This window comes from Nicotiana tabacum, chromosome 4, assembly GCF_000715075.1.
Source record: "Nicotiana tabacum cultivar K326 chromosome 4, ASM71507v2, whole genome shotgun sequence".
Taxonomy (NCBI): Eukaryota; Viridiplantae; Streptophyta; class Magnoliopsida; order Solanales; family Solanaceae; genus Nicotiana; species Nicotiana tabacum.
In genome coordinates, this window is record NC_134083.1 from 64,439,182 (window position 1) to 64,583,360 (window position 144,179).

At 37.8% G+C, this 144,179-nt stretch overlaps 7 protein-coding genes, 1 long non-coding RNA gene and 1 pseudogene across 9 annotated transcripts; 4 read left to right on the top strand and 5 right to left on the bottom strand.

Moving 5' to 3' along the window:
- Nucleotides 1–31,476: 31,476 nt before the first annotated feature.
- LOC107806304 (uncharacterized) lies at nucleotides 31,477–50,826 on the bottom strand (annotated as a pseudogene).
- A 10,674-nt stretch (nucleotides 50,827–61,500) lies between these two features.
- Nucleotides 61,501–62,779, top strand: LOC107806307 (heavy metal-associated isoprenylated plant protein 39-like). The gene is made up of 3 exons (XM_016630443.2): nucleotides 61,501–61,717; nucleotides 62,015–62,090; nucleotides 62,217–62,779. The coding sequence occupies exons 1-3, from the start codon at nucleotides 61,712–61,714 to the stop codon at nucleotides 62,627–62,629; spliced, it is 495 nt and encodes a 164-aa protein (XP_016485929.2). The 5' UTR covers nucleotides 61,501–61,711; the 3' UTR covers nucleotides 62,630–62,779.
- Nucleotides 62,780–69,559: 6,780 nt separating this feature from the next.
- On the bottom strand, nucleotides 69,560–70,305 carry LOC107806308 (uncharacterized protein PAM68-like). Its single transcript, XM_016630444.2, has one exon. It carries the CDS (start codon nucleotides 70,215–70,217, stop codon nucleotides 69,633–69,635), a length of 585 nt encoding a protein of 194 aa, XP_016485930.2. The 5' UTR covers nucleotides 70,218–70,305; the 3' UTR covers nucleotides 69,560–69,632.
- Nucleotides 70,306–72,061: 1,756 nt separating this feature from the next.
- Nucleotides 72,062–75,833, bottom strand: LOC107806305 (DUF21 domain-containing protein At5g52790). The gene is made up of 13 exons (XM_016630441.2): nucleotides 75,489–75,833; nucleotides 75,327–75,403; nucleotides 75,017–75,100; nucleotides 74,801–74,914; nucleotides 74,582–74,668; nucleotides 74,304–74,443; nucleotides 74,120–74,207; nucleotides 73,906–73,979; nucleotides 73,476–73,663; nucleotides 73,337–73,392; nucleotides 73,188–73,234; nucleotides 72,805–73,081; nucleotides 72,062–72,533 (listed from the first exon to the last, which is right to left on the bottom strand). Exons 1-13 carry the CDS (start codon nucleotides 75,667–75,669, stop codon nucleotides 72,489–72,491), a joined length of 1,458 nt encoding a protein of 485 aa, XP_016485927.1. The 5' UTR covers nucleotides 75,670–75,833; the 3' UTR covers nucleotides 72,062–72,488.
- A 4,959-nt stretch (nucleotides 75,834–80,792) lies between these two features.
- On the bottom strand, nucleotides 80,793–89,028 carry LOC142180317 (uncharacterized). Its single transcript, XR_012708748.1, has 2 exons — nucleotides 88,579–89,028; nucleotides 80,793–81,038 (listed from the first exon to the last, which is right to left on the bottom strand). It is a non-coding gene; the product is annotated as an uncharacterized LOC142180317 (long non-coding RNA).
- A 6,741-nt stretch (nucleotides 89,029–95,769) lies between these two features.
- LOC107821968 (putative linoleate 9S-lipoxygenase 5) lies at nucleotides 95,770–99,349 on the bottom strand. The gene is made up of 9 exons (XM_016648462.2): nucleotides 99,043–99,349; nucleotides 98,582–98,862; nucleotides 98,252–98,492; nucleotides 97,901–98,158; nucleotides 97,727–97,812; nucleotides 97,526–97,633; nucleotides 97,138–97,442; nucleotides 96,793–97,056; nucleotides 95,770–96,707 (listed from the first exon to the last, which is right to left on the bottom strand). The coding sequence occupies exons 1-9, from the start codon at nucleotides 99,212–99,214 to the stop codon at nucleotides 95,954–95,956; spliced, it is 2,469 nt and encodes an 822-aa protein (XP_016503948.1). The 5' UTR covers nucleotides 99,215–99,349; the 3' UTR covers nucleotides 95,770–95,953.
- Nucleotides 99,350–104,187: 4,838 nt separating this feature from the next.
- Nucleotides 104,188–107,000, top strand: LOC107821977 (putative pentatricopeptide repeat-containing protein At3g49142). Its single transcript, XM_016648471.2, has one exon. The coding sequence runs from the start codon at nucleotides 104,472–104,474 to the stop codon at nucleotides 106,503–106,505; it is 2,034 nt and encodes a 677-aa protein (XP_016503957.1). The 5' UTR covers nucleotides 104,188–104,471; the 3' UTR covers nucleotides 106,506–107,000.
- Nucleotides 107,001–107,363: 363 nt separating this feature from the next.
- Nucleotides 107,364–115,847, top strand: LOC107821985 (protein CURVATURE THYLAKOID 1A, chloroplastic). 2 transcript variants are annotated; one of them, XM_075251953.1, is made up of 6 exons: nucleotides 107,364–107,854; nucleotides 113,507–113,593; nucleotides 114,264–114,388; nucleotides 114,504–114,611; nucleotides 114,797–114,868; nucleotides 115,472–115,847. In XM_075251953.1, exons 1-6 carry the CDS (start codon nucleotides 107,695–107,697, stop codon nucleotides 115,535–115,537), a joined length of 618 nt encoding a protein of 205 aa, XP_075108054.1. In that variant the 5' UTR covers nucleotides 107,364–107,694; the 3' UTR covers nucleotides 115,538–115,847. The 2 variants fall into 2 exon arrangements, with proteins under 2 accessions (XP_075108054.1, XP_016503968.1); XM_016648482.2 differs by lacking the exon at nucleotides 113,507–113,593 and having other exon boundaries at nucleotides 107,371–107,854.
- Nucleotides 115,848–117,495: 1,648 nt separating this feature from the next.
- LOC107821994 (hevamine-A-like) lies at nucleotides 117,496–118,862 on the top strand. Its single transcript, XM_016648490.2, has one exon. It carries the CDS (start codon nucleotides 117,873–117,875, stop codon nucleotides 118,758–118,760), a length of 888 nt encoding a protein of 295 aa, XP_016503976.1. The 5' UTR covers nucleotides 117,496–117,872; the 3' UTR covers nucleotides 118,761–118,862.
- Nucleotides 118,863–144,179: the final 25,317 nt, after the last annotated feature.

A 144,179-nucleotide genomic window follows, 5' to 3' on the forward strand; every position in this document is an offset into this window, starting at 1 on the left:
AAAACACAAAAAATGAGGAACGATCATGGCGGGGTGGTTACTATGGTTCCTTAGGTCGTATTTGATGGCCCGGACAATTTTTAGGCGATCGGGGTTCGGGGTTCCCTGGACCCCTTGGAAGGCGTGGGCTTTAGCACACGAAAATATGGAAATCGCGCGAAATTCTAGTTTTTTGGCTAAAAAATGCAAAAGACTAGGAACGATCATGGCGGGGCGGTGATTATGGTTCCTTAGGTCGTATTTGATACTCCGGAAAATTTTTAGGCGATCCGGCTCCGGGGGGCCCGACCCACTCGGAATGCTTGGGCGATAGCTCACAAAAATATGGGAATCGGGCGGAATTCTAGTTTTTTGGCCAAAAAATGCAAAAAATGAGGAACGATCATGGCGAGGCGGCGACTATGGTTCCTTAGGTCTTAATTGATGGCCCGAAAATTTTTTAGGCGATCCGAGTCCGGCGGCCCGGCCCACTCGGAAGGCGTGGGCAATAACACAAAATAATATGGTAATCGAGCGGAATTCTAGTTTTTTGGCCGAAAAACGCAATAAATGAGGAACGATCATGGCGGGGCGGTGACTATGGTTTCTTAGGTCGTATTTGATGGACCGGAAAATTTTAGGCGATCGGGGTCCACGGCTCCCGGGACCACTCGGAAGGCGTAAGCTATAGCACACGAAAATATGCAAATCGCGCGGAGTTCTAGTTTTTTGGCCGAAAAATGCAAAGCATTTGGATCGATCATGGTGGGGCGGTGACTATGGTACCTTAAGTCGTATTTGATAGTCCGGAAATATTTTAGGCGATCGGGGTCCGCGGCTCCCCGGACCACTTGGAAGGCGTGGGTATAGCACACGAAAATATGTGAATCGGGCGTAATTCTAGTTTTTTTGCCGAAAAATGCAAAAAATGAGAAACGATGATGGCGGGGCGGTTACTATGGTTCCTTAGGTCGTATTTGACGGCCCGGAAAAATTTTAGGCGATCGGGGTCCGGGGGTCCCGGAACCACATGGAAGGGTGGGCAATAGCACACAAAAAAATTATAATCGGGCGAAATTCTAGTTTTTGGGCCAAAAAACGCAACAAAGGAGGAATGATCATGGCTGGGCGGTGACTATGGTTCCTTAGGTCGTATTTGATAGTCCGGAAAAATTTTAGGCGATAGGGGTCAGGAGGTCCTGGGACCACTCGGAAGGCGTGGGCTATAACACACAAAAATATGGGAATCGCGCGGAATTCTAGTTGTTTGGCCGAAAAACGCAAAAAATGAGGAACGATCATGGCGGGGTGGTTACTATGGTTCCTTAGGTCGTATTTGATGGCCCGGAAAAGTTTTAGGCGATCGGGGTTTGGGGTTCCTGGGACCCCTTGGAAGGCGTGGGCTTTGGCACACGAAAATATGAAAATCGCGCGAAATTCTAGTTTTTTGGCTGAAAAACGCAAAAGACTAGGAACGATCATGGCAGGGCGGTGACTATGGTTCCTTAGGTCGTATTTGATAGTTCGGAAAATTTTTAGGCGATCCGGCTCCGAGGGCCCGACCCACTCGGAAGGCGTGGGCGATAGCACACAAAAATATGGGAATCGGGCGAAATTCTAGTTTTTTGGCCAAAAAATGAAAAAAATGAGGAACGATCATGGCGAAGCGGTGACTATGGTTCCTTAGGTCTTAATTGATGGCCCAAACATTTTTTAGGCGATCCGAGACAGGCGGCCCGGCCCACTCGGAAGGCGTGGGCAATAGCACACAAAAATATGGTAATCGAGCGGAATTCTAGTTTTTTAGGTCATGGCACGGCGGTGACTATGGTTCCTTAGGTCGTATTTGATAGTCCGGAAAAATTTTAGGCGATAGGGGTCCGGAGGTCCCGGGACCACTCGGAAGGTGTGGGCTATAACACAAAAATATGGGAATCGCGTGTAATTCTAGTTGTTTGGCCGAAAAACGCAAAAAATGAGGAACGATCATGGCAGGGTGGATACTATGGTTCCTTAGGTCGTATTTGATAGTCCGGAAACTTTTTAGGCGATCCGTCTCCGGGGGGCCCGACCCACTCGGAAGGCGTGGGCGATAGCACACAAAAATATGGGAATCGGGCGAAATTCTAGTTTTTTGGCCAAAAAATGAAAAAAATTAGGAACGATCATGGCGAGGCGGTGACAATGGTTCCTTAGGTCTTAATTGATGGCCCAAAAATTTTTAGGCGATCCGAGACAGGCGGCCTGGCTCACTCGGAAGGCGTGGGCAATAGCACACAAAAATATGGTAATCGAGCGGAATTCTAGTTTTTTGGCCGAAAAACGCAATAAATGAGGAACGATCAAGGCGGGGCGGTAACTATGGTTCCTTAGGTCATATTTGATGGCCCGGAAAAATATTAGGCGATAGGGGTCCGGAGGTCCCGGGACCACTCGGAAGGCGTGGGCTATAACACACAAAAATATGGGAATCGCGCGGAATTCTAGTTGATTTGCCGAAAAACGCAAAAAATGAGGAACGATCATTGCGGGGCAGATACTATGGTACCTTAGGTCGTATTTGATAGTCAGGAAAAATTTTAGGCGATAGGGGTCAGGAGGTCCCGGGACCACTCGGAAGGCTTGGGCTATAACACACAAAAATATGAGAATCGCGCGGAATTCTAGTTGTTTGGCTGAAAAACGTAATAAATGAGGAACGATCATGGCGGGGTGGTTACTATGGTTCCTTAGGTCGTATTTGATGGCCCGGACACTTTTTAGGCGATCGGGGTTCGGGGTTCCCGGGTCCCCTTGGAAGGCGTGGGCTAAAGCACACGAAAATATGGAAATCGCGCGAAATTCTAGTTTTTTGGCTGAAAAACGCAAAAGACTAGGAACGATCATGGCGGGGCGGTGACTATGGTTCCTTAGGTCGTATTTGATAGTCCGAATAAATTTTAGGCGATTCGGCTCCGGGGGGCCCGACCCACTCGGAAGGCGTGGGCGATAGCACACAAAAATATGGGAATAGGGCGGAATTCTAGTTTTTTGGCCAGAAAATACAAAAAATGAGGAACGATCATGGCGAGACTGTGACTATGGTTCCTTAGGTCTTAATTGATATCCCGGAAATTTTTTAGGCGATCCGAGACCGGCGGCCTGGCCCACTCGGAAGGCGTGGGCAATAACACACAAAAATATGGTAATCGAGCGGTATTCTAGTTTTTTGGCCGAAAAATGCAATAAATGAGGAACGATCATGGCGGGGCGGTGACTATGGTTCCTAAGGTCATATTTGATGGCCCGGAAAAATATTTGGCGATAGGGGTCCGGAGGTCCCGGGACCACTTGGAAGGCGTGGGCTATAACACACAAAAATATGCGAATCGCGCGGAATTCTAGTTGTTTTGCCGAAAAACGCAAAAAATGAGGAACGATCATTGCGGGGCGAATACTATGGTTCCTTAGGTCGTATTTGATAGTCCAGAAAAATTTTAGGCGATAGGGGTCAGGAGGTCCCGGGACCACTCGGAAGGCGTGGGCTATAACACACAAAAATATGGGAATCGCGCGGAATTCTAGTTGTTTGGCCGAAAAATGCAAAAAATGAGGAACGATCTTGGCGGGGTAGTTACTATGGTTCCTTAGGTCGTATTTGTAGGCCCGGACAATTTTTAGGCGATCGGGGTTCGGGGTTCCCGGGACTCCTTGGAAGGCATGGGCTAAAGCACACGAAAATATGGAAATCGTGCGAAATTCTAGTTTTTTGGCTGAAAAACGCAAAAGACTAGGAACGATCATGGCGGGGCGGTGACTATGGTTCCTTAGGTCGTATTTGATAGTCTGAAAAATTTTTAGGCGATCTGGCTTCGGGGGGCCCGACCCACTCGGAAGGCGTGGGCGATAGCACACAAAAATATGGGAATCGGGCGTAATTCTAGTTTTTTTGGCCAAAAAATGAGGAACGATCATGGCGAGGCGGTGACTATGGTTCCTTAGGTCTTAATAGATGGCCCGGAAAATTTTAGGCGATCGGGGTCCACGGCTCCCGGGACCACTCGGAAGGCGTAAGCTATAGCACACGAAAATATGCAAATCGCACGGAGTTCTAGTTTTTTGGCCGAAAAATGCAAAGCATTTTTAACGATCATGGTGGGGCGGTGACTATGGTATCTTAGGTCGTATTTGATAGTCCGGAAAAATTTTAGGCGATCGGGGTCCGCAGCTCCCCGGACCACTTGGAAGGTGTGGGTATAGCACACGAAAATATGGGAATCGGGCGTAATTTTAGTTTTTTGGCCGAAAAATGCAAAAAATGAGAAACGATGATGGCGGGGCGGTTACTATGGTTCCTTAGGTCGTATTTGACGGCCCGGAAATATTTTAGGCGATCGGGGTCCGGGGGTCCCGGAACCACATGGAAGGGTGGGCAATAGCACACAAAAATATTGTAATCGGGGCGGAATTCTAGTTTTTTGGGCCAAAAAACGCAACAAATGAGGAATGATCATGGCTGGGCGGTGACTATGGTTCCTTAGGTCGTATTTGATAGTCCGAAAAAATTTTAGGCGATAGGGGTCAGGAGGTCCCGGGACCACTCGTAAGGCGTGGGCTATAACACACAAAAATATGGGAATCGCGCAGAATTCTAGTTGTTTGGCCGAAAAACGCAAAAAATGAGGAACGATCATGGCGGGGTGGTTACTATGATTCCTTAGGTCGTATTTGATGGCCCGGAAAATTTTTAGGCGATCGGGGTTCGGGGTTCCCGGGACCCCTTGGAAGGCGTGGGCTAAAGCACACGAAAATATGGAAATCGCGCGAAATTCTAGTTTTTTGGCTGAAAAACGCAAAAGACTAGCAATTATCATGGCGGGGCGGTGACTATGGTTCCTTAGGTCATATTTGATAGGCCGGAAAAATTTTAGGCGATTCGGCTCCGGGGGGCCCGACCCACTCGGAAGGCGTGGGCGATAGCACACAAAAATATGGGAATAGGGCGGAATTCTAGTTTTTTGGCAAGAAAATGCAAAAAAAGAGGAACGATCAAGGCGAGGCAGTGACTATGGTTCCTTAGGTCTTAATTGATGGCCCGGAAATTTTTTAGGAGATCCGAGACCGGCGGCCTGGCCCACTCGGAAGGCGTGGGCAATAACACACAAAAATTTGGTAATCGAGCGGAATTCTAGTTTTTTGGGCGAAAAACGCAATAAATGAGGAACGATCATGGCGGGGCGGTGACTATGGTTCCTTAGGTCATATTTGATGGCCCAGAAAAATATTAAACGATAGGGGTCCGGAGGTCCCGGGACCACTCGGAAGGCGTGGGCTATAACACACAAAAATATGGGAATCGCGCGGAATTCTAGTTGAAATGAGGAACGATCATGGCGGGGCGGATACTATGGTTCCTTAGGTCGTATTTGATAGTCCGGAAAAATTTTAGGCGATAGGGGTCAGGAGGTCCCGGGACCACTCGGAAGGCGTGGGCTATAACACACAAAAATATGGGAATCACGCGGAATTCTAGTTGTTTGGCCGAAAAACGCAAAAAATGAGGAACGATCATGGCGGGGTGGTTACTATGGTTCCTTAGGTCGTATTTGATGGCCCGGACAATTTTTAGGCGATCGGGGTTCGGGGTTCCCGGGACCCCTTGGAAGGCGTGGGCTAAAGCACACGAAAATATGGAAATCGCGCGAAATTCTAGTTTTTTGGCTGAAAAACGCAAAAGACTAGGAACGATCATGGCGGGGCGGTGACTATGGTTCCTTAGGTCGTATTTGATAGTTCGGAAAATTTTTAGGCGATCCGGCTCCGAGGGCCCGACCCACTCGGAAGGCGTGGGCGATAGCACACAAAAATATGGGAATCGGGCGAAATTCTAGTTTTTTGGCCAAAAATGGAAAAAATGAGGAACGATCATGGCGAGATGGTGACTATGGTTCCTTAGGTCTAAATTGATGGCCTGAAAATTTTTTAGGCGATCCGAGTCCAGCGGCCCGGCGCACTCGGAAGGCGTGGGCAATAGCACACAAAAATATGGAATTCGAGCAGAATTCTTGTTTTTTGGCCGAAAAACGCAATAAATGAGAAACGATGATGGCGGGGCGGTGATTATGGTTCCTTAGGTTGTATTTGATGGCCCGGAAAATTTTAGGCGATCCGGGTCCACGGCTCCCGGGACCACTCGGAAGGCGTAAGCTATAGCACACGAAAATATGCAAATCGCGCGGAGTTCTAGTTTTTTGGCCGAAAAATGCAAAGCATTTGGAACGATCATGGTGGGGCGGTGACTATGGTACCTTAGGTCGTATTTGATAGTCCGGAAAAATTTTAGGCGATCGGGGTCCGCGGCTCCCCGGACCACTTGGAAGGCGTGGATATAGCACACGAAAATATGGGAATCGGGCGTAATTCTAGTTTTTTGGCCGAAAAATGCAAAAAATGAGAAACGATGATGGCGGGGCGGTTACTATGGTTCCTTAGGTCGTATTTGACGGCCTGGAAAAATTTTAGGCGATCGGGGTCCGGGGGTCCCGGAACCACTTGGAAGGGTGGGCAATAGCACACAAAAATATTGTAATCGGGCGGAATTCTAGTTTTTTGGCAAAAAAACGTAACAAATGAGGAATGATCATGGCTGGGCGGTGACTATGGTTCCTTAGGTCGTATTTGATAGTCTGGAAAAATTTTAGGCGATAGGGGTCTGGAGTTCCCGGGTTCACTTGGAAGGCGTGGGCTATAGGACACGAAAATATGGGAATCGCGCGGAATTCTAGTTTTTTGGCCGAAAAACGGAAAAAAACTAGGAACGATCATGGCTGGGCAGTGACTATGGTTCCTTAGGTCTTATTTGATAGTCCGGAAAAATTTTAGGCGATAGGGGTCCGGAGGTCCCGGGACCACTCGGAAGGCGTGGACTTTAACACACAAAAATATGGGATCGCGCGGAATTCTAGTTGTTTGGCCGAAAATGCAAAAAATGAGGAACGATCATGGCGGGGCGGATACTATGGTTCCTTAGGTCGTATTTGATAGTCCGGAAAAATTTTAGGCGATAGGGGTCCGGAGGTCCCGGGACCACTCGGAAGGTGTGGGCTATAACACACAAAAATATGGGAATCGTGCGAAATTTTAGTTGTTTGGCCGAAAAACGCAAAAAATAAGGAACGATCATGGCGTGGCGGATACTATGATTCCTTAGGTCGTATTTGATAGTCCGGAAAAATTTTAGGCGATAGGGGTCCGGAGTTCCCGGGTTCACTTGGAAGGCGTGGGCTATAGGACACGAAAAAATGGGAATCGCGCGGAATTCTAGTTTTTTGGCCGAAAAACGGAAAAAAACTAGGAACGATCATTGCTGGGCGCTGACTATGGTTCCTTAGGTCTTATTTGATAGTCCGGAAAAATATTAGGCGATAGGGGTCCGGAGGTCCGGGACCACTCGGAAGGCGTGGGCTATAACACACAAAAATATGGGAATCGCGCGGAATTCTAGTTGTTTGGCCGAAAAACGCAAAAAATGAGGAACGATCATGGCGGGGCGGATACTATGGTTCCTTAGGTCGTATTTGATTGTCCGGAAAAATTTTAGGCGATCGGGCTCCGCGGCTCCCCGGACCACTTGGAAGGCGTGGGTATAGCACACGAAAATATGGGAATCGGGCGTAATTCTAGTTTTTTGGCCGAAAATGCAAAAAATGAGAAACGATGATGGCGGGGCGGTTACTATGGTTCCTTAGGTCGTATTAGACGGCCCGGAAAAATTTTAGGCGATCGGGGTCCGGGGGTCCCGGAACCACATGGAAGGGTGGGCAATAGCACACAAAAATATTGTAATCGGGCGGAATTCTAGTTTTTGGCCAAAAAACGCAACAAATGAGGAATGATCATGGCTGGGCGGTGACTATGGTTCCTTAGGTCATATTTGATAGTCCGGAAAAATTTTAGGCGATAGGGGTCCGGAGGTCCCGGGACCACTCGGAAGGCGTGGGCTATAACACACAAAAATATGGGAATCGCGCAGAATTCTAGTTGTTTGGCCGAAAAACGCAAAAAATGAGGAACGATCATGGCGGGGTGGTTACTATGGTTCCTTAGGTCGTATTTGATGGCCCGCAAAATTTTTAGGCGATCGGGGTTCGGGGTTCCCGGGACCCCTTGGAAGGCGTGGGGCACACGAAAATATGGAAATCGCGCGAAATTCTAGTTTTTTGGGTGAAAAACGCAAAAGACTAGGAACGATCATGGCGGGGCGGTGCCTATGGTTCCTTAGGTCGTATTTGATAGTCCGAAATTTTTTTAGGCGATTCGGCTCAGCGGGGCCCGACCCACTCGGAAGGCGTGGGCGATAGCACACAAAAATATGGAAATATATATATATATATATATATATATATATATATATATATATATATATATATGTTTAGCCACATATATATAAGAACACGAAGCGCTGGAGTCACATGGTCGGGTTCTTTTGGGGATAGACTTGTGAAGAAGCAATAATATAATTAGCATATATAATTGATCATCATCAAATATATCTATTTGTAAATTAATTCATCGACTTATAACTTACTTAGATGCATCGATGTATATTAAAAACAAAACATTTCCACCTATATCGATGAATATTAAAAACAAAACGTCTCGACCTATTTCGATTAATCTATGTCATGCATTATTAGTGATGAATTAATGAAATATAGAAGAATTAATACTAAACATCTTTGACATATATATATATATATATATATATATATATATATATATATATATATATATATATATATATATATATATATATACATATGGATTACAAATTAAAGAAACGAAAGAAGTTATTAGCATTAAGTAAACGAGTTAATAGGTCAAATTAACGACTAAACATATTTAAAATAGAATAATATTGGTTTATCAATTGATAAATTTTTCGTACGTAGTAATGTATGCGATTGAACATCAATTACAATGTAGTGTGTGTGTGTGTGTGTGTGTGTGAGAAATTACTCATATACTTAATTATAACTTAAAAAATTTACTTAGATAAATGCTATTATAATTTATTAAAAGTAATTAGTTAATATAATTATTTATAAAGATTATGCTTATAGTTTATAATTATTTATAATAATTGTATATGTGAATAAAATAAATGCTTATAGTTTGTAATAATTGTTTTATAGTTTATAATATTTTAAGAAATAAAAACACAAAAAAAATAATAATTTAGTTTTTTTTTAAAAATAACTGACCAAAGTTGGTCGGTTAATAGTCAAACAGTCAACAGAATGTACCGATCAAAATTACCAACCAACTTTGATCGGTAATTCCTAATATTTGATCTGAAAATACAGGATTCCCCCTCATTTCTCTTACCTCTTTTCTCCAAAACTCAATACCTTTCCCTCACACAAATCTCATTGCCCACCACATGTAGCCACTGCCCCGTGTCGCCCTCCCCCGCCGTCGCCGTCGCCGTCACCGTTGTCGCTGCTAGCCACTGCCCAGCTGTCGCCCCTCCTTCTCCACCTCCTAAAAATTCTAGGTTTGAATTACAACTTATTTCTTTTGTGTATAAATTTAATGTTTTGTTAATTAGTTAATTAGTGTTTCAATTGATTGTTTAACTTTGCATTTTATTGAAATCTAGAGTTTATGTCTTGTTTTAATTTAATTGGTTACATATGGTGTAAATTGAATGTTTAAGTTTGTATTGTTTTGAATAGTTTAGTTAGAATTGAATTATTAACTTTGAATTGAATTTAGTTTTTAGGATTTGTTCTTGTGAATTGAACTTTTAGGGTATGGGTTGAACTTTTAGGATATGAATTGAACTTTTAGGATATGAATTTAATTTTTAGTTTATGTTTAAACTCTTAGGATATGAATTGAATTGAGTTTTTAGGATTTGTTCTTGTGAATTGAACTTTTAGGGTATGGGTTTAACTTTTAGGATATGAATTGAACTTTTTGGATATGAATTGAAATTTTAGGATATAAATTGAACTTTTAGTTTATGTTTAAACTCTTAGGATATGAATTGAACTTTTAGTTTATGTTTAAACTCTTAGGATATGAATTAAACTTATAGTTTATAATTAATTATATTTACTATAATTTATTTTTTGTGTAATTAGGAAAAAATAATTATCTTAATTAACTAAAAAAAATAATTAATTTATAATTGTAGAATAAATTAATTTGTTCTTATTTTATTTGTATAGATGGAACATCGTACTTGGATGTACAATAGGAATTATCCTAATCGGCGGGGATTGTGGGAGGATTTTGTAGAAGGGGTTGATGACTTTATTAGACATGCAATGTCACTTTCACCATATCAAATTGAAGGACTAATTAGGTACCCTTGTGTCACGTACGATTGTGTGAAGTTTAAAAAATCGGAGGAAGTTACGCTTCATCTTTATAGGAAGGGGTTTATAGAGAATTACTTTGTGTGGACTAATCATGGAGAGATCAATGATAACCGTGGAATATTTCACAGCATGGTTGTTGGTGAAAGTAGTAGGTCAGTGGAGAATACAAATCATGATTCTAGAATTCAGGATATGGTTGCGGATGCCTTTGGGATGCACTTCGGGGGTGAGCCCAATGAAAATGTTGAACAAACTCCTAATGATGATGTAAAACATTTTTATGAAAAGTTAGAGGAAACTAGTCGTCCACTACGTGAAGAAAGTCCGCACTCTGAGCTGTCTGTTGCAGTTAGATTACTAAGTATCAAATCTGATTGGAATATTTCTCAAGCAGCCATGGACTCTTTCATTGACCTTATAAGTGAACTAGTTGACCAAAATATCAACTTACTTGGTGATTTCTATAAGGCAAAGAGATTGGTTTCTAAGTTAGGACTTTCGTCAATAAAACGTGGAGGACTTCATTCGTAGTCAGCAAGCTGGTGAATCGGGCGAGCCAGCCCAACCTTCGGACGAGGATGCTAAAAGAATATGGTTGGAGGCTGTTGGCGGTCCAAAATGGGGGAAGGTATACAGGCTTCCTACTAAAAAATTCCATCGCTATAGGTGTGGAAAGCAAGGAATAAGGACTTCTTTGCAAGGCAAGGAACTTAATAGGGAGAGCCTCTCGGCTATGCGGGAGACAATGACAAAGCTCACATCCGAGCTAGAAGCGGCCAAGGAAAGAGAAAGTCTTAGAGATGCTCAATTCCTTGGCATGCAAGCTCAAATCAGAACTCTCTTATCTACTGGAGCTTTTCCGTTGCCCCGGTCTCGTGAGTCATCGCCAGAGGCTCGACCTCCATGTGATCGTTCCTCCCGTCCTCCTCGTGATCGTTCCTCTCATCCTCCCCGTGATCGTTCTTCCCGTCCTCCACAAGACCGTTCTCTATACCGTCTTGTAGATGAAAGTTCATCAGACGATGATGGTGATGTTATAGAAAACACCCCTGGACAATTACTTTGATATACTTTGAACTAGATTAATAGAACCAGTTTTGGATTAGATTGAACAATTTTGAACTTGTTGTAATTAGTATTTGCTTAGTTTTGGATTGTGATGTTCAATTGAACTTTAATTTGTTAGTTTTAAAGTGTTAATTGGATGTTTGGTTGTTATTGTTGTTGTTGTTGTTAGGTTTTTGGTTGGATTTATGGTGAATTGGTGGTAATTAGATTTGAATTGGGGGTATTGGTATGCTGTTTCTATTTGGTAGGTGGTGTAGCTACCAAAACAGGTATATTCTGCCAAAATTAAAATCAGAAAAATCGACCAACCTTGGTCGGGTACTAATAAAAAAAAATTAAATTGCACATTACCGACCAATATTGGTCGGTTAATGTACAATGAATTCTCAGAATTCAACATTACCGACCATCTTTGGTTGGCTTGCTGCCTGCCCAGTCGAGATTACCGACCAATTTTGGTCGGTATTGTTACATTTTAATTATTTAAAATAAAATATATTATACAGTACCGACCAAAGTTGGTCGGTTTTTTAAAATTTTAATAATTTATACAAAAAAATTATTTTCCAATATCGACTAAAGTTGGTCGGTAGGAAAAATTAATAAACTTAATACACCGACCAAGTTTGGTCGGTAAAATTAAATTAATAAAATAATATTCCGACCAGTTTTGGTCGGTATGCCAAATACAATGTGAGATGGTCGTGTAGAGCATCCCGACCAATGTTGGTTGGTAATTTTCGACCAACTTTGGTCGGTATGACCTTCCGACCTTCAAAATATCGTCTACACGAAAATGGTCACATTTTGGACGGTTATTGGCCATTACCGACCAACTTTGGCCGGTTTTTGTGGACGGTGTTTCCCGTATTTTTAGTAGTGCGGCAGCACAGTAGTACTAACTGTTGGCCTAAGTGAAGGCTAGTTTTGAAGATTGACAAAGGAAGCTCAAGCATAAGGTCCATCCCTTGTATGGATAGACACGAGCAGATTCGAGCATGTGAGATGCACATGCAGGAGATAAACAAAATCTGGTATAATAATAGATATCTCTTGATCGAAAAGATTGCATAAATGATAAGGAGAAGGACTCCTTACTCAACGAGAACATTATCCAAGATAAGGAAGGAGTTAGTAGTTGAGATTAACTAGAACTCTTCCACCAAGGAAGAGTAGCATTAGAACTCTAGTTATTTCCTTATCTACTAACTCTATATATTGAAGGATGTTCTCACTCTACAGGTAACACACAAAAGCAAAAGCTAAACATGAATTGAGAGCAAAATAGCAGGGCATTTTGCAAGCAGTTCGTGTGTGATTCAAGTGTGCGAACCTGAAGCTACATGAACCAGATAGAAGAACCAGCTCCAAGTGTCTGTCTTTTATACTAGTTCAATTGTAGTAGGTATTTTCATATTGTACCTTTCAGCTTTATCTAGAGGCAATTGTAATAGGTACTCAGAGTATTCAAGTTAGAGTTAACTTGAAGTTGTCGCAACAGTTAGAGGCTGGTTGCCACAACGGGATTAGAGTTAATCCTAGGTTTACAAAAATATTTTGTAAATGCAGTTTTTGGCTTAGTGATTTAGTGGAGAGTTTGAGAAAATTTTACTGGGAAGTAGGTCGTGGTTTTTCACCTTTTGAGCCAGGTGTTTTCCGCGTAAAATACTTGTATTCTTTAATTTATGCATTTATTATTCCGCAACAGTAGGATAAGGAACACATAGAAGAACCAGGTCCTTCTATAATCTGTGCATGCAAAAAATTGGACACCACACAAATCACCCCCCTCTTGTGTGGTATTGAAGTTAAAACATCAATTGGTATCAGAGCGGGTTACCCTTGAAGAGGCTAACACCTTAGGAGAAGATCAAGATAAGTGCACCACCTGAAAACTGGGAAGGGCAATCCACTGCTAGGCCATCACTCTTCAACGGCCAGTATTACTCTTGGTAGAAAAACAGGATGAGAGATCACATCATAGGAGAAAACTATGAGCTATGGGACATTGTCACAGATGGTCCACTGGCTACCATGAAGATAAATGCCGAAGGAGAAGAGGTGCCAAAAACAAGAGCTGACTGCACTGCTGACGACTTGAGGAAATGGGAGAAGAATGCTAAAGCCAAGAAATGGCTTGTTTGTGGACTCGGTCCAGATGAGTACAGCAGAATTCAAAGTTGTACTACTGCTAAGGAAATTTGGGATACTTTGCAAGTGGCTCATGAAGGAACACCTCAGGTGAAGAGGTCCAGAGGAACTTTACTATATTCTCAATATGAGAATTTCACCATTAGGGAAGGGGAAACCATCCAAGAGATGTATACAAGGTTTACCACACTAACAAATGAACTTAAGTCTCTTGGAAGGGTTATTCTTGAAGAAGACAAAGTTGAGAAGATTTTGACAAGGGTTCTGCCAATCTCATGGGAGAACAAAATCACTACTATTCAGGAATCAAAGAACATTGTTACTCTTAGGTTGGATGAGCTAATTAGAAATCTCACTGCTTATGAACTTAGAAGGCAAACCATGAAGATGGATGTACCCAAGAAGGAAATGAGCTTGGCACTCAGAATCACTGAAGGTTCTGATCTAGAGGAATATGAAATGGCTATGATCACAAAGGACTTCAAGAAGTACCTGATGAGAGGAAAGAGTTCTTCGAGAAGTGTAGGCTACAGCAAACCAAGGGTTACTGAAAAACAGACCAATGAGGGCTGCTACAAGTGTGGGAAAACTGATCACCACATCAAAAACTTCCCTCAATGAGAAATTAAATGGAAGAAGGAAAGAGCTGAACGAAGAAACAGAAAGAAGGAACAGGTTCATCCCAAAAAGAAAAAAAGATCAACAAAAGCTATGGTTGCTGCTTGGGGAGAAAGCTCAGATGAGGACTCAGATGATAAATATGGAGATGAACAAGCACTTATGGCAATTGGAGAATCCGATGAGGAATCCGAAGTAAGTATAATCCATCTAAAAGACAAGATTAAGTTTTTGTCTAAAGAAAGGCTATCTGAGTTACTTTTAGATTTCATTGATGAATCTGAGGATATAAACAATGAAAAGGAACAGTTGTCTAAGGAATGTGTGATTTTAAAAGCAAAGTGTAAAAACCCGGAACTTAGAGTTAGTGAGACTATAAGTAAAAATACTCCGCTAAAGAACCAGGTTCATGTATTTAAATCAAATGTCCTAGAACTTAGATCTGAAAACCTAAAACTGAAATTAGGAACAAGTAAAAAGACAGTTGATTGCACACAACTCACTCTAGAAGAAAATGTAGGTAAACTAAAAGATGAGTTGTATAAGAAGGATGAGAAGGTAAGAATTCTGACAGAGGATCTAGGCAAGGTCAAGCATGTCACGCCCCGACCTGGAAGCGAGACTGGCACCCGGTGCCTCAACTAACCTAATGTACCAAATTGCGACTAAGGGACTCTGAACATATAATGTCATAATTTGGCCAAGGGTCCACCTTGCAAGACAATTTGCGAAGCAAAATATAAAACTGAATGGAAACTAGCGCTGACTAAACATCAATATAAAGTTGGGCCGATAAGGCCGTCATAACTACTACAACTGACAAACCACCAAAATATACATACCAGGCCTACAAGCCCAACATAATGCACTAACTGACAGAATATGTCTACAAGCCTCTACTGATAGATATATTGTGATCGGAACAGGGCCCCGACCTACCCATAATATATATACATACACACAGAAGATGTACACGAAAAGCTAGACCCGATAACTCCGAAGGATGTGGAGCTTACCGATCAGGCTGAACTCTGGAAATACCTACTGAGGAGGTATACATGTCTGTCTATCTGAACCTGCATGCATGAAATGCAGTGTCCCCAGAAAAGGGATGTCAGTACAAAATAATGTACCGAGTATATAAGGCGATAACATAACTGAAAGTTGAAACTGAACTGATAATATAATAACTGAAAGTAATTGGGAGTCAAAGATAATCTGGAGATATACCCTGTTGATACTGACTCAACTCCTTTAATATAGTAAGTAAAATAATTGTTTGGCCTTATAAGGCTCGGTATATATAACTGCTCTGCCATAGTAGGCTCGATCATAGGTGCTCGGCCATACTAGGCTATATATCTCGACCATGCTGGGCTCGCTCATAGGCGCTCGGCCACAGTAGGCTCGGTATATAACTTTCCATCTGATCAGAGGTTGCCCAATAGGGGCCTGCCCATCGATTATAACTCGATGGTAATAAAAATACTGTAATATTGTATATATAGGCTTGCTGCTCTCTTGACTGGAAGAAGACAATACTAAATTGAATATAGAGTCTCGATAAGAAATAATATTGTAACTTATGAGACTAGAATAGTGTGAATAAATTCATGAATATGAACTTCTCTTTTTGTCTCATTACTAACACATGTAGCTACGAGATCATGCCAAAATGAAGGAAGGCTTAGCCTTAACATACCTTATCACACTCTTTTCAATCACCAAGTTGAACTCGCCTCTTCTCACCTTAATCTACAACAACGATAATAATACTATCATTAAGTTATGAAACGTATAACTATCGCACAACGAACGACATGCTTATTTTGTATTAAAACGGACAGCATTTCCCCTATAATTCTTACTTCCTCCAAATTCAAGATAACACCAACAACACCAAAAATAACAATAACAACATATATACATTATTTTCCAACCTTATGCACACCACACAATACTACAAAACAGCCCAACACACCCCAATCTCTTCATACACAAAACGACCACCGTAGTAGTGTCGACAACCCAAAAATGTTACGACGAACAACCAGCCCAACATACTGCATTTATGTGATGTTTATCCACACCCTTCCTCCTCCAAAACTCTACGAAACAGTAGTAAAACACGCAGCCCAACAGCACCACAAAACAGTCCACTACAAGTGAATAACTCGAACTCACGGCTTTCGATCACCGTCCCGTGAGTTCTTACAAATATAGAACGACTTAATATACATCTACAACAGAAAAAAATGGATGAAAGAGAGCAGTAAACTTACCTTATTTGTTGGATAACTCGACTCCTATCTTGGTTCTTCAAACTCTAGGCTCTACCTCCGATTAGAACTTGAAAGGGGAGAAAATCAATTGGGGTTTGGGGGAAATATTTGGGAGGAGTTTTGCAGAGAATGAGTCTGGTTATTTTGCCCTATTATCAGAATAATATATGAAGGGGATAGGACTTTAAAAAGGCCTCTTTGAACGACCCGAACAGGCCCATTTTTGGACGACCCGAACAGGCCCAGTTTTGGATTCTCGTTTAAGCAAGTAGGTGGCAGTCTGTGCAGTCTCGCAAAAATGCCCATATCTCTCTACTCATATATCGTATTGACAAACAGTTTAATGAGTTGGAAAGTAGACTCATAGATATTTAATTTGATGGGTGGAACACTCCATAATTCTAAGTATATTGGGAGAAAATCTCAGTTATATTTGACCCAAAGTTTCAGTAAAATTTATGAACGTAACTTGTGATGACTTTCATCGACTTTTGTTCCACCACTCGCTTGACTTCAAAACATAACATACGACTATCATACGAATAACATAACTCGTAACATAACCTCCTTATCATGTAAAACACCCTGGTCTCATCCCAAAAGTACATGCTATAACATTCCCAATTTGTCGACTTTCGACGAAACATTATTTTCTTCAATTCCTTTAGCTTCTAAACCTTCCAACCCTCTTTGTACTTGTTGTTCATGATATTCAATATTTGCAACCTCCGAGGTAACATGATTAAATTGCTTTATATATTTTCAAAGATGATCTCATTTTTTTTGGGGTCCTACATTAGTTTGCTCACGACGCAGTTTTACGTATAAAAACAATATAGGGTGTAACATCATTCCCCCCTTGGGAACATTCGTCCTCGAATGTTTACTTTTAGAGACTTTGGAAAAATTTTGCCAGAGTTTCCTCCGTACACTAGACTATAACCAACTTGCATGCAGCCAGAAAACATACTATGCATGCCACACATGGCCAATGTCTATAAATAACAACACTTTGCTTCAAAGAGTCGTAAATCATAAATACTGAAAGTTAGAAAATAAGAGCTTGCCTGATGACCTACTAGCCTGAATAGAGTTGTGCTATAGCATCCCATCTCGAGCCATATCTTCAGTTTGAAATAGATGGGGGTATTTATACTTCATTTCTTCCTCTGCTTCCCATGTCATCTCTTCCACATTATTGCTTCTCCATTAAACCTTCACGGAGGCTACCTCCTTATTTCGTAGCTTGCGAATTTGTCGGTCTAAGATGACAACTGGAATTTCCTTGTATGACAAGTCCTCCATAATTTGTACATCATCTGTGGATACCACTCTGGTAGGATCTCCAATGCACTTCCGTAGCATAGATACATGAAAAACCGGATGGACTAACTCCATTTCTGAGGGCAATTCTAACTCATACGCTACTTGGCCCACTCTCCGAATAATCCTGTAAGGCCCAATATACCGTGGGCTAAGCTTGCCTTTCTTGCCAAACCTCATCACGCCCTTCATAGGGGATACCTTTAAGAATACCCAGTCATTAATCTCAAACTCTAAGTCTCGTCGTCGCATGTCAGAATATGACTTCTGGCGACTCTGAGCTGTCAACAGTCGCTCCCGGATGAGCTTTACTTTCTCTACGGCCTGCTGAACTAGGTCTGGCCCATATAACCCAGATTCTCCAACATCAAACCACCCTATAGGAGATCTGCACTTACGCCCATACAAAGCCTCGTACGGAGCCATCTGAATACTGGAGTGGTAACTGTTATTATATGCAAACTCGACAAGAGGTAGATGTTCATCCCAACTTCTTTTAAAATCCAACACATATGCTCGTAACATATCCTCGAGCGTCTGAATTGTGCGCTCGGCTTGTCCATCAGTATGTGGATGAAAAGCTGTGCTGAGATTCACCTAAGTCCCTAGACCTCTCTGAAATGACCTCCAAAAATGTGTTGTAAATTGAGCCCCACGATTAGATATAATAGATACTAGTACTCCGTGTAGCCGCACTATCTCCTTAATATATAACTTTGCATAATCTTCTACTGTATATGTAGATCTGACAGGTAGAAAATGAGCTGATTTAGTGAGCCTATCGACTATCACCCATATAGAATCGAACTTACGATGAGAACGAGGTAAACCCGTAACAAAGTCCATGTTTATCGCCTCCCATTTCCATGTCGGGATCTCTATAGTCTGCATTAGCCCTCCGGGCTTCTGATGCTCTATTTTCACCTGCTGGCAACTAGGACACTGGGCGACAAACTCAGCAATGTTCTTCTTCATATCGTTCCACCAGTACACATCCTTAATGTCATGATACATCTTCGTCGACCCAGGATGAATGGAGTACCACGAATAATGTGCCTCTGACATAATCCTGTCTCGTAGCCCTGCTACATCTGGAACACACAAACGACCCCTATATCTGAGAATTCCATCTCCCTTGAGCTCTAACAATGGATTCTTCTGCTGCGGAACTCGTTCTCTTAACTCGACCAACTCTGGGTCATCGTACTGCCTTTCCTTGACTTCAGCTATGAGAGATAATTTTGCAGTGTTTTGGAGTACAACTCCACCATCGTCGAAATCTACTAACCGAACCCCCAAACAAGCCAATTGATGAATCTCTCTAGTTGATTGTCTTTTCTCGGCCTTTATATGTGCTAAGCTACCCATAGATTGGCGACTTAAGGCGTTTGCTACAACATTAGCTTTCCCTGGATGGTAGAGAATATTAACATCATAATCTTTCAATAACTCAAGCCATCGCCTCTGTCGTAAATTCAACTCTTTTTGCTTGAATATATATTGCAGACTTTTATGATCGGTAAATACATCAACATGAACACCATATAAATAATGCTACCATATCTTAAGTGCATGGACAACCGCAGCTAACTCGAGATCGTGGGTTGGATAATTCTTCTCGTGCTTCCTTAACTGCCTTGAAGCATAAGCAATTACCTTCCCATGTTGCATCAGGACACATCCTAACTCAACACCTGAGGCATCACAATACACGACATAACCCTCTCGACCCTCTGGAAGTGTTAGAACTGGTGCTGAGGTCAACCTGTTCTTAAGCTCTTGGAAACTCCGCTCGCAAGCCTCCGTCCACTGAAACTTAGTTGATTTCTGCGTCAACTTCGTCGATGGTGCAGAAAGGGAAGAAAAACCCTCTACGAATCTCCGGTAGTATCCTGCTAAGCCTAGAAAGCTACGAACCTCTGTCGGAGTGGTAGGTCTAGGCCAAGATTTCACGGCCTCAATCTTTTGAGTGTCTACCTTTATACCTTCATCGGATACAATATGCCCCAAGAATGCTACAGACTTCAACCAGAACTCACATTTAGAAAACTTAGCATACAACTTACGATCACGGAGGGTTTGGAGTACCGCTCGCAAGTGGTCCACATGTTCATCCTCTGAACTTGAATAGACCAGAATATCATCAATAAATACTATCACGAACAGATCTAAAAATGGACGGAATAGGCTATTCATCAAGTCCATAAATACTGCGAGAGCATTCGTCAACCCGAAGGACATGACAAGGAACTCGAAGTGGCCATATCGGGTCCTGAAGGCTGTCTTCGGAATATCTTTCTCCCGAACTCTGACCTGGTGGTATCCCGATCTCAAATCTATCTTTGAAAAGAATCTAGCCCCCTGCAACTGATCAAACAAATCATCAATCCTTGGAAGTGGATACTTATTCTTAATAGTTACCTTGTTCAGCTGCCTATAATCGATACACATCCTCAACGAGCCGTCTTTCTTCCGCACAAAGAGTACCGGTGCACCCCAAGGTGAGGTACTAGGCCTGATGAAACCTTTCTCCAGCAAATCTTTTAACTGCTCCTTCAACTCCTTCAATTCGGCAGGTGCCATTCTATAAGGAGGGATGGATATTGGTTGAGTTCCTGGAAGCAAATCGATGCTAAAATCAATCTCTCGCTCTAGAGGAATACCTGGAAGTTCATCTGGAAACACATCTGCATACTCATTGACTACGGGAATAGATTGAAGTGTAGATATCTCAGCATCTGCATCTCTAACTCGCACAATATGATAAATGCACCCTTTTGCAATCATTTTCCTCGCCTTCAGATAGGAAATAAACCTACCTCTGGGTGTCGCTGTATTACCTACCCATTCAAGGACTGCCTCACCTGGAAAATGAAATCTAGATGCCTTTGCTCGGCAATCAACTGTAGCATAACAAGCTGACAACCAGTCCATGCCCATGATAGCATCAAAATCCATCATCTTTAACTCAACTAGGTCGGCTTAGGTCTGGCGACTACAAACTGTCACCGTACAACCTCGGTAAACCCGTCTAGCAATAATCGATTCTCCGACCGGTGTAGATACCGCAAAAGGATCACTTAGTATTTCAGGCACTATACCAAAATTTCCTCGCGACAAATGGGGTAATATATGATAAAGTAGATCCTGGGTCTATCAAGGCATAAGCATCGTGAGAGCAAATGGTCAATATACCTGTCACAACGTCTGGTGAAGACTCCTGGTCATGTCAACCCGCTAAAGCATAAATACGGTTCTGATTAACACCTAAACTGGAACCTCTACCTCTGCCTCGACCTCTACCAGCCGAAGATTGAGATCGCGCCCAGAAGGATGCACAGACATAGATAATCCTGTCGCTGAACTTGCTGGTTGTGCCATACCCCCAGAATCTCTATTTGGGCAATCTCGCATCATATGCACCGGACGCCCACATGTATAACAAGCATCAGAACCTGCTCGGCATTGGCCCAAGTGTCCTCCACCACAGATGTCACACCGCGGCGAAAATGACCATGTCTGCCTTGAACCTCATTGTCGTTGCAAAACTGACGCCCGTGAGCTCTCACCTGGTCCTGACTGAGTATAGCGGTCATACCTGTAATACTGCAACTGAGGTGGCGGAGGCCTAGGTAGCTGTCCGAAGTACTGGGGCCTATAACTACCCTGAGACTGCTCCTTAAACCTAGGAAATCGCATCCTCTTACGCTGCCCTTGCTCAGTCCTCTCTGTACCCTGCTGTCGACGCCTACCCCTTTCTATATTTTGAGCGAATGCCTGAATCCGGGAGATATCCATATTATCATGCAATGTAGCGGTGGCACATGCCTCGGTCAACTCTGGGGCTAACCCTGCTATAAACCTGTGGATCCTGTCACGCATAGTAGCAACTATGGATGGTGCATATCTGGCTAATGAGTCAAAACAGAGACTATACTCTCGAACACTCATATTGCCCTGTTTAAGGGCTAGAAACTGATTGACCCGAGCCTGTCGGATCTCCTGCGGTAAGTACTGGTCAAGGAAAGCATCTGAAAAATTCTCCCAACTAGCTGGAGGTGCATCACGTGCCCTGGACCTCTCCCATCCCTCGTACCAAAGGATGGCTATATCTCGGAGTCGAAAAGTTGCTAGCTCAACTGCTTCTTTCTCTGTGGCATATATAACCCGAAAGATCCTGTGAAGCTTATATATGAAATGCTGCGGGTCCTCCCTCTGATCTGACCCCGTAAACTCTGGGGGACTCAAAGCAATAAACTCTCGGACCCTTGAACTCCCAGACTCCCTCAGAAGATCCTGCACTAGCTGATGCCCTAGCTTGTTGCTGGGTAGCTACCAATTGTGTCAACAAATGTACCTCACTCCTCAAGTTCTGATCTGGTGGAAGTGGAGGGGGAACTGGATGTACGGTATCCCTAGGAATCTCCTCAGGTGGTGGAGGAGCCGGTAATGGCAGAGTAGGGGTCTCGCCTTGGGCCTCAGACTGGGACCCATCTACTGGGGGTACCCTGCTGGTCCCCTCACCTGTTGTTGTATCTCCCCTCTGGCTAGCCGTAGTCTTCCTAGTCACCGTCATATGTGTATGAAAACACAAACACATAAGTTTAACTCAAATTTCCTATAACTTAGTTCTATAGCACGATTTAGATTTGAAGGAAGGGTAACCAACTAATAAATGCCATGTAGCTCCCTGCTTATATAATGTGGTGCACAACACATCTATAAACAAGATCCTACTAGACACGGCTTGTAGACTCCCTAGGATAGAACTGCTCTGATACCAAGTTTGTCACGCCCCGACTTGGAAGCGAGACTGGCACCCGGTGCCTCAACTAACCTAGTGTACCAAATTGCGACTAAGGGACTCTGAACATATAATGTCATAATTTGGCCAAGGGTCCACCTTGCAAGACAATTTGCGAAGCAAAATATAAAACTGAATGAAAACTAGCGCTGACAAAACATCAACATAAAATTGGGCCGATAAGGCCGTCATAACTACTACAACTGACAAACCACCAAAATATACATACCAGGCCTACAAGCCCAACATAATGCACTAACTGACAGGATATGTCTACAAGCCTCTACTGATAGATATATTGTGATCGGAACAGGGCCCCGACCTACCCATAATATATATACATACACACAGAAGATGTACACGAAAACCTAGACCCGATAACTCCGAAGGATGTGGAGCTTACCGATCAGGCTGAACTCTGGAAACACCTACTGAGGAGGTATACCTGTCTGTCTATCTGAACCTGCATGCATGAAATGCAGCGTCCCCAGAAAAGGGACGTCAGTACAAAATAATGTACCGAGTATATAAGGCGATAACATAACTAAAAGTTGAAACTGAACTGATAATATAATAACTGAAAGTAATTGGGAGTCAAAGATGATCTGGAGATATACTTACCTGTTGATACTGACTCAACTCCTTCAATATAGTAAGTAAAATAATTGTCCGGCCTTATAAGGCTCGGTATATATAACTGCTCTGCCGTAGTAGGCTCGCTCATAGGCACTCGGCCATACTAGGCTATGTATCTCGACCATGCTGGGCTCGCTCATAGGCGCTAGGCCACAGTAGGCTTGGTATATAACTTTCTATCTGATCAGAGGTTGCCTAATAGGGGCCTGCCCATCGATTATAACTCGATGGCAATGAAAATACTGTAATACTGTATATATAGGCTTGCTGCTCTCTTGACTGGAAGAAGACAATACTAAATTGAATATAGAGTCTCGATAAGGAATAATATTGTAACTTATGAGACTAGAATAGTGTGAATAAATTCATGAATATGAACTTCTCTTTTTGTCTCATTACTAACACATGTAGCTATGAGATCATGCCAAAATGAAAGAAAGCTTAGCCTTAACATACCTTATCACACTCTTTTCAATAACCAAGTTGAACTCGCCTCTTCTCACCTTAATCTACAACAACTATAATAATACTATCATTAAGTTATGAAACGTATAACTATCGCACAACGAACGACATGCTTATTTTGTATTAAAACGGACAGCATTTCCCCTATAATTCTTACTTCCTCCAAATTCAAGATAACACCACCAATACCAAAAACAACAATAACAACATATATACAATATTTTCCAACCTTATGCACACCACACAATACTACAAAACAGCCCAACACACCCCAATCTCTTCATACACAAAACGACCATCGTAGTAGTGTCGACAACCCGAAAATGTTACGACGATCAACCAGCCCAACATCCTGCATTTATGTGATGTTTCTCCACACCCTTCCTCCTCCAAAACTCCACAAAACAGTAGTAAAACACGCAGCCCAACAGCACCACAAAATAGTCCACAAAACAGTCTGCTACAAGTGAATAACTCGAACTCACTGCTTCCGATCACCGTCCCGTGAGTTCTTACAAATATAGAACGACTTAATATACATCTACAATATAAAAAAATGGATGAAAGAGAGCAGTAAACTTACCTTATTTGTTGGATAACTCGACTCCTATCTTGGTTCTTCAAACTCTAGGCTCTAGCTCCGATTAGAACTTGAAAGGGGGAGAAAATCAATTGGGGTTTGGGGGAAATATTTGGGAGGAGTTTTGCAGAGAATGAGTCTGGTTATTTTGCCCTATTATCAGACTAATATATGAAGGGGATAGGACTTTAAAAAGGCCTCTTTGAACGACCCGAACTGGCCCATTTTTGGACGACCTGAACATGCCCAGTTTTGGATTCTCGTTTAAGCAAGTAGGTGACAGTCTGCGCAGTTTTGCAAAAATGCCCATATCTTTCTACTCAGATATCGTATTGACAAACGGTTTAATGCGTTGGAAAGTAGACTCATAGATATTTAATTTGATGGGTGGAACACCCCATAACTCTAAGTATATTTGGATAAAATTGCAGTTATATTTGACCCAAAGTTTCAATAAAATTTATGAACGTAACTTGTGATGACTTTCATCGACTTTTGTTCCACCACTCGCTTGACTTCAAAACATAACATACGACTATCATACGAATAATATAACTCGTAACATAACCTCCTTATCATGTAAAACACCCTGGTCTCATCCCAAAAGTACATGCTATAACATTCCCAATTTGTCGGCTTTCGACGAAACATTATTTTCTTCAATTCCTTTAGCTTCTAAACCTTCCAACCCTCTTTGTACTTGTTGTTCATGATATTCAATATTTGTAACTTCCGAGGTAACATGATTAAATTGCTTTATATATTTTCAAAGATGATCTCATTTTTTTTGGGTCCTACATTAGTTTGCTCACGACGCAGTTTTACGTACAAAACAAATATAGGGTGTAACAAAGCATGAACTAGACAGAACTTGTAAATGGAGCAGGTCCTCCGATGCACTGTCATGGCTACATGAACATCATAGTAGCAATAAAAGAGGAATTGGCTTTGGGAATCTGCTACCTAAATGGGATCCCAAAAGCAAGTATATCACACTTCATGAGAACAAAATTTGCACACACCGTGGTAAGACTGGTCACTATAAAAGTGAATGCACTGCAAAAGAAAAGGCTAGTCAAAAGAATAAAAAGTTTGCTCAAGGGAAAAATAGGCTGCCGGGTTGGGCTAAAAAGAATTTGATTCATCCTTTTGCCTATATAAAGGGACCCAAACTAGTTTGGGTTCCTAAGACTAACCCCTGTTTTACTTTTGCAGGTCCAAGTGAAGGGGAGTATCCATATATGGTACATGGATAGTGGCTGCTCAAAGCACATGACAGGAATCAAGAACCAGTTCCTTTTACTTGAGGACCTCAAAGGAGGTAATGTCTCCTTTGGAAATGGAAAGAAAGGTGAGATTATTGGGGTTGGTAAGGTAGGTAAGACTGACTCTCACTCGATTGAGAATATCTATTTGATAGATGACCTAAAATACAGTCTAATTAGTGTATCACAACTGTGTGATAGAGGTAACTTGGTAGCATTCACTTCTACTAAATGTTTTGTGATTAATCTTACCACTGACAAGATTGTTTTGCAGGGAAAAAAAGTGAACAATATATATATTGTAGATCTGTCTACACTGTCAGAAAATGAATTCACTTGCTTAAGTGTGTTGGAAAATGATCCCTTCCTTTGGCACAAGAGACTTGGACATGCAAGTCTGAGTCAACTCAACCAATTAGTCTCCAAGGACTTGGTGATAGGACTGCCTAACATCAAGTTCAAGGAAGGCAAAGTTTGTGAGGCTTGTGCAAGAGGGAAGCAGGTAAGATCCTCCTTTAAATGCAAGAAAGTGGTAAGTACCACCAGAACGATGGAACTGGTCCATATGGATCTCTGTGGTCCAATGAGAACATTAAGCAGAGATGGTAAAAGATACGTGATGGTGCTTGTTGATGATTACTCTAGGTTTACTTGGACATTATTTTTAACATCTAAAGATGAAGCATTTGACATGTTCACTTCTTTTGTTAGAAAAACTCAGAAACAACTAGGTAATCAACTTGCATCAATAAGGTCTGATCATGGCACTGAGTTTGAAAATGCTAAATTTGCTAAATTTTGTGATGAGCATGGCATAGATCATAATTTTTCTGCTCCTAGGACTCCACAATAAAATGGAGTAGTTAAAAGAAAGAATAGGACACTTGAAGATATGGCTAGGACTATGCTTCTTTCTAGTAAACTACCCCATAACTTATGGGCAGAAGTTGTAAATACTGCATACTACATCATAAATAGATGAATGACTAGACCTCTTGTTGATAAGACTCCCTATGGGTTACTTAAATGGAGAAAACTAAATATATCCCATCTTAGGGCATTCGGATACAAGTGCTTTATGCACAACAATGGTAAAGACTCCCTAGGCAAGTTTGATCCCAGAAGTGATGAGGGAGTATTCTTGGGATATTCTTCACATATAAAAGCTTATAAAGTCTATAAAAAAAGAACTATGTATGTTGAAGAAAGTGCTCATGTGGTTTTTAATAAAACTAACATTCTTTCTGAGAGACAGGAACATGATGATGAAGCAATTGGACTGGTAAGAAACTTAAAAGAAACCACAGCCCAGACTGAAACTGCACTGGAAGAAGGAACAAGTGATGGAACAGGTTCTTCCACCCAGAGCAACATGACAGGGGGAACAAAACTAAGAGAAAATGATCCCCAAACCTCAATGGAACCTGTCCATGAACTTGTTCCACATCAACAAAACACTGAAGGAACATCAAGGGGAAACTAGTTGGTTATCAAAGTTCTCATCTCATTGAGAACATAATTACTGATCCAACCTCTGGAATCAAAACCAGATCTTCATTAAAGAATCTTTGTGCTTTTGATGCTTTCTTATCTCTTATTGAACCTAAAAATGTTGCTGAGGCTTTGCAGGATGCAGACTGGGTAAATGCAATGCAAGATGAACTCAACCAATTTGAAAGGAGTCATGTTTGGCATCTGGTACCAAGACCCTTGGACAAATCAATAATTGACACAAAATGGGTCTTCAGAAACAAACTTGATGAAGATGGAACAGTTACAAGGAACAAGGCAAGATTGGTGGTTCAAGGATATAGCCAAGATGAGGGCATAGACTATGATAAAACCTTTGCTCCAGTTTCAAGGTTGGAAGCAATAAGACTCCTTATAGCCTTTGCTGCTTACATGGAATTCACCATCTATCAGATGGATGTCAAGAGTGCCTTCCTCAATGGCTATCTAAAGGAAGAAGTGTTTGTCAAGAAACCTGCGGGGTTTGAAAGCAAGGAGAGTCCTGATCATGTGTACAAACTTGACAAAGCACTTTATGGGCTCAAGCAGGCTCCAAGAGCATGATATGAAAGATTATCAAAGTTTTTGCTTGAGCATGACTACAAGAGAGGTAAAATTGACAATACTTTGTTCTTGAAAGAAAAAGGTAAAGATCTCTTGGTAGTTCAGATATATGTTGATGATATAATCTTTGGAGCAACTACTGATAAGTTAAGTAAAGAATTTGCTAAACTAATGGGGAGTGAATTTGAAATGAGCATGATGGGTGAGCTTAATTTCTTTTTAGGCTTACAAATTAAACAAAATTCAAATGGAACTATGATCCATCAGCAGAAGTATGTAAAAGAGTTGCTTAAAAGGTTTAAAATGAAAGATTCCAAAGAAATTGACACTCCTATTGCAACAGCTACAAAGTTGGATATAGATGAACCTGGTTCATGTGTTGATCAGAAGTTGTATAGGGGAATGATTGGCTCATTGTTGTATCTCACTGCTAGTAGACCTGACATTGTTTTAAGTGTAGGCCTTTGTGCAAGATTTCAGGTAAATCCAAAGGAGTCTCACTTGACTGATGTCAAGAGAATTTTGAGATATCTAAAAGGCACCACTGATCTCTGTCTATGGTATCCAAAAGGTAGTAATTTCAATCTAGTGGGATATGCTGATGTTGATTATGTAGGTTTTCTAGTGGATAGAAAGAGCACCTTAGGTATGGCACACTTTCTTGGCTGCTGAAGCTGAGTATGTTGTTGTTGCCTCATGTTATGCTCAATTGTTATGGATCAAACAATAATTAATGGACTTTGGAATTGATGTTAGTTGTATCCCCATTTTTTGTGATAACACTTGTACAATTAGAATGACTAGGAACCCGGTTCGTCACAAGAGAACTAAGCACATAGATGTTAGGCATCACTTTTTGAGGGATAACTATGAAAAGGGGTAGATCACTGTGGAATTTTGTGCTACTGACAAGCAAATAGCTGACATCTTCAAAAAAGCCCTAAGTAGAGATCACCTTTGAAAGGAACATGTTAGAATTAGGGATGATTAAGATCACCTAAAAGGATCAGTTCAGAATTCACAACGAAAAAAAAATTGAAAAAAATAATTAAAAAACAAATTGTTGTTTTTGGTTAGAAAATCTGAAAATGTGTATATAATTAGATTAATTTTTGCTCAGATTTATACTTTCAATAGTATACTCTTGTTCCATGTATTAAAATGACTCATTAATCTCTAATGATATTTTCTCTATTTTGGAAAATTTAGACTTACACAAGAGAATTATCAGTGAATAACCTGGTTCATCAAGATAACACGGTATGTTTTCTACACTCTGCATAATTTGAAATAATAATATTTGGATCATGAGCAGAGTCTTACTTAATTCCAAACTCATTTTGGACTTATCCGTTACAAGTGAACCAGTTCTGTTCAAAAGAGTCCCAACCGAATTGAAGTGCCTAGATTTTAGGGATACACTCCAAAGTCTTTACAAAACTGAAATTCAGTTTGATTAGACTTCCACACCCACTATCATCCCTTCCACCACCCCAATCTCTAAAAAGAAAAAAGAGTAAAGATGCTTGCTCGCAAGGTTGTTGCAACGAGAGAACAAATCAAGAAAATAAATATTAAAAGCGGGTAAGGAAGAAGAACCCCAGAAATCTAATGAATCATTCAAATCTGCTACTGAGGGGGAAGAAACTATTTTTTATGAAATTGAACAGGTACAAATTTGGAGAATAGGTTTGTACTAGTAGGGTCTATAGCAGATGTTGAAACTACAGAGTCTGGAGGAATTGGTGGTAAAAATAAAAAGGAAAAAGAAAAAGAGAGCAAGGGTGTTCGAAGTGCTGTTAGGGAAATGGGTAAAAGAGTGGTTGATTCTTCACCCACTCTTGTGATTTTAACCAAAGACACATGTGCAATGGTTGTTTGGGGAGAAAAATATGCTGTAGTAGAGGAGAGTGTAAAGAAAACAGAGGGAAGTGGGTCTGGCGAAGCCGCTGAAGGGCTGGTTCAACTTGGAAAAAATATAGATAAACTTGTTTCATCTGAACAGGAAACCCTCGCAGACCTACTGAAGAGAGTGACTGAAAGTTATAATCCAAAGAAGAAAGGGAGGTTGGTATAAGCAAGGATCATTTTGGGGCAAATACGCTGCCTGCTTGTGACTATGAAATCCATGTCACTCCTAAAGAACGTGGTTCATCTAAGAAGGTACCAGTGAATAGCAAGGTGTGAGCCTTGGTGCAAGAAAGTGGGGCTAAGGATGCTGAGATTGAGAGGCTGAGGAAAAGGTTGGCTGAGGTGGAGACAGAGAGAGTTGCTCTCAGAACTGCGCTGGCAAGAGAAAAGGAGAAGAATGATAAATAGTTCTTCCTAGCCTTAAGCTCCTAGCCTAGTGTAGATCAACCAGTGACCCAGTTTGGAATTTTTTTTTTGCTCATGTTTCCAGTGTTTTTATTTCTTTTTATGCTTTGTGGTAGAATTTTATCAATCATCAATGAAATTTACTATTTTTTCTCTAACTTTTGTTTATATTTCTTTGATGGTTAAAATTCTTAGCTTGATCTATGATGATTAATCCATGATTGCATTTGAAGTAGCCCAGTGGCCATGAGTAAGTTTTAAAATCTGGTTATCTCACATTTTTTATGCAACTTTTCGATGGTTCCAAAAGGGGGAAAAAGGTTGTGCTTTACACTTTGAACAGTGATGTTTATAACCTAATGAACCTGGTCCTTTATGATAAGTGAAAATTGTTCTAACATTATGTTGATGTTGGGCTAAGTTGAAACAGGGCCTAAGCTTATGAAAAGTAAAGAGTTTGTCATCATCAAAAAGGGGGGATTTGTTGGCCTAAGTGAAGGCTAGTTGTGAAGATTGACAAAGGAAGCTCAAGCATGAATCAGGTCCATCCCTTGTGTGCATAGACATGGGCAGATTCGAGCATGTGAGATGCACATGCAGGAGATAAACGAAATCTGGCATAATAATAGATATCTCCTGATCGAAAAGATTGCATAAATGATAACGAGAGGGACTCCTTAATCAACGAGAACACTATCCAAGATAAGGAAGGAGTTAGGAGTTGAGATTAACTAGAACTCTTCCACCAAGGAAGAGTAGCATTAAAACTCTAGTTATTTCTTCATCTACTAACTCTATATATTGTAGGATGTTCTCACTCTACAGGTAACGCACAAAAGCAGAAGTTAAACGTGAATTGAGAGCAAAATAGCAGGGCATTTTGCAAGCAGTTCGTGTGTGATTCAAGTGTGCGAACCTGAAGTTACATGAACCAGATAGAAGAACCAGCTCCAAGTGTCTGTCTTTTATTCTAGTTCAATTGTAGTAGGTGTTTTCATATTGTACCTTTCAGCTTTATCTAGAGGCAATTGTAATAGGTACTCAGAGTATTCAAGTTAGAGTTAACTTGAAGTTGTCGCAGCAGTTAGAGGCTGGTTGCCACAATGGGATTAGAGTTAATCCTAGGTTTACAAAAGTATTTTATAAATGAAGTTTTTAGCTCAGTGATTTAGTGGAGAGTTTGAAAAAATCCTACTGGGAAGTAGGTCATGGTTTTTCACCTTTTGAGCCAGGTGTTTTCCACGTAAAATACTTGTGTTCTTTGATTTTTGCATTTATTATTCCGCAACAGTAGGATAAGGAATACATATAAGAATCAGGTCCTTCTATAATCTGTGCACGCGAAAAATTGGACACCACACAAATCACCCTCCTCTTATGTGTGGTATTGAAGTTAAAACATCACTAACCATATGTAACTAAGATATCATCTTTATCTCAAAATTAAAGGCTGGTTGGAAAGGAAATTAAAATTGTGCAGAATCAACCGACTATTGAACCATCTGTTGGTAGAGAGGATAAGATGGCATAAGCAAAATCGAATACGGAGCTACCAAAGCATAGAAAGAGAGAAGTCAAAACAAGGAGCTCCCACTACAGCTATGATTATGGAAGCAGATTCAACTTTTTGCAAATATAGCAATGGGTGAAAACTGCATCATTATATCTGTATAGGTAAGTCAACGGATCATATATTTGTATCTACCTCTCATTTAAGGTCCCTGTGCCCCTCTATCAGTTCATGTGTTGATTTTGATGTTGGAGTGCTTTCACTGCTACTGATACAGTAGTTATTGGTCACAGGTTGAAATGTTCCTCTCATGCATGTTGCCTATACACAAGAACAGACAATTACTTCAGCACAAAATTCAAGATGCCACAAATGTGAGCATACAACAAAGACTGAACCTTTCTTCATTTGGGATAAACTGCCAGCTTGCACAGTGTGGTCTGTCCATGACGGCATGGAAGCAATAATCGAATTGCTAGGTAACAAAGAAGAATCAGACCTTCATGCAAACCCAGGATCTGGTAACAAACGGGAAGGTTGAAAAGATGGAGACAATGGTGAGACAGACAGAGCTGCAAATATAGAACAAGAAAATGACTACTTGTTTCTTTGTTAAGCTGACGATAAAATATTTAAACAAAATGACAGATAAATGGTTCCTACCACTTTTTTACGCTTTCTGGAAGTAAGGATGAGCAGCTTTCCTTTTTTGGCGAGACGGGGTAGATGTAGATAGATGTTCATTTGTTCCATTCTTCTGGACCTTCAGAAAATATTTCTGTGCATGGCTACGTAATCCACCACATTTAAGGCTTGCTCTGAAACACATCTCAATGCTTCGTGTATAACAGGAACACCATAGAATTGTTCGTTAAAAATCTCAACTCTAGAATTCGGAGGGAAGCAACTCAATGGAATGATGTTAGCACAAGAAAATCATGGCCATTTCTTGTTTTGTTTGGGGGGGAGGACGGGGTGTCCAACCAGAACAAAATGAACAATAATATGTGTAAACTTGTACAAGTTTCCTTTCACGCCCATTACAAGATAGAAAGTGACTCTGTTAGAACTGTCATACGCAAAACCTATCAAGGACAAATTATATTTCGACTCTGTAAATTGTCTTCCGACTAAATCCCAAAATAAAAGTTTTAGTATAACAAAGAAATCTGTTGGTTCCAGCTGCGTGACTCGTGGAAAATGTACCCACTCCTCTAGCCGTTTATCATAACGATTGGAACTTAATTATGACGTGCATGTGCACACCACATATCACCAGCTTTATCCAGGAACATGAATAATTCAGGTGAATTGATGGTTGAATATATATATTACCTATATATCAACACTCTTCATTAGCCATAGTGCTATATCAAGTTAACATGACTCATGTGTATATCGGCAAAATTAGCAATTGGGGCTAATACGGTGGCGCAATCATTCCGCATTCGCATTATATAGCAATACAACTAAGTATTGCTAAATAAAATATCGGATCACAGAAATGTAGATGCAAAAAGATCATATACCTTATATTACCTGAATAACTGTTTTTGATCCCACAAATGCTCCAATCTTTTTCCAACCACGGTCAAAACTGCATGCATGTTACAAAATAGGATTGCTACGTTCCAACAATTGAAGGAAAAAACAAACAGGATATATAAGCTACTGCGTTTGCAGAATCATTAAGTATCTAACTATAACATGTAAAATGTCATTAGATGTCTTTGAAGACCTGTTGGATTCCTGTTAATTTTGAAAAGCAGAAAACATCGGAGCGTACTCATTTTGTTTTAATCAACATGAGAAGTAAATATGTCAATTTGGTGTTTATATTTCTGAGTGAAGTAGCATTCAATCAAATAATGCCTCGTCAAATTGAGAATATTTTGAACTCATTGAAATTCCCTTCGCTGACATTACAGACTCATCAAACCATGGTAGTAATAAAAGCGCATTCAAGTTCACATGACTCTCCTCTTCCCACATTACACACTGACTAGTGACTAGCTCGATGAAAAAAAAGGGAAAGCAGTGAATATAGGGATAGAAATGGAAACATACAGATTGATAAGTTATGCGAGTATCATTTTCATGATTTGTCAAACTTTATGGAAGAACCAGATAGGAACCTGATACAATTAGTTCCCTTGTGCTCATTGTAACATACTCTGTTGTCTGATTTAATTCTCGAGGAAATCCGATACGGGAACTGCAAAGGCAACATATAGGATGAGATCCTCAGATTGTCGCGCAAGTCAACTCTACAGTTGTTAAAACTGTTGCACTGTACTTGCAACAACACAACTGCAATTTGCTAGAAACCGAAAATACCCTTGTATCTTCTCTTATGATCTCACATATATAGACAACATGATACAAGGTTTTGACCTAACACTTGCACACCCAAAAACATATATTCTCTCAAGTGTGCAACCACCTCTATTTTCCTCGGGTACATTGAAGAACAAAGCCGCTATAAACCAAGTAACAAATCTCAACATTGAATATATCTTGAGTCCTTTAGTTTGTTGTGTCTTTGTCTTTTGTTATTTACTTGTATTCCTACACGGCTTTTTAGAAGTATTTAGTTGGACATCATTTAACTAGGGGTGTACAAACCGAACCGAAAAATCATATCAAACCGTAAGTCAAACCAAGCCGATTAAAAAATCCGATTAGGTTTGGTATTGAGTAAAAAAATTCGAACCAAACTGATATATAAATATATAATCTTTATATATACTTTTAAGACTTTTCATAAAACTTTATTTTAAAAATATCTAGAAATATTTGCGATGATGTAATATTTAGTTAGATATGAAGTGCTCTACTTTTATTAACTTTAAATAATTGGTTGTACGATCACTTTCTTATCAAGTGTTAGTGAGATGCGTCAATCTTTTTGTTCTTCCATATTCATATGTCTAAATCTATTAAATTCTTATATCTTTTTTTAATTTAAAGTGATATTTCAATAATTTAAAATTAAATAGAATATATCATTATATAGGTATCATATGATTTTTATGTTTAATTATTAAATTTAGTTAACCTTGAAAGTGTACATCAATGAATTATTATTGTCAGGCGACTAAACAAATAACTATCATATGCAACAAAGAAAATTCTCCCATAAGAATATGTTAATAGATCATATGTTTGTCATTTTTTTCAATTTTTATTAAACATATATTTAATTATCAAATATTTAACAAAGTAAGATTGAAATAATATTCATATAACAACAAAACCCGAAAATTCGAAAAATCCGACAAAATCAAACTAATCCAAACTAATATCGTTGGTTTGGTTTGGTTTGGTTTTGATAAAAAATGAACCAACCTGATCCATATACACCACCATTTAACCATTATTGCTTTGGTTGTTTGACTAGAGTTAATTAGGAGTGTAGCTTTGTAATAGTATTATTACAAAGAACTTACAATAGAGTTATTGTAAGAGGTGAGGGATTCATGGTTTAATTCCTAGAGTGCAATAGGTTGTAATTTGAAGTTTGCTCAGTTAGTGAAGTTGAAATACTACTAGGATAGATCGTGATTTTTAATCCCGTGAGCATGAAGTTTTTCACATAAATATTGTGTGTTCTTTACTTTCTATATATTTACCGTAAAATAGATAGAGAACCTGGTCCTCTATAAAAAATCTGGTCCTCTATATTGTTTGGTAAACTCCTATTTTCTATCATATATGAAAACTTCGAGGAACTTATAGTGCTTGGGGCCACTCTATCTCGTTCTCTCGAGACTTTGTAATGGTATAGGGTTTTCGCACTTTCTTGCTTTGGTCGTCCAAAGCAGCAACGGGGGAAGGAGCGAGGTTCGGAAGTCCCGTCCCCATTGGTGCATTGTTTCACAACTTGTTTGGATGAGTGTTACATGTTGTATTGTATCCTATTAGTACTTTTAATATAATATTTGTTTTGATTGTTACTTAAATTTTATTGTATCATATTGTTAAATTCGTAGTTACACAACGATGAAAATTGTCACTTTATGGAACGACCAATTTGATGTGGTCGCGTCGTTACCTCTTTTTTTCCTCTCATCTTGCCCTTTCTTATAATTAAATAATTTTTTTTAATCTTTTAACCTACCTTTTTATATGATAATTCTATTTCGTACCTTACTTTTTCTTTATAGTATTATAAGTTTATTCTTCTTATGTTAGTGCATGATATCATGAAACGACGGCAAACAATACAATTTATCCAAATATTGTATACATCAAAATGATACAATACAATACAATACATTACGAAACGATACATAACAACCATCCAAATAAGTTGTAAGTTCACTTTACGGGTTCTGCTTCGTTGTTAAGCTGGTCAGGTGTATGGCTAGCTAGCTAGCACAAATGTGTTCATTTCTTAAGTGGCGGATCCAAGATTTTAAAGTCATGAGTGCCTGCGAAAAAAAAAATTCAAAAGAAGAAAGAAAATGAGTTTAGTTGTGAGTGTCCACTTAATACTTATCTAAATTTTTTGATAATTGCTTATGTAAATCTACTAAATTTGGTCAAAGGAAGCACTCACACTATTCCATATAAACCCGCAACTGCATTTCTTCTTCCTCCTCCTCCTTCTTCTTTTTGCTTTTTTTTTTTCGTTTCTCTATTTTGTTTTCTTTTCGGGTAACTTGTTTCACCATTTCTTTTTCCCCGTTTTTTCTTCTCTATGACATATTTTAACTTCTTTTTAAAAATACTTAAAATTTTAAAAGCATTATACTCTAAATTTTACACTTTAAACACTCAAGGCCCTTTGTTACGAGGGCTCACGAAATAGAGCTTATGATATATTCATTCTACCTATCTGTTAAGTTAATTATTGAAATTTATCCAATTGACATAACCTTTTTGTGTTTTTTTAAACAAAGTGTTCTTCGAATTTGCATCTTTAATTTTGATTAAATCACCTCAAATCTGCTCTAAATGATCTCAAATTTGAAATAAAGCTTCCAAATACCAGCACAAACAATCCTCAATCACCAATTTGGTCAAAAAATATTAAATTAAAAGATCAACTTTGGCTTCTTCAACACTTTATAAGGTCTAATAATGAAGTTTTGAGTTTTTATTTTTTATTTTTTTTATTTTTACAGAAAATCACTAAATATGTGTTTGAATACAAATTACCAACATCCAAACGATTTTAACAATAATCGAAATTTGTCGTGCGAATAAAAGCCTTTGGGGTTTTGGGGGGAGGGGTTGCGTTTGGGTTCAAAACGCACCATCCGCTGTTTAAGTTATCCTCTTACCGGTTCTGCTTCGTTGTTAATACAGGTGTTTATGGTTTGGATCGGTTTTTTCTTAAAAGAAAAATTAAATTAATTAAATTAATTTTTAATTATTGGAATCAAACCAAATCAATTAAATCGTGTTTTTATCGATTTGGTTTATGTCAGTTTTTATTGGTTTTTCAGTTTTTTTTTAATCGTTTTTTTTCCTTAAAGACGAAACATACACTACCAAGCACATATTCGACGACTACATTTTCAACCTAACACTATCATACCAATTGCTCTTTGAAAAATCTATCATTTATCGGAATATATTGAGGATAATTGAATCAAATAGTGATGAATAATTTAAGGACTCAATTAAAAATAGATTATTTTTAACATGAAAAAAAAATCCCGTACTTAGCAAAAGAAAACTACAACTAGAATGTAAAAGCAAAGAACTATATTATTATAATAGCAAAAAACTAGACTAAAAGTGCAATCGACTAACATGTACCATAATTTTTTAGAAATTTTATCTGAAAATGTACATATATATATAGGTATAATAATAATTTTTAAATAGCTACCTCTATAGTGAGTTTGGTTCGGTTCGATTTTTTCGGCTATTTTTTCATTAAAGCCGGAACCAAATCAAATTTGTCTGATTTTTAAAATTCAAAATCAAAACAAAATCAAAAGAGTATCAATTATTTTAATGGTTTGATTATTTTTGATTTGGTTATTTTTTGAATATTTATAAACACCTTGCTTGTTAAGCTAGTCAGGTGTACGGCTATCACAAGTGTTTCGTTTCCTTCTCTCTCTCTTTTTTCTTTGTCTCTACATATTTTTGTTTTCTTTTGTGGAAAAGATGTTTCACCTTTGTTTTCCCTTTTTTCTTCTCACATCTTTTTACTTCTTTATAAAAATCCTTACAAATTTAAAAGCATTAGACTCACCTGAATTTTACACTTTGCCCCTTTGTTACGAGTGTTGACGAAATGGCTTATATATCCACGAAAAATTTTGTCCTCCTCGTGACGTTTTGCCTTATATAAATAAAGTTGAGTGATTTTTGAATTACAAAAATAATTTAATAACTTTCATGGTACTTAAATAAAGTTGAGTTATATTTTCATTAGGAAACGTATAATGTAGTGAATTTAATAAAAAAAACTATTTTCAATAAAATTAAGCCGTGGTCTTATGCAAAAACTCCCAATACCAAGTCCAAGATGGATATGGCAAAATCACGAGATGTCAATTCCCATGAAGACGTGAGTGGTTGAACTAGTTTAATTTGTTTGTATTCATTTCTCCTGGTGTGCTAAAAGGTTTTAGACCACTTGGCTAAAGAAAGCTAAAGCCAAGTCTGAACAGGACACTGCTTATCCGTAAAGGTGAGGCCAAAAGGACTCTTAAGTGTTGCAATTTACATTCTTCTACTTGATTTTGTTTTAGCGTTCATTTAGACTACATTCTATACATATCAGTATTCATAGATGGAGTTGGATAAACGTCGAGCTCCGATCTCTTAATGACTATGTAGGAGGGATTGGTTTTTGGTAAACGAAGATAGTGACAGGATTGATAAACTATAATATTTCATATATAGTCGAATCAGAGGCGGAATTAGGGATTTAAGTGTGTGAGTTCTAAATTTTAAAATAAGAAATTATTTTTAGGGGAAATCGAACCCCCATCTTTCCCAACAAACCCACAACCCTTACCGTTGAACCCCATCCCTTTTGTTACTAGGTTTGACAGTATATATTTATATAGATTTAGTAAATATTTCAATACAAATACAGGATTTCGGAAAAAATCACTGGGTTCGTCTGAACCCGCACCAACTACTGTAGCTCCGCCCCTGAGTCGAATTGTGGATCGACGTTTGTTCCATTCAACAGAAATCTTGTTTGAAGTAGTCATTTTCAAATATAAAAAAAATGGTTCTCATCATTCACAGTTTATAGTACTAGTTTTTCTACAAAGCGAACAAACTTGATCAGTTGATTGTACTTGAATATTTTATTACTGGTAGTACTACTTAAGGTTAAGGGAGAGTACGTGAATAGGCATAACACCTTAAGCATTTTACTTCCCTTTAATATGCAATTTTACTTCCCTTGATTCCAATCACCGAGTTTTTAACAGCACAGAAGTATACGCCAAAGCTTAGGTGCATCCTTAATGTATTTCACTTAATGTATCTGTTTACCAAAAAATTAGATAACGTTAGATTTGTGGATGGTTCTAAGAATATGCGATACAATTTTATATAAATCGCGTAGAGAAATGGAAATATGTGTATTGTTGACTTTAAGAACAAAAATAATAAGCAAAAAGAATGAATAAGTAAAACAAGCACAAAGGGATAACTATCAATATAAGAAGTGATCTTTTTCTCTCCCCCTTTCTAGCTTACAAGGATTCCCCTTTTATAGAAGAGTGTCATTACCAAAATACAATAAAGTAAAACATGTAGTGGAAAACCCATGATGACTTGTCTCTTCCTTGATTCCCGCCAAGATTCTCTCTCTTGGTATGGTTGCAACGGCTCTTGTCTGTGAGCTCGATACTAGCTCGCTGGGTCGGGCCCTTCGGTCTTGGATCGAGTTCGACCTTTGAGATGGGCATCGCGTATTTTCGACCTCGAAGCAGTGCCTAGCGGATCGATTCGGTCACGGGCTCGATAAGATTATCGAGCCGCCTCCTCGAGCGACCTTCGGGCTCGAGGTTCGTTAGTACCGACCTCAAAGCTCACTCCCAAAATCTCATTCCGACTTCTTAACACTCGAACTCGATCGAACGTAGGAAGGCCGAAATCTATTTCGACCGTATACAGATAGTCCCCTCGTTTCTCGAAAAAGGATGTGGCGAGAAACGATATGATTTCCCAGCAGCTCGATCAGATATACACTAATGTTTTTATCGATCCCGACCATGACGTATGTAATGCTCGATCATCTTATGCGTCTTTATAGTCCCCGACTTCATTGAGGATACCCAAATTTTCTCTTCCCCGGTGGGAATTGCCAGTTACCTTCGGTCCTTGGTGACCGGAGAAGATCAATCAGTGATGAATGCGGAGCGGCTTCCTGTCTTTTCAACGAGGCCCAACATGCTTTGAATCGGATAACTTCTGATGGCGTTTTCCCCGCTTCTGTGCAAATTTTTTGTAAATACAAATCTTTCTTCTTTTTTTTTGAAGAGAAATGGCCTTTCAAACTAAATAAACAGTTTGAATTTAAATCTCTGTTGCCTTCGGGCCTCGTGGGTAGTCCCCTTTGTTTTATCGGGTTCGAGCGTCCTTCAGCTTAAATAGTCAAGTGTTTGTTTTAATTCGAAGAAATGAGTAGTTTTGCTTGAACTAATGCAGCCCGTAGGCGTAATAGTCGAGCGAGTGATGGCTCGAACTCGAAATAAAGGTAGCCCGTAGGCTTAGCAGTCGAGTAGGCTTGGCAGTCGAGCGAATGATTCGAACTCGATGCAATGTAGCCCGCAGGAGTAATAGTCAAAGTAGCCTGTAGGCTTAATGGTCGAGCAAGTGATTGCTCGAACTCGAAATAAAGGTAGCCCGTAGGCTTGGTAGTCGAGCGAATGATTCGAACTCGATGCAATGTAGCCCGTAGGCATAATAGTCAAAGTAGCCCGTAGGCTTAATGGTCGAGCGAGTGATTGCTCGAACTCGAAATAAAGGTAGCTCGTAGGCTTGGCAGTCGAGCGAATAATTCGAACTCGATGCAATGTAGCCCGTAGGCATAATAGTCAAAGTAGCTCGTAGGCTTAATGGTCGAGCGAGTGATTGCTCGAACTCAAAATAAAGGTAGCCCGTAGGCTTGGCAGTCGAGCGAATGATTCGAACTCGATACAATGTAGCCCGTAGGCATAATAGTCAAAGTAGCCCGTAGGCTTAATGGTCGAGTGAGTGATTGCTCGAATTAAAAATAAAGGTAGCTTGTAGGCTTGGCAATCGAGTGAATGATTCGAACTCGATGCAATGTAGCCCGTAGGCGTAATAGTCAAAGTAGCACGTAGGCTTAATGGTCGAGTGAGTGATTGCTCGAACTCGAAATAAAGGTAGCCCGTAGGCTTAATGGTTGGGTGAGTGATTGCTCGAACTCGAAATAAAGGTAGCCTGTAGGCTTGGCAATCGAGTGAATGATTCGAACTCGATGCAATGTAGCCCGTAGGCTTAATGGTTGAGTGAGTGATTTCTCGAATTCGAAATAAAGGTAGCCCGTAGGCTTAATGGTCGAGCGAGTGATTGCTCGAACTCGAAATAAAGGTAGCCCGTAGGCTTGGCAATCGAGCAAATGATTCGAACTCGATGCAATGTAGCTCGTAGGCGTAATAGTCAAAGTAGCCCGTAGGCTTAATGGTTGAGCGAGTGATTGCTCGAACTCGAAATGAAGGTAGCCCGTAGGCTTGGCAATCGAGTGAATGATTCGGACTCGATCCTGTTTGCATAATAAATCTTGAACATAGAATATCGGTAAAGAAGAGAGCTTTCTTTGCAGGTCATTACACATGGGTTCATGTTTTGCGTCAGGGCTGGGGCCAACTATATAAGCATGGTTCGTTTTGACCGTTTGGCCCTTACAACGTTTCCCGTTGAGACACTGTTTGTCATGAAATAACGAAGTAACTTCCTTTGCACCGAACTTGATAATCATCACAGATGCGTTCAATGATAAAGCCCCCCTGTGTACGAGGTTGATTTTAAAGAGGCCTCGGATACTCAGCAGTAGTATCGTTTCTGCTATATGGCTGGTATCGATCTCTGGTCGACTTTTGCTTTTTCGTAATGGTCCTAGAAGTCAACTGGTCATCTTTGACTCTTATTTTGGATTGATATCGATTGTGCACATCGGTCCAAGTAATAGCTGGGTACTCGATCAGATTTTGCTTCAGCCGCCGCGAAGCCCTCGAGCTCCGCTCATTTAGACCTTGAGTGAAAGCTTGAACAACCCAATCGTCTGTGACTGGTGGCAGATCCATTCGTTCCATTTGAAAACGAGCTACGAACTCCCTTAGCATCTCGTTATCCTTTTGCATTACCTTGAACAGGTCCGACTTTTTGGTTTCGACCTTTATGGCTCCGGTATGAGCTTTTACGAAGCAATTTGAGTTTGGCTCTGTAACTGAGCTATCGCTATTTGCTGGGCTTGTAGCATCTCAAAGATCATCCGTAAGCTGACTCCGATCTCCTCCACTTTATGGGTGTTTCGAGCTACGGATCGAGTACCGCCCTGAATGCTTCTTTCCGAATCGGAACGCTGATTCGCCTTTAGAGCTATTTGTGAATTGACATCCAATGATACTTCAGCTCGAATTTCGGGTGCTTCGATTCGAGCCTCAGCGCCTTCATCGAGTGGCCTTCTGGCCCCGGTTGCCAAGTTGTTGGTTTCATCTTGAAGGCCGGCTTCGTGGTCGATAGGTGAAGCCATTGCTAATTTGAAGTTGCAAACTGGCGTGTACTTTAGGTTTATATCAAACGATCACTGTTACCCTTAGCCCCACGGTGGGCGCCAAACTATTTACCGAAAAAATCGGATAACGTTAGATTTGTGGATGGTTCTAAGGATATGCGATACAATTTTATATAAATCGTGTAGAGAAATGAAAATATGTGTATTGTTGACTGTAAGAACGAAAATAATAAGCAAAAAGAATGAATAAGTAAAACAAGCACAAAGGGATAACTATCAATATAAGAAGTGATCTTTTTCTCTCCCCCCTTCTAGCTTACAAGGATTCCCCTTTTATAGAAGAGGGTCATTACCAAAATATAATAAAGTAAAACATGTAGTGGAAGACCCATGATGACTTGTCTCTTCCTTGATTCCCGCCAAGATTCTCTCTCTTGGTGTGGTTGCAACGGCTCTTGTCTGTGAGCTCGATACTAGCTCGAACTCGTTACCGGGTCGGGCCCTTCGGTCTTAGATCGAGGTCGACCTTCGAGATGGGCGTCGCGCATTTCCGACCTCAAAGCAGTGCCTAGCGGATCGATTCAGTCACGGGCTCGATAAGATTATCGAGCCGCCTCCTCGAGCGACCTTCGGGCTCGAGGTTCGTTAGTACCGACCTCAAAGCTCACTCCCAAAATCTCATTCCGACTTCTTAACACTCGAACTCGATCGAACATAAGAAGGCCGAAATCTATTTTGACCGTATACAGTATCTAAAAATGAATAGATAGGTCCAAAGTTAACTTTCAGTTGGAAAACTAACAAGACCCATTTCAGGGAAACAGGAAACGTCTTCTTCCCCAAGCTGGAGAAAAATAATACTTTGCATCTCTTGAACAAAACAGTACAAGAAGAGAAGTGTATAGGTTGAAATATGATATGACACGTGATCGCCTAAATGGAGGACAAGTGGAACCTAAGACAGGGATGGTCGAAAATCGAACGCAGCCATTCCGCTTGTCACCGGAAAAGATAATGTGCATAAAGGTGCATTAAATGTTCTGCGCCCGGTAACATTTAATAGAAAATATTCTGTAGCATTAAGAGCGACGGTCCGTTACAGAGAATTTGGCATTTATGTTCACCGTTACATATTCATCAATGATCCTCATAATTGATATTTAAGGAGGACATGATTCTAGAACTTCCTTCCCTAGAAATAGCTATAAATAGAGAGCTCAGTTATCATTGTAAAGGACACAAATTTTCTGGCTAAACTTACATTCTATTCTATACAAAACTTTATATAATTTTACTTCTTGCTTTTTGATCTCACCATCGCTGTACCCGAAAATCGTGTTCATGGAATCATCATCTTTGCTATTTTATCTACATTCTAAGGCTAAGTATTGTGTATTTCTTCAATTATTGCATTATTTCAAGGTCAAATTAGTCCACTTGTCTAGAAACCACATATAAATTTAACCGTACCATTTTACGGGTAAACAGTTTGGCGCCCACAGTGAGGCCTAGATATCCGTGCAATTAAATTGATCCTTACCTTATTTTACTCATGTGTTTTGATTACTTTGTATTAGAAGAAAATCATGAAAAATGGCAGATAACATTGTTAACGACACACGCAACCCTAAAATTCGAGGGGATCAGCCTCATTTCGAGGATTCAATCAGGGACACCCGTAGTGAGGGGAATGATGCCACGTCGGTGCATGACAGGCGGTACCCTCGACAGGTTCGGGAGGCAACTCCCGATGATGCTGACGAGGAGCATGTAGCGGATATGGTGAGGGGCCTGCATGAGCAACATGCAATCATTCTAGGCCATCTCACGTGGCAGGATCAGGTTATGACGGAACTGAAGTAGGCTTTATCAGGTGCTTTGAATAATGCAAACATATGAGATCCAATTCCTCCCGTTGTTCCCGCATACCAAACAACGCAGAGAGTCGACAACAACACTCCCAAGGGTGAAGTTGGCTCTAACGGGGCTGGGGGGAGCAAATCCGGTCTCAACAACGAGAACGATTCATTCAAGGATGAACTTTTACGGTTCATGAGGGAAGTAAACACCCGCATGGATCAAATCCCAGGCACACCACCAGTATTGAAAGACCCGAACTGAAAGAAGTATATTCAATTACCGTACAAGCCGAGTGCGGCACTAGAACTAATCCCGAAGCGGTTCAAAATGCCTGAAATTCCAAAGTATGATGGAACTTCAGACCCACGGGAGCATACTATTACCTACACAACGGCGGTGAAAGGAAATAATTTAGCTCCTCACGAAATTAAATTTGTGTTGCTAAAGAAATTTGGAAAAACTCTCACGATGGGAGCTCTAACATGATATCCGTTATTACATTCCATAGATTCCTTCGAGATGATCGCAGATTCTTTTATTAAGGCTCATACCGGGGCCATAAAAGTGCAAGCCTGGAAGGCCGACATATTCAGGATCGCACAGGGAGAATCTGAATTATTACGAGAGTTTGTTACTCAATTCCAAAAAGAAAGAATGTTTCTCCCGTCCGTCTCGGATGAATGGGCAGTCGAAGTATTCACCAAGAAGTTCAGACACTTCCCGGAAGCTGAAGGAGAGCATGCTTGAGTTTCAAGCAACAACTTTGGCGGATGTACACAACCGGTACGAGTCAAAGATAAGGATCGAAGATGACTAGGTCGATTCTACATCATCGACCAAAGGATGGGAGAAAAGTAGAGAAAAAACAAAGGATGACTACGACGCAGATAGACGGACTTCGAAGGGCCTGTTTTTGCCTTACGAGCTGACCGAATCCCGTGGCAGAAACTTCCGGGAAGAGAATAAGTTCATCTCTGATAGAGGAACCGATCGTGGTTGAAACAATAGATCACTCCAGGATAAGGAGACGTCGGGGTCTCAGGATCCTTCTTACCCCAAGTTATCGGAATATAACTTCAACTTCAGTATAGTGGAGTTGGTGTCAGCCATGAGAAATATTAAAGATGCACGATTCCCGAGACCTATGAGATCTAATTCCATCCAGATAGATCCTAACTTATGGTGCGAGTACCTTGGGACGAACGATCACCGGACATGGGACTGCCGACACCTCCGAGTGGAGGTGGCAACATTATTGAAGAATGGTCACCTCAGAGAATTCTCGAGTGACCGAGCTAAGAATAATTATAGTCGTAACAGAGACAACGCAGAACTTCTGAAAGTAGGAGAAGAACCCCCACGCCAAATGATCAATATGATCTTCGGGGAGAATGAGATTAACGGGGTCACCTTTTTGGCAGCAAAGAATACAAAAGAATCGATAACTCATAGTAAAAGACTCCGGGAAGATGATATCACTTTCACGGAGGAGGACGAAGACGGATTGTTGTTACCACACAATGACGCACTGGTATTTTTTTAAATGTGTTAGATTTTAAGATTAAATGTGTTCTAGTGGATACAGGAAGTTCGGTTAATATCATACAATTGAGAGTATTGGAACAAGCTAAACTCACCAGAAGCATTATTCCTGCAACAAAGCTCCTCGCTAGATTCAACCTTGCGAGCGTGACGACCCAGGTAGAGATCTTGCTGCTCACGAATGCTGAAGGGGTAATGAAAACTACTCTCTTCGAAGTAGTAGATGGTGATATGGGATACAACATCATCCTGGGTAGGCCATGGTTACACGAGATAAAAATTATACCTTCAACATATAACCAATTGCTAAAGTTACCAAAGCACGAAAGAATCAAGCAAATAAGAGGTGATCAGCCGGCAGCAAGGGAGATGAATGTAATCTCAGTTTTCAGTAGCAAAGGGAAGAAGCGCACGGAATAGCAATTATAAGAACCAACGCCTTTTCCCGAGTTAGAAGGAGTTAGCCCAGGAGCAGAGTCGTCAGAAAAATATCAGGTGCCGAGATATTTCCAAGTTCCAGAATAGATGGACGCAACGAAGTCCACGGCGGAGGAACTGGAGCAAGTGGCATTGTTCGAAGAATTCCTAGAAAGAAAATTTCATTTGGGGACGGGACTGCACCCTGAGCTCAGGTCTGGTTTTATTGAATTCCTTAAACTTAAAGATGATTGTTTTTCATGGTCGCATGAGGATATGACATGTATCCCGATTGAAATAACCGTACACAAGCTGAGTTTGGATCCCAACATACCACCGGTACGACAGAAGAAATGCCCTATTGCCGAGGCCAGGAATAAATTAGTCAAAGAAGAGGTAACCTGCTTGCTTAAAATTGGTTCGGTCAGAGAGGTAAGATATCCAGACTGGCTAGCTAATGTAGTAGTAGTTCCTAAGAAGAACAATAAATTTTGCATGTGCGTAGACTATAAAGATCTTAACAAGGCGTGCCCGAAAGACTCGTTCCTACTGCCAAATATCGATCAAATGATTGATACCACGACCGGGCATGAGTTTATGAGTTTCCTTGATACTTATTCCGGGTATAACCAGATTAAGATAAACCCGGAAGATCAGGAAAAAACTTTATTTATAATGAATTTCGATACATATTGTTACAATGTAATGCCCTTCGGGTTAAAAAAAACGCAGGAGCCACTTATCAACGACTCATAAATAAGATGTTTGAAAAACAAAATAAGAAAGACCATGGAAGTTTATATAGATGATATGCTCGTTAAGTCTTTAAATGCAGGTGACCACCTTAAGCATTTACAAGAAACATTCGACATCCTGAGGAGGCATAACATGAAACTTAACCCCGCGAAGTACGCTTTCGGGGTTAGTTATGGTGAGTTCCTGGGGTTTCTGATCTCACAAAGGGGAATTGAGGTAAACCCCAACAAAATCAAGGTCATAGACGATATCCCGGATCAATTATCAAATGTAAAGGAAGTCCAAAGACTCATAGGAAGGTTAACATCTTTGAGCAGGTTCATTTCCCGGTCGTCGGAAAAATGTCATCGCTTCTTCACATTGCTTTAAAAAAAGAGTAATTTCGAATGGACACCGGAGTGCCAGCAGGCTTTGAGGGACCTGAAGAAATACTTATCAAGCCCTCTATTTATCTCGAAACCAAAAGAAGGTGAAACATTGCTAGTCTACCTCGCGGTTTCAGAATTTGCGGTAAGTGTGATTTTAGTCCGGGAGGATGAAGGTACGCAATTTTTCATTTATTACATTAGCAAAATTTTAACGGGAGAAGAAAATAGCTACCCACATTTGGAAAAGCTTGCCTTAGCTCTCGTAGTCGCCGCTCGGAAGGCAAGGCCCTACTTCTAATGCCACCCGATAGCTGTGGTGACAACTTTCCCTTTGCGGAATATCCTCCACAAACCCGAGATCTCAGGTAGATTGGCCAAATGGGCCGTCGAAATGAGTGAATTTGACATAGAATATAAACCAAGGACTACAATTAAGTCACAAGTCCTGGCTGATTTCGTGGCCGATTTTAGTCCGGGACTACTACCTTTTGCGACCAAGGAGGTAGTGGTGGTGTCGGAATCGACATCGGGGGTTTGGACCTTAAAATGGTCTAGGATCGGAATAGTCTTAATCACTCCTTCGGGGAAAACCTTAAGGCAGGCCATCAGAACAATCCCTTTAACTAATAATGAAGCAGAGTATGAAGTTGTGATTGTAGGGCTCGAATTGGCCCCGGGACTTGATTCTGAGGTTATCAAAATCAAATATGACTCACAGTAAGTGGTAAATCAGGTATACATGATCTTTGATACCAAAGAAGAACGTATGCAATAATACGTGGTAAAGGTCCAGGCTCTTTTGGCACAATTCCGGGAATGGGCAATTACTCAAATCCCGAGGGAGGATAACACAGAAGGAGATGCATTAGCAAACATAGGTTCATCGATGAAAATAAAGGGATCGGAGTCTGGAACGGTGGTAAAACTGATGAGCTCAATCATGGATACAGATGGTTACTATAAGGTGAATTCGGCTAGTATGGTCTGGGACTGGAGAAATGAAATAATCAACTACCTCGGTCACGGAAAGTTTCCCGACGATCCAAAAGCATCACGGGCGTTACGCGCCAAAGCTGCACATTATAGCTTCAGGAAAGGCCAATTGTATAGAAAATCTTTCCTAGGCCCGCTGGTTTGCTGTTTAGGAGTGTTAGAAGCTGACTATGTCATGAGAGAAATCCACGAAGGGATATGCGGCAATTACTCAAGTGTAGAGTCTTTGATGCTGAAATTGGTACAAGCAGGATATTATTGGCCTTGCATGGAACAAGACGCCAAAGATTTCGTACGAAAATATGATAAGTGCCAATGCTACGCATCATTAGTACATCAACAGGTAGAACCCTTACATTCAGTTCTGTCCCCATGGCCGTTCATGAAATGGGGGATGGACATTGTCGGACCGCTGCCACCGGTTCCTAGAAAGGTAAGGTTTCTTTTAATTTTGACTGATTATTTTTCTAAATGGGTGGAAGCAGGTTCTTATCAGAGGATCAGAGAACGCGAAGTGGTCGATTTCCTGTGAGAAAATATAATTTGTAGGTTCAAAATACCAAAAGAGATAGCATGCGACAATGGGCCACAGTTTATCGGTGAAAAAGTTACAAAGTTCCTCGAAGACATAAAAATAAAGAGGATCACATATTCTCCTTATCATCCGAGCACAAATGGTCAATCGGAGTCAATGAACAGAGTGATTATTCAAAACCTCAAGAAAAGGTTGGAAGCAGCAAAAGGCAAATGGCCCGAAGAATTGCCCGGAGTTCTATGGTCCCACCGAACAACGACCAAATCGAGCACAGAAGAAAATCCTTTTTCCCTTGTTTACGGTGCTGAAGCCCTAATCCCGATAAAAGTGCGCGAACCCACTTTGAGATATTCTCAGACAAATAGAGAATCGAACGATGAAGCAATGCTAATCAACTTGGAACTGCTCGAGGAACGCAGGGACTTGGCGCATATAAGAATGGTAGCTCAAAAGCAGAGAATGGAGCGATATTATAATCGAAGAGCCAACTTCCGTTGTTTCAAAGTAGGAGACTTGGTTCTGAGGAAAGTAACCCAAAATACCCGGGAGCTCAACGCGGGGAAGCTAGGTCCAACGTGGGAAGGTCCCCACCGGATTTCAGCTATTACTGGGAAAGGTTCATACGAGTTGGAGAACCAGAATGGAGACAAGTTGCCTAGCAACTGGAACGTGGCACACCTCAAAAGATATTATTGCTAATGAACATTATTCAAGCGGAAAGTATGTACTGCACTCTTTTTCCCTTCGTTCAGTTTTTGTCCCAATTGAGTTTTCCTGGCAAGGTTTTTAATGAGGCAACGACAGAAGGCATACTACGAAGACAATGACAATAAGACATTTGATAGCAAGGCAAACAAACAAGCTTCCACTCGGGGACGATTAAATAATCTTTGGTTCGATAGCAAATTCCCACTGGAAGTTAAGTTTGCTATCGAATGGAGGTTACCCGACCATTCACGAGTGCAAGACACTAGAGGACTATTAGGTATTATTTTGCTCGATAGCATGGATTTCTAAGGGGAAGTAATATATGTTGCCGAGTGAAGGATTACCTAGCAATTCATTAGTGGAATCTTCGAAGATACAAGACTTCCAGTGTTCCAATTCACACTCTTCGCATTCGAACACTAGGGGGAATGATATGAGGATACGACAACAATGAATGCCATGTCAACCGGGGACCGAAAATCCAGAAACTAAACGCATCAACGGGACCGGAGACTACGCAGCCAGCCCCGTAGAAATAAGTTGTACAAGATAGCCACAAGTAATGGCAATTTCTTTTCTGCATAGCAAGATGCTTATGTATTTTTTGAAATAGAAGGAATAAAATGAAATCCTTTTGCTTTTATCTTGTTTCTTGTCTGAACGATGAGCTAACTTTGTCATTTGAAAGTTAAACAAGTACTTTAAATCTTAGTGTCGTAATGAATAGGAGACGTCCTCTTCAAGAGTATCGTAAATATAAGCGGGCCCCCTATTATAAAAACCCTCATGTTAAAGGGTTGGTTCTGGAAGAATCAATGCCTGGAATCTAAAATGCCATCGAAAAAAAATACACCCGAAGCCGCATATGAAAAGGACGCAAAAAGCAAACTTGTGCAAATACTCACAGAAACCCTCACGTAAAAGGGAAACTTGAGCAAATATTCATAGAAACCTTTACGTAAAAGGGAAACTTGCACAAATATTAATAGAGACCCTCACGTAAAATGGATAATACTTGGAACCAAAATGCTTTGAATAAAAGGCATTCGAGACTACACATAGTAAAGTACGAATAGAACAACATGCGCAGAATGCTTGAGCAAGTGCAAAAGTTAAAGACTTGCATGTATATTCAAACGAAAGTAAGACTCAAACGATACTTAAGTAAAAAAATATATTTTTATTTACAAGAACATGCCAAAACGATAAAAGTACAAAATGGAAAAAGAAAGAAAAAGCTAAACTACAGCACCTTCGGAACCAGGAGGAAGAAAAGTATCCGCATCCCCGGAAAAAGTAGGTGGTTCCACCGATGGCTCAACGTTTTCCCCAGTTGGCATCATCGCCTTCCGATACCTCTTCAGTTTCCAAAAACTCTCAACCGGAATCAGAATAACCTGAGCATAAAATTGCGCCGGGAGTCCATTTTTTGCAGCCAACTCAAGCTCTTCGGCCTTAGAAATTTTTGCATCAACATCAATGATACCAGTTTTGGCCTCTTCCAAGGTTTTTCTCCTCATGTTGTACATGGCATAAGTTCTTTCAACACCGAGGGAAGCCGCTCGGCGCTTAAGTTCTTCTTTGAGTTAGGAAACCTCGACAGAAAGGCTTTCCCGGGTGGACCTAGCAGACGTGAGGCTGACGTCAAGGTCGCGAACAGTTAAACTAAAGAGCCTGTTATACTCAATAGTTTTCCTGTACTTCTCTTCTAGTTGGGCATGTTTTACCCCCACAACAGCAAGCTCTTCGATTTTGGAATTCAAGGCTGCTTCTAAGTTGGTTACTTTTTTGGCAGCAGCAGCCTCACACTCAGCTGCAGCAAGAATGACGTCTTGGACTTCAGCCAATTTAGCCTTGGCTTCATCAAATCTAACTCTCAGCGGCCCAACTTCTTAGCTGAGGATTACCACTTCTTGCTCGCTTTGCTGCAAACGAGCCTCCAAAACAACGACCTCAGTAGCTTTGGTTTCCAGTTCCGACAGGCAAAGAACAGTTTGTTCCCGTTCCGCTAAAAGCTGATCCTATTTAGAAGTAAGTTCTTCCTTCTCACGAATCAACCTTTAAAGTCCCTTAGAAGCAAGAAAGTTGGCTTACAAAACAAGAAGAAGTAAAACTTAGAATATATTCGTTCAAAAGTAGAAGAAATTATAGAGGAAGAATAGAATGTACCGTTGTGGCGTTATGCATAGCATTGTTCAACAAGCACTCTCCCGAGAGTGCCTGAATCTTTTCCCAGTCTTTTTATGAAGCCAAAGGCTTCAGATAGTTAGCAAGCTTCACCGGCCGGGATAGTAAGTTGCATCCGGTAGAGTCCGAAAGGGTAACGTTCCTCTTCCTTTGTGGATCTTCAGAAGGGGCAGCATAATTTTGTCCTAAATTCCCATGAACTAGGGACTATGGAAGAGAAACACCTTATTCATGGTCAGGTGTGGCCAATGGAGCTGATGTAGTAACTGCTGGTGGAAGATTGGATGAAGATGGAAGTGATAAAGTAGTTGCTGGTATCGGTGAAGGTGGAGATGAGGCTAATGGATTTGAAGAATGAGAAGCAGCTGTATCAAATGTAGTACCGGCTCTTGGGTGCTCGCCAACCAAAGACATCAAGGGCCCGGTACTCTTCCCCGCAACACCAGTTACAGCAATTGGGGCCCGAAAATGGGAGTTGGCATATTCTACTAAATCAGATTCTCCCCAAAGTGTCGAGACATCGTCTTCAGTTGGTGTAACAATCTCAACAGGTCAAGTATCCTGTTGAGATGATGAGGATCGTCGCCTTCTATATAAAGAAGCTCCCTCATCAATAACTTCTTCTTCATCATCAATCATCACGATGTCTATGACCGGCCCGGAAGGAGGACCAATCGTCATTGCCACCAGAGATGACTCAGGGGCATCAGTCTTTGCCCTCTTATTCTTTTCCTCGGCCGCAGAGGAACGCCTTCTGTTTGGTTGCTTACCCTCCGGTCGGGGACTCCGTAAAGAAGAGTTTGCGCCTGAAGCAGGCCCGGAGATATCTATTCGAGTAAGTGCTTCCTGAAGCAGCCTCGCTGCATCATCAGGATCAGCTAAAACGTCCTCATCGGGGACAGCAACAGAGCCCGCAGGTAGACCTAATTTCATGAACAAGTCAGAAGGGTTCAACCAAGTTTTTCATAATGTAAGCAAGGTAAATTAAAATTACCATGATTTTTGGCCTTCCACTCATATTTAAGGGTCAGTTCTTTCCATAAACGAGTTTCGGGTGTTGTGATGTCCAAAATCTTTTGAACCCACCGGTCCAAACCTGATACCATCGGTAGGGATCCATCGAGTTGCTGAAACATATGAAGGGTGAAGAGATGATACGACCATAAAAGAATATCTAGCAAAAGGGAATATTATATGAAGAACTTACGAGTACAGTTCCAAGCGACCGGAAAGGATGAAGCCGTTGTCGGAATGATGTCGTTGATAGCAACTTCAACGAACCGTTCCATTCACTCACGGTCGTTGTCATCATCCATGCTAGACAGTAAAGCATGGTGACCACACTTGCAAAGGTTTATCATTCCCCCGCGGAAGATTTTAGGGGAATAGAGATTCATCATATGAGATTAGGTTAGTTCCTCTCCTATTTCTTGGCACAAATGTCGAAGGCAGGCGACCGTCCTCCACACTGAAGGACTTACCTATGCCAAACACACCTGGTAGCAAAACTCCGTAATCACGGAATCAAGCTCTCCGCACATTGAGAACACACCCAAAGTAAATGGATACGTGAAAAAGTATGTAAAACCTTCCTTGGGAAGGGTCACCGCTCCGATAGATCAGGAGCAATAATATCCAACTCATGGTAGCGACAGTCCTCCTTCACAGCAGGAATACTGGAAAGACAAATGGAAGAAGGGTACCTACTAACAGCCATGTACGAGGGTTAGCAGTAGGGAATTTCTCTTCAAAATCCTTAAAAGTACTAAATCTTCTTGGGATGATGGAAACCACCGTTGGAGGAACAGAGTCCTCGGTTTTGTTCTTATTCTTTATAGAATCAGCACGCTTAGAGGAAAAAGCCATTGAAAAAGAAGATGGAAAAGGTTTTTGTGTTTGAAGAGAACTAGAGGAAGAGTGGAAAGCAAATCAAGAGTTCGAGAAATTATGAAACGAAAAGGAAAAGAATGTGGCGTATAAGTAAAATTTTGGCGGCTAAATTCATGGTCATGAGTACCTCGATAATCGGTAAAAGCTGTGCTGAATCGTGAGATGACGCGTGTTCGGGGCATTAAATACGGAGAGACGTGCGTCTAATTAACTGTCAGGGACTTTCAGAGGGAGTTATAGTAATTTCCGCTAAAAAGGTGTTTCTACCAACTTCCCGATAACATAAAATCATGTCACCGGAAAGCAGGAGGACTATCTGTATAGGGTGAAATATGATATGACATGTGGTTGCCTAAAGAGGAAACTCGTGGAACCCAAGACATGGATGGCCGAAGACCGAACACAACCATTCTGCTTGTCACCGGAAAGGATAAGGTTCATAAAGGTGTATTAAATGCTTTGCGCCCGGTAATATTTAATATTGAATATTCTACAGCATTAAGAGCGACGATCCGTTACAGAGAATTTGGCATTTATGTTCACCGTAACGTATTCATCAAAGATCCTCATAATTGACATTTAAGGAGGACATGATCTTAGGACTTCCTTCCCTAGAGATAGTTATAAATAGAGAGCTCAGCTATCATTGTAAAGGACACGAATTTTGTGGCTAAACTTACATTCTATTCTATACAAAGTTTTATATAATTTTACTTCTTGCCTTTTGATCTCACCATCGATGTGCCCGGAAACCGTGTTCACGGAATCATCATCTTTGCTATTTCATCTACATTCTAAAGCTAAGTATTGTGTATTCATTCAATTATTACATTATTTCAGGATCAAATTAGTTCACTTGTCTAGAAATCACATATAAATTCAATTGTATCTTTTACGGGTAAACAAAAAATTCTCTCCTTTGAAGATTATGATGCTTTGAGGGAGCAAATTTCAAAGGTTTGTGATTGCAATTTGAGTGGCCTATATTCAACGTACAACCATGATGTTACAGATTTTCTAAACTTTTAGTATTATTAATATATTATTGTTTGTTATTTATTGACTACGGGAGCGTTTTAAAAACAATCCTGTCTATGAAATCATTCCCCTTTTTTGGTTTGGTAATTTTATAACTGAGAGTTAACTTTGTACCTAACCTATTCTTATTTAGAAGCATTCAGGATATTTCTTGTTAAGTGAAATACATTAAGGATGCACGTAAAATTTGGAGTATGCTTCAGGGATGTTTGCTGTAAAAAAACTCTCACAAAAAAAAAAAAAAAAAAAAAACGTTTCCTTACAAGAAAAGTGCAAAAGTTAAGTTGCCTTGTGCATTAGTTTTTTTTTTTTTTTGTACTTACCATTTTTTGTATTAATCACCAGTAAACTTTACATATTCATAGCCAGCTTATAACTCAGCAGCTATCAAACTTACAAAATCTAAAGCCTACACTAACTGTCAATATCAGAACATAAAATATTGTACTATACTACTAATTCCAGTGGTGGCTCGTAAATTACATATGTAGGCTAACTCACGTGTAATACTATCAGCTTCTCTGCTTCTCTTTTCAAACAACCACACGTTCTTTTCTATCCAAATGGAGTGAGTTATCTCAGCATACACCATCCTAAAGACTTGTGCTCATTGTGTTTTACCCTTAGCGCATTGTACAACCAGTGCATATGTTATTCCCAATTATCCCTAGCAACATTCTGCCTTTGCAACAATTGCAGGATTCTATGCCACGACTCCTTGGCAAATCGACAGTTGACGAACAAGTGTTCCATGTTCTCATCATGGTATTGACATAAAGAGCACCTGGAATCTATGATAGTATAGTTATCAGTGGTAATACACTCCATTATCCATGCAACAAATCTCATAGGAAATCCCAGCTCTATCAGATCCTGCTAAAAAAAAACTCCACTCGACTGAATCATAGGCTTTTTGAAGATCAATCTTGATCATACATCTGTCAGAAATATATTTTCTTGTATATCCTTTACTAGCTCATGTGCTAGTATGATGTTATCAGCTATTCTCCTGCCTGGAATAAAACCAGCACGTGCCTCGCATATGACAGAGACAATGACTTGTTGTATCCTGGCTACTAGCACTTTAGATATGAGTTTATAAAGCATGGTGCAGCAGGAAATTGGTTTATAATCTTTGACTATATTAGGACTAGGTATCTTAGTCACCAATGTGAGAGTAGGCAGTTAATAGTTTTATTCAATTTTTCAATGATAAAGAAGTCTTTGACAGCTTGAGTAACTTCATCTTTAATGATCACCCATGCCTTCTTAAAGAAGTAGGCATTGTATCCATCAATTCATGGTACTTTATCACTATCAATATCACATAATCCAGTATAGATTTCTTGATCAGTAACCTCAGCACATAGAGCAACCGTTTGTTGTTGTGACAGACAGAACTGGTTCATTCCTCATAACTAGCATGTTTATAGCAGGAAGAGAATGGGCTGCTTATCCCATTAGTGACTTATAAAACTCAATGATCTCCTGCTTTATGGTGTCAGGGTGAGTAAGTTTATCACATGTGAGGGCCACAATTTCATTTAGCTGCTTCTTCTGACTTCTTTCTTTCATGACAACTGCAAAATACTTGGTGTTTGAATCACCAAGCCTAATCCATTTTGCTCTAGATTTCTGTTTCAATACACTTTCCTCTATGAGACTATTTTTCTAAATTCTGTAAGATGCTCCTTTCTTCTTCAAGCAGTGTATCATTACATGTTATATTGATCTTCTCCTGTATATTTTCTAATTCCACTCTAGCCTGTTCAATCTTTAAGCTAATAGTTCTGAATTGTTCACTATTCAAAGTTCTGAAATGTGGTCTTTGAGCCTTCAACATCATCCAAATATTCTTCATCTGGCAAGTAGCATATGATTGTCTCCAAATCCTTTTTATAATATAAATAAAACTATCATGCTCAACCCAGACATTAAAGAATCTAAATGGTACTTTGCCATGCTTTGGAGCTGAGTGTAATGTTAGTGTCATGGGAGAAGATCAGAAATAAATGGCAACCTATATTCAGTAGTCACATGATCCCACTCCATCATTTATTCAAAATTACCAAATACTTTGTCAAGCCTGCTACACTCTATCTGCACCATGTTGTTTGTTCGACCATGTGTAATACTCCCCTGTCCAAGGTAGTTCACTCAGTGATAGTAAAGTCACGCAATCAGCAAATTCCTGAATTTCTATATAGCTAATAGGATTACCCAAAAGTCTGTCATTAGGATACAATACATCATTAAAATCACCACATAGCAACCAAGGTTTGGTGATTCTTATTGTTAACTCCTTTACAGTTTCCCATAGTTGTTTCCTTTGTTCCAGAGTATTATATCCATAAATAGTTGTAATTTCACAGTCCATCACACGCAGCCTATCCTGTACTAGACAATGTATAAGTTGAGCTTATGTTCTCAACAATGTAACAATATACCATTGAGGATCCCATGTGAGCCACAATTTTCCATTTGGTGCATGTTGATAGTTTGTAAAAGGGTTCCACCCTGGGATTACATTCAGCATCACATTGCTTGTATTATATTTTTTGACTCTAGTTTCAACTATACTAGCTAACTTTATTTTCTGGCTACTAATATACTTCTTTAACTCTTTTTATTTGTATCTTTTATTTATACCTCTAATATTGCAGAAGAGACACTTCATTAGCAAGTCATATGACCCCTACCCTTATCAGGTGGTAGGGTGTTTACAACCAAACTTCTACCTTGCAATGGCTCAAAGGTATTTTTCACTGATATAGCTGATAGTGTTGGAAAATGTACCATATTCAGTTCAGGCATAGCTTCTGCAGTTTTACCCTTATCTACTGTTGCTTCCAAATTGTCCTTGTATTATTGTATAGGAGTTTGAAAATTGCCTTGCTTCTCTTGTGTATGAGCTCCAACAGTTATCTTCATATTTTCTCTGCCCTGTGGACCTTCTTTGCTCTGTTGAGGAAGAATGCCCTATGTCTGTTGCTGAGCTTGGTCCCCTGGTTGATTGGCATGATTGTCTCCTACATTCAATGGGCCTTTGGATCTCCACTCCATTGTTACCTTCTTAGGTTCTCTTCTCCTTACAAATTGCTTCACTTGCTGGTTGTTTGGTCGTTTCTCTATGCCATACATGTGCCCCACCACTAGACATTTCTGGCAATACTCAGATTTTCAGTCATATCTGACTAGTTGTTTAAATTGCCTGCCATTGGGATCCATAACTACTAACTGCAAAGGAAACTCATTAGTGATATTTACTTATTTTATCATCCGCGCAAAAGACACTCTAATTTTCTTTGCTGTACACTCATCTGCATAGATAGGAGTCCCAATTGCACTAGCCATTCTGCTTAAAGAATCATCACCCCAACAGTTCATAGGCAACTTAGGGAATTAGACCCACAAGGAAATTTCAGTAGGAAACTCCTCATTGAAATCAATGTCTGGTGTCCAAGGCTTTAAGATAATAGGTCTATTGTTGACCGTATATGACCCAGAGCAATAGACTTCATGCATGTCTACTTCAGTCTGAAATTTAATGATATAATAGCCCTCCTCATGTAGGTATAACTCAGGCTCAGCAAGATTTGTCCAATTCATACCAATATACCTCTTCATAGTGTTGTAACCAGGCACTTCCCCAATGATATAATCTATCACTGCACATCTCCATTTCTCCATCTCTAGATCAATTTCAGCTTTGTCTAATTGCACTACAATTTGGCCATCAATAATTTGTGGAGGTATGTAAGACAACGACATACCATTCTCAACTGCTATGTTCCACTGAAAGAGATTTGTCCAAGGTTTAGGATCCGCAGCTACTGACCCATCGAGCTTAGTAGTCTCCATAATCACTGTTCCATTAGCAACATGCACATGATTCACTGTTTAATTGCCAGTAATTAGTGCTCCCTTACTTGCATGTTGGATCTGGTTCTCTTCAGGGTTGTTGACTCCAGTTTCAATTGGAGGAGTGTTCAGATCTAGCCTTTTTTTTTTAACACTAGAGCTTGTCAATGAGGATCCCGCTTCACAAATCGTCATCACCATTGCAATTTCAATTTCCTGCACTAACTGTTTGTGAGAAGGTGTGCCTACTAATTGATCCTTATCATTTTCATCAGCTTGTATTAGAGCATCCACAAAGCTACCAAAGATAGTTATGGGGTTCTTCTTGGGCCTACCATGCCCTCGTCCCTGTCCCCGTCCTCTACCGTTCGCCATGGATGAGCACAGTCATCGCACGTTAACTATCATGTGCCGAGAGCATGAGCGAAGAGAGATGCAGAGCAAAACGAACACACATTAGATGTTTGTTTGTCCACTCGTCACATTTCATATTACATTATTTTAATCTTTCATTTTAAGCATATTCCTTGTAAATACAAAATGAATTTCAGATACCACATGTATAGACAAGTGTACATTAACTAGTAAAAGGAGACATCGTGTCAAGACAATACATCTTAATCACTTACCAGATAACACATGCATATTCTGAAAATAGTTATTTAGAGTAATTAATACTAAAACAGTACTCTTTCTATTTTAATTTAGATGATATATTTTTCTTATTGAGAGTCAATCTATATGAACTTTGAACAATATTTTAAAAAATATTTTTTTTATTGACATGAGAAAAATTGCAACTTATAGTACTTTTTGTATAGTTTTTGAATATCAAAATTTTAATTTTAAAATACTGAGTTGACTAATCCAATTTAGCTCAAATATTTAGTCCAATTGACTCTCGATAATCGAAATATGTCATCTAATTTGAAACAGAGGGAGCAATATATGTAATTTTTTTTACTCGAAAAAGTAAAAAGGAAATGAAAATAAGGGTAGAGCGGACTGAAAACTATTAGCCACCGTTTGGCCATAGATTTTGTCAAATTTTTCCCAAAATATGTTTGGCAAAACATGTTTGTTTATAGATTTTATCCATGTTTTGGCAGATTTTGAAAAACAAAATTTCCAACTCCTAAAACTAGCTCTAGATATGTTTTTGGCCCAAAATATCACTGTTTGATTTTTTAACAATTTCAAAGATTACCACAAATTTTTATATTTTATTAAAAAAATCCACCATCATTATGACTCAACTAACCACCAGCTAATTACTATTATTTTTTTTGACTGATGGATCTTGTAATATTACTGCAATTTGACGAATTATAGTGGCTAGTAATTGTGTTATTAGCAGTTGATATTAAAATATCAGGTTATAGTTTTAATATATTGTATTATGTAGTTCATTATAAAAATGATAATTTTATGCCAAACTTATCTATGTCCGGGACTATGGTTTGTGATAATGATATTGAATGGCATCGATGAAGGTTCTGCATATACAAGATTAGCAAGTTTGTTTATTTAGTATTGTTGGGTATTTTTGATAGTTTTTGGAACTTATGGGTATAAATCATACTTCATGCTTTTAAAAAAAAAGTGAATTATATTTTAAAAAATTATGTCCAAACAAATTTTCATCTTCAAATCAAACTTCACCCAAATTAAATTTTTTAAAACAAATTTGAGAACTTATGGCGAAATGCTAGCTAAGAAATTGTGTCGTGTAATAAATTGACAAATTACTTCCTCCATCGCAAAATGAATATCAACAATTCATGCCAAATAGTGGACTGTGACAAGAGGGGTTACTCTGATGGTAAGCAACTGCCACTTCCAACCAAGAGGTTATAAGTTCGAGTCACCCCAAGAGCAAGGTGGGGAGTTCTTGGAGGGGAAGGATGCCGAGAGTCTATTGGAAACAACCTCTCTACCTGTAAGGTCTGCGTACACACTACCCTTCCCATACCCCACTAGTGGGATTATATTGAGTTGTTGTTGTTGTTGTGTACATACTACCCCTACTAGTGGGATTATATTGAGTTGTTGTTGTTGTATGCCAAATAGTGGACTGGCAATTCTCTTAATTGTTTTTACGCATAAAAATTTTCAACCTTACAACATTTTAAAAATATTGGATCGATATGAATATAGAAGGAAAATAAAAAGCAGAATAAATGTGAACCACTTCTACTTTCTCCGTACAACTTTTGCTCCGGTTTAATGTAAAACTAAAATGTTACACCCACCCATGTTATAATTATTAAAATATTAACATTTCTCATTCGTCTCTGATCTACGTGCAAGGTCAAATAAAAACCTTCAATTAGGGGAGGAATGAAATGAGTTACTTATAATCCAAAGGACGAAACTGACTTCTGGGTTTCAGGGCCTTGAACAGTTCAGAAACAATTGAGTTTTGTACCGAAAATTAATGCGTTGACGAGAAAAAATGGTAGTCTTTCCTTTCCATATTATTTGGCTTTTTGTGAGTATTATATATTTAAGAATTTCTATTATTTAGAAAGTGAATTAATATTTTAGCCTAGACCATGAAAGAAAAGTGAATATTTTGAAACGAAAAACATATTATTCAGGTAGAATAACAATATATACATGAACATTAAATTAAAGAAGGAAGAACTTTATCCGAAGGAAAAACTTTATTTCGAGTGATTTGGAAAAACAGAAAAGACGTATTCCTTTACATTAGAATTTAAAAGTGAGGAGAAATTGAACGATGTGGTCTGTTTATTTTTTCTTGGGACGATGTGGTCTGTTTATTCAAGGGATTATTACAAAAATAGTCACTTAAATTCACACTTTGTTTTTTTAGTCGATATATAAATTATGTACTAATTATATATTATATGTCTATAAATTATTTTTAGTTTAAAACATATATATAAGTCTTTAATTATTATTTTTTCAAGTTATGTTGAAACAACGCGTCTCTGAAACAGTGGCGATGTGAGCACATTTTTTTTCAAACGTAAAAGTGAAAAATAAAAGGAGAAAATATATTTACTATGATATGATTAGAGTCGCAGCCAAATTTGATAAACTTAAAAAATATTGACCGTGGACTTGGATCCTTGACATTTTCTTGACTTGGTTGCTTCCTCCTTCCATCCCTCTAATCCCTAACTACTGTACTCACCACTCATCAGTATCAAAAATCACTCATATAAATACAATTACTAAAAAGCTCATTCCACACTTGTGCAGCCTCAACACGTTTTGTTTCTGATTTCTCTTTCTCTTTCTCTTCTTTTTCTTGGACTTCTCTTCCACCCCCTTTGAATATTCCCTTCGCTTAATTGCTCGTCTATTTATATAAAGAATAATCTAAGAAAGTAGTCTTGATCTGCAACTTTCTCCGACACCCCAAAAGCAGAATCGAAGTGATCTCAGCTAAAAAGAAAAATGAAGGTTAGCATTTCTCTCTCTGATTTCTGCATATACTTTCTGTTTCTTTTTTCATCAATTAGCTAAAGTTACCTTTTCAAGAATTCTTATTCTCAAGAAATATTAAAATTTAGTATCAAAACTCTGTTTGCGCAATTTATACAAAGTATATACTACCTGCTTACTATTGGCTTGTTGATTTCTACGACCGGGCGATTCTCAGTGGATACTGAAATTATCTGTAGAAATATGTTTTTGATAAGTTGATTGAGTTTTATTGGATCTTTAATCTCTAAACTTTTGATTCTTCTTCTTTTACAGAAAGTAGTACTGAAGTTGGAGTATTTCGATGAGAAAGTCAAGCAAAAGGCCATGAAAAAAGTCTCTGGTCTTGAAGGTAAAATTACACGCTACGTATTTAATACTATTTCCTACAGAAATCCTGAATTTTCTAGAAGGCCAGATCCTAAAATTGTAAAGTTTCTCAAATTTGTTTTGTTTGTTCTCTGAATTTTTATTGCAGGGGTTGAATCAATTGCAATAGACACAAAGGATAAGAAGTTAACAATAACAGGAAACGTAGATCCAGTTTCACTAGTTTCCAAATTGAGGAAGCTGTGTCACACTGATATACTATCAGTTGGACCAGCAAAAGAGCCAGAGAAGAAAAAGGATGAGGGGGGCAAAAAAGATGAGGGAGGCAAGAAAGAAGAAGGCAAAAAAGACGACGGAAAAAAAGGAGGAGATGACAAAAAGGGAGGAGACGACAAGAAGAAAGATGGGAAAGATGATTCTCATCCTGTAATGAAGGCTTTCCCAGCTCCTATGTATTATTACCATTATCAGCAACCTTATCAACATTATCAGCCTCCTGTTCCTGCTTATTATCACCAGCGAAGTGTCGAAGAGGATCCTAATTCCTGTGTTATCTGCTGAGTTTTTAATGTTAAGTCGTTATATCTAATATTGGATTCAATTGGATTCAATTCATATCTATTACAGTACTATATATTTCTGTGAGTTTTGAGAGATTATAGAGTAGTAATTAAGAAACAAATATCTTGTACAAACCTTTTCTTTTCTTTACCCCTCTCTAACATTTTTGTTGTGCTTCAATAATTTTGTTTGTTTATTTTAAGTAAACGGACGGGCATTTGGATTTATTAGAACATCTTTAGTAATAAATCAGTGGGTGTGGAGCTCGAAATTGATGCACCTATTGGAATATTTTGTTTGATATATCTGTAAATTTCAGCAAAAAGATTGTTATCAAAGTTAAGTTTTGGTATTCGAAATTCACTAGCCATACTAATTTAGGTTAGTCGGGGCCGGCGCGTTTAGTCCTTTTTAATTGTTAAAGAGACAATTTCATGCCAAAAAATCGAAATCTCTTATTAATAATACATCAAGCGTTATCATTCTATCTCACACTTTGGTGTTTCAAAGTTAAGTACATTTTAAGACACCGTAAAATTGAATCTTCTCTACTGTTTTGGTACAGTAAAACAGTACGGAAGAAACAATACAATTTGAATTGGCCACGGAATTCAGCTCCTATCTAGTCAATTAGTGTTTTCTAGAATTGTGTCCACAGGAGACTTTTCAGTGCTATTTGTTGATCTTAATGCCATATATGTTTTAAAAAGGAAAACATTGAAATTTAGTCGCCAACTCTGACAAATTATTGTTATGTGTAATTAGAATGGACTAGTTAATGTAACACCCAAAAAAATTAATCACCATAATTATTTTTGCGGTGTTCCAAAATTCAAATGGGGGAGTTTTTTTTACGGAAAAGGGTCATCAATGCCCCTAACCTATTGAAAATGGCTCAAAAATGCCCCCAGTTAACCTTTGGGACCAAAAATACCCTCAACATTTTTTTTTGGGATCAAATCTGCCCCTGAGATTTAACAGACTAGTCAGGATCAAATTTACCCTTTAAAAGATACCCGACCCGACCCGCTGACCCAGAATACACATAACCCATTTAACTAAAACCTAAAAACAAGATACTATTCATCAGCAAAACATAATCTCCTGATATCTTTGCATAAAAATTTGTTCTTTTGTGATAGAATGTCCAAAAATTTTGTTTCCTCTCAAAGCTCAACCAATTGAGTAGATGTAATTGCGGACAAGTTATGAGTCAATTTACGACCAAAACTCCTATTAATTTATGAAGTAATATTTTTGCCGAGAAAGTAATTATCTGCTATTGATTAAGAACTTATCTGCTATTGACATGGCCTGAAGCTTAGTTAGTGCCATTACCCAAGGAAACTGTTGAAATATAAAGAAACAACTGAATAATACTAAAATGCTGAAATATATATAAAAAAATTAAAAAATATTAAACTGCTGAAAATCACCATAGAAGAGTCATCGTCATGACATCAAGTTCACCACAAAAGCAAAGTCATTGCCGTAACTGATTCGACACAAATATATTTTTGTTAGAATCAGTAAAACCATTGGCGTAACTGATTCATCACAAAAACAACAAACGATAATCAGTTTACATGTCTATAAGTCTATTAATATTACATAACATCATCGCAACCAGCAAAATAATTTAACTTCTAATTGTCCTAAAGCATGGCCCTTTTAGCTTTCAGTTTTGTAATTCTTCTTTCCTTTTCTTCTACCAATTGGTTTGAGGGCTGCTTTTCCTTCCCAAGTGATCTTTTTTGGGGAATATGGCAGATTAGAGGGTAAATATACACCATTTTCATCTCCCATGAAATTGATCTTCCCGGTACCAGTAGGATTTTGCAGCAGTTGCCTTTGTTTAAGCCTAGTGTTAGCTTCAGAAATCACCTTGGGCATCAGAGTTGGATCATATTCACACCTAATCTCGTCAACATCATAAAATTGTGTGTTAGCTTCAGACTGAAAGGTCGAATCATATTCATGTTGACTTGAGTGACTAGAAGATTGATTAGAAGACATATTTAATCCAGGAACAGGAATGAATACAAATTCTGAATCTTGGGAATCTTGAGGTGCTTTCATATGAATAACTTCTAGTGATTGAGAAGTTTCTTCATAAGACAGATTGTGCTTTCCTTTGACCTACATAATTTGAAATTTAAGTTAGGTATTTGAAATGTGTTATTATTAATTTAGAATGGGAATATAAAATCATCTTACTATTGGACATCTTCTGATGTTATGTCTTGGTGCACTACAATAACCGCATGTCACGCGAAGCCCTTTTTTTGAAGCTGACCATATCCCCTCTCTTTTCCTAGCTTCGTCCTTTTCTCTTGTTCTTTTCACCCTTGGTCTACCAACCATTTTAGCTAAAGGCGGTGGCTCCATGGCATGATGTGGCTCTACTTTCTATAATTTTTCACCTCTAACAGGTTGCACCTTATGCTTATAAACCAGCATATAAGCCTCTTTAGAGTACCACCAATGTACCCCAGTCAGTAGATCAACCTTTTAATGAATCAGTGCTTTGATGGCATGAGGACATGGGATCTCATACAAATCCCATGTCCTACATGTACACTTCTTCAGCAATAAGTTGACTGTGTGCCTATCTACACCCTCTGTTACTTTATACCCATTATCTCCATTAAATATAACTTTGCACCCTTGTGCAATGTGCTTGTAGTCCTTAAACAACCTCATTGCAAGTGGACTGATATCTTCTTTCCAATTTCTAGCTTCATCTTCATGCTCCCTGATCATATTCATTACCTTTGCAAAACAATTACAAAATAGTCACATAATAACATTTAACTCAATTAATAAACCTGAAAATTAATGATAGATTTTCTATCACCTTGATCCTAATATCCTCTAGCATCTTTATGATAGATTTTGACCTGGCTTCCAGAATCCAAAAATTGAAGGATTCTGTGAAATTGTTATCCACCATATTATTCTTGCATTTTGTGTCAAAGTACGCTCTACACCAACTTTGAGGTGGATACCACAATAGGTCTTTGACAGCTTGTTCAGACGAAGAACCCAAATTCTTTAGTTGATCCTTAAAATCTTCATCATATGTGCTCCAAGCACACCACCACAACATCTTCCTCATCTCCCCACCCCTCTTGTTTTTTTTTGCCCAGTTAGCTTCAATGTGTCTTACACAAAATCTGTGATTTGCTTTAGGAACTATTACAGAAATAGCATCCAACAACCCCTGCAATAGTTAAAAAATGGAGTAGCGAAAAAGAAATTAAATTTATGAATAAGGACCTCATTTAAAGCAAATAAGGAAGACATAATAGTAAAAATATACCTTTTGCATATCTAAGATAAAGGTCACCCTTTCACCGTCCTTCAAGTCTAATAAAATCTTTAGCATCTCCACAAACCAACTCTATGTCCTATTGGTTTCTTTATCCACCACCGCCCAAGCAATTGGATAGAAATGATTCACAGAATCTTGTCCAACAGCCACCAATAGCTGCCCCTTGCTTTTTCCTTTTAAAAATGTGCCATCCAACCCTATAAAAGGTCTCAAACCATTTTTAAAGCCATATTTTATAGCTTGGAAGCACATATACATCCTAAGGAATCTTCTTTTACCTTCTGACAATGCTTCCTTGGATATATTTACCACCACATTAGAACCAACATTGCTCTCTCTCAATTCTTGTGTGTATGCCTCTAATCTATTGTAGTCATCCACGTAACTCCCCTCCAATTTCTCCAATACAATACTCTTAACTTTTTTCATTTTTGACTTGCTAACATTGAGCTTGAATTCTCCTTCCAAGTCTCCTTTCATATCTTTGATCTTATACTTAGGATTATTCTGAATTTTTCTCTTAAAGTAATGTGCTAAAGTTTTGGAATCACCTCAACGATTCTGATAAACTGGATCACAATCGTGATTTTGGTTCAAAGTCTTGATCTTAAAAGTTTGGCTTTGCCCATCCTTAGAAATAAAGCACCTAAAAGGACATCCAGTATCACATTTATAGCTAAGTCTTTTTGTATCACTCTTTTTTAATTTAGACCTTTAGAATTAGCAACTGTATAAAACCCAATAATTCTTCTAGCTTCAGGTATATCTTTAAAGGTCATGCCTTTTTCCAACTCTTTGTACATGTCTAATTTTTTATTGACTTCTTTAGTCCTTTCCTTTCTAAACATCTCCAACTCCTCACTGTAATAATCACTAGATACAAGTTCATCACCTTCCTCTTCCTCAGAACTATCACAATCAATTCCAGCAGCTATAGAGCCAATGTAAGTTTCACTATGATGAATTATACTAAGATCCAAGTCCACATTTTCTTGCATTCTTCAGAAGCCAGCACATGCAAGCCAAAAAAGAAAGTAAATATGTACCACAAATTAAAAAAATTAGAATCTAACGACATTTAACAAACAATACGACCACAAACGAATAAATAACCCCCAACCCTAGTTTAATAACCCTTTAAAAGCTTCAACCAACATAAATAAAGTAAAAAAAAATGCATTAGAAGGACAAGTTGTAGATACCCAAAAATTTCAAACCCAAAAAAATTCATACAAAACAGTAAAAAAAACTCACCTTTGACTTTGGATATGAATCTTCAAGAGAATATATCCTTGAAATTACTATGTAGATTTGCTCCAACAATCGACTTCACACACAAGAATGGAGTCTAAGACATGAAAGAAGAGAGGAATATTTTGCTGAAGAATAGTCTCTTGTTTTTAGGTTTTAGTTAAATAAGTTATGTATATTCTGGGTTAGCGGGTCGGGTCGGGTATCTTTTAAAGGGTAAATTTGACCCTGACTGATTTGTTAAATCTCAGGGGCAGATTTGAGCCCAAAAAAAAACGTTGTGGATATTTTTGGTCTCAAAGATTAACTGGGGGTATTTTTGAGCCATTTTCAATAGGTTAGGGGCATTGACCCTTTTCCGTTTTCTTTATGTCCTAGGGAGTAGGGTCCAGGATCAATGCGACACAATTTATGTAACGCTAAAGGCAAAATTTAGCCTGGACTACTACTTTGAGAACTCACCTAGTACTTTGACAGAGTTTTCAAATAACAGTAAAACGTCATTTTAGATAAAAACCATACAATTATTTGAGAATAAAATGTCAGCTCTAGAGGAAAACTGTGGGATTATTGACCTCAGAATTTGTGATAAAAATAATTAGGAGTGACATAGACGGCTATTTTGTGAAGCATTTAAAGATTATCTATTAAATAGATTTCTGGAACATTCCCTATAGGCGGCATTTGAAGAAATGTTCCGTAGGCAACTGTTGCAACAACAATATGTAACTTTTGCCTGCCACAAAAAGCCAATTTATGTAAATAAAATATAAGAAAAACATGTCTCAATCAATTCTGAGAAAATCCTGTTGTAACAAGTTGTTTTGGGAGATTGAAGAACAAAGTTAAATAATATGAGGGTCACTGTATAATTCAAGGTCAGCAGAGCTAATCCGAAACCATTACAAATTCAATCGATAATGACAAACGTCGTATTATTATTTTAAGAAAAAATGAATAAAATTCGAAGTCCTCCTCTCAAAATTTGTTCACTTTCTTTTTGGTTAGGTGTGCCAAATTTTGATGCCTTATGCTAACACTCTCTTTGATATTATCGGTTAAAGCTTAGTGACAAAACCAACAGTTCTTGCTTGACAGTTTTGTGTGATGCACAAGGTAAGCAACAGTAAACTTTAATACCATTAAGATTATAATAATACATGGAATACTAATTAATGAGCTATTTTATTGGGTATTATCACTTTTAGCCCGCACAATAAATTATTTATATTCGTTAGCCGAAAAAGTATATATAAAATGTGTATAATTTTTGTATATAACATACATAATGTATATATATACAAAAAAAAAAAAAATTCGACAACTATTTTAAGGGTGCCTATACAATGTCATTTTTTCTATTTTTTTAATTTGTTATTGGGCTTTCGTATTGTAATAAATATGGATATGCGCCATATATCATTTTAAAATGTAATTTATTTTAAATTGCATAAAGATTTATTTCTAATAATACCCTTAGCTTTTATTAGATCACGTCATCCAATCTATTTATTTATTTATTTATTTTTCCTATTACATGTTATTAAAAGCAAAAAGAATACAAAAATAATAGCAAAAACTGCGCTCCCAAGCAATTGAAATTACTCTAATTAATAGTTAGAGAAATACAATCAAAGAAATAATATATAGCAGAAGTTAATAGAAAATGTATTTAATGTATGTGATTTTGCTTCCAACTTCTTAATCTAATTTCTTCTTTCATGGTTCTTTTTTATAAATAATTTTTCTATTAGGTGGAGGATTAAAGGAAGAAAATGAAAGACAGACATAATAAAAATTAAATCCATGCGTATTGTGTGGAAGACTTTTTCCTTAATATTAAACGTTAAACCTTGATTTTTTTACGTTAATTATTTGATGGTGGATAGTGAAAAAATTTCCTGTCAGGACCGAAACGGACGTAATTATCGACAAATGACAAAATCTAATATATAATGCTCTATACATCTGACTTTCTCCTTCCTGACTATTGTGTTTGATAGCTTAACTTTAATAAAAATATATTTGAATTAAAAAAAGAAAGTTGAATATAATCAAGAAGATCAGACCCTTAAGGAATAGACCGTTTCTATTATATCTGTAGGTTAATGTAAGAAGTACCTCTTTCGGAATCCTAAAAGCTTTCCAATTACGGTTGTCAATTAATCCGTTTTAACTTCCTGTTAGTAGTTCTTTTTTCCATATGTGACTCCATCTAGTTTTAGTGTGCAATTAAGTTAATTATAGATTATAAAACATGCCAAGAGGAGAAACTAATGAAGAATTAACCATATGATAATCTGTCCCTAAATTTTTGTCACCACTTATCCTGTTATCCATCAATAAGCAGGAAAGAAAATCCTGGGATAGTATTAACAAATATTCAATGAGTAGTAGTAGTTTACATATTTTTCTCTCTTAATTGCTCCACCTATTTTCTTCATCATCAACACCATCTTCAGCCCACATATCAACCCAATTCTTCTGAGCTTGTTCCAACCCAAGAAATGACCCCTCTTTTTCAGCATCCCAACTAGCAGACAATGTCCCATAAGCAATTCCAAGTGTTGAAGCTCCAAATGTGATTAACGTTGTCAAGAATGGTAACCAAACTGGCACATCCCACAATTGTTGTTGCTTTACTATATCCAAAACCTGGAGCAGAGCGACACCGCCTACCATTGGAGCTCCCACGTAAAACAACATCCTTCCTATAATTCTTTCCCACACTGCCGACGGAATTTTTTCGTCGTTATCGTCATTGTTGTTATTATTATTCCTTCTGTTATTTCTTTGGGAGGTGTCGAGTTTTCCGTTTTGCTTTTGTGTTTCAGCTGGTACATTGCCGAAGCCTTTTGCTTCGGCGTGTAATTTCCATGTATTTCTGTGGAGGTTTGGAGTACTGTATATGTTTTTATGGAAAAGGATTGGGATTTTTTGATTCGATGGAAATGAGTTTGTAATTGAGAGAGATGAGTTTTGAAGACCTGTGAGAGTTTCCATAGCTATTTTAATTTGGTCATATTTCTCATGGAGTCGTGTTCTTTGTAAATGCAACGAGTAGTAGTAGTCTTATCCGAATAGATGAATGGTTGTGCCTCAATCTTTACTTTTTGTTATCATTCTTGCTTATTATTGATGGATATTTTGAAGATATTTGTCTTATCTTTCCTTTTTTCCATATAAATGACATCTAACTATCTTAAATTATAAACAGAGTTGCAAAATTTTGATATCATTCACACATCATAATATTTTTTAGGCATTGAAAACAAATAGCCGACCAGATTTAATGTTTACTTTTTCTATCCGGTATACATAGATTATACATTAATTACACAATTATATATACATTATACATGGATTATATACATCAGTCGGTTACTTTTAATTTAAGAGATTAAGTAAGAGGCTATTTGGGTTAATTCAACTATTTTTTATCCAACTTAATTAATGATGTTGTAAGCTAATTTATCTGGTTCATTAAGTATGGACATGGTAGACAGATATAGCCATTGACAAATGTAGCAACTTAATGGGCCTAGTTCTCATAGCTAGTGGGCTTCTGAGCCCAATCACGTGCTCAACTATTTCATAGGAGCTAATAAAGTCATTGCTAAAATTACCTGGCATTAAAATTGTAGTTATGAAAGAAAGAAGACATTTGGGATTGCGATGTGTCCAAAGTCCTATTTATTGGAGCCAAAGTGTGAAGGATACTGTATTCTTCAATGAAGACTGAAGTTGTTACTTTGTCTAGAGAAATGAGAGCCACATTAAAGATGGACAAACGACACTTGCATGCTTTCGAGTTAGAATTAACAAAGCTAAATATCTATAGTGTTTCTATACCATTTGTTGCTTATCTTTCTGTAAATCTCACCGTACATGAGAGTTCTACTCTGACTACTAACACGATGCATAGTTCCAATGTTACAGAATTGTTTTTTGTGAACTCACAAAGTTTAAAGAATTGGGGTTGTCCAATTTTAACTTAGGATTTGAGGAGGTAAGGCTTTTAATTTATTCATCTCCTTCTCGTATTTCACTTATGGATCTAAATTTACGGGAAAGTGTCAAGGTGTGAATGTCTAAACCCAACCACAAGGGTGGTATTAACTTAAAAAAGAAAAAGGAGTCCTATTAAATAGCCAACAAAGGAATAATCGATCTACTTAACAATTAACATCAATACGAGTTCAATGTTAATGAATGCATATTGACAATTTTATGGGGAGGCATGGACTTCATCGATCTATACCAACACTCCGCGTCCACTATAATGACAAGAATGTCCTCAATAATGTTTAAGGGTAAAACAAATGGGTTAATGTTAATGCATAAGTTTCTCCTAAACTAGTCTTTGATTTTCAGTTACAAATTAAATCTCGTGTATTGTCTTACAGTAATTGCATCAATGAGAATAATAATTAACTCCAAAATTATTATTCTCATTTGAATCACTCAACTAATCCATTGGTGGAACGTAAAATTTAGATTTTCTTAAATCTTCATCACCTCTTTTGGCAGTTTGTTAAGAAATACTCTATTATAATTGGGAAAGGACAGAGGCGCCAATTTTTAATTACTTAAATCAATGACGAATGATTTGATTACAAAGGCCCCGTGGACGTTACTTAATTAAGGTGGATGTGTTATTGGGCCCTCCAGTTTCTGATTTTGATTAAATTACTGGCATAATCTTGGCAGACGTCTACAATCTATTTGTCACCAACTTCTTGATTTTGTGGATGGAAAGGCGACAAGTAGTTTATATGGAAATACTATGGTGGACAACTTAACACTTCTTATTAATCAGGAAAAAGTAAAACTAGTGGTTGATAATATAACAGAAAATCACTACGTATACAAGAGTGCATGAGCAAAATTTTGCGACTACAGTCTACAGGAATCAACACCCAAAACCTATTCCAGTTCATGCAGTGCAAAATAACAATTTCTACTTTTTCACTTTCCAAAACCCTAGCTACTCTTATGTTACCACTTAAAAGAAGGCCATGATGTGGGGTTCTTGAAAACAAGATTAAAAGTTACTAATATAAAATACTCCACTTACTATCTAAATGGTCTAATTATATTAATTTGTAAGTAAAAATTTATTTATTTCACTTGAAATACTTCTCAAATAAAATTTTCAATATTTCACTGATATTACAAATGTTGAGTTTATCAGTATTTCTGATGGCCAGCCAAAAGATAAATTCATCTCAACTTGTTGGCTGAGAAACTTAGACCCTCAAACTTCAGCAAGTACTAACTACCGTGCTTTTCCAACTTCTCATAAGACTTGGTAGAAACCTGCAACAGATTTTAGATACTGTAAATAAATCTAATTAAGGTACTGCTAAATCTTCTAAATGATCATGGGAAATAGCATTCACTGTTCAGCAGTTTGTTCTGAATGCTTCACAATAGTTGAAGGAATTAAAGGTTCTTGTTTCTGTACCCCGTACGTAGGTATAGAAAAAAAAGAAAAAAAGACCGACCAAAATATAGAAATTATTCATTCTTTTAAAGTCAACACCAGCATTTTGATCATTTTTATATATTGCAGATTTTGGTTCATTACCTTATTAGATGATGGAGAGGTGCGCGCAAATCTGCTTGGAGAATTCGTGTTTATTAAATGCCCAGGGGAAACAGATACTACAGTTGGTGACTGCATATATGGGGAAACTGGTGAGCGCAACATTGGACTTTGATTATGAGATATTGGTGTCTGATTAACAGTTGAAACTGGAGATGCTATTGGACTTTGCCACTTCAGTTTAGAAACCTCCGACGCCATTGCTCCTGGAGATCTTCTAGGTGAAAATATCATTGAGGGAGGAATATTGATTCTAATTCTGGACACAAGAAAATCAGTGTCTTAGGATCTGAGCTATATATTATCATGGCACTAATTAAGATATTGTAAAATGATTAAATTTGTAGAGTTCCTAATTTACATACTTGTTGTGAACATCAACATAATCATCAGTCTCATCGTATATCGGTTCCTACTAGGAAAAAGTAAAAGAGTTAAAGCAGACCAATTAGCTAGGAATCATCAGTTTCGGAAAACAAACAGAAAACATAACCAACATGACTATTAATTTTACCTGCAGAAGTTGTTCAAGAACATCTTCCATTGTAATGATACCAATTGCTTCTCCTCCTATAATCGAAGATCATTCCAATTTATGAAAGATATACAATTCTCTGATTTTCCAAAAATTATATTGTACTGACTATTCTTACCCTTTTCAACTGAAGGATCTTGAATAATTGGACGCGGAAGGATGTTTATCTTGATTATATCGTGTTGAGCAGTGGCATTTTCCTCAGCTTCCTTAGTATTCCTACTGCTCTTTACCACTACAGCCATATGGCTGTTCCCTTTCTGGAACTGGTTCAGAAGATCATATAATGGTAAAGAATCTGGGATCCTGAGGGAAATTAAATATACGCAAAATTAATTTATTCTTAAAAACATGTTTAAAATTGTCATAAAGATTAAGTCAACTTTCCCTTTCACTCTGGATTTACTTTTATTTAAATATCACAGCATTTCAACTAGTATTTTCTTAATAGTCATTTCCAGGCAAAATCAACACCTAAAATTGGAATGAACGGAGTACTTTCTTGAAAGAAATGCACCAAATTAATGTAAGAAGTTACAATTTCGTACTCTGGCATACTCCTTATACTGAGATCTTTGATTGGCACCTCATCTTCAGGACGATATTTTATCAAATTCTTCACCTAGAGAAGGTACAAAGAGTAAAGATATGAAGAAAAGTTAAATATGTCGTACAAAAGAATAGCAAAAATGTTGCAGAATGATACTAGTATATTTGTTTTATCATCCCTGAAATATTAGTAAAGTTTTTGAAAAGACTTACCAAGATTAGGCCAACAATGTTCGTTGGACTGCCAGAGTATACAGGTACGCGACTGTGGCCTTTACTTATAATCAGATTCATCATCTCACTGCGAATATAATCATCAAAATTTGGGTTACTATTAACAAAGAGTGCTAATAATTGTTTGAAGGAGAAATTTGACAGAGACTAATTAGTAGCATACTCGGTAAGTTTAGAATGAAGATCAAGAGAAAATACTCTGGACACGGGGGTCATTGCATCTTTAACCATTTTCTGAGCTAGGTCCAATGCTCCAGCAATTATGGTAGTTTCGTCGTGGCTCAACTCTCCGCCTTTCCCTGCCTATTATCACCATAGGCAAATTCAGGATCTAAAGTTAATGACCGCCTCAAAAAGAATGTGATTTTATTATATGTTTTTGGCATATGTTTACTTAATTATTAGGCTGAATAAAGCAAAGATAAAGTACAAAGCACTAACCTCATTACCATGCATATTCACTAAGGTTTTCAGCTCAGCACGGCGTAGAAGTGCTGAGTGCCCTTTACCCAGGAGTCGATCCAACAACTGATGAAACCGAGTGAACAGAAATAATTAATTAGGTGACTAAAACTATGCATGCCCTTTACATTTTTATATTAATATGGGGATTAGGGCTTCATTTCTCTAGGATTATATATAAAGAAGATAAGACTCTACCTTACTGATGGGATAAGATAAAGGGAAGACAATTATGACAAGCAAACGAACCAAAGGTGACAATCTTGCACCAATGCTCAGTCCATAGCGAGAACAGATTGCCTGAGGAATAATCTGTAACAGGGAGAAAATTGAAATCGAATAAGTCCGTTTAATTAAGAAACAAACTCTGATCTGTCCTACTAGTAATTAAAAAATGAAGTCAAGAGAAACAACCTCTCCAAAGGCTAATATGAGAGTGACCGATATCAGTATAGCACCCCATGCAGGAAGTAGAGCGTCTAGAAATATTGGAAGAGCCTGCAATTTGATGAAAACATTAAGCATATATATATCAGCTCAAAATATGGCACTAAATGAAGGACAACAGTACAATATCACTAGAAACCAGTGGCGGATTGGATCCACAATTTAAACGTTGTGAGTTCTACACATATATATGATAGGATCAATCCTAAAACACTAGATTCAACTAAGTCCATGAACACATTCTTGATTCTTGGATCCACTACTGCTTAAAACATACCTCCATGGCCATGGCGTTACATATTAGAAGGGTACAAAGGAGCAAGTGCTGATTCTTTACAATGGGCAGAATTTTCTCTGTGATCGATCAGTTAAAAATAGTGCAATTAGAACTCAAGTAGCAAAAAATATATTTAATCCAACCAAAGGAATAATTAATTACCTGCGTTTTTGCGATCATTTGGCTGACCAGCCTTAATGAGAACTTCAAGATCCATAAGGCTAAGGGACATGAGTCCCAGTGTTAGTCCAGACATAAGTCCAGCAAAACACACCAGTGACACACTGATTACTAAGTATACCCAAAACATGGTTTCACAGCATGGCACATCATTTGCTGCCATTTTGTGTTAAGTAATTTGACGATTTTTCTGATACTACTAAAGTTAAAAACACAGGACGTAACGCACAAAAGACTGAAATTTGTAACAGAACTACTGGAACTTATATAAGGAGGGAGAGGAAGCAGTTGGAGATTATTGCAGCCTGTGGATAAGTGAATTGTTTTTATAAAAAGAATGATGAGATGGATTAATCCACATATATATACTAGTGCATTTTAAGAATCTAGCTGGCTGAGACACTAATGATTATTTAATGATTTAATCCATTCATTAATTAAACAAATTTGGTTAAACAACCCCAATTAAAATTTGTGGTCGAAACACGTAGTTGCTCATGGAATAAGCAAAGATTTCTTAATGATTGTCTGCCCGCTTTCTTATGCATCACTGATTAATAAGTTCCTCAAAACTTGATTAACATTTTCTTTTATCAAAAATAAAAGAGAACTCGATAACATAAGTTATCGACCTGGGGACACATCGAATCAGTGAACTTCCTAGTGCTTTGTGACGTGGGAGACACATCAAAATTTACTACGTATAAATCAACTTTATGTAGTAATAACCTTTCTGAACCACGAAACGCTATATATATTGCTATATAGAGTAAAATATTTGATGGGGAAAGTAGGAAAGGAAGAGAAAAACGGAAATAGACAAAAGATGAAGAAAAAGGCTCAAGGCGTGATACGATCAATGTCTCAAAAGAGTAATTGTATGCATATGGGGTTAGCTAAAATATAAAACAAATAGTGTTCAAGTTAAAGCCTACTGAAAACGAAAACTGGACACTTCTCCATCTCTCATCTAAAATTAAAGCTGCCCTTTAATTTCTTTTACAAAATCTCAAATTCTCAATTTGTTAAATGTCATAATTTTCTAGGTACACCGTACAGGTCTTTCTCACTGCCAGAAATTCAGCAAAAACCGATCGTGGCCGACCGAAGTCGGTCGGTCGATCAAAAAATCGATCAAAGCCGGTCGGTTTTCAAAATATTTTATTTTTAATTTTTTTAAAAAAACCGGCCAACTTCGGTCGGTATTGTTTTGAGCAAAAATGCGATAAATTATCTTAGCGTCCCCTGAAATTTATTTTTCAAGAAACCGATCAACTTCGATCGATTTTTAGTTTAAAATAAATTAAAATTAATATTCCAAAAATCGACTGAACACTACTAAAAATGGCTTAATTCCGGCCTTCAAAACGGTCGCAAATGAAGATTTTTCGACGGATTTTCAACGGAAAATGATCGGTTGGAAAACACATGATCGCAAACAATTTGCGACTGAAATGGTCAAAAATTTCTGACCGAATTGGTCGCAAAATGAATAATTTGGGACGTATTGAATTTTTAGGGATGTGCGACTGATTTGGTCGGTAATTTTCCGACCGATTCGGTCGCAAATTTGAATAATTAAATAATAAATAATTAAATTTTTCGACCGAAACTGTCGCAAAATGTGAGAATAAAATAATTTAAAAAATTCATATTCTCAATTTTCATGTAAATTAACTTTTTTGGTTAATTTTCTTATTAGGGTTTAATTCTCAAAATTTTGAATTGATTCTGAAATATTTACTTATTTTGTTACTAGTTTTGATGAATAAAAGTTACTAACTAAGTTTTTATTATTATTTTAATTGAATGAAAATTTAACTTTTATTGTTCATATTGACAACATTTACGAAGCAAGAGGTGTAATGATTTGGAGAAGCCGCAGTTTTAGAGAGCTGTTAATTTTGTACAACGAGCTTTGATGAATAAAAATTAGAGCTTTAGTGTTTATATTGATAGTTGGCTTTGGTTTATGAAGCAAGAATATTTAGAGAACCTCTGATTTCTGGAGAGTTTATGATTGCTTTAAAAGACAAATTAGTTATACGCAAAGTAGAATTTGAATGATTTTGATCTGAAAAAAAAAAGAGTAACGATTACAGAAGATACACATAATTGACTCCAACTTTATTTGGGATTGAGGCGTTGTCAGTTGAATTGATTGGATATTAATTTATTTATGAATTGAGAACTTAAAGAGGAGAAAATACGGCCATTTTAAGGGGATATAGGAGTTCAAATGGGTGAATAACCCTCATTATGGAGCAAATTGTGAATCGAAAAAGTTATGTATATTACGGTGAACAAATTTACTAGTAATTTGTTACTACCGAAAAGTTTGGTTATACCCGCATTATTATAGTGGTTGTTAGACTCCTCTATGTAGGTCTTTCTTTTGTTACATCCTGTTGTAGTAGATTGAATTGTCTGAAATTTTCAGTAGCATAAAGAGTAAATTTTGCCAATCATGACAGGTTTGTAGCAAGTTGTCTGAGAAGTTAGAGAACCATGGATTGGTTAAACCTCAACCGGCAATGAGAAGCTTGAAAATGCGGCTGAGAATATTTGATGGAATGTTTAAGGAATCTGATAGTGATGAGGAGACTGAGTCTGAGTAGGAGTAGTTATTTGAGTTGTATGTTATGACGTGGTTCTAGTATGCAGACTTGTCTTGGAATATTTATGTTTTATACTTGAATAATCATGCTATGTTTTAGACTTGAATGTGGATGTTAGACATGATTATGATTTGGTTACTATGTTTAAAATATGAATGTGAGTTGGTATTTTGGTAATTGAATGTTATTTGATTGTGATATTAAGTGTTTTGTTTGGTTTGTTGTGATATTAGATGTTTGATTGGTGGATGATGAATTAGGTGTTTGATTGGTTGGTTGTTTTATTTGGCATGTGGTATGAAAAAAACAGCAAAATTCTGTTAAATTTTTTCCGGGCTGATATCCGACCGATTCAGTCACAATTATTACATGAAAATCCTAAATTTGCGACCAGAAAAGATTACCTTGATGCCGCAGTGGACCCGCCAGAGTGGTGTCATCGGACCTGCTGGAGTGGTGTGCCGAACTGAAAATAAATATAAAAAATAAGTTAGGGATTTAAGTGAAAAAAAGGAGAAAAAAAGAGAGAGAGGTGGACTCACCGGAGGAGGAGAGACACCGGAGCCAGTGAGGAAGAGAGAAGCGATGCCGGTAAGGTGGAGAAGACAATGATGGTGAAGAGGAAAGAAAAAGTAAAGAAAATAAAGAGAGAAGAGAAAGAAAAAAAGGCTGCTGAGCGGGATTATAAAAAAGAATTTCGACCGAAACGGTCGGAGCGTTATTTCAATTTTTTAAAACTTTGAAAGTGCGACCGAATCGGTGGCAAATTGGGTCAAACTAGTCAGACCTCGTAAATGACACATTTTACGACCGAACCGGTCGCAATTTTTTTTTTTTTTTTTTTTAATTTTGCAACTTAAACGGTCGGAACTTTATTTTAGTTTTTTAAAATTTTGAAAGTACGACCGAATCGATCGCAAACTGGGTCAAACTAGTCAAACCTCGTAAATGACACATTTTGCGACCATATCGGTCGCACAAAAAATTAAATTATTTTTATTTGGTGATCGAAACGGTCTGAAACCGTGAAAATAAATTTTGCGGTATTTTGCGCCAAAGTTTTCGACAAATAAGGTTGGAGTGTTTGCTGTAAAAAAAAAAATTTTAAAAAAAAAATCACAAGTTGCGATCGAATCGGTCGGAATTTCTGACTTTTTTTCTGTTGGAAAATTTCAGTCGGAAAATAGACGTTTTTTAGTGGTGGAAATCGGTCGGTCATTTCAAAAAATCGATCGCTTTTGTACTGTAATTTTTGTTTTAATAAAACCAACCGATATCAGTAAGTTATTTTCGCACGAAAATGCAATTAAAGTGTATAAATAAAATAAAAAAAAGTTTTAAACCAAAAAACACGAGAGGTCTAGTAGTAGAATAGTATCCTGCGACAGCACAAACCACGGTTTGATTCCTAGATGTTATATTTTTTAAATACATAATTAAAAAAACTAGCCGACTTTGGTCGATTTTTTCGACCGATTTTTTTTTGATCATGAAATTTAATTGACCGACCGAAGTTGATCGGTTGGTTGGTTCTACCGACCACACGATTACTAACCGCCACGAATCGATTAATTTTTAGTCGATTTTTATCAATTAATGACCAATATCGATCGGTTTTAGCAGTCAGTTTTTGCCCTTTTTTTTAGTAGTGTGATCTCATCCATTCGTTATTCATTTCTTTTATTTTCCATACCATCTCTTGTATCGTGGTATTTGCCTGTGTGAGGGTTGAGTAGAACTGGACAATAATGTGAGATCATCAGCCCATAAATGCTCTCAGAAAGAACAATATAAGCCAATAATGAACTTAAAAAAATCATTTAAAATACATATATGTGCATTGGAGCAGTTGACAAATCAACAAATAACTTGCAATGATATATCGTTTGGCTGATGCAAATATGTCGTTAGATTAAATGCATTAGTTATCGTAACCGGCATGGTCTCCTATTGTCTCGTGTATATGTGATGCTAGGCTACATAATGGAAACAATGTTTAATTACGCGAAAATAGGCAGTCTCACGACATAACTCATGTCGTTGCTTGATAATTAACATCTACTCAGACAGATAATTGGATTTAGTAGTCCGTAAAATACATTTTGAAAGAGGATTTAATTATTTAATCTGCACCCAAGATAGCGCATAAAAAATTACTTAGTTTGACTTGACATAAAGTTTAAGAAGTAAATAAATTTGTGTCTCTATAAGACTTTTATAACTTATGTTTTTAAATATAACATAGCATTTGTATGGTTTTATATAAAAATTTCATTAATGGTAAAACGAAAAGTATATATAAAGTTAATTGTTTTCACATATATATAAACCCTGACTCACTATCGATGGAGCAAACCTTGTGGAGGAATTTTTAGGTTTTCGGGACATTGGATTCTCACCAATGTTTGCATTACTCAAGCCGATATTCTCGCTTCCGCTTTATCCATTACCGCTCGCCAGAGGCTTCTCTCTAAGGCGGAATACTCCCCTATCGTTGTATTTTTACATTCCACAGCTTTGATAGTGTCACGATCCAAAATTTCCACCTTCGGACCGTGATGGTGCCTAACATTTCACTTGCTAGGCAAGCCAACGTTATAATAATATTATCTATTTTTAAATTTATTAATAATCAAAGAATAAATGCGAAAGTAAAGTCTGAAATATAGTGAAATAATCCATAAAAACAACGGTGTCTAAATACCATCCCAGAATTGGTGTCACAAGTGCGCTTCTAGAATAATACAAATAAATGTCTGAATAAAATAAAGTTGTCTGGAAATAAACACAAAGCTAAAGTAAAATAGATGGGGACATCAGAACTGCAGACGCCATGCAGTTATACCTCAAGTCTCCTTCGAGTAGCTGAAATCCGAGCAAGTCTATGGCACGCCACTGGGACCAACTCCGAAAGCTGCACAAGAAGTGCAGAGTGTAGTATCAGTACAACCGACCCCATGTACTGGTAAGTGCTGAGTCTAACCTCGACGAAGTAGTGACGAGGCTAAGGCAGGTCACTTACATTACATGTACGCAATATTAGTAATAACAACAATAATAGAAACAAATCAGGTAACTCATTTATAATAATTGAAGCCAACTCAGCAGTCATAACCAATTATCATTTCCATCAATTCTATTGCAGCGTGCAACCCACTCTCACAATATATTCACTTTTAATTCTGTTGCAGCGTGCAATCCGCTCTCACAATATATTCACATTCAGTTCTGTTGCGGCGTGCAACCCGCTCCTCCAATATATTCATTTTAATCAAGTCTATTGCGGTGTGCAACCCGATCCCCCAATATATAAAAATGTATGTCGACTTTTAAATAAGTCTGTTGCGGCGTGCAACATATATATATATATATATATATATGTCGACTTTTAAATAATTCTATTGCGGCGTGCAACCCGATCCTTCAATATGGACTTTTAATAAGTCTGTTGCGGCATGCAACCCGATCCTCCAATATATTCATTATAATTAATTCTGTTACGGCGTGCGACCCGATCCTTCAATATATTCATTATAATCAATCTTGTTGCGGCATGCAACCCGCTCCTCCAACATATTCATTTACCAATTCTTATAGAGGAATTTCCCCAATAAATGCAATAATTAATCTAAAATTATAAGACAACAAGCATACAATAATTATGATTTAATTACGAAACAAACAAAGGCAAATAGCAAATTATTATGAAAATCAGAGAGAAAATATGCAGTTTAATATTTAATATGCTAAATGTCAAATAACAATTAAGGCACATAATTCAAATAGCATGTAACAATTAATGCAGGAATTCAAGAATTAATATTTGACAAAGAATAGGAGAGAAATAATTATTATAATAATTAATTCATGATTTAAAATAATTTATGATTTTTCAAGTAAGCAGGCAAATAATTAATTTGACGACGTATAGACACTCGTCACCTCGCCTATACATCGTTCATATGCAATTCACATAACAATTAATTTAAGAGTTCTATTCCCTCAAGTCAAGGTTAACCACGACACTTAACTCGCTTTGCAAATTCCAATCAATTACTCGACCACAACTTTTCCTTTTAAATTTGTCTCCAAAAGCTTCAAATCTATTCATAAACAATTCGATATACTCAATACGAATCATAGGAATTAATTCCATATGAATTTACTAATTTTCCGGATAAAATCCGAAATTTATTAAAATATTCGGCAGTGGGACTCACGTCTCAAATCTCGAAAAAACTTACAAAATCCGAACACCCATTCCGATACGAGTCGAACCATACAAAAATTATCCAATTCCGATATCAAATGGACCTTAAATCTTAAATTTTTGTTTTTGGAAGATTTTATAAAAATTCCAATTTCTTTCATCTAAATCCGAAATAAATGATGAATATAGACTTAGATTTATGAAATACAATCACTATATGATGAAGAACACTTACCCAGTTCGAAATCGTAAAAAACTCCTTTGAAATCGCTCCTAAACCGAGTTCTAATTGAGGGTTTGTGAAAAATGAGAAAAATTCCGTTTTGGTTCTGTTTTAAGTCACATGCGTCAGGCCTTCTTCGCGTTCGCGAAGGGCCTGTCGTGTTCGCGATGAATAACAGCCCGTGGCTTTCGCGTTCGCGAAGGCTTTTTCCCCTTGGCCTTCGCGTGCCAGTGCTCGCGTTCGCGTAGAAGGACAACAGACCTCTCCCCCAAGACTCTAAAGCTTCGCATTCGCATTGAGTTGGTCGCGTTCGCGAAGGGTGAAGTCCCTATAGCTTCGCGTTCACGAAGAAGAAAATTCAGCCAGCCTAGTTTGCTTTTTGCGTTCGCGAGAGTACATTCGCGAACGCGATGAAGGAAATACCAGAAGCCTCAAGTTGCAGAAAATCAGATTTTTCTAAGTTCAAAATCATCCCGTATCTTATCCGAAACTCACCCGAGACCTTGAAGCTCCAAACCAAAAATACACACAAGTCCTAAAATATCATACGAACTTGCTCGCGCGATCAAATATAACACCTAGAACTACGAATCGGACACCAAATCAAAAGAAGTTTTTAAAAAAACTTTAAAACATATATTTTTACAATCGGACGTCCGAATCAAGTCAAATCAACTCCAATACCGGGCTCCGGAATCAAAATACGGACCCGAGGTCAATAAATCCAACATTAGTAATTTCTTAAAAATCATTAAGCTTTCAAGCTTTTAGTTTTTCATCAAAATTCTATATCTCGGGCTAGGGACCTCGGAATTCGATTTCGGACATATGCCCAAGTCCCAAATCACGATACGGACCTACCAGAATTGTCAAAATACTGATCCGGATCCGTTTTCTCAAACCAAAGTCAACCCAGTTGAGTTTTAAAGTTCTATTTCACCTTTTAATTCATTTTTCACATAAAAACTTTCCGAAAAATTGTACTGACAGCGCACACAAGTCGAGGAATGATAAATTGTGCTTTTTTAGGTCTTAAAACATAGAATTACTTATTAAATTTAAAGATGACATTTTGAGTCATCACATTATCCACCTCTAAAACAAACGTTCGTCCTCGAACGGAGTTAGAAAAAGTACCTGAGCAGGTGAATAAGTGTGGATATTTACTCCGCATGTCCGACTCGGACTCCCAGGTAGATGCCTCTACCTTCTGACCTCTCCATTGCACTCGAATTGAAGGATAACTTTTAGACCTCAACTGTTGTACCTGCCGGGCTAGAATAGCCACCGGCTCTTCCTCGTAAGTCAAATCTTTGTCCAATTGGACTGAGCTGAAATCTAACACATGGGACGGATCACCATGATATTTTCGGAGCATAGACACATGGAACACCGGATGAACCGCTGATAAACTTGGTGGTAATGCAAGCGTGTAGGCTACTTCATCCACTCTTTCAAGAATTTCAAAGGGTCCGATATACCTAGGGCTCAACTTGCCCTTCTTTCCGAACCTCATTACACTTTTCATAGGTGAAACTCGATGCAATATTCTTTCTCTAACCATGAATGCAATATCATGAACTTTACGGTCGGCATAACTCTTTTGCCTAAACTGAGCTGTGCGGAGTCGATCCTGAATAATCTTGACCTTATCCAAGGCATCTTGTACCAAATAAGTACCCAATAACCGAGCCTCTCTCGGTTCAAACCAGCCAACTGGCGAACGATATCGCCTTCCGTATAATGCCTCATATGGAGCCATCTGAATGTTCGACTTGTAGCTATTATTATAAGCAAACTCTGCAAGTGGCAAGAAATGATCCCAAGAACCTCCAAAGTCTATAACACAAGCGCGGAGCATATCTTCCAATATCTGAATAGTGCGCTTTGATTGTGGATGAAATGCTGTACTTAACTCCACTCGCGTGCCTAACTCATGTTGTACAGCCCTACAGAAATATGAGGTAAACTGCGTACCTCGATCTGAAATAATAGATACGGGCACACCGTGAAAGCGAACAATCTCACGAATATAAATTTTAGCTAACCTTTCTGAAGAATAGGTAACTGCCACTGGAATGAAATGTGCTGACTTGGTCAACCTGTCCACAATGACCCAAACTGCGTCAAATTTTCTCTGAGTTTGTGGGAGCCCAACAACAAAATCCATAGTAATACGCTCCCACTTCCACTTAGGAATTTCTAACTTCTGAAGTAAACCACCAGGTCTCTGATGCTTGTACTTAACTTGCTGACAATTCAGACACCGAGCTATATATGCAACTATATCCTTTTTCATTCTCCTCCACCAATAATGTTGCCGCAAATCTTGATACATTTGGCGGTACCTGGATGAATAGAATACCTGGAACTGTGTGCTTCTTCAAGAATTAATTCACAAAGCCGATCCACATTAGGCACACAAATACGACCCTACATTCGCAGAACCCCATCTTCCCTCACAACAACATATTTGGCATCACCATGTCGCACCATGTCCTTAAGGACAAGTAAATGAGGATCATCATACTGCCTCTCTCTGATGCGCTCATATAAAGAAGACCGAGCGACTATGCAAGCTAGAACCCTACTGGGTTCTGAAACATCTAATCTCACGAACTGATTAGCCAAAGTCTGAACATCTGCAGCTAATGGCCTCTCACCAACTGGAATATACGCAAGACTGCCCATACTCAAAGCCTTTCTACTCAAAACATCGGCCACCACATTGGCCTTTCCGGGGTGATACAAAATGGTGATATCATAGTCTTTCAACAACTCCAACCATCTTCTCTGCCTCAAATTAAGATCATTTTGTTTGAACAGATACTGAAGGCTAAGATGATCAGTAAATACCTCACACGAGACACCGTAGAGGTAATGCCTCCAAATCTTCAGTGCATGAACAATGGCTGCCAATTCTAAATCATGAACATGATAATTCTTCTCGTGAACTTTCAATTGTCGCGATGCATATGCAATTACCTTGCCATCTTGCATTAATACTGCACCTAGCCCAATGTGAGATGCGTCATAATATACCGTATACGATCCTGAACTTGTAGGTAATACCAACATTGGAGCCGTAGTAAAAGCAGTCTTGAGCTTCTGAAAGCTCAACTCACACTCGTTTGACCATATAAATGGGACACCTTTCTGGGTCAATCTAGTCAATGGACTTGCTATAGATAAAAACCCTTCCACGAACTAACGATAATAACCTGCTAAACCCAGGAAACTCCGGATTTCTGTAACTGAAGTAGGTCTAGGAAAATTCTGAATAGCCTCAATCTTCTTAGGATCTACCTTTATGCCTTATGTCGATACAACATGCCCCAAAAAGGCAAGTGAGTCTAACCAAAACTCACATTTTGAAAACTTGGCATATAACTGATTATTCTTCAAGGTGTGAAGCACACTTCGAAGATGTTGCTCATGTTCCTCTCGATTGCTGGAGTAAATCAAGATATCATCAGTGAATACAACCACAAAAGAATCCAAATAAGGCTTGAACACCCGATTAATCAAATCCATAAATGCTATTGGGGCATTTGTCAACCCAAATGACATCACTAGAAATTCATAATGCCCATACCGAGTTTGAAAAGCTATTTTAGGCACATCAGATGCCCTAGTCTTCAACTGATGGTAACCAGACCTCAAATCGATCTTCGAAAATACCTTGGCACCCTAAAGCTGATCAAATAAATCATCAATTCTTGGCAGCGGATATTTGTTTTTGATAGTGGCTTTGTTCAACTGCCGATAATCTATACACATCCGCATAGAGCCATCTTTCTTCTTTACAAATAATACTGGTGCACCCCAGGGCGAGACACTGGTCTAATGAATCCCTGATCAAGCAATTCTTGTAACTGCTCTTTTAATTCTTTCAACTCTGGCGGGGCCGTACGATATGGTGGAATAGAAATGGGCTGAGTGCCCGGAGCCAAATCAATACAGAAGTCAATATCTCTGTCGGGTGGCATCCCAGGAAAATCTACATGAAATACTTCTGGAAATTCACGAACAACTAGTACTGAGTTCATAGAAGGAGCATCCGCACTAGGATCACGAATATAAGACAAATAGGCTAGACACCCTTTCTCTACCATACGCCGAGCTTTCATATAACAAATAACACTGCTGGTAGAATGACCAGGAGTTCCTTTCCACTCTAACCGAGGTAACCCTGGCATAGCTAGGGTCACTGTCTTGGCATGACAATCCAATATAGCATGATAAGGGGACAGCCAATCCATACCCAAGATGACATCAAAATCTACCATATCAAGAAGTAGACGATCCATACTAGTCTCAAGATTACCAATAGTAACCACACACGAACGATAGACATGATCTACTACAATAGAGTTTCTTACCGGTGTAGATACACACACAAAAGCACTCATAGAATCACAAGGCACAACCAAATATGAAGTAAAATAGGAGGACACATAGGAATAAGTAGATCCTGGATCAAATAGAACTGAAGCATCTCTATGGAAAACTGGAATAATACTTGTGATCATAGCATCAAATGACTCGGCCTCAGGCCTAGCTGGAAAAGCATAAAATCGGGGCTGGGCCCCACCACTCTGAACTACATCTCTGGGATGGCCTCTAACTGGTTGGCCTCCACCTCTAATGGCCTGACCTCCACCTCTAATGGCCTGACTTCCACCTCTAATGGCCTGACTTCCACCTCTACCCGGCTGAGCAGGAGGTGAAGCAACCGGTGCCGGAATGATGGCATGAGAATCTTGCCGAGATCTATTACTCGCCAATCTAAGGAAATAAGGAAGGAAGTTACCGAATTACGAGACACGTGTTTACAACATCGTACGTGGGTGTCACACCTCCTTTTTTCCGAAGGAGGTAGGGGAGTTTTTCCAATTTTAAGTGACATTAATCGAAATGGGATTATTTATTGATTCAGAGTCGCCACTTGAAATAATTTATTGTGTCCCAAGTCACCGGTGTATTTTAAATCCTAAATCGAGGAAACTGACTCTGTTATTACGGTCCGCGAACACAGAAGACCAGGTAAGGAATTTTGTTAATCCGGGAGAAGGTGTGAGGCACTCCCGAGTTTCATGATTTTAGCACTGTCGCTCAACTATTAATGATTGGCCTAATTATCTGATTTATTACACATTTGAAACCCACTGTGCATTTTTACTTTTAAAAAATCCGTTTTTAGTATTTATGGAATTCGTTTGAACAAGTCGCGATGTCGCACACTCGTTTGTTTTTGTACACATTGTGAGTCGCGTTACGTGAAACGCACCCGCGACTTACAATATATTTATTTTTATTATTATTAGAAGTTATGGTCGGGTCACATGAAATGCACACCCGAATGGGATTTACGTATCGTGACCATGCCACGGGAACCGTACCCATAGTCACGATGAGTTATTATTAATCGCACCTAAAGCAACTAACGCGTGTTCATAATTTGTTTAATTGCTTCCTAACACTTCAGGTAGTTTGCCACTTATTTATGGAAGGACTCATAAGACTACATAATACGCAAACACACGCAGCTGCTCCCTTTTGAGCATTTCTGAGATATGTAGACACTTTAATGCTTACTAGAATAGGATATTTATGTTAATTTAGCTTAAGATTTTTGTTCAATTGTTTTCAAAAATATTTTAAACCCACTGAAATACGTGTAGTAAAAATATAAGCAATATTCAAAAGGTATCTTATACCTCTTGTCTCAATTGAAAGTGTTGATTTTTAAATATTTGAGGGAAAGAAAGTTATATTATGCTCCACAAAACCTTCTATAATCAAAATGCAGAAAAGCAAATAAAAGGGCAAAACGAGAAACCTGTACATTTTATATTCTAACACAGAGACATAATATAAAAAATAAAAACAGAGCACTAAAATTAGTACTGAAAAAAAATTTAACTAGCAAATTCAAGCGTACTAACGTATCTGAAAACGTTCTTTCAATATTAATGGAATAAAACTCCAAATCAAAGAAATTCGAACAGAATGACTGACCGATGGATCAAAGCTTAGAAATCGGCAACAACATTTCAGCCGAAAAAGGGACCACGACCTGAGCTCCGGCAACCTTAACTGAAGGGAGTTTCTCAACAACGAACTCGACGGCGACTTCGAGTTTTGGACGATTACTGACCCCTCAAATGACTTCCATTCCCACAGTAGGAGAAAATATTTCTATGGATGAAACGGAGTTTTGTTTGCCGACGAAAAACAGAGGTGGACGGTGGTGGTTTAACAGAGTTAGGCCGGTGAATTTGGAGCTAGTTTTCACTAGTTTTTGGTGGAGTTTAAAGGTTGCTTCAATGGAGGGAAAAGAGTAGCTTTCATGGCTATTTTTGATAGCTAAAAATGGAGTGTGATGGCTGCGTTTTTTACTCAGTTTATGACAAAATTTTCATGGCCCTTCTTTATGGAGCTCATGGCAGAGAGAAGAAAACAGAATTATAAAGAAGAGGAGGATCGTTTGTTTTTTTACCTTTTTTTTTGGCATTTTTTTGTGGTTGCCGCTCGTTCTCTCTTCTGAAAGAGAGTAACGATGGAGATCAATTATTTTTATTTTTTAGCCTCTGCCCATATCCCTCAGCTTAGGAATTTTAGAATTAGGTTAGGTCTAATATCAAATGGGGAGTGGGTATGGGATCGAGGGAGGAGTGGGCTGCCAAAATTTGGGCTTAAGTTTGGACCAAATTTGCCTTTAAAAGTGGCCCTTTAATTCTACAAAGCTAAAATATTAATTTCTTTTCCTTATCATACCATAAAAATGTAAAATCAATACTAATTAATTAAAACATCTATATTATGACATGAAACTACTTTTTGGTATTTTCAAGGATTATACTAAAATAAAAATGGATTAAAAGTGATATCTTTCTAAAAATACCTAATACCTGTATTAAATAGAAAAAATAAAACTATTTTTGTATTTTCAAACTTATGTTTTAAAATTAAAACTAAAAGTTGATTGAAATTCTATTAAAAATAAAAATAAACAAATATTTTTGAAATATTCCTCTTAAAATTTGCGCGGGTCAAATATTATGTGCTTACACCGTGGCTACTGAAGCTGACCCAAATGGGCCGGATAACCGCTGTAGTAACTCTGGTGTGGTGATGCACTGATAGGAGATGAATGTGCACTGAATACTGGCTGCCCAGAGTAAGGCATAATAGGACCGTGACTCCCTGAAGCACCGATAGATACATGAAGTGCTGAATGAAATGGTTTGGGAGGATGACCCATACCAAAATTACCTCTGCCTCAAGACGAGGCACCAGTGAAACCACCGAACAGACGAGGCCTCTTATCGGACCTCTACCCTCTCTCCTGTGCAAGAATCATCTTGATCCTCCTTGCGACATTAGCAGCCACCTGAAAAGAAATCTCACTTCCGGTCTCCTTGGTCATCTGAAATCTGATAGGGTGAGTGAGTCCCTCAATAAACCTCCCCACTCTCTCTTCCTCCGTAGGTAGTAAAAGGAGAGCATGACATGCCAAATCCACAAAACGGGACTCATACTCAGTAACAGTTATACTGCCCTGTTGTAGACGCTCAAATTGCTTGCGGAATTCCTCTCTCAGTGTGATAGGGAGGAACTTTTTCAGAAATAGCTGAGAGAACTGCTCCCATGTAAGTACAGGCGATCCGACTGGTCGGGTCAATGTATAATCTCTCCACCACCTCTTGGCGGAACCCGTCATCTGAAATACAACAAAATCAACCTCATTGGTCTCAACTATACCCATGTTCCGCAACACCTCATGGTAGCGTTCAAGATAATCATGTGGGTCCTCAAAAGGTGTACCACTGAAGTGAACTGGAAAGAGCTTGGTAAACTTATCCAGTCTCAATAAGGCCTCAAAATACATGGCGGGCCTATCACCGGTCTGTGCCGCAACAACTGGCTGAACTACCCCAACTGGCAGGGCTGTTGGAGCCTGATTCTGGGGAGCCATCTGCTCCGGAGCGGGAGTAGTGGGAGTTTGTGTTCCTCCCCCAGCCCGTGAGACGACTGGTGCCACTGGAAATGGACCATTCTGGGCCACACCCTCCATAAGACTTACCAAACGGACTAGAGCGTCCTGAAGTACTTGAGTGGCTACGAATCCTTCCGGGACCTGAACTGGTCCAACTGGTACATTCTGAACTGGAACCTCCTCCTGAAGGTCCACCTGAGGTTCTTCAACAGGTGCAGTTGCTCGAGCTCTGGACTGAGCTCTACCTCGGCCTCTGCCTCGTCCTCTAACACGACCTCGACCTCGACCTCTTCCCCTGGCCATAGTTTCCACCGGGGGTTCTGGTCCCTGTCCATCGGTAGAGGTATTATGTATTCTCACCATCTGCGAGAGAATAAGAGTAGAATGGTTCAATCATCGATGATAGAATAAAATCGCACGACAGAATAAGAAAGAAGTGATATTGTTACTAAACTTCATAGCCTACTGAGAGATAAGTACAGACGTCTCCGTACCGATCCTTCAGACTCTACTAAGCTTGCTCGTGACTCGTGAGACCTATGTAACCTAGTGCTCTGATACCAACTGTCACGACCCGAAATTTCCACCTTCGGACCGTGATGGCGCCTAACATTTCACTTGCTATTCAAGCCAACGTTAGAATAATATTATCTATTTTTAAAACAATTTTTAAATTTATTAATAATCAAAGAACAAATGCGGAAGTAAAGTCTGAAATATAGTGAAATAATTCATAAAAATAACGGTGTCTAAATACCATCCCAAAATTGGTGTCACAAGTGCACGAGCTTCTAGAATAATACAAATAAAGGTCTGAATAAAATAAAATTGTCTGAAAATAAACACACAGCTAAAGTAAAATAGACGGGGACTTCAGAACTGCAGACGCCATGCAGTTATACCTTAAGTCTCCTTCGAGTATCAGTACAACCGACCCCATGTACTGGTAAGTGCTGAGCCTAACCTCGACGAAGTAGTGACGAGGCTAAGGTGGGTCAGTTATATTACATGTACGCAATATTAGTAACAACAACAATAATAGAAACAAATCAGGTAACTCATTTATAATAATTGAAGCCAACTCACCAGTCATAACCAATTATCATTTCCATCAATTCTATTGCAGCGTGTAACCCGCTCTCACAATATATTCACATTCAATTCTGTTGCAGCATGCAACCCGCTCTCATAATATATTCACATTCAGTTCTGTTGCGGCGTGCAACCCGCTTCTCCAATATATTCATTTTAATCAAGTCTGTTGCGGCGTGCAACCCGATCCCCCAATATATATATATATATATGCATGTCGACTTTTTAAAAAGTCTGTTGCGGCGTGCAACCCGATCCTCTAATATGGAATTTTAATAAGTCTGTTGCGGCGTACAACCCGATCCTCCAATATAATCATTATAATTAATTCTATTACGGCGTGCGACCCGATCCTCTAATATGTTCATTATAATCAATCCTGTTGCGGCGTGCAACCCGCTCCTCCAACATATTCATTTACCAATTCTTATAGAATAATTTCCCCAATAAATGCAACAATTAATCTAAAATTATAAGACAACAAGCATACAATAATTATGATTTAATTACAAAACAAACAAAGGCAAATAACAAATTATTATGGAAATCAGAGAGAAAATATGCAGTTTAGTATTTAATATGCTAAATATCAAATAACAATTAAGGCACATAATTCAAATAGCATGTAACAATTAATGCATGAATTCAAGAATTAATATTTGACAAAGAATATGAGAGAAATAATTATTATAATAATTAATTCATGATTTAAAATAATTTATGATTTTTCAAGTAAGCACGGAAACAATTAATTTGATGACGTATAGACACTCGTCACCTCGCCTATACATCGTTCACATGTAATTCACATAACAAATAATTTGAGGGTTCTATTCCTCCAAGTCAAGGTTAACCACGATACTTACCTCGCTTTGCAAATTCCAATCAATTACTCGACCATAACTTTTCCTTTTAAATTTGTCTCCAAAAGCTTCAAATCTATTCGCAAATAATTTAATATACTCAATACGAATCATAGCAATTAATTCCATATGAATTTACTAATTTTTCGGATAAAATTCAAAATTTATTAAAATATTCGGCAGTGGGACCCACGTCTCAAATCTCAGAAAAACATACAAAATCCGAATACCCATTCCGAGACAAGTCCAACCATACAAATATTATCTAATTCCGATATCAAATGGACCTTCAAATCTTAAATTTTTATTTTTGGAAGATTTTATAAAAATTCCAATTTCTTCCATCTAAATCCGAAATAAATGATGAATATAGACTTAGATTTATGAAATACAATCACTATTTGATGAAGAACACTTACCCAGTTCGAAATCGTGAAAAACTCCTTTGAAATCGCTCCTAAACCGAGTTCTAATTGAGGGTTTGTGAAAAATGGGGAAAATCCCGTTTTGGTTATGTTTTAAGTCACAGGCGTCAGGCCTTCTTCGCGTTTGCGAAGGGCCTGTCGCGTTCGCGATGAATAGCAGCCCGTGGCTTTCGCGTTCGCGAAGGCTTTTCCCCCCCCGGCCTTCACGTTCACATGCCAGTGCTCGCGTTCGCGTAGAAGTACAGCAGGCCCCTCCCCCAGGCCTCTAAAGCTTCGCGTTCGCGTTGAGTTGGTCGCGTTCGCGAAGGTTGAAGTCCCCATAGCTTCGCGTTCGCGAAGAAGAAAATTCAGCCAGCCTAGTTTGCTCTTCGCGTTCGCGAGAGTACATTCGCGAACGCAATGAAGGAAATACTAGAAGCGTTAAGTTGCAGAAAATCATATTTTTCTAAGTTCAAAATCATCCCGTATCCTATCTGAAACTCATCCGAGCCCTCGGAGCTCCAAACCAAACATGCACACAAGTCCTAAAACATCATACGAACTTTGCTAGCGCTATCAAATCACCAAAATAACACCTAAAACTACGAATCGGACACCAAATCAAAAGAAGTTTTCAAAAAAACTTTAAAACTTATATTTTTACAACCGGACGTCCGAATCACGTCAAATCAACTCCGATTCTCACCAAATTTGGCAGACAAGTCATAAATATTATAGTGGACCTATACCGGGCACCGAAACTAAAATATGGACCCGAAGTCAATAAATCCAATATCAGTAATTTCTTAAAAATCATTAAGCTTTCATACTTTTAATTTTTCATCAAAATTCCATATCTCGGATTAGGGACCTCGGAATTCGATTCCGGGCCTACGCCCAAGTCCCAAATCACAATACGACCTACCGGAATTGTCTAAATACTGATCCGGGTCCGTTTGCTCAAAATGTTGACCAAAGTCAACCCAGTTGAGTTTTAAAACTCTATTTCACCTTTTAATCCATTTTTCACATAAAAACTTTCCGAAAAATTGTACGGACAACACACACAAGTCGAGGAATGATAAATGGTATTTTTCGAGGTCTTAGAACACAGAATTACTTATTAAATTTAAAGATGACATTTTAGGTTATCACATATAGATCCCTTAGCCATGTTCATCTTCGCTGTAAGAGTGCTCGATCAGTGCTATTGCGCACTCTTTCAACAATGGCTGTTGTATTTTTTTTTTTGAGCAAACTAAAAAAGCAGTGCCAAGCAAATTGGAACAAAGGGAATATTATATAATATTAATGAGTCTTTTCAAATAGCATAAGTCTTCACTTTGTTTTGGGGTAAAGGCGAGTCTATACAAAAATGTCGTTCTCCCACAATTTACTTTCTTCTTGGAGGATTTCTTGAGGATGAGTGGCGTAAATTCAAGCATGAATTGCCTACTCATTTCTTTTTGGTCCATTTTCGTTTATTTAGTAATGGATTCAGCCATTCAGGTTAGGAATAAGAAGTAAGCTGGTAATAAAGAAGAAAGTATATCAGAATTCATTATTTTGGAATTTAGCTCAAAATAATATAGTCATTATTATACATATATTTAAAACGCATAGTACGTATAGTTTCAAGAACATTTCATTTGGAGTTTACGAACATGCCAGTATTCTTGGAAAATATTCCTAATCGCTTAGATCATATAAATAGTCTCAAACACCGAAAGGCGGGGAAGAAATTTCGTCGAAGTTCAACTTCAATACAGTATACGTGTCAATTGTTGCGTAGTTAAACAGAAAAACTCAATTAATTAGCTTAGTATGAAGTTAACGCCAATTGGCTGAGTACTGTGGATGTCATTTCGATCAAGAAATGACATTATCAACTAATTTTAAATAGAAAAGAAATTTTTTTTAGAGATATGATAATTAATATGATTAAGAATTGAAAAAAGATTGAAATATTTAATTTCCAAATACTCTTTTTTCATCTTTAACTTCAAATACTATCTTTTTTCAAATATCACATTTTTTATGTCCACGTGCCGATAAATCGTCTTGTTTGGTTGACAAATAGATGGAAAGAGTGAAGTATTAATGCAAACAAAAAAAAGTAAAAGTTTTATTGGAGTTAAAGTCAAACGAATTTTTCTATTTCCTTCCAATTTCTCAATCACGTAAAACTCTTTTAGTATGAAGTTTATCATTCGTTGATGCTTCAAATTAACTAAACAACCATTCTTTGAGGTTTTTCCAATTTCAAGCAATGAGCTTAGGTTGCACAATAAGGAGTTAGTTCCAATTGAATTAAGGGGCATTCCATCAAAATATCAAAGGTATATACTGTTAGCTAGCTTCAATATGTAAAGCTTGCCTTGACAGTTTCACTGTACAATTCTAAGTTGTTGGCGTGCATGTGTAAAAGATTATAAACATCAAAGGGATATATACAACTCTAGGTACATTGTGGATTAAATCTATAATTCTTTCTCGATGCCTAAGAACACTGCATTCTTTAATTAGCTTTATTGGTTACCTTTATGATAATACTGAATATGGTGCTCAATATACTGCTATAATTGTTAAGAACTTATGTTATCCAAATTCTGTGTAATAGTTAAAGAAGTTGAGTTATCAATAACACACAGACACAAGGAGATGGGATAAAGTATATATGTATCAGGGATGCTAACAATCAATGAAAGCTTTATTGTATTCTTTCCATGTCATTCCTGTTTTTAATTTAACCCCCCGAGTTGTTTTAGTTTATCACAGATGAGAAAGTCTTTATATCATCCTCGGTTTGCAATTGAACTTCGGTTTGGTAATACATTCAAGTTCACAAAGAAAATAAGGAAACAGATAAATTCACAGATGTAACTAAGAAGAGAGATCATATCTCATACAATTAATATTATATAACCAGAACAGGAGCTGGTTTAACATTTTAAAGCTAAGATAGAGCTAGACAGACCCTAGAAGCCTATATTAAAACCAGTGCAGCTAACACAAGAACAATTTATCAAGTAACTTTAGATTGAGATACTATTCGGAATTCCTTTGGCAGTAAGTCCAGGTTCACTTGTCGGATAGAGCAATGTGTATGGCATCTTAACTGGCCCAGTCCTGTTCTTCCACTTCTTATCATTGTTCATCTTTGTAATATTTTCCTCAATTTGAGCCAGCTTCTTTCCAAACCTTTCAAAAGCTAGAAGAGCTTCTTTGTCCTTGGTCCATTCAGCAGAATCTCTCTGTCCAAGATAAATTTCATCTGAAGTATGCGTTGACAAAACCTCAAGAGCAGATATTCCAATCAGAGTCTGGAACTGTGGTGTAATTGTCTTCAGATATCCCTTTACAGGGTTCAACTTCAATTCCTCATACTCAGGGGTTCCAGGCTCAGGAATAAGCCTTCGACTCATACCAGGGCGGTTTGGTGCATAGCCTCCATATGGATACTGCCCAAAGTTAACAGCTGCATGAAGAGCAGATGCCATCCAGATAATGATAGTCACTGAGTCGATCAGTTCTTGGCGCGTCTGCATTTTAGGCCACCAGGGCTCATCTTTCTTGTCACCATGTCCTACTTCGCGAAGTTCTTTCCACCAGGCTTGGAGTTCAGCGTCCTTCTGAAGCATGTCATCTGATTTGTAATACAAACTGATATATTCATGTACCCAACTTTTGATTGCTGACCAGATTTGAAGTCCATCCACAGCATAAGGATAGTCTTCAATAAGTAGGCGGACACCATGTTTGGATGAAGGATCCTCGACTGCCACTCCTCTGATGTAAAACGATACAAAAAAGCAGTATTACATTAGGAAATCATTACAAAGTAGGTAAGCTAGGACAACAAGTCGTGACTTACCTCTTAACAAGTTCAGCAGGTAGAGCTTGATCAGGGAAAACCCAGTCCCGGTAAGCAATAGATGTCAACTCCATTGACAATGGTCCTGGGAAAACAGTCTTCTCAACAATACCACCAGCATTAAGTACAGCCTGTCGAGCCAAGGCATTGATATGCATAGTATCTCGGAAGTGAGGATGCAAAAGCTTATAGACAGGATGGAGCACGCTTAGCTGCCTATTTGCCGCAATCACAAAAGGCTCAACTGATGCATGAGTACGTAACCTGTGAAAAACATTAGACGTGTGATCAAATAAATATTCAGTAACAGACTACACTACATGAAATTCAGTTAGTTTGAAGTACCAGTGACTAAGAAGCTGATGAACTCCAGAATCATTAATTGCTACAAATGCCTTTGCAATTTGCCATAAGGCACCCTCAACACCATTTTCAGCTGGAGTGAATACTTTGCTAATAGCACCAAATTGATCTCCATCTGGATGAGGCAAGTTTAGTTCAATGGCCAGTGGCTTCAAAGTACCATCCTTTTGCAGAAAGAGCACAGTTCTTGAGGCATAAATCTTTGAATGCGATGTGTTAACTTTCCTCGCATATGGCATCACAATGTCATGGTAGTTCAGTATGAAAAGTAGGTTCACCTCAATGGCCTAAGAAGAAGTAAATATACATTTGAGTAAGCACTGACCAGATTAATCTATTGCAAGAAACAATAAACAGTTTAGTCACTTACCTCTTCAATGGTCATTCCATCTAGCTGATTCTGTATTTGTTGTCTGGTTATTTTGCTTGTTTGGTCACCAAATATTTTTGGATCCAGTTTGCTTGTCGGGGGGAACTCCTGTACCAAAAATGCAAAGAATGTCATCTACTCCATTACTCAGATAATAGACGAGAAGATATAAGAATTAGACAAAAAATTGAAAGTTTTTACTTTTAGGCCAGTGATGCACACAGGGTTCAATCCAGCTAATGTCTCTCTTCCAAATTCTTCATCTGACATCCAAGCCGACTTCTCCTCTGTTACACCAACTTAAAATTTTAGAGAACATAACAAAAATTGAATAATTACAAAAATGAGTCAACCGAAAGTCTCATCGAAAATTACCTCTAATAACATGTGGCGTTGGATACTTAAGAAAACCTGGAGTTCCAGGTTCATACACTTTCAGTACATCTTCAAAGCTGTTGAATTCATTGAGAGAGAGATTTCCTAAAGAAGCAAGCTGAGGAGCAAAGACTTGCGCAATGGCTTTCTGTGCATTACTAAGGACATCTGTCATCTTTAAAGGCGAAAACTTTTCATCCCTCGGGACATAAATTGCAAAGCTAGCTATTTGTGGAATCCGGCTTTCACTGTTAGGATCTGCCCAACCAAGTGTAAAAACAACCAAAATAAGGGTGCATATCAATATGGATGTTATAAAAATAGTGCAAATGCTTTTATTGAAAGACTTACCAGCCTTAGATGGTGGTCGTCCTGTTCTTCCTCTTCGTGGATAAGGATACTCTACAGAACCCCCAAGGACTGGTCTGGCATAAAGTGGACCGTTGTCTGGATCTCCAAGATCATTGTAACAATCATAGTCATAAACCCTGTCCCATTCTTGAAGCTTTCCAGTTCCATTTCCTCTCAAACTAAGCAACTCTTCTTCTCTGTACACAAGCAATGCTGCAGGAGTTTCACTCGGAAGCCAAGCCTGTTGCAAATCATAAAAAGAAATTATCAGACGCAGAATGAGTAAATGATGTGATCTATAACACTAAATTTGAATCATTTTGCTCGTACCTGATTCACAAAAAAAATGCGGTCTGACTTGTATTTCTCAGCAGGATAAACCCAAGAATTGCAGACAAATTGCACAGTGTCTTGACTTGGGTCACTAGCTTCAAGAGTGAGTGACTTGAGATAGAATTCACTTGTGTTAAGATTCTTGATGATGAATGCACCTGGAGCTCCAAGAACTTCATGATCCCACTCAAATGTGACACAAAACTTCGATTCGCTGCCTGATTTGTTCTCATCTCTTAAATGTGAAGGGTTCCCAAGTTTCCCTTTCAAAGCTTTTCCTTCAACAATATAAAAATATGATTGTTAATCCACACATTCAAAAGAAAATGCATATATTCACACTTTACAGCACTAACATGCTAGCTGCATAGTACCGTAGAAAACATACAAAAGGGTAACTAGACTGAAGCATGAGAAATGGAGTGTAATTTTTTGAAAAGTATTTAAAAAGTTCAAACCTTGATCTCCATTTACAGAACTAACAAGCTGCAGGATGACCTTATGCCCAAGAATTTCATAAGTTTCATGTGGAGCTAATACTTGAGAAGAACCAAGGTCCAAAGGTGTCTTTTTCATGAGAAGAACAGTGCCATTGATCATTTTGATTTCACGTTTGTCAGTGGATGCCATTATGACTTTGGTAAAGTACAATAAGCCAATATTGCAATGGAGTGATTAACCAAGGATTTCTGATGAGGCTTGATGAAAAACAATAGTAAGTGCTGTGATTTTATAGGTGCAGACTGGCTAGTCTTATGTGACGATTGGAATCCAGTCAATCCACTTTCATAAATGTGAAAGTGTTGGAACTTGAGTGTTTCATGAATTTTAAAAGACTCCTCAATTCCAAGTCACAACTACTTAATTTAATTACCAAGACTGTAAATGTGTATTACCAGACATTTTTATTAGTTTACATTACATGTGCGACTGACAATATAATAGTACTATATACACTTTAGTGGAGTAGTAGTAAATTTATGTACCTGGTTTGTGGCACTAGCGACCCTTTGTACTTCATGCTCACGAATGAAAAGTTTTCCATTTATTATCGAGAAAACTATCCTCTGTAGCCCCTCAAAATTTTAATAACCCATATTTTTACTCACTTACACGAAATGACCCTTCGGTCCAAACTTATTGCATCTAATAGCCCAAAATATCTATTTTGTATATTTTTTGTATAGTGACAGTCTATTTTGTATATTTTTGTATAGTGACAGTATATTTTATATATTCTTTGTATAGTGACAGTCTATTTTGTATATTTTTTGTATAGTGACAGTCTATTTTATATATATTTTGTATAATGTCAGTATATTTTGCATAGTCACAATATATTATATATAAATTGTATATTGACAGTCTATTTAGTATATATTTTGTATAGTGACAGTCTATTTAGTATATTTTTTGTATAGTGACAGTCTATTGTATATAAATTGTACAGTGATAGTCTATTTTGTATATTTTTTGTATAGTGACAGTCTATTTTGTATATACTTTCCACCACATTCCTGCCTTGTACATTACTATTTACCAAGACATAATTGGAAAATCAAATGACCAGTGCATATCTGGATTTAAAAGTTATAACCAGAATTGTATTCTTCTTTTCATAAATTTCCTTTTCTTTCTAATTTAATGAAACCATGTAAGCCAAAAAAGAATATAGCTTGTCAAGAAAATAATGGAAATAATTATTTGGTCCCTCATAAAATTTGCCAATTGGCAACATTGGTGATTGATGTAATTCTCCTTAATTCATACTTTCAATATTTTCAGTGGGAGTATTATTTATTGACACTAAAAATCATAATTCTTGCAAATGAAAAATAATGTAAATGGTTATACGTGTCCTCTAGCTAATTGACGTGCTTCGCGGTTAAACAAACAAATAAAAAGAGCAAAATTATGAAAAGCAGAACTCCCCATCTACTTGTTTCACTGAAAAGCAGATCAAGTCGCAAGATTTCACCAGAAAATTCATAAAACCCTAAGATATTTTTCTGTAAGATTTTACCTTTAACCAATAAAGCAAACATCTTTATAATCCTCAAATAAAACTACGTCTTCCACTCCCTTATGCTCTGATCATCTTGTTGATCATTCTTATTTTGTGGGATATTTGAAATTTTTGGGAAAAAAATAGGAAATTTGTTGAAGAAAAACATGTTTTTTCTTATAAATTTTCCTTACTCCAACTGATGAGAAAACAGGGGAAGGAGAAAGGACATAGTTAAATCCTCTGTTTGTCAATATCGGTAGGCAGCTGTCCATTCCGACAAACTCCAGTTTGTCAATTTCGGTGGCTAGCCGCTGAATTATTTTTGGACTATAAAATATATATTGTAATTTTTGGCTACTCGATGTTTTAAGTTTGGCCCGAGTGGCTATAAATGAGTTATGTTCTTTATTATTTTGAAGAATGGGAATTTGGATTGGGAATGTTCAACTTGAATATTGATTAAATTCCTTCTTCATATGCTACTGCAGGGACTTGTAAGTAGTACGTACTAGTAGTACTATATTTTGTAATTATCTTTTTGTACAAATATCTTATAATTATCTCAAAGTGACAGCCAACTTAATACAACTGCTAGCAAGATCACTGGTTTCCTTTTTATGCGGTGGAAAAGCCATATTCGCAGACATTGCCTTACAAGAGATATAAGTATCAACAGTTTGTTTGGTTAGCCATATGATGTTCCGCCATGTCGAAGAAATTATATATAAATACACTCACACGTACAAGTATATTTCATTGTAACATGTGATCTTACCCAAAAGTGGTAAATGTAAGATTTTCCTACGTGTGTGGCCCAATAGGCTTAAAGATAGTCTTTAGGAAAATCTCTTTTGATTATTTTATTAACTAGGTTTAATCAATGATTCAATTAGCCTCCTTTGATTACTTAAAATAATTTATGAACTCAACTAACAATATAATGCAAAAATATCACAAGTTATGCCTCTTTCGATTACATGAACTAGTGAATATAGATGCAACAATTAAATCTTCCAAAACGATTCAAATACATAAAAATAGAGTTATAATCCACAAACAATCATCAATACATCAAATCCATCAAAACCCAAAAGGAACTACTCTATAGACATGTAGAAGTTCTTCACAAATATAACTAAAGTATATGAAAATATAAATTCAATCCAAACCCGAATCTTGAGTGAGGAAGGAATGATGAAATCCTTACGCTTGTGTTCTTCCCAAGCCTCCTTAGGTCGAAAATGTGTCAAAAGTCCATTTAAAATGGTGTTCTGGTGTATTTAAGCCGCCCCATAACAAACCCCGGACGAAACTTCCCTTTTTTAGCAGAAATGGGAAGTCACTCTAACATTTTTGTGCTACCGCACTGCCCCATACGGCGCACATGTATGGAATTTCAGAACGTGCCAAAAAATCATTTCTAGCCACTTTTTGCAATGCCGCGCCACGCCCTGCGCGCGACTGTATAAATTTGGCCAGAAATTAAGTTTTTTTCACTTTGCAGGAAAATTGCACTAATGCTATGAGGCCCGCGGGGCGGTAGTGCAATTTTCTCATAGTGAATTCGTTTTCTCATTTTTTGATATCCAGACTTGGTCCTCGACCCCCAAACGTGATCCTGACTTAATTCCTTGGACTTTTGCTCAAACTTCAAAGCTCCAACTTGTTCGATTTAGCTTCTGAATATCATTTTAACTTGAAATCAATTCTTACAAGGTATAAAATACACAATAAGTGCAATACACTAATATTCAAGCTCAAACACAAGTAAAATACAATAATTTGAGTGCAATACTACGACTAAAATACGAGATTCTAGCCTACCATCAGTAACGAAAGCCGGGGCGAGGATGGGGCATGTTCGATATCCTGGATTTATATTTTAGGCTCTAAAGTTTTTAAGTTTACAATAAACTCACGTGCTTTTCAACTAGCCAACCAAAGGAAGTGAAAACTTTTCAGTGAAAGAGGGAAAATAAGATAACAAGAGTTTTTTTAACTTATTTGCTTTAGGTACTAGTAGTAATGGGTGTTAGAAAAAGAAAAGAGAAGAGAGAGCAGAGAGATACTCACTGCAACCCAAAATATTATTTCTGCTACTATGCCTCCTGGTTACTGTTTAGTTCAGTTACCTTTTTTTTTTCTTGCAAACAAGAAGGGAAAAAAATAAGCGTTACTGTGTATTTTCAAACTGAAGTAACTAAGATAAATACTTACTCGCATAGGCGAATCTATGATTTGAAGGTGGCGGGTGCCACAATTTTCTTTAATGTACACCTTAAAATAACTAATATAGAGTTTGTTCGAAACGTTTGTCCAATTTATTTATTTTTTAGTTTATTCAGGCAATTAATAGGCATTTTTTATTTAAAATTAGAAAATTACATCTCTTTCCCAGAATATACTTGTAAAATTTTACTGGGTATATTGTTATTGTTGTACAAAAATTACATCTCAGACATCAAGAAGAAAATATAATTAGCATTTTAAAGAAGGAATCACACCTTTATTATTAACAATACAAGTAAAATCAATATTTTTTTACTAGGGAACTGCATCTTTTTTTTTTGTATGCTAAGAGTAAATTTGCACAAGTAAAATAACATCTTTAATAAGGGAATTCCACCAATCAGAATAAGAAAAATAAGAAAATATCTTCAATAGATAAATTATATACCATAAGTAAATGCAGAATTAGATAAATACAAGATCCCGAAAATTAAAATAAAAAATCTCATGTTTTTCTAAGCAATACTTGCGAATTATTCATCATAATTTAATAGTAAAGACAGTTAAATTGTATTTAACAATCATAGAATAACACAAATTTTTATGTTATAATAAAAAATAAATTATAAAAATTAAATTTGATCTCAATCCAAAATTTCTATCAAGAACCTAAGTTTTTTGATTTTGAAAAAAAAAAAGGATTTGAATTAAGAGAAATTTTTATTTTACGGTATTTTAAATATAGGAGACTCTTTTTTGAGTGTCTTTGCTAAAGATCAAAGATAAAATAATAGAATAGAGAAAAAATATATAAAAAATAATAAACGACAAATAGGAAATTGGGAGATAGCCAAAAAGAAAAATGACTGGGACAAAGAAAATAAAAAGCACAACAAAAAAGGAAAGTCAGACAAGGTTCAAATAAATTCGAACTTGAATTTTGCACACGAGAAACGTTTTTACATAGGTCTACCAACCATGACACCTTTGTCTAGTTTGCGATTGGGGGTGACAAGATCAAATATTTAACCTAGTTTAAGAAATTTTTTACATAAATATATAATAATTTTACCAATCTAGCGGGTGTCGTACCACCCCACCCTAAAGGGTGGATCCGCCCCTGCTTACTCGCACCAGCTGTTTATATGCAATCAATCATTTTAATCTTAGTTAACTAAAAATTAGAGTAAGAATACATATCACCTAATCATAGTAAAATAATAGTAATTTTTTAGATAAAAGATATGTGGATTTGACTGGATATAAGCATTTGGTGCGAATTACCAGTAACTAATGTGTTTGACCATAAGTCCATAACGTATAAATATTTTTCGACGCAAAGTGTTACACCCTGTTGTAAAAAAATTTAATCTTTTTAACATCTAAATTAGTTTTGAGAAAAGAAATTTGAGTTCCTTCTAATTTCATTTCCAGTACTGGTGAAGCTAAAACACTCGTAACTAAAACAAAGTAGGGGGAACTCTTATCAATTTTTAGAGTACTCCAACGGAACTCTATTCACGAAATGGAATGCATGTGAATCGAGTATAAAATTGTTTCTTCTTTCAAAATTTCCCTAAATATTTCTCCACTTCATGGAGGGAGAAAAGGAAAGTTTATTGGTCACTCAATCGTAAGCTGTTGTTTTTCATGACACTAATTGCAAGCCCTATGCGTCTTTGCCGCCATAGTTCCACCGCCAATTCGTATATACAAACAGTGAGAAAACCCCAGCTGAGCAACTCTTTCCATTTAGACGAGGTTACTTCCAGTCGTATATTAGACGCACACCCAGATATCAAAACACTGGAAAAACTACATTCCAAGATTATTTTCGATCCGGGTCTATGTTGCAACACGTCTCTTGCCATCAAGTTGATGCGAGCTTATGCAGCTTGCGGCCAACCTAATGTTAGTCGCCAACTGTTTGACAAAATACCTGACAGGAATGTGGTTGTATATAATGTCATGATCAGGAGCTATGCGAATAACAGGTTCTATCAAGATGCTATTTTTGTTTACAAAGATATGTGTAAACGAGATGTTAGTCCTGATAACTTTACATTTCCCTGTGTTCTTAAAGCTTGTTTTGGCTCTGATAATTTGAAGGTGGGGCTGCAAATTCACTGTACTGTCAGCAAGAGGGGTCTCGATTCTGACCTATTTATTGGGAATTGCCTGGTGGCTATGTATGGGAAATGTGGGTGTTTAGTGGAGGCTCGTCAGGTTCTAAATGGAATGCCCAAACGGGATGTTGTTTCTTGGAATTCAATGGTTGTTGGATATGCTCAAAATGGAATGTTTGATGATGCATTAGAGGTTTGTAAGGAAATGAACTTATTAGGTCATAAACCAAATGCGGGAACCATGGCTAGCCTTTTACCTGCTGTAAGCAATACCAGCATTGAGAATGTCTCGTTCGTAAAAGACATTTTCTTGAATATTGATAAAAAGGATTCGGTTCCATGGAATGTGATGATAGCTGTATATGTCAAGAATTCTATGCCTAATGAGGCGGTTGAGCTCTATCTCCAAATGGAAACTTGTGGGATAGAGCCTGATGCTATAACTTTTGCTAGCATTCTTCCTGCTTGTGGGGACCTTTCAGCTGCATCATTGGGAAGGAGGATTCATGAATCTGTTGAAAGAAAAGGTCTTAGGCCAAATTTGTCTCTTGAGAACTCCTTAGTTGATATGTATGCCAGGTGCGGATGTTTGACCGAGGCAAGGAAAATGTTTGAGGGGATGAAGTTTCGGGATGTTGTGTCATGGACTTCCTTGATATCTGCTTATGGTAAGGGTGGCCAAGGCCGGGATGGAGTTGCTTTGTTTTCAAAAATGTTGGAGTCTGGTCTTCAACCTGATTCTATTGCTTTTGTTTCCGTTCTTTCTGCTTGCAGCCATGCAGGCTTGCTACAAGAAGGAGAGTACTATTACAGGCTAATGACAGACAAGTATAAGATTGTTCCGAGGTTAGAACATTATGCCTGCATGGTTGATTTAAAAGGGCGCGCCGGATGCATAAGTGAGGCCTACAATTACGTCAAGCAGATGCCTATGGAAGCTAATGAGAGAATCTGGGGTGCTCTTTTGGGTGCTTGTCGGTTGTACAATGATATGGACATTGGTCTTGTAGCCGCAGACAATCTTTTTGAATTGTCCCCGAAGCAGTCTGGTTATTATGTGTTGCTATCAAATATTTATGCAAAGGCTGGAAGATGGGAAGATGTAACGACTGTTAGGTCAATCATGAAGGGAAGAGGGATTAAGAAAATGCCCGGTATCAGTAATGTTGAGATCAATAACATGGTGCACACCTTCCTTGCTGGGGACACGTCTCACCCACAATCAAAGAAGATCTATGAAGAGTTAGACATAGTAATAGGCAAGATGAAAGAGGAAGGATATGTCCCAGAAACAAATGCTGCCCTTCATGATGTTGAGGAGGAAGACAAAGAAAATCATCTTGTAGTTCATAGTGAGAAACTGGCCATTGTCTTTGCAATTATGAACACCACCCCAGATACACCCATTAGAATTACTAAAAACCTACGTGTATGTGGAGATTGCCACATTGCTGCCAAGATTATTTCCAAGATCACGCAACGTCTGATTATTGTTAGGGATACAAATCGCTATCATCACTTTCAGAATGGAGTTTGCTCATGTAGTGATTATTGGTGACTCTGCCTTGAGGTCCAAAGGTGTATGCTTATTGCAGTTGCTCATGTTTGGTGACTGCAAAGGTTTTATCCTCCTTATTTTGCTAGTATATTACTCTTTTCAGTCTTGCAATCAACAATTCTTTGATTGCCTGATCACACTTGTTGCTATCTGACAAAGATTGACTGAAGAGTTAGTGGGCACAGATGGCAGACGCCACGAGTAGTTGAAGGGAAATTTTGGACCTAAGTTGCTCACCGTAATAGAGGCCTCTTTCCAGATTCAGATTTGTTATACATTTACTATTAAACTTTATTCATCTTAACTTCAACGTGAGAGAAATAGTTAAATAGCTCAATTGCACCACGTCAGGAGCTGTAAAACTTTTCATCAGCAAATAGAAGCCTATTGTATCTGTGAGAAAATATACCGTCTTCAGTTTCATGCTGGTATTGCTAATCGATTTAACAGATGCAATAATGTGCCAGTAAGCACAATCAGCAGGCTACAGTTAAATTTGAATTCGAATTTCCTTAAGAGTGCAGTATCCATCTAATAAGATACTAGTAATTTCTTGGAGTAATTATGTCTTCTGCTTTATTAAAAAAAGTGATTTTAGGTAGGTATCAAGAAATTTTAAGTACTATTCAGATGTATGCTATAGGATTCACTATTTACAAAGATATATTAATGTGCTTAAAAGATGTAACATGTGTTAGTGATGAATTTATTAATAAGAGTGACCCACTATGAGGGGTTCAATTATTCCAGTTTGTTAATCATACCTCTCACCTACCTTTGCTCACCTAACTTTAGACTAGGGTAGGAAAGAGATGGAAGTAACTATATTGGAGTAAGTATTTAAAGTTTTAAACACGGACATGTTATTTAATAAACGGGACTAGTTGCCTCCCGGAGTTTGTGACAGCACTTCATCTACATTTTGTACTCATATACAAAAGAGGGAGGAAGGTACCTTTGAAAAGAGAAGCCAACTAGTTAACTTATTGGGCTGATTCTATAAATATGATATGATAAAAGTATATAGGCTAGAGTTATTTGGTACTTATACATTTATCTAGTGAAATAAATAAGGTATGGGTAAGCTGATTAGAACAACAACAAATTAAAAAAGTCAAAAGGATAGCTGGTGTGAACTCCATATTTGATATAGGAAAAGGAATTTAGAGAGAAGAATTATACAGCAAAAATGGCTACAGCTTCTTCTGTTTCATCTCCTTCAATGGAAAGGATCATGTCACTTCCACATTCCTCCATGAGGTTGCGTCATTCCAATGCCCCTTCTCTACTTCATCTTTCTCCCCAAGCTGCTCCTTCGTCGTTTTCATCGTCTCTTAGGCCGCCATCAGGTATAATTTCTCTTAATACATCTGTCTTCTTTCTTCTACGATTCCCAAATCCCAGATATATAGCCGTGGTTTGCCGTTTTGGTGTATCTATTTTATGAAGTATAAAGCGGCTAATGTTGGCTAAAAATTTAATTGAGGCAGTTTTGACTGATTGAGACAAAATATTCTCTTTATTAGCTTAACTCTATAATTAATGAAGAAGAATAGAGAGTATTTTGGTTGACTGTTGACCTACACAAGGCATAAGAAGAAGAAAAATGCACAAACGAAAAAGACTAAAAATGAAGTGATCAGTATAAAAAGATGGTATGAGTTTTAGGGTTTAGATCGACATGGAATTGCCGAAAACTGACTTTTTTCTCTGAATCATTTTGCTAAGCTTAAAGATAATATTGTTAGGGATATATTAAATATACCCTAGACCCAATCTCATATTTGATGATTTGAATATATTTTTGTGAATGCTATTTGATATAAAAATATATGGCATTTGATATTCATTTATCATAATTATTATTAATTACTTGATTAATTTAATAAGGTCCTTGATTAAATTTTGAGATTTGTCATCATGATGGAACCATGATAATGAGAGTAAAGTCTCTTACAATTTAACCTAAATTTTGTTCTTGATCGTAGGATTATTAATTTGGACATTAGTAATCCGGTTAGATCAATATTTATGTGATCGTCTTTATGAGATAATGATTAGTTGATCTCATTAATTAAATAACATAAATAGATGATGCATATAGAGATATGATCATTGAACCGATTCATTGGATAATTCCTAATGGTTAGAATTACCATAAACTGTCAATAAGATATTCTCTTGAAGAATGTGATGTAAAAGTTTCCTTTGACCTGATATCATCATAGTAATTGACAAGTTATTTATTGTGCTTTGATACTAGACACCTATGGCCCTAGGGCGATAGTTGAAAAGATATTGATCATACTAGTGATTGATCAAGATGGAATCTGTCAACTCTTGATAATGAGTTTAAGCTCCATGTTGTCATAAATTATAACCGACCAAATTAAGACCTTAGGCCAGGGTGATTGAATAAAAGAAGAAAATAGTTTCTTAGGTCATTCAATGGTCGATTATTTTTGACAGGAACACATAGTCGGCCGCCTATTAGGATTGACAGTTGAACCATATCCTAGGGTGACCCAGAGCTATAAGGACAGAAGGAATTAATACATTATTCTTATACAAGTTCTTGAGAGTAAATTGTATACTTCATGCTATCCGGTCGTTAAGGAGTGTTACTAGACGCCGCCCTTGATTAGTATATTGATGTGATCAATTTACTACCGGCTTAGTATTGAACCTATGAGGTCGCACACTAACGAGTGTTCTGATCTTTGCTAAAGGATTAATTACTTTATTATTTGATAATTAAATTAAAAAATTTAATTAGTCAAATAAATTCTAGTTATCAGTCCAAATGAAATATTATTATATTTTTTGTTAGCACAGATGATATAATTAATATTGTGGACAAGTTGAAGTTTTCTATTTTAAATAAGAAAATCAAATTACATCTCTTGGTTTTTACATGACTTTACAATACGTATAAGATCTATATCTTCACACACACACACACACACACACACACACACATACATATATATATATATATATATATTTATATGTGAATGGCTATATCCAACATGATGTTTATATCTTACCTAATGTGAATGCTAATTCGATTATGCATCTTCAAGTCTTAAGAGGAAAAGAGATGATCAAGTAAATCATACATACCTTTGGCATTGTAGGCTTGGTCATATTGGAGAGAAAAGAATTAACAAGTTGTACAAGGAAGGGTACCTTGACAAATATGATTTTGAATCATATCCAACTTGTGAATCTTGTCTCAAAGGAAAAATGACCAAATCTCCATTTACTGGAAGTGGAGAAAGAGCTTCTGAATTATTGGGACTAATTCATACAGATGTTTGTGGGCCCATGAAAATTCAAGCTAGAGGTGGATATTCTTACTTCATCACCTTCACTGATGATATGTCAAGATATGGATTTGTGTATCTTATGAAACACAAGTCTGAATCTTTTGAAATGTTCAAAAGGTTCCGTAGTGAAGTTGAGAAGCAGACTGGTAAAAGTATCAAAGTACTAAGGTCTGATAGAGGTGGAGAATATCTTAGTGAAGATTTTACCAGATATCTCAGAGAGAATGGGATTCTCTCACAGTGGACACCTCCAGGAACACCACAACACAATGGTGTGTCTGAAAGGAGAAATCGAACCTTATTAGATATGGTGAGATCTATGATGGGGTTCACTGATCTTCCAATAAATTTATGGGGATATGTTTTGGAAGCAGCAACATACTTACTTAATAAAGTTCTCGCTAAGTCAGTCTCTACAACACCATATGAGATATGGAAATGACGTAAGCCTAACCTTAAACACATTAAAGTTTGGGGTTGTCCAGCTTATGTTAAGAGACTGCAGTCTGATAAACTTGACTCAAGATCTGATAAATGTAGGTTCATTGGGTATCCCAAAGAAACAATGGAATATTATTTTTATCACCCTTCTGACTATAAAGTGTTTGTGGCTAGAGGAGCAACCTTTTTGAAAAGGGAATTTCTTTTGGAAGGAAATTATAGTGGAGAAATAGAACTTGATGAAGTTCAAGAAACTAATGAATCAACACAAAATTAATATCATGAGACACAAGTTGAAGAACCTTTATTGGACTAAAGCAAGCTTCTAGAAGTTGGAATATTCGCTTTAACAAGACAATTGAAAAGTTCAATTTTGTTAGATTCGAAGAAGAACCTTGTGTGTACAAAAAGGTTAGTGAGAGCATAATTTTATTCTTAGTACTGTATGTTGATGATATATTGCTCATAGGAAATAACATACCAACATTACAAAGTACCAAGATTTGGCTATCTGAACAGTTCTCCATGAAAGACTCGGGAGAAGCAACTTATATATTAGGAATAGAGGTCTATAGAGATAGATCGAGGAAGCTACTTGGACTTTCCCAGTCTTTGTACATTGATACCATTTTGAAAAGGTATAACATGGATAATTCCAAAAGAGGCTATCTACCGATAGGCACTGGAATTACTCTCAGTAGGGAGGATTGTCCTAAAACACCTGAAGAGAGAGAAAGCATGAGTAGGATACCATACGCTAGTGCAGTGGGAGCTATCATGTATACCATGATATGTACACGTCTTGATGTGGCTTATGCACTTGGAGTGACTAGCCGATATCTGGCAATTCCTGATGAGGAACATTTGAAGGTGGTGAAGACCATTCTTAAGTACTTAAGAAGGACTAAAGACCAATTCCTCATTTATGGAGATTCTGAGTTGAAACTTGAATGTTATACTAATGCAAGTTTCTCTTCAGATAGAGATGATAGCAAATCTATTTCTGGTTATGTATTCACTTTAAATGGTGGTGCAGTGAGTTGGAAAAGTTTTAAACAAGCTACAGTAGTTGATTCAGTAACTGAAACAGAATATATAGCAGCTAGTGAAGCTGCTAAGGAAGTTGTATGGATGAAAAAGTTCTTAACTGAACTTGGTGTGGTTCCTTCAATAGAAGGTGCAGTTCCATTATTGTGTAACAATACTGAGCCATTCCTCAAGCAAAAAAACCAAGATCACACCAAAAATCCAAACACGTTCTGCGAAGGTATCACTTGATAAGAGAGATCATTGAACGTGGAGACGTCGAGATTCAAAGATGTAAAGGAAAATGTTGCAGACCCATTCACCAAAGCTCTTGGAGCAAAAGAGTTTGACAAGCACAAGTGAAAATTGGGAATGAAATACAAGAGCGATTGGCTCTAGTGCAAGTGAGAGATTATTAGGGATATATTAAATATGCCCTAGATCCAATCTCATATTTGATGATTTGAATATATTTTTGTGAATGCTATTTGATAGAAAAATATATGGCATTTGATATTCATTTATCATAATTATTATTAATTACTTGATTAATTTAATAAGGTCCTTGATTAAATTTTGTGATTTGTCATCATGATGGAATCATGATAATGAGAGTAAAGTCTCTTACAATTTAACCTAAATTTTGTTCTTGATCGTAGGATTATTAATTTGGACATTAGTAATCCGGTTAGATCAATATTTATGTGATCGTCTTTATGAGATAATGATTAGTTGATCTCATTAATTAAATAACATAAATAGATGATGTATATAGAGATATGATCATTGAACCGATTCATTGGATAATTCCTAATGGTTAGAATTACCATAAACTGTCAATAGGATATTCTCTTGAAGAATGTGATGTAAGAGTTTCCTTTGACCTGATATCATCATAGTAATTGACAAGTTATTTATTGTGCTTTGATACTAGACACCTATGGCCCTAGGGCGATAGTTGAAAGGATATTGGGTACGATTAAATACTTGTAGAATTAGTGATTGATCAAGATGGAATCTGTCAACTCTTGGTAATGAGTTTTAAGCTCCATGTTGTCATAAATTATAACCGACCAAATTAAGACCTTGGCCAGGGTGATTGAATGAAAGAAAAAAAGAGTTTCTTAGGTCATTCAATGGTCGATTATTTTTGACATGAACACATAGTCGGCCGCCTATTAGGATTGACAGTTGAACCATATTCTAGGGTGACCCAGAGCTATAAGGACAGAAGGAATTAATACATTATTCTTCTACAAGTTCTTGAGAGTAAATTGTATACTTCATGCTATCCGGTCGTTAAGGAGTGTTACTAGACGCCGCCCTTGATTAGTATATTGATGTGATCAATTTACTACCGGCTTAGTATTGAACCTATGAGGTCGCACACTAACGAGTGTTCTGATCTTTGCTAAAGGATTAATTACTTTATTATTTGATAATTAAATTAAAGAATTTAATTAGTCAAATAAATTTAGTTATTAGTCCAAATGAAATATTATTATATTCTTTGTTAGCACAGAGGATATAATTAATATTGTGGACAAGTTGAGGTTTTCTATTTTAAATAAGAAAATTAAGTTACATCTCTTGGTTGATATATATTTGTGTATAATTATAATTAATATTTGTGTATATGAACATAAATGAGTTACATGCTTTTATTTTAAAATGTTGACTATGTTGTAGAATTCAATTTAGAATTGAATTCCATAAATGAGTTACATGTTTTTATTTTAAAATGTTGACTAAGTTGTAGAATTCAATTTAGAATTGAATTCCATAAATGAGTTACATGCTTTTATTTTAAAATGTTGACTAAGTTGTAAAATTCAATTTAGAATTGAATTCCATAAATGTGTTACATGTTTTTTAAATATTTACCATGAGGCATATGATTTGTATTTTTCAATGAAAATTATGTGTGTGTATATATATATGTGTGTGTGTGTGTGTGTGTGAGTCGTAATTAAGAATGATGAAGATATAAATCTTATACATATTTTAAAGTCACGTAAAAACAATAGAGTTATTATTGAGAAGAAAATTGCTTTGAGAAAGTAATAGTACAATACAAAGCCAAGATAGAAAATACTAGTACAAAAAAATTATTTCTTGTTCTTCTACCTTTGAGTTGAGATTTTTGAGAAAAATTTCAACACAATATTTTCATTCAATTTGTTCGCGGGATTTCATTGATCAAAGAGTTGATAGCAAGGATCAGTCTCGGTGTGGATACGCATAGAATCTTCGCACTATCGAAAAAATTTAAAACAAGACTCTCTTCACCAGGTACGTCTTAGATCCGATCTTTGACATGTAAATAATTTTTAAACACGAAAAGTTCTGCCTAGGATTGTTATTGTCTTCCGCTGCGTGTTATGAACACCTCTACGCAATCCTACAAATATGGGTCTCAATCGGCTTGTAAAGTACCCAGAAGAGGAAAATGACCTATGAGATGTCTATAGTTCAATGACAGAGAGATATCTTCCTTGTGATAATTTGCTATTAGAAACTATCAGAATTTAACTTTTCAAGGGAAAATAGAAGTCCATCTTTATCTAAGGTTTTAAACTTCAAACTTCTTTTTTTTTTTAAATAACGAAAGTATGACTATGCCAGTGGTCCTTTATTAAGGAAAACAAAAATTGATCAAATGGAATACAAATTTAACACGTACTGCAAAGTTACCATACAAGGAGTGGATTAAATACAAGTAAAGTTTGTTGCCCCGGAGAAGAGAGCATACGGCTTCAAGGATCTTGGCACCTTAATTTAGTACTATAGAAAGGCCTTACTGGTCTCAACTCCGTTTATGTTCCAAGTGAAGAAGTCTTTTCATAGTTCCAAATAGGGAAGACAAAAGATTTTAGTTTCTGAATTTTTCATTCTAGGAGACTATTGGAACTTGTCTTTTATCAAGCCAGAGTTCTTTGGTCTAAGCTGTAAAAGTTTTCAGGCTTTCGACGTCACATAGATTCCAAGAGATTTCCCATCTTCAAGATCAGGGCTTCTTCTGAAGAGGAAGAAAATTCTGAATCTTTAGCTCGTATCAGAAAGGTATTTTCCAATGTAAAAGACAAGGTAAGACTCCGCCCTTATTTTATGAGTACTACTTCATAGTTCATTCTCTATGCTTCAGAACTGGCTCATCTTCTTCGTTTGCTGAAATCCAACTATGTTTGCAACTTTCTTATAGTGGGATGAACTCGAAAAGAAACCTACTGTCTTTCTTTATGGAGGTTCAGCCGCCCTTGGTCTTTGGTTTTCTTCAATCCTTATTGATGCATTAGACTCCATTCCCATGGTAAGTAATCTAATTGGACTAGTCTTTTCCAGTTCTTTAGCAAAATATAGGGTGCCAATACTACTAACAATACATTGTGACTAGTCTTACTTAGCCTTGTGTTTTTGGGGTTATCACAATTTCTGCTTTCTTGTGATTCTTGAGCCTAAGTGAATCTCTCTCACGTTTTAACTTTTTTAAACCAGTTACCCAAGTTTTTGGAGTTGGTCGGCTTTGGATACTTTGGTTGGTTCGTCTACACATATCTTCTCTTTAAGGTATGATCTTACATGAAATAGATGCAGATCATTTCTTGCAATTAATCTCTATTCTCAGTTGGGTATAGACATAGGCTAGAATAGCATGCACTTTTGCTAAGAAATTTCAGGTCAATCTTGTAGGAATAGTTTTTCTAGACCATTCAGTTTCACATTGCTCTAGTGATATTTCAAACGAGTTATTGTTTTTCATTCACTTCTTTCCTAAAACTATCACTTCAGTACATGTAGAGCAATTGTGCAAATTTTCCTATGTCAGCTGAGGCAATTTACAGGTTAAAGTGACAGAAGCTGTTAATTAATCCAAGTTTGAGGGGAGGTTTTCGTTAAGTTTTAGTATGTTTTAGTTACATTAGTTAGTTACTAAATTCACCTCCAGACATCGGAGACCCTCAACATGCCAAATAACCTAGGAAATCCTGTTTCAAGTTCGTCTGGTAAGCCACAAATCTACATCTGTAGTGCAAGAGCCTAATCGTTTCGGATTGAAATAACATGCTGAATACAGTATCTTATTACTAGTGTTTTTCCCTGTCAGTGTATAATCATTGCTGAGGGTAGATAGTGCACATGGCTAACACTAATTTGGATTTCTGTTTTCAGTCTGGAAGGGATGAACTGGGAAGTAATATTCAAGCTCTTAAGAAAAAGATTACTGGGGAGGAATAGCAGAAGTCAGTTTCCGCACTGCTGGTCAGAGAACATCTGAACAAATAAGCTTCAGCTACAATGCTTTCTTCTCTATTCATCAATTATTCTTGTATATTCTTGTCTTGTATGAAGACCTTTGTACATCACAAACTAGTCAGCTACCTCATGTAATCCCTCTTTCCCCCAATGCAGAATTTGTGTAGATAGTCTAGTGAAAGAAAGGACATTGCGCTGAATAGAGACATCCAGAAAATTTTAGAAACTAATTAATCTAGTTGTTTGTGCTATTTATCCTTCCTTAAAAAGTGAAGAGAACCATTTGACAGAACAGATATGTTTCTTTTATCGTTTTGTGAATGCTTGCTTCAAGAAGAGCTAGAGCTTTGCATTCTCTTACAAAACTAAATGAGTAGAAATGGCCAAGTTCCAAAAATGTTAAAGGTGTTAATGGTACAAAGTATATTGTGAGCTCACACCTCCACTGCATTCGTTAACATGACATGAATAGATCTGAAGTATTGCCTACGATTATGTGTAAAACAGGAGTAAACAAATTGGTGCATAGTTTAATGAACAGGGATTCTGAACCAATAATTTTGATCAGCTTGGGACACACACACACACACTGTCAGAAGATAAGATTTAATTGCATGAAAATTGCACCTTCTGTGCTAGTAACAAAAAATGATTGGAGTTTCGTGGATCTGTTTTGTTTAACTGAAGGTTACAATAATTTCTAAAAACCAGTGTAGTGTATAGGTTTCTGCACGAAACAGAAAATCCATAATTTAAGCATTGTGGGATTCTAAAAACTATATCCAACTCTATTTTGTGTTTGTTTTTCATATTTATAGGGTTCAACTCCGAAACTAAGAATCGAAATATTGGATTCTGCCAAACTCAGAAGTAGGATTTGAAGGTGACGGGGAACATGAGCGAACTGCTCAACCAATACCTCATAGGACTTTTGATCTTAAGGGTCCCAAGCAAAATATATGATCGTTCTCAACATATATATACTTATATATTCAGAACTTTTGTTGAAGTTAAACAGGATTCAGTGACCCCACTTCTCCAAGCATAGGTCCTAACCGGATATAAACATCATGTACATATTATGTCATTTACTCATCTCCGTAAGGCTTCTTGGATTAGAAGACAATAAGGCCTTGCATTCTTCATCTAACTACTAAATGTAGCATGAATTGACTTTGCAAAAACAATGGAGTATGTTTTTTTTTTGGTCAACTCATGGATAAGTTCGTGCAGAGGACAACTAAGCATCTGTGAACGTATTTTTACATTAAAAAAAAATGTATTCTTTGGCCAACTCAATCATCAAGTAGTTGGAAGTGTAGCAGCTTGCCATAAGGCTCATTATCAGTAGCACGTCTTTCCTTGATCCAAACGTAACAACTTCTTATTTAAGACAGGATTATTTAGCCAATCCTGGTTTTTATGTCTACCGGAAAGGGGCGAATAATAAGGAAAATCATAAAGCAGTAAAAAGCTTTTTAAAATTAAAACCTTAAACAACTATTAAGGTTAAAAATGGATTGATTCTGCGAAATAGCTTTTGTGTGGTTGCAACTTGCAAATAGGAGTCAGCGTTGCACCCACACAGGGCTATTGATTATTGACCCGTTAAACTTGGTGGAAGGTCCAATAAAACTGCAAATTGTGAACCTACTTGCATTTTTTAGACTTTTGAATTGTGAAACAGATCAATTCTGTTTGAATTGCCTCGTAGGCGCTTGACTCAACCCAAGTGATAATCATGAGACAAAAAGGGGATATAAATGTTAAAACATACGTAGTTAGTATAGGACTTACCAATTCTCATTATTAATAAAAGAGATTGGAGATTTTACACTAAGAAAAGAAATTTGAAGTTTCAATATAATAGTTGCGACTGCATCTTACATCACTTGGGTACAGGTTCTGTTTTCACTAAAGGTCACCCCCTCAGTCAATCTTTCCTCAATTCCTCCCTTAGTATTAATGTACTCCCATTTACAGATCCTTACTATTTACGGACCCCCTTCTTTTTCAAAAGATTTTGGAAAGAGAAAATAAATACAGACTAAAATAAACAAAATGCGAGAGAGTGGAGATATTTTGATGTACAAAAAGGCAGTAGATGTTTGACCTCTTCCTTCCCTGACTCCCATAATTCAGCTGCCTTTGGTCAAAATATTCTAAGAAATCCACATAATGCGAGAGAGTGGTACTATTTTAAACAAGAAAATCTCCTTAATTTCACTGTCTCAATTTCCCAAAATCTCCCCGTTTCCCTTCTATTAATAGTCTCCATCATATAACCAATATTGAATTACCATATACTCTATCCAAAATGGCCACCAAACATCAATTTCTTTCTTCTGTCTTATTCTTAGCTATTGTCCAGACCTCAATTGCTAGTGGCATATCCATTTACTGGGGCCAAAACGGAAACGAAGCGACCTTAAACGAAACCTGTGCCTCAGGTAGATATTCATATGTCAACTTAGCCTTCCTTAACAAATTCGGCAATGGTCAAACCCCAGAACTCAATCTTGCCGGTCACTGCAATCCTGCCGTTAATGGATGCACAGTCGTTGGCCCAGAAATCAAACACTGTCAAAAATTAGGTGTCAAAGTAATGTTGTCTATAGGTGGTGGCGTTGGAAATTACTCTTTAGCTTCCAAAAAAGACGCCAAAAATGTTGCACGTTATTTATGGAACTCATTTTTGGGTGGACGTTCCTCTTTTAGGCCTTTAGGAAATGCTGTTGTTGACGGAATTGACTTTGATATTGAGCTTGGATCATCTCTTTTTTATGAAGATTTAGCTAAATACTTGAAAGCTTATGGTAGAATTGGAAGAAAAGTGTACTTAACAGCAGCTCCACAATGCCCGTTTCCAGATAGGTTGCTTGGTACTGCTTTAAATACAGGGCTTTTTGACTTTGTTTGGATTCAATTTTACAATAATCCTCCTTGTCAGTATACTCCTAATAATACTGATAATCTAAAAAATTCTTGGATTCGGTGGACTTCGTCGGTGAATGCTAGAAGGATATTTTTAGGGCTTCCGGCGGCACCACAAGCAGCCGGAAGTGGGTTTATTCCGGCGGATGTGTTGACCGGCGAAATTCTTCCGATGATTAAGAAGTCGCGCAAGTATGGTGGTGTTATGTTGTGGTCAAAATTTTGGGACGAACAAACTGGATATAGTGCTTCAATTCTGAAAAGTGTGTGAAAATTGTTGTGGGTAATTTAGAAATAATTAAAGCCGGAAAGGCTATGAATTAAGCATTTGTTTATGAAAAAAATCATTTTGGATTTTTGTACCTTGCTGAAATCATGGTGTCTATATTCCTTTTTCTTCTTTTCTTTTCAGAATTTTCCCACACGCACCTTCGTACTTTTATTTTTTTATTTTTGGTTCATCTTGTGCTCTCACGCAAAACCCAGTTGGATTTTCTTGCTTGCAATCCTTAGATCTCTTCTACAAATCGAATCTTTATGTAATCGAATCAGTACCTTCTTTCTTTTTCTCTGTGTGTCTTCACATGCAAATGTGTGCAATAATATTTGGACAGGTTCACATTCTTTCTCTTTGTTTGTCACCGATGCTAATTAAGTTTATTAGTTTCAAAAGTTTGCTTAACTGATCTGATTTTATCTCTTTTTCATCTTCTTATTAATTGTTCTCTCCTTGTTATCTCTTAAATCTTAATAATACATTTCCGAATACTTTGAATCATAATCTGCTTTGGTTTGTTTGGTGCCGTTATAAACTTATAATACACAGTGCTTTGTCATCATCTTCCTTAGTAAACAGAAAAAGTGTGCTTCAAAGTTTCAATTTTTCTTCAGATCTAAGAGTTAGAGATTTGAATATATTGTTTATTTGTTTATTTTTTTTAGATCTGTGTGTCTTAGATAACACTTGTTCAAGTGTATCTTGTTTCTGTTGAAAAAGGGGATAAAGATTTTAGAATTTGTTGTGTCTTTGTTCAGATCCAAGTTATTATCTTTTTTTCTTACTTGGCGGTTGACATTTCCGGTGAAAAACGAGTCACATTCTGTGCGTAGCTTCTTGCATTCTGAGTTAAAACGACTCTTTCAGAGTTCAGATTCCCTTTCTCTGTAACCAAAAATTCAACTCTCAGTCAACTGTTTCTTCCGGTCACTCTTTTTACAGTTTATTATTCTCCATTTGGTTCACTTAAATTTTCTAATGCCTCATCTGTTTTGATATCTTTTTTTATTTATTTTTGATATATACTTTTTTTTATAAAGCTTGTATCTTTTCGGGTTAGTCATTTTTCTTGTGATTATTTTGAATTGACTGTTTTTAAATCAACTTAAGGTTTTATTTCATCCTTTTTTGCGCTCCTTTGCTACGGGTGGGGCCTCACCAGTGGTTGTGGTGACAATCCCTCTCCCCCCTTTGTTCGACTTCGTGGTATTTTGTGTGTATTTTAGGTCAGGGCCTGTGTCTATTAGCGGCGAAAGGGACGTGTGTGTGCAAACATTGAAGAACAACCCTGGCATGTGTCAGCAGGGGGCGGCGAGAGTTGGACGCGAACGTGCTAGGTGGCCTCAACATCGTCGTATATACCAAGAAAATTCCAAGGTTCTACTCACGAGAGTTGGTACCTCCCATTTTCCAGTTTCCCTTTGTTGTGTTAATTAATATGCTGCCATCTTAGTTCGTATTAGTTTATTCACCGTATTAGTGTGTCTGTTGTTGCAACTTATCTTCTTCTAGTTTGGTATGTTTCCTTGTGTGTGATAGTGATTCCCCTTATTTTGTCGTAGGTTTATTGGCTGTGGTCTGGGATGGTCGAGTGAGGTCATGTCCTCGGGGGAAACGGGGGGTGGGGCGGGAGGCAAGGGAGGTAAAGGGAACAAGGGTGTCTGTAGGTTGAGAATTGGGTCATGGAACGTAGGTACATTGACGGGTAAGTCTATAGACTTGGTGAAGATCCTCCAGAAGAGGAGAGTCAATATAGTGTGTGTCCAGGAGACAAGGAGGGTAGGGTCGAGGGCGAAGGACGCAGACAGGTATAAACTTTGGTACTCAAGAGTCCAGAAAGGTAAGAATGGAGTGGGCATCTTAGTGGATAGGGAACTTAGAGAGTCTGTGGTTGAGGTTAGACGAGTGAATGATAGATTGATGATTATTAAGTTGGTGGTTGGAGGGTGCACCCTAAACATCGTTAGCGCCTATGCGGCGCATGCGGGCCTAGATGAGGAGGTTAAACGGCACATCTGGGAGGGGTTAGATGAGATTGTGCGCCAGATTCTGCCTACTGAGAAGCTATTAATAGGAGGGGATTTCAATGGGCATATGGGGTCGACCACAGGTGATTATGGCGAGGTGCATGGAGGCTTCGATTTTGGCGAGAGGAACAGAGGAGATACATCGTTGTTGGACTTCGCTAAGACTTTTGGGTTGGTGATTGCAAACTCTAGCTTTCCAAAGAGGGAGGGGCACTTGGTTACTTTTCAAAATATGGTGGCAAAGACTCAGATTGACTATCTCCTCCTGAGGAGGTGTGACAGAGGGTTGTTGAAGGATTGTAAGGTGATTCCGGGTGAGATACTCGCGATGCAGCATAGGCTCTTGGTGATGGACGTTGGTATTATGTTAAAGAGGAGGAAAAGGTCTGCTCGAGGAAGACGAGAATCAGGTGGGGATCCTTAACTAAGGATAAAGCCCAAGAGTTGGATGGGCAATTATCGGCTATGAGAGCGTGGATGAGCAGTGGTGACGCGAGCACTATGTGGTCAGCGATAACAGACTGTATTAGGTAGGCTACGAGAGAGGTGTTAGGGGTCTCGACGGACGTTTCTGGTGGGCACAAAGGAGACTGGTGGTGGAATAAAGTGGGCCAAGGTAAAGTGGAAGCGAAGAAGGCAGCATACCTGAAGTTAGTGGGGAGCATAAGAGAGGAGGAGAGGCGAGCGTGCACAGAGAGGTATAAGGTAGCTAGGAAGGGGGCTAAGATGGCGGCCACTGAGGTTGAGACTGCGGCTTGTGGTCGTATGTACGAGGAACTGGGAAAAAAAGGCAGAGAGAGAAAGACTCGGGATTTGGACCAAGTGAGATGCATCAAGGACGAAGATGGTAGAGTATTGATGGAAGATGCCCAGATTAAGAAGAGATGACAGACTTACTTTCATAACCTTCTGAATGAAGAAGGGGATCGGGATATTGTGCTAGGCGAATTGGAGCATTCCGAGAGTCACCATGACTTTGGGTAATGCAGGCGTATCGAGGTCGAGGAGGTAGTGAGAGATATGCGTAAGATGAGCAGGCAGAGTGACCGGGCTAGACGAGATTCCGGTGGAATTTTGGAAGTGTGTGGGGAGAGCAGGTTTGGAGTGGTTGACTAGGTTTTTTAATGTTATTTTTAAGTCGAAGAGAATGCAGATGAGTGGAGGTGGAGTATAGTGGTTCCATTGTATAAGAACAAAGGTGATATCCATAATTGTAACAATTATAGCGGTATCAAATTACTGAGTCATACCATGAAAGTGTGGGAGCGGGTGGTTGAAGCGAGGATGAGGATGACCGTGTCTGTATCTGACAACCAGTTCGGGTTCATGCCGAGTCGTTCGACTACAGAAGCTATCCACCTTGTTAGGAGGTTGGTGAAACTGTACAGAGAGAAGAAGAAGGATCTGCACATGGTGTTTATTGACCTAGAGAAAGCGTATGACAAGGTACCTAGAGAAGTTCTCTGGAGATGCCTGGAGGCAAAAGCTGTGTCGGTTCCCTACATTATGGTGATTAAGGACATGTATGATGGGGCTAAGACTCGAGTTAGAATAGTAGAAAATGACTTTGAGCATTTTCTGATTGTAATGAGGTTACACCAAGGTTCTGTGCTCAGTCTGTTCTTATTCGCCCTAGTGATGAAGGCGTTGACACATCATATTCAAAGGGAGGTGCCATGGTGTATGCTATTCGCCGATGACATAGTTCTGATTGATGAGTCGCGAGCCGGTGTTAACGAGAGACTGGAGGTTTGGAGACATGCTTTTGAGTCTAAGTGTTTCAAGCTGAGCAGGATGAAGACGGAATACCTGGAGTGTAAGTTCAGCGCTGAGCCGGTGGAAGTGGGCGTGGATGTGAGGCTTGAATCACAGGTCATGTGATGACCCAAAATGTCATCTTTAAGTTTAATAAATAATTCTATCTTCTAAGACCTCGAAAATCACTAATTATCATTCCTCGACTTGCGTGCGCCGTCCGTACAATTTTTCGGAAAGTTTTTATGTAAAAAATAGATTAAAATGTGAAATAGAGCTTTAAAACTCAACTGAGTTGACTTTGGTCAATATTTTGAGCAAACAGACTCAGATCAGTATTTTTGACAGTTCCGGTAGGTTCGTATCGTGATTTGGGACTTGGGCGTATGCCCAGAATCGAATTCCGAGGTCCCTAGCCCGATATATTAAATTTTGATGAAAAATTAAAAGCTTGAAAGCTTAAAGATTTTTAAGAAGTTACTGATGTTGGATTTATTGACATCGGGTCCGTATTTTGGTTCCGGATCCCGGTATAGATCCACTATAATATTTATGACTTGTTTGCCAAATTTGGTGAGAATCGGAGTTGATTTGACGAGATTCGGACATCCGGTTGTAAAAATATAAATTTTAAAGTTTTCTTGAAAATTGCCTTTGATTTGGCATCCGATTTGTAGTTCTAGGTGTTATTTTGGCGATTTAATCGAGCGACCAAGTTCGTATGATATTTTAGGACTTGTGTGCATGTTTAGTTTGGAGCCCCGAGGGCTCGGGTGAGTTTCAGATAAGATACGGGATGATTTTGAACTTAGAAAAATATGGTTTTCTGCAACTTCAAGCTTTTGGTATTTCCTTCATCGTGTTCGCGAATGTACTCTCCCGAATGCGAAGAGCAAACTGGGCTGGCTGAATTTTCCTTAACGCGAAGATTGGGTCGCAAACCCGAAGCTATGGGGACTTTACCCTTCACGAACGCGACCAGCTCAACACGAACGCTAAGCTTTAGAGGCCTGGGGGAGGGGTCAGTTGTCCTTCTACTTGTGCGCGAGCACTGGCACGCGAACGTGAAGGCCAGGGGAAAAAAAGCCTTCGCGAACGCAAAGGAGGACTTGCGAACTTGAAAGCCACGGGCTGCTACTCATCGCAAACGCGACAAGCCCTTCGCGAACGCTAAGAAGGCCTAACGCCTGTGACTTAAAACAGAACCAAAATGGGATTTTCCCCATTTTTCACAAACCCTCAATTAGAACTCGGTTTAGGGGCGATTTCAAAGGAGTTTTTCACGATTTTGAATTGGGTAAGTATTTTTTTATCATATAGTGATTGTATTTCATAAATCTAAGTCTATATTTATTATTTATTTCAGATTTAGATGGAAGAAATTGATATTTTTATAAAATCTTCCAAAAATAAAAATTTAAGATTTGAAGGTCCATTTGACATTGGAATTGGATAAATTTTGTATATTTGACCTCATATCGGAACGGGTGTTCGTATTTCGTAAGTTTTTTCAAGATTTGAGACATGGGTCCTACTGTCGAATATTTAAATGAATTTCAGATTTTAATCCGGAAAATTAGTAAATTCATATGGAATTAATTCCTATGATTCGTATTGAGTATATCGAATTGTTTGTGAATAGATTTGAAGCTTTTGGAGACAAATTTAAAAGGAAAAGCTGTGGTTGAGTAATTGATTGGAATTTGCAAAGCGAGGTAAGTGTCGTGGTTAACCTTGACTTGAGGGAATAGAACCCTTAAACTATTTGCTATGTGAAATGCATGTGAACGACGTATAGGCGAGGTGACGTGTGTCTATACGTCGTCAAATTAATTGTTTGCATAATTACTTGAAAAATCATAAATCATTTTAAATCATGAATTAATTATTATAATAATTGTTTCTCTCCTATTCTTTGTTAAATATTAATTCTTGAATTCCTGCATTAATTGTTACATGCTATTTGAATTATGTATTTTAATTGTTATTTGACATTTAACATATTAAATATTAAACTGCCTATTTTCTCTATGATTTTCATAATAATTTGCTATTTGTCATTGTTTGTTTCATAATTAAATCATAATTATTGTATGCGTGTTGTCTTATAATTTTATATTAATTGTTGCATTTATTGAAAAAATTTATTCTATAAGAATTGGTAAATGGATATATTGGAGGATCGGGTTGCACATCGTAATAGAATTGATTGAAATGGATATATTGGAGGATCGGGTTGTACGCCGCAACATACTTATTAAAAAGTCCATATTGGAGGATCGGGTTGCACGCCGCAATAGACTTATTAAAAGTCATTATTTGGGGGATCGGATTGCACGCCGCAATAGACTTATTTAAAAGTCAATATATATATACTTGATTAAATAATTATATGAGAGGATTGAAAATGAATATATTGTGAGAGCGGGTTGCACGTTGCAATAGAATTGAATGTGAATATATTGTGAGAGCGGGTTGCACGCTGCATTAGGATTGAATGTGAATATATTGTGATAGCGGGTTGTACGCTGCAACGGAAATTGATGGAAATGATAATTGGTTATGACTGCTGATTTGGCTTCAATTATTATAAATGAGTTACCTGATTTATTTTTATTATTTGTTGTTGTTACTAATATTGCGTACAGGTTAATGTAAGTGACCCGCCTTAGCCTTGTCATTACTTCGTCGAGATTTGGCTCAGCACTTACCAGTACATGGGGTCGGTTGTACTGATACTATACTCTGCACTTCTTGTGCAGATTTTGGAGTTGGTCCCAACGGCATACCATAGACTTGCTCGGATTTCAGCTACTCGGAGGAGACTTGAGGTATAACTCCACAATGTCCGCAGTTCTGAAATTCCGTCTATTTTATTTTAGTTGTGTGTTTGTTACCAGACAACTTTATTTTATTCAAACCTTTATTTGTATTTATTCTAGAAGCTCGTGCACTTGTGACACCAATTCTGGGATGTTATTTAGACACCGTTATTTTTATGGATTATTCACTATATTTCAGAATTTACTTCCGCAATTGTTCTTAGTTATTAATAAATTTAAAAATTATTTTTAAAATTGATAATAATTCTAATATTGGATTTCCTAGCAAGTGAAATGTTAGGCGTCATCACGGTCCGAAGGTGGAAATTTCGGGTTGTGACAGGTCTTCCCGAGCACTAGGTTACATAGGTCTCACGAGTCACGAGCAAGCTTAGTAGAGTCTGAGGATCGGTACGTAGACGTTTGTATTTATCTCTCAGAGGTTATGAAGTTTAGGAACATCACTTTTTTCTTATTCTGTTGTGCGATTTTATTCTATCATCGATGATTGAACCATTCTACTCTTATTCTCCCGCAGATGGTGAGAACACGTAATGCCTCTACCGATGGACAGGGACCAGAGCCCCCGGTGGCAACTATGGCCAGGGGTAGAGGTCGAGGTCGAGATCGTGCTAGAGGCCGAGGCAGAGGCCGAGGTAGAGCTCAGTCCAGAGCTCGAGCAGCTGCACCTGCTAAAGAACCTCACGTGAACCTTCAGGAGGAGGTTCCAGTTCAGAATGTACCAGTTGGACCAGTTCAGGTCCCGGTAGGATTCATAGCCACTCCAGTACTTCAGGACGCTCTAGTCCGTTTGGTAAGTCTTATGGAGGGCGTGGCCCACAATGGTACATTTCCAGTGGCACCAAATGTCTCACAGGCTGGGGAGGAGCACAAACTCCCACTACTCCCGCTCCGGAGCAGATGGCTCCCCAGAATCAGGCTCCAGCAGCCCCGCCAGTTGGGGTAGTTCAGCCAATTATTGCGGCACAGACCGGTGATAGGCCCGCCATGTCTTTTGAGTCCTTATTGAGACTGGATAAGTTTACTAAGCTCTTTCTAGTTCACTTCAGTGGTATACCTTCTGAGGACCCACAAGATTATCTTGAACGCTGCCACGAGGTGCTGCAGAACATGGGTATAGTTGAGACAAATGGGGTTGATTTTGTTATATTTCAGATGACGGGTTCCACCAAGAGATGGTGGAGAGATTATACATTGACCAAACCAGTTGGATCGCCTGCACTTACCTGGGTGCAGTTCTCTCAACTATTTCTGGAGAAGTTCCTTCCTATCACACCGAGAGAAGAATTTTGCAAGCAATTTGAGCGTCTACAGCAGGGCAGTATGACTGTTACTCTGTATGAGTTCCGTTTTGTGGATTTGGCCCGTTATGCTCTCCTTTTACTAACTACCTAGGGAGAGAGAGTGAGGAGGTTTATTGAGGGACTCACTCACCCTATCAGGCTTCAGATGGCCAAGGAAACCGGAAGTGAGATTTTTTTTCAGGCGGCTGCTAATATCGTGAGAAGGATCGAGATAGTTCTTGCACAGGAGAGATGACAGAGGTCTGATAAGAGGCCTCTTCAGTTCGGTGGTTTCAGTGGTGCCTCATCTGGAGGAAGGGGTAATTTTGGTAGGGGTCATCCTCCCAAACCGTTTCATTCAGCACTTCATGCATCTCCCGGTGCTTCAGGGAGTCACAGTCCTATTATGCCTTACTCTGGGCAACCAGCATTCAGTGCACATTCAGCTTCTATCAGTGCATCACCACTCCAGAGTTACTACATCGGTTATCCGGCCCATTTGGATCAGCTTCAGCTTCAGCAGCCACGGCATCAGGATGGGTTTTATGAGTGTGAAAAAATTGGTCACATCAGGAGGTATTGCCCTAGATTGGCGAGTAACAGATCTCGGCAAGATTCTCGTGCCATCATACCGACACCGGTTGCTTCACCGCCTGCTCAGCCAGCTAGAGGTAGGGGTCAGGCAACTAGAGGTAGAGGTTAGGCCATTAGAGGTAGAGGTCAGGCCATTAGAGGTGGAGGTCAGACCGTTAGAGGTGGAGGCCAGCCAGTTAGAGTCCATCCCAGGGACGCAGTTCAGAGTGGTGGGGCCCAGGCCCGATTTTATGCTTTTCCGCCTAGGCTTGAGGTCGAGTCATTTGATGCTGTGATCACAGGTATTATTCCAGTTTGCCATAGAGATGTTTCAGTTTTATTTGATCCAGGATCTACTTATTCCTATGTGTCCTCCTATTTTGCTTCATATTTGGTTGTGCCTTGTGATTCTATGAGTACTTCTATGTGTGTATCTACATCGGTGGAGACTCTGTTGTAGTAGATCATGTCTATCGTTCGTGTGTGATTACTATTGGTAATTATGAGACTAGTGTGGATCTTCTACTTCTTGATATGGTATATGTTGATGTCATCTTGGGTATGGATTGGTTGTCACCTTATCATGCTATATTGGATTGTCATGCCAAGACAGTGACTCTAGCCATGCCGCGGTTACCTCGGTTAGAGTGGAAAGGAACTCCTGGTCATTCTGCCAGTAGGGTTATTTCTTATATGAAAGCTCGACGTAAGGTAGAGAAAGGGTGTCTAGCCTATTTGGCTTATATTCGCGATCCTAGTGCGGATGTTCCTTCTATGGACTCAGTACCAGTTGTTCGTGAATTTCCAGAAGTATTTCCTGGAGATTTGCCGGGGATGCCACTCGACAGAGATATTGACTTCTGTATTGATTTGGCTCCAGGCACTCAGCCCATTTCTATTCCACCATACTGTAAGGAGCCGCAGAGTTGAAAGAATTGAAAGAGCAGTTACAAGACTTGCTTGATCATGGATTTATTAGACCCAGTGTCCCGCCCTGGGGTGCACCAGTATTATTTGTAAAGAAGAAAGATGGCTCTATGCGGATATGTATAGATTATCGGCAGTTGAACAAGGCCACTATCAAAAACAAATATCTGCTGCCAAGAATTAATGACTTATTTGATCAACTTCAGGGTGCCAAGGTATTTTCGAAGATCAATTTGAGGTCTGGTTACCATCAGTTGAAGATTAGGACTTGGTATGGGCATTACGAATTCCTAGTGATGTCATTTGGGTTGACAAATGCCCCAGCAACATTTATGAATTTTATGAATCGGGTGATCAAGCCTTATTTGGATTCTTTTGTGGTTGTATTCATTGACGATATCTTGATTTACTCCACAAGTTGAGAGGAACATGAGTACCATCTTCGAAGTGTGCTTCATACTTTGAAAAAAAATCAGTTATATGCCAAGATTTCAAAATATGAGTTTTGGTTAGACTCAATTGCCTTTTTGGGGCATGTTGTATCGGCATAAGGCATAAAGGTGGATCTTAAGAAGATTGAGGTTGTTCAGAATTGGCCTAGACCTACTTCAGTTACAGAAATCCGGAGATTCCTGGGTTTAGCAGGTTATTATCGTCGATTCGTGGAAGGGTTTTCATCTATAGCAAGCCCATTGACCAGATTGACCCAGAAAGGTGTCCCATTCAGATGGTTAGACGAATGTGAGTTAAGCTTTCATAAGCTCAAGACTGCTTTGACTACGACGCCAGTATTGGTATTACCTACAGGTTCAGGATCGTATATGGTATATTGTGACGCATCTAACATTGGGCTTGGTGTAGTATTAATGCAAGATGGCAAGGTAATTGCATATGCGTCGCGACAGTTGAAAGTTCACGAGAAGAATTATCCTGTTCATGACTTAGAATTGGAAGCCATTGTTCATGCGCTGAAGATTTGGAAGCATTACCTCTATGGTGTCTCGTGTGAGGTATTTACTGTTCATCGTAGCCTTTAGTATATTTTCAAACAAAAGGATCTTAATTTGAGGCAGAAAAGATGGTTGGAGTTGTTGAACGACTATGATATCACCATTTTGTATCACCCCGGAAAGGCCAATATGGTGGCCGATGCTTTGAGTAGAAAGGTTGTGAGTATGGGCAGTCTTGTGTATATTCCGGTTGGCGAGAGGCCTTTAGCTGCAGATGTTCAGACTTTGGCTAATCAGTTTATGAGGTTAGATGTTTCAGAACCTAGTCGGGTTCTGGCTTGCACAGTCTCTCGGTCTTCTTTATATGAGCGTATCAGAGAGAGGCAGTATGATGATCCTCATTTACTTGTCCTTAAGGACATGGTACGGGACGGTGATGCTAAACAGGTTGCTGTGGGGGAAGATAGAGTTCTGTGAATGTAGGGTCATATTTGTGTGCCTAATGTGGATGGGCTTTGTGAAGTAATTCTTGAAGAGGCACACAGTTCCAGGTACTCTATTCATCTAGGTGCCGCCAAAATGTATCAAGATTTGTGGCAACATTATTGGTGGAGGAGAATGAAAAAGGATATAGTTGCATATGTAGCTCGGTGTCTGAATTGTCAGCAAGTTAAGTACGAGCATCAGAGACCTAGTGGTTTGCTTCAGGAGTTAGAAATTCCTGAGTGAAAGTGGGAGCGTATCACTATAGATTTTATTTTTGGGCTCCCACAGACTTAGAGAAAATTTGACGCAGTTTGGGTCATTGTGGAGAGGTTGACCAAGTCAGCACATTTCATTCTAGTGGCAGTTACCTATTCTTCAGAGAGGTTAGACATTCGTGAGATTGTCCGCCTTCACGGTGTGCCCGTGTCTATTATTTCAGATCGAGGTACGCAGTTTACCTCACATTTATAGAGGGCTGTACAACGTGAGTTAGGCACACTGGTTGAGTTGAGTACAACATTTCATTTACAGACAGACGGACAATCAAAGCGCACCATTCAGATATTAGAAGATATGCTTCGCGCTTGTGTTATGGACTTTGGAGGTTCTTGGGATAATTTCTTGCCACTTGTGGAGTTTTCTTATAATAATAGCTACCGGTCGAGCATTCAGATGGCTCCATATGAGGCATTATACGGAAGGCGATGCCGATCGCCAGTTGGTTGGTTTGAACCGGGAGAGGCTCGGTTGTTGGATACCGATTTGGTACAGGATGGCTTGGATAAGGTCAAGATTATTCAGGATCGACTTCGCACAGCTCAGTCTAGGCAAAAGAGTCATGCCGACCGTAAAGTTCGTGATTTTGCATTCATGGTTGGAGAAAGAATATTGCTCCGGGTTTCACCTATGAAAGGTGTAATGAGGTTCGGAAAGAAGGGCAAGTTGAGCCCTAAGTATATCGGACCCTTTGAAATTCTTGAAAGGGTGGGTGAAGTAGCCTACAGGCTTGCATTACCACCTAGTTTATCAGCGGTTCATCCGGTGTTCCATGTGTGTATGCTCCAAAAATATCATGGTGATCCGTCCCATGTGTTAGATTTCAGCTGTCACGACCCAAAATCTCACATGTCGTGATGATGCCTATCTCAATACTAGGCAAGCCAAAAATCCCAATAAACTACCATTTCTTTTAAATTTGAAAATGAAATAATTAATTCAACGGAAGAAATCTCAAAATTTCAAATATATCACTCCTAAAACTCGGTGTCACCGAGTACATGAGCATCTAATATGAATACAATGTCTGACTGATAAAAAGCCACTGTCTGAAAGTATAGAACAATACAATAACTGAAGGAAAGAGAGACAAGGTCAGCGGACACTAAACAACTACCTTGATAGTCTCCAACTGATAGTACTCTGAAATCTAACAATCTCCGTGTTCGAAAGTACCTGGATCTGCACACAAGGTGCAGAGTATAGTATGAGTACAACTAACTCAATAAGTAACAAGACTAACCTCTGGGCTGAAAGAAATGATAAGCTCCGCAGGTACAGTCCAGTAAAAATAATGGTACAGAAATATAGGCATGCTTTCAAGTTCAACAGTAAACTAAGTACAAGTGAAATAGATCAATACTGCATGATATGAGTCATATGACATCTCAGTAGAAAGACCTCAAGTAAATACTGGTCACAAATTATCCGGTCACTTGGTACTGTTTATGGCTATATATATATATATATATATATATATATATATATATATATATATATATATATATATATATATATATATATATATATATATATATATATATATATATATATATATATATATATATATATATATATATATATATATATAAGGCAAGTCCATGCCCTGGGAAGTCCATCCCGAATATCGATGATCATCTACGCTCACTGGGGGTGTGTACAGACTCCGGAGGGGCTCCTTCAGCCCAAGCGTAATACAAAGACAATATGGCCTACTGCAGGCGGGCAGTCCCGATCCGTATAATAACTAATCCTTTAAGGCCTGCTGCAGGCGGGCAACCCCGATCCATAAAATAGTAAAGCCAATAAGGTCTGCTGCAGACGAGCAACCCCAATCCATTTAATAATAATGTATAAAGCCATTATGGCCTGCTGCGTTGCGCAGCTCAATCCCATTAATATCCTTACAATGGACAATTATTATTGAGTATGAAATGTATATTTTTGAACAATTAATTCAACAGCATCACGACCCCATGGGTCCTAAAATATCGGCACATAGCCTAAACATGATCTCTATTACTAGCCTCAACTTAATTTCTGTAACACGTGCCACATGTTCAGATAATCATATGATTCTTTAATTTTACCACTTTACAGGATTTATTCAAGATACACTTTTTGTGGTGCACGTCTACATGTTCGTCACCTATCGTGTGTGTCACCTCCAAACAATTCATATCATACCAAATTCGGGGATTCATACCCTCAGAACAAAGTTTAGAAGTGTTACTTACCTTAACCGTATAATTCTTTACTCCGCTATGCATTTGCCTCGTGAATTGACCTCCAAATGCCTTGAATCTATCCGCAATTCATTCGATTCAGTCAATAAAATTTATTGGAATTAATTCTATAAAAAAAATACTAATTTCCCATAAAAATCTGAAATTTAGCTTAAACCCGCCCCCCGGGCCCACGTCTTGAAACCAGTCAAAAATGGCAGAATAACAAACCTCGTCCTCACCCGAGTCCAACCATTCAAATTTCACCAAATTCCGACATCAACTCGACCCTCAAATCTTCAATTAAATTCTTTGAAGATTTCTACCATTTTCAACCCAATCTATACCCATTTGAACTCAACAATCTTCCCATAAACCTTATTGATATGTATAAATGATACTATTACACCCAAGGATCATACTCTTAATCACCCATCTTTACCCAAACTCGAAATTGAAGACTAGGGGTTAGAACCTTACCTCTTGGGTAAAGATCTTGTGATATTTTCTTGTTGGATTTCAAAGCTTGAACATGATCTTGATGAACAAAGCACTTGAACTTCTTCCTCTCTCTAGAACACTCTTCCTTCTCTCTAAAAATGTTAGATTTTTGCTCCAAAATGAGTCCCAAAGCCTATTTATCAAAATGGGTTCGGGTTATGAAAATAAAAAAATTAACCCTCCGAAAACAGGTCTGTGGTCGCATAATGGACCGCAGAATGGGTATGCGTGCCGCAAAATCGAACGCAAAAATTAGTGCCAAATCTGGGCTCTTCTGGCCCATTCTGCGACCTGTTTTGCGGTCGCAGAAGCAGTTTTGCGATCGCATAATTGATCGCAAAATTGCATGTTTCTAGCTTTTGATAATTTGGTCATAACTTCTTGTAGGAATGTCCAAATGACGAACAGTTTGAAGTGTTAGAAACTAGACTCGAAGATATTTCATTTGATAGGTAGATCATCTCTCTCTCTCTCTCTCTCTCTCTCTCTCTCTCTCTATATATATATATATATATATATATATATATATATATATATATATATATATATATATAGATATTCTCGTTTGAAGTTAAGTCTTGTGCGAACTCACTTGAAACTTTAGTCTTATGAAATTTCCAACTTTTACATTCGATGCCGAAACCTATCGAATCAAGTCCGATTGACCTCAAATTTTGCACACAATTCATAAATGACATAACAGACCTATTCCAATTTACGGAATTGAATTCCGACCCCGATATCAAAAAGTCAACCCCCGGGTCAAACTTTTCAAAAATTCAACTTTCGACATTTCAAGCCAAATTCCACTACGTACCTCCAAATAATTTTTCGGACACGCTTCTAAGTCTAAAATCACCATATGGAGCTATTGAAATTATCAAAACTCCATTCCGAGGTCGTTTACATATAAGTCGATATCCGGTCAACTATTTCAACTTAAGCTTCCAACATGAAATTCATTCTTCCAAGCTAACTCCTAAATACCTTAAAACCAAAATCGATAATTTACACAAGTCATAATACCTCGTAGGAAGTTATGCAAGACCTCAAATAGTTGAAAGGAGTATAAATGCTTAAAACGACCGGTCGGGTCGTTACATCAGCTCAGTCCAATTGGACAAAGATTTGACTTACGTGTGGAGAGGTCAGCAGGTAGAGGCATCTACCTAGGAGTCTGAGGCGGATATACGGAGTAAATATCCATACTTATTCACCAGCTCAGGTACTTTTTCTAACTCCGTTCGAGGACGAACGTTTGTTTTAGAGGTGGAGAATGTGATGACCCAAAATGTCATCTTTAAATTTAATAAGTAATTCTATATTCTAAGACCTTGAAAAGCACTAATTATCATTCCTCGACTTGCGTGCGCAGTCCGTACAATTTTCCGAAAAGTTTTTATGTAAAAAATGGATTAAAATGTGAAATAGAGCTTTAAAACTCAACTGAATTGACTTTGGTCAACATTTTGAGCAAACATACTCGGATAAGTGTTTTGACAATTCCGGTAGGCCCGTATCGTGATTTGGGACTTGTACATATGCCCGAAATCGAATTCCGGGGTCCCTAGCCCGAGATATGGAATTTTGATGAAACATTAAAAGCTTGAAAGCTTAAAAGTTTTTAAGAAGTTACCGATGTTGGATTTATTGACACCGGGTCCGTATTTTGGTTTCGGAGCCTGGTATAGGTCCATTATAATATTTATGACTTGTCTGCCGAATTCGGTGAGAATCGGAGATGATTTGACGAGATTCAGACGTCCGGTTGTAAAAATATAAGTTTTAAAGTTTTATTGTAAATTTCCTTTGATTTGGCGTCCGATTCGTAGTTCTAGGTATTATTTTGGCGATTTGATCACACGAGCAAGTTCGTATGATATTTTAGGACTTGTGTGCATGTTTGGTTTGGAGCCCCGAGGGCTCGGGTGAGTTTCGGATATGATACAGGATGATTTTGAACTTAGAAAAATCTGGTTTTCTGCAACTTCAGGCTTCTGGTATTTCCTTCATCGCGTTCGCGAATGTACTCTCACGAACGCGAAGAGCAAACTAGGCTGGCTGAATTTTCCTTCTTCGTGAACGCGAAGCTATGGGGACTTTACCCTTCGCGAACGGGACCAGCTCAACGCGAACGCGAAGCTTTCGAGGCCTGGGGGAGGAGTCAATCGTCCTTCTACGCGAGCGCGAGCACTAACACTCGAACACGAACGCCAGGGGGGAAAATCCTTCGCGAACGCGAAAGCCACGGGCTGCTACTCATCATGAACGCGACAGGCCCTTCGCGAATGCGAAGAAGGCCTGACGCCTGTGACTTAAAACAGAACCAAAATGGAATTTCCCCCCTTTTCACAAACCCTCAATTAGAACTCGATTTAGGGGCGATTTCAAAGGAGTTTTTCACGATTTCGAATTGGGTAAGTGTTCTTTATCATATAGTGATTGTATTTCATAAATTTAAGTCTATATTCATCATTTATTTCGGATTTAGATGGAAGAAATTGAAATTTTTATAAAATCTTGCAAAAACAAAAATTTAAGATTTGAAGGTCCATTTTGACATCGGAATTGGATAAATTTTGCATGGTTAAACTTGTATCGGAACGGGTGTTCGGATTTCGTAAGTTTTCTGAGATTTGAGACGTGGGTCCCACTGTCGAATATTTAACGAATTTTGAATTTTTATCCGAAAAATTAGTAAATTCATATGGAATTAATTCCTATGATTCGTATTGAGTATATCGAATTGTTTGTGAATAGATTTGAAACTTTTGGAGACAAATTTAAAAGGAAAAGTTGTGGTCGAGTAATTGATTGGAATTTGTAAAGCGAGGTAAGTGTCGTGGTTAACCTTGACTTGAGGGAATATAACCCATAAACTATTTGCCATGTGAAATGTATGTGAACGATGTATAGTCTAAATGAAGAGTGTCTATACGTCGTCAAATTAATTGTTTGCATAATTACTTGAAAAATCATATTTTAAATCATGAATTAATTATTATAATAATTATTTCTGTCCTATTCTTTGTCAAATATTAATTCTTGAATTCCTGCATTAATTGTTACATGCTATTTGAATTATGTGTCTTAATTGTTATTTGACATTTACCATATTAAATATTAAACTACCTATTTTCTTCATGATTTTCATAATAATTTGCTATTTGTCATTGTTTGTTTCATAATTAAATCATAATTTTTGTATGCTTGTTGTCTTATAATTTTATATTAATTGTTGCATTTATTGGGGAAATTTCTTCTATAAAAATTGGTAAATAGATATATTGGAGGATCAGGTTGCACGCCGTAACAAAATTGATTGAAATGGATATATTGGAGGATCGGGTTTGCTCGCCGCAACAGACTTATTAAAAAATTCATATTGGAGGATCGAGTTGCACGCCGCAATAGACTTATTAAAAGTCAATATTTGGGGGATCAGATTGCACGCCGCAATAGACTTATTTAAAAGTCAATATATGTACTTGATTAAATAATTATATGAGAGGATTGAAAATGAATATATTATGTGAGCGGGTTGCACGCTGCAATAGAATTGAATGTGAATATATTGTGAGAGCGGGTTACACGCTGCAACATGATTGAATGTGAATATATTGTGAGAGCGGGTTGCACGCTTTAACGAAAATTGATGGAAATAATAATTGGTTATGACTGCTGAGTTGGCTTCAATTATTATAAATGAGTTACCTGATTTATTTCTATTATTTGTTGTTGTTACTAATATTGTATGCAGGTTAATGTAAGTGACCCGCCTTAGCCTCATCACTATTTCGTCGAGGTTAGGCTCAGCACTTACCAGTACATGGGGTCGGTTGTACTGATACTACACTCTGCACTTCTTGTGTAGATTTCGGAGTTGGTCTCAGCGGCGTACCATAGACTTGCTCGGATTTCAGTTACTCGGAGGAGACTTGAGGTATAACTGCACAACGTCCGCAGTTCTGAAGTTCCTGTCTATTTTACTTTAGCTGTGTGTTTGTTTCCAGACAGCTTTATTTTATTCAGACCTTTATTTTTATTTATTCTAGAAGCTCGTGCACTTGTGACACAAATTCTGGGATGGTATTTAGACACCGTTGTTTTTATGAATTATTCACTATATTTCAGAATTTACTTCCGCAATTGTTCTTTGTTATTAATAAATTTAAAAATTATTTTAAAAATTGATAATATTATTCTAACGTTGGCTTGCCTAGCAAGTGAAATGTTAGGCGCCATCACGGTCCGAAGGTGGGAATTTCGGGTCGTGATAGGTCATCCAGAGTAGAGGCAGCTTCAAGTACTTTGGTTCGGTTATCCAGGGGGTAGGGAAGATCGACGAGGATGTCACACACCGTATTGGGGTAGGATGGATGAAGTGAAGGTTAGCATCTGGAGTCCTGTGTGACAAAAGAGTGCCATCGATACTCAAAGGTAAGTTCTATAAAGCGGTGGTTAGACCGACCATGATGTATAGGGCCGAGTGTTGGCCCGTTAAGAACTCACATATCCAAAAGATGAAAGTAGCAGAAATGAGGATGTTGAGGTGGATGTGGCACACTAGGATAGATAAGATTAGGAATGATGATATTCGGGAGAAGGTGCACGTGGCTCCCATTGATGATAAGATGCGGGAAGCGAGGCTTAGATGGTTTGAACATATTCAGAGGACAAGCCTAGATGCTCCGGTACGGAGGTGTGAGCGACTGGTTGTGGAAGGCACGAGAAGAGGTAGAGGGCGGCCTAAGAAATATTAGGGAGAGGTGATCAGGCAGGATATGTCGAGGCTCCAGATTTCTGAGGACATGACACTTGATAGGAAGATGTGGAGGTCGAGTATTAGGGTTGTAGGTTAGGAGCTAGTTGAGTCTTGCCTTACTTCGTACCATTGTGGGACTAACCAGGTAGGGTTTTTGTCTAAGATAGCTAGTGGCAATGTTGTGTCTTACTATTTTGCTTTTCAGTGCAGAACCTATTTACTAGCTATCGCTTTTGCTTTGTATCTTTCTTTTGAATTTCATGGTGTTCTCATTTTTCCTATGATTGTTGTGGTGATACTAATATTGTCTCCTTTTGTCCTTTTGTCTTTTTGTTTTCTTGAGCCGAGGGTCTTTCGAAAACAGCAACTCTACTCCTTTGGGGTAGGGGTAAGGTCTGCGTACACAATACCCTCCCCAGACCCCATTAGTGAAATTTTACTGGGTTGTTATTGTTGTTTGTTGTATTCATATAGTACTGTTTGCTGTACTGTATAAAAAGCAATTCAAATACCCAGTTGTAAAACTACCCAGAAAAGAAATGTCCTAGTGGAATTTTTGCTTCTTCCTTGAATTGTTTAAGGATATTTCCCCTTAATATACGCTTTTTGTTTTAAGGAAAGTGTGTTATATATATATATATATATATTTTTATTTTTTATTTTTTAGTGGAAAAAGCTTATCTATAAAACCTCCATGTTAATTTTTCTATTTTTCTGATTTTTTTAACTATCAATACTATTCTTATGCAAACAAATTTAGGCATCCTAAGAGTTTTGTTAATTTACAAATAATTTTAATTATACGTTGAGTTGACAAATAATTGAATTCGATTTTTAGATTTAATTATTTGACCTTGACATAAAAGAACTAATTTATTTTTTGTTCATTCAAATCTTTTTATATTAGCTCATCCTAAGTTTTAAATATTTAATAGTAACATGAAAGGGATTACAATAATGTTAAATCGTTCAAATAAGAAAATAATTATATAAGATAATTAAAGTTTAATTTACTTAAAGCACTGAATGCTAAAACTTTCTCGATAGTTCAAATAAAAATAAAAAATTATCAAAATAATATACTAAAACTTGTAATTTAGTTCTAAAATTTAAAAAAAAATTATAATTAAGTTTCTTAAATGATCATTATTAATTCTATTTAGCTATTTAATAAAGAAAGAAACTTTATTCCATAAGTGCTCAATCATCTTCGTCAGTATATAACTTAAACTTGCAAGAACACATAACCTTGAAAGTTGAAATATTTAAGAGTTTTTTATTTGTTTTCTTTTAAAACACTGTACAATCTTAAGTTCAATGTTCTAGAAAACACTGAAATAATATTGACCCGTACATAAATTAGTATGTTGATTTAATCATATATTATATTGATGGAAGAAAAATACTAAATCGTAGTTGAAGAGATCTAGTTTAAATTGCTTCATAATTTAATTTTTAAAAATTGTGAAATTGTGCTTAAAGACTATTGTGTCAGAAGTAGAAAATGGTGAATTCTATTATCATGTCAACGTCGGAAAAAACAATTACCATGTCAAGGTGGCCGATGTGCTTTAAACCTTTCTATTTGGATACAAATAATAAGAAATTTTCGTGGTTCATTGTTATAATGTTTTTACATTAAATATACAATTTTGTGGTTTTTATCTGTTTCAGAATTCTTACAGAATTCAAATTTTAAAAAAATTAATAACTAAACTTTAGTTGATTTTTAAATTCCTAAAATTTAGTCAAAAGGAATTCTCACTGATCTCACTTCACCCAACAAAACAGCAGAAGATCATTAGCGAATCCCAGTTGTATTATATCATCTTTGCACACTTTAGGTGGTGATGAAACTCTTTATTTTCTTTCAATTAGCAAATCCCATTTGTATTATATTTATCTATGCACACTTTAGGTGGTGATGAAACACTTTATTTTCCTTTAACCCTTCAACATGTGAAAATTCCAAGGCTAAAATAAATATCAAAGGAATAGGGATCCCCTTGCCTCAACTAGAATGAAACTGTCGGCTAGCCATTAGTTAGAAGTTTATTAGAAGTTATTTGTTTAGAAGTTTTATTATGGTTATTAGAAGTTATTTATCTTTATCCTAATAGGTTATGTTGTAGTTATGATCAGCCCATTATATAAGTAATAGATATTGTAATGTGTAGGTTCATTATCAAAATTTAAACTACTTTATTCTAGAGCATTGTCCTCTCCGTACGGATAACTTTATTGGTGTAGTTGTGTTTAAGATTCTTGCACAAACTATTGCCAATAATATTAATTTTTTGGTATTATTGCCATCAATTTGGTATCAGAGCAGTAAGATCTGCCATGGTAAACACACGGACCAACGCTTCCCACAATGGAACCCACCATTCCTACCCTTTGACCCGATTTCCCAACAATTGACGACTATAGCAATGAAACTGAAATCCATAGATGCTTTAGCCGCTGATGTGGCTGCATTGAAAGCACAACATAGTGTGGATCACAACAATAAAGGGAAAGCTAAAGACATACCAGAAGAGAGTGAGGTTAACAACACTTGGCATCGAGAAATTTTCCGGCGTTCACAAACAAAGATGAAATATTCAAAGTATGAGCGAGAAGATCTTAGAGGATGGATTTTAAAAGCAGAAAAGTATTTCCAGTACTATCAAACTTCTGAGGAATGCAAGGTTGTTGTGGCTTCAATATACTTGGAAGGAGATGCATTGGATCCAACGACCCGACCGTTCATTTTGAGTATTACAATTATATTTTCATAATTACTACTCGATTTATGCATTACAGTTCTTATGTGACTCGTCGGGGTGATTGGTTCAGGTCCGGTGAGGTATTGGAATGAATTGGAATGCTTAGTTCTAATGTTTAAAGCTTAAGTTAGAATAGTGACCGGGTATCGACTTATGTGTAAACGACCCTGGAATAGAGTTTTGATGATTCCAATAACTCCGTATGATAATTTTAGACTTAGGAGCGTGTACGAAAAATTATTTGGAAGTCCATAGTGAATTTTGTCTTGAAATGACGAAAATTGAATTTTTGGGAAGTTTGACCGGGGAGTTGACTTTTTGATATCGGGGTCGGAATCCAATTCTGAAAATTTTTATAGCTCTGTTATATCATTTATGACTTGTGTGCAAAATTTGAGGTCAATCGTACGTGATTTGATAGGTTCCAGCGTCGTTTATAGAAATTGGATGTTTCAAAGTTCATTAGGCTTGAATTAGAGTATGATTCGTGATTCTAACGTTGTTTGACGTGATTTGAAGTTTCAACTAAGTTTGTATGATATTTTAGGACTTGTTGGTATGATTTGATAGGTCCCGAGGGGCTTGGGTGTATTATTGGATCATTGATTGAGAGACTAGTAAAGTTAAGAAATTTGGGAGTTTGACCATGATCAATATCGGGTCAAGACGACATCTTTTTAGTATTTTGAGTACGTGACCAGGTCCGTAGTGTGTTTTATGATTGAAATTCATATATGGTTTGTGTCCGGGAGGTTGCAGATGAGTTTCAGGGTGATTTCGGATCATTTCGGAGAAGTTTGAGTTTGCTGGTTTCTGATGAGGTACTGTTCATTCGCAATTGCGAACACTGTTCATTGGAGATTACTGTTCACTCGCAATTGCGAATAATTTATCACAATTTCTTGCGATGATTTAGGATTTTTGTGCAGTTCGTAATTGTGAACAATTTATCGCAATTGCGAACACTGTTCATGGGATGTACTGTTCATCCGCAAATGCGAACCTGGACAGAATGTTTAAGATATGAAAATGGGACTCATTTTTAACGATTTGGAGCTCGGGGAGAGGCGATTTTTGGGAGATTTTGAAGGAAAATATCGGTATAAGTATTCTTAACTCAATTTTGGTTAAAATACCCGAATCCATTATTATTTTTATCCCTAAATCAATGAATTGGATTGAAAATGGTAGAAATTTTTATAGATTTTAATTGCAGATTTGGAGGTCGAGTTGATGTCGGAATTTGATAAAATTTGTATGGTTGGACTCGTGACATATTTTGTAACTTTTGTCGGGTTCCGAGACGTGGGCTCCGCTGTTTATTTTTGAGCTAAATTTCGAATTTTGTTGGAAAATTAGTATTTGTTTATGGATTTAATTCCAATAAATTTTATTGACTGAATCGAATAATTTGTGACTAGATTCGAGGCGTTTGGAGACCAATTCACGAGGCAAGGGCCTAGCGGAATAAAGAATTACACGGTGTGAGGTAAGTAACACTTCTAAACTTGGTTATGAGGGTATGAATCCCCTAATTTGGTATGATATAAATAGTTTGGAGGTGACACACACGATAGGTGACGAGCATGTGGACGTGCACCATAGAAATTGTGTCTTGAATAAATCCTGTGCAGTTGTAAAATTTATGAATCATGTTATTATCTTATTATTATTATTATTATTATTATTATTATTATTATTATTATTATTATTATTATTATTATTATTATTATTATTATTATTATTATTATTATTATTATTATTATTATTATTATTATTATTATTATTATTATTATTATTATTATTATTATTATTATTATTATTATTATTATTATTATTATTATTATTATTATTATTATTATTATTATTATTATTATTATTATTATTATTATTATTATTATTATTATTATTATTATTATTATTATTATTATTATTATTATTATTATTATTATTATTATTATTATTATTATTATTATTATTATTATTATTATTATTATTATTATTATTATTATTATTATTATTATTATTATTATTATTATTATTATTATTATTATTATTATTATTATTATTATTATTATTATTATTATTATTATTATTATTATTATTATTATTATTATTATTATTATTATTATTATTATTGGCTTTATTATTATATGGATCGGGGCTGCCCGCCTGCAGCAGGCCTTATAAGCTTTATAATTATATGGATCGGGGCTGCCCGCCTGCAGCAGGACTTATAGGCTTTATTATTATACGGATCGAAACTGCCCGCTACAGTAGGCCTATCGACTTTATATCACGCTTGGGCTGAAGGAGCCCCTTCGGAGTCTGTACACACCCTCAATGAACGTAGATGATTATATATATTCGGGATGGACTTCCCAGGGCATGGACTTGCCTTACTTAATTATATTGTAATGAATTTCCCTGGACATGGATCTTGTCCGTATCATTTACATTTGGGAATAAATTACCCTAGGGCTGGATGTCACGACCCAACTCCATATCAGATCGTGATGGCGTCCAACACCGTTGCTGGATAAGCCAACATTGAACAACTTAGTGATTTCCCATTTTTGTTTATTAAGCAATTCCAATATTTAGCTTTACTTACATTTAAAGAATTTGATAAATAACAGATTTTTAAGGCAAACAAACAGAAACATCTAAAAGCAGTTATAACTATTGAATTACAACCCAAAAACCAAAGTCTGCTAATACGTGCCAAGATCTAGTGTCACAAGTGTGTGGGCAACTAGTAGAATATACAAAAGATGACTATCCTACTGTCTGAAACAGAATAGACAAGTAAAAACAACAGAGAAACTCCGGCATGCTGTTGCGACTCAGAAGGAGGCAGCTCACCGTGAAGTCTCGGTCCAAGATCAGGTATGCGCGCCGGGCGTGTAACTAGATGCACCGGCCTCAGAACATGTACAATTAAGTACAGAAGCGTAGTACGAGTACATAAATAATATGTACCCAGTAAGTATCCCACCTAACCTCGAAGAAGTAGTAACGATGGGTCGACTTGACACTTACTAGGGCCAATAATAATATACTTAAAGTGTTATACTAAGTATAGATATCATGAATAATTATGAGAGTTCAATAACGGGAAGAGATAAGTATTTCTTTCATAAATTTAAAATTTTAATTTTGGTCATATCATTTAACCACTTACATGTCAAGGCATTTAAGCAGTATAGATCATGGAGAGTTCCAAAGAATTAACATGCGCAATTATGCCGAGGTCGTACGACCCGATCCAATATAATATTAAATTGTGCACTGCTGGAATGTCGAACGACGCAAACCATAGATGCATCTATTTATTACCGAGGTGCTCGGCCCGATCCACAAATAACAATTATTTTCAAAAAAACACAAGTTTCTCATTTACAATCAAGTATCTCATACAAACCTTCAAGTAAGTGAATTTAACCTTATACAATTCTTTTATCAATTTCTATCATGACTTAAGTGATTATATTAGTAAGTAAGGGCACAAACATTCCAAGTATAGCATGATACGAGTCCTAAACTACCCGGTCAATAGCATAATAGTAGCTACATACAAACTCGTGTCACCTCGTACGTACGTAGCCCCCACAATTAGGTACAAACATTTATTTAATTCACCTATGGGGTTAATTCCCTCTTACAAGGTTAGAAGGAGACTTACCTCGCCTCAAAGCCTACTTCCCAATTCAGGAACGCGCTCAAACCTCCAAATTTGATGCCAAACAACTCGAAGTTAGTCAAACATGACATAAACTAATCAATCTATGCTCAAAAATTCATAATTCTACCATCTAAGTGATTACCCACCCTATATTGTAAGATTCCTAAAATTCACCCCGGGCCCACATGCTCGGATTCCGGAAATTTTCAAAGAAAGTTGTTACCCATAACCTTAGGAACATAAATATATGATTTTTACTAAATTCCATAACAAATTTCGTGATTAAATCTCGTTTTTATCAAAAACCTAGGTCTTCCTCTAAACCTTTGTCCCCCCCCCCCCACACTAA

What these genes read in the sequence shown, in the direction of transcription:
- LOC107821977 (XM_016648471.2), top strand. Translation starts at nt 104,472, where the DNA reads ATGACACTAATTGCAAGCCCTATGCGTCTTTGCCGCCATAGTTCCACC.
- LOC107806308 (XM_016630444.2), bottom strand. Translation starts at nt 70,217, where the DNA reads ATGGAAACTCTCACAGGTCTTCAAAACTCATCTCTCTCAATTACAAAC.
- LOC107806307 (XM_016630443.2), top strand. An exon ending in AAAAGTCTCTGGTCTTGAAG is followed by an intron (nt 62,091 to 62,216) that starts GTAAAATTACAC and finishes TTTTTATTGCAG; the next exon opens with GGGTTGAATCAATTGCAATA.
- LOC107821994 (XM_016648490.2), top strand. Translation starts at nt 117,873, where the DNA reads ATGGCCACCAAACATCAATTTCTTTCTTCTGTCTTATTCTTAGCTATT.
- LOC107821985 (XM_075251953.1), top strand. Translation starts at nt 107,695, where the DNA reads ATGGCTACAGCTTCTTCTGTTTCATCTCCTTCAATGGAAAGGATCATG. An exon ending in GTCTCTTAGGCCGCCATCAG is followed by an intron (nt 107,855 to 113,506) that starts GTATAATTTCTC and finishes CATTGATCAAAG; the next exon opens with AGTTGATAGCAAGGATCAGT. An exon ending in TTTCCAATGTAAAAGACAAG is followed by an intron (nt 114,389 to 114,503) that starts GTAAGACTCCGC and finishes ACTTTCTTATAG; the next exon opens with TGGGATGAACTCGAAAAGAA.
- LOC107821968 (XM_016648462.2), bottom strand. Translation starts at nt 99,214, where the DNA reads ATGGCATCCACTGACAAACGTGAAATCAAAATGATCAATGGCACTGTT. An exon ending in TGTGCATCACTGGCCTAAAA is followed by an intron (nt 97,634 to 97,726) that starts GTAAAAACTTTC and finishes TTTTTGGTACAG; the next exon opens with GAGTTCCCCCCGACAAGCAA. An exon ending in ATGGAATGACCATTGAAGAG is followed by an intron (nt 97,443 to 97,525) that starts GTAAGTGACTAA and finishes ACTTCTTCTTAG; the next exon opens with GCCATTGAGGTGAACCTACT.
- LOC107806305 (XM_016630441.2), bottom strand. Translation starts at nt 75,669, where the DNA reads ATGGCAGCAAATGATGTGCCATGCTGTGAAACCATGTTTTGGGTATAC. An exon ending in TATCTTATCCCATCAGTAAG is followed by an intron (nt 74,669 to 74,800) that starts GTAGAGTCTTAT and finishes CGGTTTCATCAG; the next exon opens with TTGTTGGATCGACTCCTGGG. An exon ending in TGAATATGCATGGTAATGAG is followed by an intron (nt 74,444 to 74,581) that starts GTTAGTGCTTTG and finishes TGGTGATAATAG; the next exon opens with GCAGGGAAAGGCGGAGAGTT.